The 117,580-nt window shown below is 38.5% G+C and overlaps 2 protein-coding genes across 2 annotated transcripts; one reads left to right on the top strand and one right to left on the bottom strand.

The window, feature by feature from the left end:
* Positions 1 to 4,549: 4,549 nt before the first annotated feature.
* On the bottom strand, positions 4,550 to 94,379 carry PLEKHH2 (pleckstrin homology, MyTH4 and FERM domain containing H2). The gene is made up of 29 exons (XM_068977880.1): positions 94,257 to 94,379; positions 82,035 to 82,097; positions 73,396 to 73,545; positions 72,069 to 72,152; positions 71,363 to 71,444; positions 67,641 to 67,823; positions 65,224 to 66,185; positions 61,723 to 61,798; positions 60,321 to 60,415; positions 59,568 to 59,712; positions 56,864 to 57,000; positions 56,657 to 56,767; positions 56,410 to 56,496; positions 55,013 to 55,171; positions 48,255 to 48,335; positions 44,004 to 44,183; positions 40,197 to 40,305; positions 39,147 to 39,259; positions 34,769 to 34,948; positions 32,829 to 32,926; positions 30,798 to 30,975; positions 29,749 to 29,904; positions 27,157 to 27,254; positions 18,087 to 18,228; positions 10,984 to 11,129; positions 9,835 to 9,964; positions 8,984 to 9,070; positions 6,531 to 6,668; positions 4,550 to 5,010 (listed from the first exon to the last, which is right to left on the bottom strand). The coding sequence occupies exons 1-29, from the start codon at positions 94,377 to 94,379 to the stop codon at positions 4,828 to 4,830; spliced, it is 4,476 nt and encodes a 1,491-aa protein (XP_068833981.1). The 3' UTR covers positions 4,550 to 4,827.
* Positions 83,422 to 84,871, top strand: C1GALT1C1L (C1GALT1 specific chaperone 1 like). The gene is given in 7 exon segments (XM_068986315.1): positions 83,422 to 83,426; positions 83,620 to 83,841; positions 83,843 to 83,980; positions 83,982 to 84,195; positions 84,197 to 84,339; positions 84,480 to 84,537; positions 84,539 to 84,871. Coding segments are annotated over 7 exon segments (1,113 nt in total).
* Positions 94,380 to 117,580: the final 23,201 nt, after the last annotated feature.

The raw sequence follows: 117,580 nt of genomic DNA on the forward strand, positions 1-117,580 counted from the left end.
CCCCATGAACTGCAGCACACCAGGCCTCCCTATCCATCACCAACTCCTGGAGTTCACCCAGACTCATGTCCATTTAGTCAGTGATGCCATCTAACCATCTTATCCTCTGTCGTCCCCTTCTCTTCCTGCCTTCAATCTTTCCCAACATCAGGGTCTTTTCAAATGAGTCAGCTCTCCGCATCAGGTGGCCAAAGTATTGGAGTTTCAGCTTCAACATCAGTCCCTCCAATGAACACCCAAGACTGATTTCCTTCAGAATGGACTGGTTGGATCTCCTTGCAGTCCAAGGGACTCTCAAGAGTCTTCTCCAACACCACAGTTCAAAAGCATCAATTCTTCTGTGCTCAGCTTTCTTTATAGTCCAACTCTCACATCCATACATGACTACTGAAAAAACCATACCCTGACTAAGATGGACCTTTGCGGACAAAGTAATGTCTCTACTTTTTAATATGCAGTCTAGGTTGATCATAACTTTCCTTCCAAGGAGTAAGCGTCTTTTAACTTCATGGCTGCAATCACCATCTGCAGTGATTTTGGAGTCCCCCAAAATAAAGTCAGCCATTGTTTCCCCATCTATTTGCCATGAAGTGATGGGACTGAATGCCATGATCTTAGTTTTCTGAATGTTGAGCTTTAAGCCAAATTTTTCACTCTCCTCTTTCACTTTCATCAAGAGGCTCTTTAGTTCTTCTTCACTTTCTGCCATTAGGCTTCATATTTAGACAAATAAAGTGACTTTCCATGGTAGATGAAATTGTTTGAGTATACAAAGATTAGAGCTCCTCTTCTGGATCAGCCCAAGAAGACTCACAGATTTCAGTGATGGTGATGGAGGAGGAGATAATTTTTATGCTGCTTGCTGAATGAAATGAGCAATTACATGAAAGGTAAAGGTATGGGCAGAGTATATTCAGTGACCTGTGAATAGTTTGGGGTAGAGGTGTCTGGTGGGGCTAAGGTGGGAGAGTAAGCTAGGTAGGTAGATTGGACTACCGTGAAAGGTCTTGCAATCTGGATTTTACTGTGTTGGTTATGAGAAACCAAAGATTTCAAATAGGGGTGTGCCATGATTAGACCTTTCCAGCGAGTTGGCTGTTTGTATCAGGTGGCCAAAGTAGTGGAGCTTCAGCATTACACTTTGCAATGAGTATTCAGGGTTGCTTTCTTGTAAGACCAGTTTGATTTCCTTGCTGTCCAAGGGAGTCTCAAGAGTCTTCTCCAGCACCACAGTTTGAAAGCTGAAAAGACCCTTATGCTGGGAAAGATTGAAGGCAAAAGGAGAAGAGGGCGGTAGAGGATGAGATGGTTGGAAAGCAACACCAACTCAGTGGACTTGAACTTGGGCAAACTTCAGGAGAAAGTGATAGACAAGGAGGCTGCAGTCCATGGGGTCACAAACAGCTGGATATGACTTAGCTACTGAACAATAACAACAACATGACTAGACTTTAGTTCAGTGAGATAATTTTTTGTTTCTGTTTGAAAGATGCTTCAGAGTCTGGAAGTCGTGTATGGAGGCTATTAAAAATAGCCCAGAAAGTGACAGAGTTTTAATATATTTTCCTTATTTTTTTGTAGAAAAAATAGTATACAGAAAAAAACAAAGAGGGTATAATAAGCAAATGCCAGAAGTAACAACAACATTTTGATGTTTTTCATTCCAATCTTTTTTGCTCATAGAGCTGAGGTTTTTCTGTATAATTAACATTCTGATTTCAATATCTGTTTTCCTGTATCAATTTTTCAAAAATGCATAACAAACATAGCTTTGATGGCTGCATAAGTTTCCACTATATAGAGTTTTAATAATTAAGTGCTCTCCTAATATGAGTGTTTAAAGTTAAACATGAGTTGAGCTAATCAGAATCCTTCTATGGAATTTTTCAAACAAGCATTAAGAAAATCAAGTCTTTCCTTCTCTGAGGGAAACTGGCAATATTTCCTGCTAAATGAAGTACTCTGTAGCAGTAAAATCCTTTTCTTCCTTTAGGGAAAAGAGAATAAGGGGAAATGAGAGGGGAGATGAGGTCCCTGCATGAACCAGTTAGCGGAAAAGCTGCTTCACCTTGCTGGTCCAGCTCCTCATTTTCGCTTCCTCAGTCCCCACATTCCCAAAGCCTTTGGTCCACAGGAATCAGCCCAGAGACTCAGCAATGAGAAGTCCAAATTCCATGACAGCTGGGGGTGGGAGCAGGGTGGGTGAAATGTGTTCTTCGCATCCCACAACACTTAAAGCCTTTTTCTAGAAAAATAGGATTATCCATGGTGGCTAATTCTTCAGGATTATATACTTCAGTACAATTATGGGCTACAAGTATTGTTCCAGGAGCCTGACTACCATGTATTTTTTTCTATGGAAAAAAATGTCCAAACAACCACTAACAAACACTTTTTTCAAGCCAAGACTTTGTAAGTTGTGACTAACTTTTCCTGTAAATTGACAGTTAAATTCATTTCTAAGCTATGGCAGTATTTGACTTCAAGGACACACACAGACACAAATCTAGAACATTTAAAATAAAATTTTAGACACAGTCCAATCAACTTACCTATAAGGAGCTTATTACGAAATCATGGGAGAACGTCATGATTTATACATATTGTATATATGTCAATGAGCACATATATATATGATAATTACAATTTGTCCACACAGCTTCTTTTTATATGGATAAAGGAAAGCAACACAGAAGACAAAGCACGAGTGCAGGAGAAGGAGGTAATAACTACCATTTTCACTAGTAGTACACTTCAGCTTTGACAATGAAAACATTAGGTATTTCTTGAAGATTATTCAAAAGATAATGCTTGAAATGGGTTTTGTAAATCATTTATTATGATTGAAAGGGAGGAAAATGATAGGAGACAAATATTACAATTAAACATGTAACATTATTCTCTTGTAACCAATCATAATAACATACTTTGAATTTTTAAATGGCTATATAAAAGTAATTTCCCAGAAAATAAAATTTTCACATCAGTTACAGAAAATTGATTTCTTTCCATCAAAATATTTTATCTCTGCTCTATCAAAAATAAATGCCAAGTCTAGGGTACTACCATTTAAGCTGAGCCTTCACTATTCATTTAAATTAGAAGATTTTAGGGGGGGGCTTAGCACATGGTGAACTAACTACTGCCTGAGAATAAAGTCCTCATACATATGTAACAGCTCTGCCAAGCCTCTGGCTCACCAACTAATGATTATTAAATGGTTTTCTGGGAACTCAGAAACTCTACTGTATCCCAGCCAAAAGGTGCCTGAGCGTCATCCCAAACTGGTAACCAGTTTATTCTCAAAAATTAATTTGCTTACACAGTGAGTGGCTGTGGCTCAAAAGATTAGGAGAACTAGTAAATGGCAATGTATTTCTATGGGTGGTTTCGACCTTTGTCATTATCAGTAAAGCACAATCTTACTTGATCAGTGTATTTCTTGGGTCTGATCTTTCTAAGGATGCTAACGTAGGATGGAACATTTTTAAAAGGCTTAGTGTGAGAACAGTACATTGCCACAGGGAGAAAGCAGCAAAAAAGAAAACAAGAAGGCTCGCCAACAAATTAATTCAGCAGCTAACTTTTTTCCCCCAACTGGTTAAAAAAATACCATACAGAAAGTGATAAATATACGTCCAAAATATAAATAAAAAATATTCTACACATAAATAAAATTAAGTATACTCATGATTACTATTTCAATTAAACAGTTTTACAATATAATTTTCATGTCTTATCACAGTTTCATTTTCATCATGAATAATATTAAGTACTTTATTTTGACACAAACTGGAATGTACTGACCATTTATGTAACCTAGTAAAGCAATAGGTTTCTAGACTCAACTAAAATTTATCTCCTTTGAAGAAGAGTTACTTTCTCTTTTTTTTAAAAAAAAATATTTTGGGGAATTTATTTTCAAACTATAATTTAAAAGACTATATGAAGCAAAGCTTTAAAATTTCTTTGTTTTCAAAGATACTATTATTTAACAAAGCAAGGTCAAAATGACCCAGCACCAATGGAATGAAATGTGGGCAATATTCCAGTGAACTTGGGTTATGTTGATAGCCAAGGAATGTCAGGAATCAATGTTTCATTTTAAGTTTTACACTCCAGTGATCTGAAAAGGTGACAGGGTATACTTTCTAAAACCACACTGGAGGTTCTGGTTACCTGCTGCTGCTGCTGCTAAGTCGCTTCAGTCGTGTCTAACTCTGTGCAACCCCATAGATGGCAGCCCACCAGGCTCTGCCATCCCCGGGATTCAGCGCCTGCTTTTTCACACAGTGATTCATAGAACTAAAAACTTACCCTTCAACACTACCCAGCAGCTGTTTCTTAAATTGGATACTTTACTTCTTTCTAAATACCATATCATTAATTAAAAGCACATTTAATTATAGTACATAATTTTTTGGCAGTGAGCATGTCCAAATAATCAACTGGTTTGCCAAATGAGTTTGGCAAAACTCCCTTGAAACTCCCTTTCTAAAGACTGCTAGAATATTTTATTTTAAGAGAAAAATAGCTTTGATGTGTCTGATGGCAAAGGCGATGGAAAAAAATGGCAAATTCTAACCCAGTTAAGCTAAAAGAAAATCAGCATGTGGGAAAATTTGTTTAGGTTTTATGTGTGTGTGTGTAAGTTTTATTATAAGCATTTATTTGAATATTTATGAATCAAATGGAAGAGAGCAACTCCCATTATTTTTAAAGAATGGACTACTACTGTGTGGGTGTCATGCTGCCAGGATGTAAATGAACTTATTTGGAGCTGATGCAGCCACTGCTTAGAAGACAGGGGGAGATGTTTATGAGCTTTCAGAGCAAAGTGGGGCCTTTGGTTGGTCTGCTGCTTGCCAGAAGGGGCTGGCTTCCCATCACCCTGGCTTGGAAACCCTGGGTCTGAGCTGAGAGCAGGGCTGGAGCAGAGAGGTGGTGAACTGCCTTTTGCTGGTAGAAGTTGTTTATGTAGCTGGCGATCAAAAGGGTGATTTCAAGAATCTAAAACAAGAAAAGTGGAATTGTTATCCTTTTGAGAAGTTCTCATCATTTTCCAAAGAGAGTGAAGGGTTGGCCACGAGTGGTCTCCATCTGCAAGTGCCCAGGCCACCAGAATTCCCTTTCAACCAGATCAAACAGTGGAGTACAGCTGACCCTTGAACAACACAGGGCTTAGGGGCCCTGACACTCTGAGCAGTCAGAAATCTGTGTGTAACTTTGCAGCGCCCCTCTGTAGCCGCGGTTCCTCTGAATCCGTAGTTCCACATCCATGGATTCAACTAACCATGGATCGTGTAGTAATATAGTATTTACAATTGAAAAAAAATCTATGTATAAGTGGACTTGTGCAGTTCATACCTGTATTGTTCAAGAATCAACTGTACTTACATGTTCAGCACCATCTATTTTTCCATTACTTAAACCAGCAGAAAGTAGTACTTAAAAAAAAAGTCAAATTTAGTGGCAACATTAGAAAATGTGACAAGAGTAGAATTCTGTCAGTTATCTTAAAGCCATACTTGTGAACACGTGAATAAGAAATTCAGTGTATTATATTAACTTTTTATTTAAACTGAAGTGTGCCATGATCTTCTGCACTTACTGTCTGCCTTCACTTAAGTATAGATTTAATTAAGAAACATATATGCCATTTTTTAAGGCTTCAGATTCTAAAAAAGTAGTCTCTTTTAGTTGATAATTTTAAGACAAAGTTTTAGAAAAATTAGTTTCTCATTCTTTTCCCTAAAATTGGAATCAAATGTTAGAATGCAGCCCTTTTATTTATTGCTTTTATTTAGAGATCTTAAAACTACATAGCTTGTTAAAATTGTAAAGAAACAAGTATGTCTTAATTTGAAAACCTCACTCTTCTCACTAATGAGTCCATTAAGTGAATTATTCCAAGTAAATAAGATAATGCATATAAAATACGTGACAATAACAGCTTATGCCAGGACCACTTATTTTTATCTTTCTGTACACCAGGCACTGAGCTAAACATTTTATGTTTTAAAAGTAATTAGTTCATTAAGTTTTGGCTGTGCTGGATCTTTATCGCTCTGTGGGCTTTGTCTAGTTGGGGCAAGTGAGGGCTAATCTCTGGTGGGGTTCGTGGGCTTCTCGTTGCCATGGCTTCTCTTTTTGTGGAACACGGGCTCTAGCTCAGCAGTCATGGAGCACAGGCTGAGTTGCCCCACAGCATGCGGAATCTTCCCAGACCAGAGATTGAACCCATGTCCCCTGCATTGGCAGGCAGACTCCCAAATACTAGACTACCAGGAAAGTCTGGGCTAAACACTTCATGATTCCTCACTTAATTCAGAAAAAATAAAAGGAACATTATACCATTTTTTAGATGAAGAAACCAAGGCTTAGGGAGAAGATGTAAGCCAAAATTTAGACCTATGATTGTATGATTAATAGAGTTTGTTTTCCCATCAAGAACTTAAGTCTTCACACAATAAATATTTTAGTGTGAGAAAAACTAGCATAAAAAAGTTAGCATAAAGGCTTCTACTCACCTTGGGTTTTGCCATAGCAAAAATCAATTTCTCTGTTGGTTTCTCCTTTGAATGTGCATTGTTAATGACTACCATAAAATCATCTTGATAACCTCCAAAGGTCATTAGACTCTTGTATACATAGCTGACTATTAACCTCTTCAAAGAGAAAAAAAAGTAAATATGTTATACACTATTTTCAGAGAAAGATGAGAGATGATTAATAATATATATCTCCATTAAGATGCTGATACAGATGGAAAACAACTGTAGATGGAAAATGTTTGTAATTCCATACAGTTTCAAAAAGCAAAACTTGAATTTGCTGTGTACCAGTAACTATTTACATAGCATTTACACTGTATTTGTCCTTAAAGATTTCTATCTGTCTATCTAACTGCCTATCTACCTATCTGGTTGAATCATATGAACCTGATGCTTTTTTAAGGTAAAAAAATGGTCAAATATTGGCAAATCCATATAGTTCACCCTGATAAACAGCTCTTGATATATGTAAACATAAGGAGTACCAAGTACACTACTTATTTTTTAACTTTCTGCTTCTTTTAACTTAATAGCATGTTATGAACATCTTTCCATGACACCAAACATACTTGCTATTGTATAAAATCATTTTAAATGATTTTATAGACATTTATTTAGATTTTATAGACAGACATTATTTAACTAATCTATTGAAGAATATTTAAATTTTTTTGTTACTATCTTACTTCAGTGAATATTTACTTACTCCAGTGAATATTGGGACATATTTCATAATACACATAATTATTTCTATGGTTATAAACCTCAACAGCTAAAATTGCTATCTCAAAAAAGTAAGCTTTCGAAACTCAGAAACATTATACCCATTTACATTTCCAGGGTTTTGCAGTTTTGATAACACAAGATACCATCAATTTGTTTGAAGTTCTGCCAATCTGATTGGTGACAAGTAGAATCTCACTGTATTAAACTGAATTTACTTGATGGTGAGATTAACATCTAAATATTTACTGAATATTAGTATTTCTTCTGTGAACTGCCTTGGCCCATTTGTCTATTGCTATGTTCATCATTTCTTTACTATCTGGAAAAACATCCACGTTCCTAAAGGATAACAACCCTTTGTCATACATGCAGCAAATACTTTTTCCCAATGTGTTACTAAAACAATTTTTAAAATATAATTCAAAGATGTACAGCCTAAAAGGAAAGGAATCTGTGTATTTAATGATTAGCTTGCAAGACTTGGAGCAGATCATCCCAGTACTGGACACCTCCTCCGCTGTACGTCCATCTCTCAGAATCAACAAACTGGTTTACTTGGCTAAGGTAACTCAACACTGGTGTATAATTCTTGTTGACTTTAAGTCACTGGTTTTATAATCTATCTTCAGATTATTTATTCAAGAACTAAAAGGCCTTCAAGAAACATGCCATGCCATGCTAAGTCGCTTCAGTCATGTCCAACTCTTTGTAACCCTATGGACTGTAGCCTACCAGGCTCCTCTGTCCATGGGAGCCTCCAGGCAAGAACACTGGAGTGGGTTGCCAATGCCCTCCTCTAGGGGATCTTCTCGACCCAGAGATCGAACCGATGCAGCCTGTGGTTCCTGCACTGTAGGCAAATTCTTTACCGCTGAACCATAGGGAAGCCCATTCAAGAAATATAAACGCCTTCAAAGAGTTTCCAACAGTTATAAGGAGAAACAGTAACTAAAACACTAAAGGACAGTCTCATTTCCGAGAAATTCTCAGTGATTCTGACTATAGCCACAAGTAGGAGAGCCCATTACATCTACCAGGTGAATTGAGTGATCCCTGTCCACCAGGTTAAAAAAGATTTTTTAAAAGTAATCTGATATATATATAATATGATAGAAAATAAAGTGAATTTCAGATAAATGAATAAATAGAAATCACAGTTTGACTTTATAATCATGTAAATAACTCTAAAGATACTGTATATGTACAAGTGAATGGGTAAGCAATACTATGGGAAAGTACAGAAATTGTCACAGAAGTTTTAGTGAAACCGAACTTAAAATTCTGCTAACTGAAGTTTCTACCTTAATGTTATCTTCAAGAGATATCTTAATGTTATCTTAATGTTATAACTTAATGTTATACCTTAATGTTATCTTCAAGAGATATGTTATCTTAATGTTATTTTACACAGGAAGCCACCTTCTGAACATTATAAATGAGTGGTCATTTTACAAATACAACCGTGACTGCAATTTAGTCATGGTATCTTAATATTTTTCTCATACTCAATACATAGCTTGTCTAATCTTATTTTAAAAGATGAAATTATAATCACGGTTGTATTCATAAAATGACTTCATGATATAGTATTAGGAAGGATATTTTTCTGTGTATAAGAAAAATAAGATTAAGGTATCATTACCTTCTGTTTATGGAATACTGAGCAATGGAAATAGTTGACTCAATGCAAAACTTAATCTTACCATGGAGTTGTATTCTAAGATGCTTAAACCATCCTCATGTACAGCCAGCCACATGAACGTACTTCCAAGGGACGATGGGGTTATGGGCTATGAAGAGGTAAAAATATACTCTATAATAGATGCTAAACAAAATTACAGAAATGTTTTAGTCTAAATGCAGTATGACATTTCTAAGAACAACAGCAACAATATCTTATTATTAAAAATCTCACTTGAGGAGTAGACAGTGTGGTATAATGGAAAGAACAGTGAATTAGGAGACCCAAATTTGGCTCTTGAATTTGGGTTTGAGACCCAAATCTGTTATTTATTAACACGTGTATTTGGACAGGCCACCTAATCTAACCCCCAGCAGGGTTTGTCTCTCCTTCCTCAGTGTCATGTTACTCTTAACCATCAGTGGTTTCCAGACCTATTGCAACACTGGTTGCGAGTTCCTGAAAGTGTGAGATAACTTATCTGAAACTATGGGCTTCTGTATCCCTAGAGCTCAGCTCTGTGTCTGGCAAACAAAATTCCTAATTACTAAATAATACAAATGAGTGACAGAGTAAATGAGTGGATGGATGAATGAATAAAGAGAAGAAAGCAGAGCTAAAGGGCTGTCTTCAGTCTACTGATTAAGCCTTCTGAGTGTAAGAAATGATTTTGGCAGGGTAAACTGGAGCAGAAGGGAAAAGACAGAGACGCTGATGGCTTTCCTGCTCTTTCCTCAGTGTCCTTTCATGGTTTTCTTTATATTGTTGGAAATTCCCTTATTTTCTTTTAAAAGTTGAATATACTAAACCTGGGGTTACGGTTACCACTTTATATTCTACTCAACTGGATAGCCTCCCCCTACCATTTCTTACTTTTGCAAGAAATAGCTTGGCACCAAAGAATGGCCACTTCCTGGCTACTGTCAAATAGATTCGCACACAATCAGCAGCACTGTGTCCTCGGAGGGCCATCCACCTGGTTGACAGTCGCTGGCAAAGCTGCCTAAAAAAAAAAAAAGAACAAAAACACAAACAGTGTATCATCCTCCCACGATAAAGCTCTCCTTGACCCAATGGTAGACACCACTGGGAGAGCTACCCAGGGGATGCTACCCAGGGGACGCTGTGGTTTAGTGGCACCCATCTAACCACTGTCCACCCCTTGTCCTTTGTGTAGCATTCCTTTCACCAAATTCCCCTATTTGTTAGTGCTCTCAGTATGACCTAGGTTCCCTGCTCCCCATTCCCTTAAGGTAAAAATTTAAAATCTGATAAGCTAACATCAAACCTTTGCATAATTAGCCTAGAATCTCATGGGAATTACTTTCATTTTTAAAGAAGTACAAGAATTGGAGACTGAGGAATGAATCCCCAACGCTGGAATTTAGGTGCTGTCACTCAGGCTTGGAGAGATAGATGCTGGGTACAGGGGAAACTCTTAAATCATGAAGGCAACCACTTATTCTACAGAGACAACAGACTAATCACAAATGTTTCTATTTTAAAAAACTTCATGGTGAATTTGGATTTGCCTCTATTTTTGAATCTATGCCTTTTCTTTATAAGTTTTCAAAAATCAAAACTCCAAATTAATAGAGTGGAATTAAAAATTTTTATTAAAAAACTTTGTGTAAGAAGATACTTTATTTTTATTCCGATTTGTTTTTAATGGAATACCCTAAGAGGTAAAAAATTTTTGGTAGGTAAATATTTCATAAAATTAAACCTATTAGCCAATTTTTTCCTTTTATTTATTAGCAAGGTTAATTTGGACAAGAATGAATAAGATCAAATAAAAAGAGGATCTTAAGGCACATTTTTTTCTTATTGAAAAAGTTTAAATCTAGCCACTAAGGTTTCCAAGCACATCTCAAATAAAAACAACTATAACTTCTTGGTATTCAACAGTATTTTAAAAATCTTGAGCAAATCGTTACATATAATTTTTTTCACCTTTAAAATTTGTACAGAAAAATATCCCTGAAAAACTAGTGCATATCTGCCCTTTAAATAGTTCTTTACCTTAGCTGTTCTTCAGAAGAGTCATCTCTATACCTTTTAGGATAAAATTTCTCTATGACTTGTTTTAGAGTTTGATTCGCTTTGCACTGATTAGTAACATGACCTGCTGGAGTGGAAAAAGGTCTTTCAAAATCTCCAATCTCCACCTAATTGGAAACCCAAAAAAGAGAAAATAGAGGATATTTTAAAAGAATTTTTAGAAAGAAAATTAGTTTTATTTTTTTTCTAAACACTGTAACATACAACATATAAATCTATTTGTCATGACTGTGTGACTATGGAATTTGTAATCATATAAAAATACTATTATTTAAATCTAAATTTCATTTGAAGTTTAATTATGAAACAAGTCTGTAATTCAAGCATTCCATGTGGGATTCCCTGGTGGCTCAGCTGGTAAAGAATCTGCCTGCAAAGCAGGAAACCCAGGTTTGATTCCTGGGTTGGGAAGATCCCCTGCAGAAGGAAATGGCAACTCACTCCAGTATTCTTGCCTGGGAAATCCCATGGTCAGAGGAGCCTGAAGGGCTACAGTCCACAGAGTTGCAAAGAGTTGGGCACGACTGACTAACATGATACAATATAGTTTCATTTCTACATTAATCATCCTAGGCTAAAATCTGACAGTACAGTATTTGCTCAAGGTCACTTAACTCTACTATTGCCTGTAACAAAACTAGATAATTTTTCATTTTAAAGGTACAATTTTGGTTGGTGATAATAAGGCAAAAATCAGTTAGAAATGAAAAATAGATATAAAGGTATGAAAAATCTTTTTAAAGTATTACTTGCACTTTTTAAGGGTCTCTACTGAATATAATGGGAGCAAGTACTACATTCTCATCACTTCCTAGATTTTCTCCGTAATTGTGACTGTATGCATCCCCTCAAACTATTGCTCAGTTTTTTCTGGAAACAATGCCCTTCACTACCTTTTTTCCCTGAATGAAAGAATGTTCAATCCTTATTTCTATTAACAGACTATACAGATGCCACCCCTCTACCAACCCATCAAACCATCCATCCATCTATCCTTCCCTCTCTCCATCCACTCTCCCACCCATTCATTCATCCAAACCTGTACTGAGTTCTCATTATATGTCAGGCACTGTGCTAATTTATATGAGAGAGAAAAAAGTTGAGCACAGTTCCTGTCCTCAGAGAGTTTACTGTCTGGTAGAGGAGACTGAAGAATAAATATATACTTGTGATAAACTGTGTTAAGTGCTTTCTTTGTATATGGTACCAAAGAGGGTTCAAGGAGCGAGATGGGGTGGGAGGCACATTGAACATCCACATCCTTACCTATAACACACCTCAGCAAGCAGATGGAGGATTCCATCATGACTGAGATGGTCCTACAGAAAGCACTGGTTCTCCATCTCAAAAGGGTCTCTCTGTCTCCAGGTAAGCTGTTGGCACAACATGCCTCTGAGACTTGACTCCTGTGACTTCTCTTATCTAGTTCTTACTCTGACCAGCTACTGTCTAAATTCCTCAGCTGAGCTTTGCTCTTACAGTCAATTCCTATAATTTTCTAGGTTCCCTGTTCTTGGTCTGGCTTTGCTGTTCAACTTTTTCACTCCCATCTCCTCTCTAATCAGTTGTTGTTCAGTTGCTCAGTCCGATCCAACTCTGCGACCTCATGGACTGTAGCACACCAGGTTTCCCTGTCTTTCACCATCTCGTGAGGTATTATCCTAATTTCCTTACACCAAATAAAAGCTGTCCATCTGCTCTTCAAATACACTGAAATCCTGCCCCCAGAGCAAGCTTTTCATTGTCCCCACCTATCAGTAGACAGTACTCAGCACAGCTAGCTGTGAACCCTTAAACCAGGATTTAACCTCCAAGGATATGGCAGTTGTATAAACAATAGTTACAAACATAGTAAGCTATTTAAGGCAACCCTGGCTGTTAGGAAACCCTGTAATGGAATATTCAAGTTCCAGGTCACTCTCTCTGGCCCCAGGCATACTGTTTAGCACAGAATGATCACAATAAATGTTTGGAGAATTAACTGCAAATATTTGGAGAGTCAACTTAGGTATTCCCCATATGGCGCTTCCTAGGTGGTATGAGTGGTAAGGAACTTGCCTGCCAATGCAGGAGACATAAGAGACGTGGGTTCAATCCCTGGGTCAGGAAGATTCCTTGGAGGAGGGCATGGCAACCCACCCCAGTATTCTTTCTTGCATGGAGAATTCCATGGACAGAGGAGCCTGGCAGGCTATAGTCCATGTGTGTGTATTAATTGCTCAGTCGTGTCTGACTCTGTGCAACCCCATGGACTCGTCTGTCCATGGAATTCTCCAGACAAGAATATTGGAGTGGGTTGCCATTTTCTCCTCAAAAGAAGTCCATGGGGTCGCACAAAGTGGGAAAATACTTAGCAACCGAGCATGCATGCTTTCCCCATATGCCTCACATCAACATGGCACATTACCAGACACCATATACAATTAGAACATCAGCTCCAAGAACTTCCTGATTAAGACAGAGAATATCAACAAGGACCTACTAATACTCAAATTACAACAGAAATAACTTTATCTTCTACAGAGCTCAGATTTCCTTAGTGTATTTCATTTATCTCTGCAAAAACTACTCTGAAGAAGTGATCAGAGGTATTATTTACTTTTCCTTTTGTAGCTGGAGAAATTATACTTTTTAGTTAGTAAAGCGCTCAGAATTTTCTAGATGCATTGTTTTACCTTTCTACTCCTTTCAAAAATTCATCTAAAACATCAGAAGTATGTATCTCCAAAGAATTTGATAATTTTTCCGGGAGATAATTTTTTCTTTCTCCACAAAATTAAGTGTTAAGAAAACGAACTTAAATTTTAGCAAAAATGAGAGTGATTTTAACAGAGCCTCTGTGATGTTAGAGAATCAAAGCCTAGATAAGCAGATAATCAAAGCCCAGCACATGATAAGAAATTATTCCTAATCCTATCACCAAGAAAATATGTGACTTAGTTCTTTCCTCAGCTTTTTAAAACCGCAAAAACGGAATACTAGGTGTAGTATGAATGCTTTAGAGTCTGATGACCATAAAGTTACTAGGAAAGTAAACTAAATTACCAACTATTCATGCATCCAAGAACATGGTGGAGAATGGACTATGTGTTAAGCACTGTGCTAGATACAAAGATGACTAAGGAGAGCCCTTGCTTTCAGGAAGGCCATTGGGGTCAGGACAGTAACAGACATGCAAGGCATTACCGAAACCTTAACAGGAACATTTAACCAATCCAGGAAGAATTCAAGAAAGGTTTCTGGTATGAGTGACACCTAAGATAAAAATGAAAGGATCAGCTGAAGTTAACAGGTAGAGGCATGGGAGCAGAGGTATCTAAACAGAGGAGACAAACAAGTAACGCATAAAAGGAAAGAAAAAGTGAATCATATACAACTCAGGACCATAAAGTTCAAGACAGAGAGTATTAAGATATGAGCTTTGGCAAGGCCAAGAAGAGTTTAGATCATGACAGTCCTTCCATGTAAACAAGGGAATGACGCAGTGATTCACATGTTTTTTCGGTATCTACATTCCAGTTACTGTATTATCAGTGTTGCCTGAAAAACCACCATGGCACAGTTTCTAGGCCCAACCTTAGGAAAATGGCAGCTTCCACATATTGTCTCTTCTGGGACATTGCTCTTGTCACCCTACCACCATTCTGTGAGGAAGCACAAGCAGCCACTTGAAGAGGGGACAAGCAGGTGTTCCAATTGACGTAAGTTCCAAATAACAGCCAGCATCAGCTACCAGATGTGCGAGTGAACGAACCTTTCAGCCCTAAGCTATAGAGCCACAACCAGTCTACAAGTTATGCCTAGTGATCCCATATGAAGCAGAGACAAGCTGCCGTTACATATCCCTGCCCTAACTGTCATTTTGGGCTGAGTCTTAGAGTCATTTACTATGAAGCAATAGGCAACTGGAACGATCTCTCTAGATTCTGTTTGGAGAATAAAAGTATGTGGGGGACCAGACCAGAGAAAAACACATTAGTTAGAAGCCTGATGCAGAAGAGCAGGCAGGATATGATGAACCACAGCAATGGCAGTCAGCATGGAGAGGAAGGGACAGGGTCCCGGAGACTGGGGGGAAGGGAGAGGGAGGGCAGCGGCAGGGGTGATTCCTGGATTTGAAGCTTGCTTGGCAGATTGTGGAAAATTCTTAAAGAGACGGGAATATCAGACCACCTTACCTGTCTCCTGAGAAATGTGTATGTAGGTCAAGAAGCAACAGTTAGAACAGGACATGGAACAACAGACTGGTTCCAAATCGGGAAAGGAGTGTGTCAAGGCTGTATATTGTCACCCTGCTTATTTAACATATATGCAGAGTACATCATGTGAAATGCCAGGCTGGATGAAGCACAAGCTGGAATCAAGATTGCCGGCAGAAATATCAATAACCTCAGATATGTAGATGACACCACCCTTATGGCAGAAAGCAAAGAAGAACTAAACAGCCTCTTGATGAAGGTCAAAGAGCAGAAGTGAAAAAGTTGGTTTAAAACTCAACATTCAGAAAACTAAGATCATGGCATCCCATCCCATCACTTCATGGCAAACAGATGGGGAAACAATGGAAACAGTGAGAGACTTATTTTTCTGGACTCCAAAGTCACTGCAGATGGTGATTGCAGCCATGAAATTAAAAGATGCTTGCTCTTTGGAAGAAAAGTTATGACCAACCTAGACAGCATATCAAAAAGTTGAGACATTACTTTGTGGTCTAAAGTCCATCTAGTCAAAGCTATGTTTTTTCCAGTAGTCATGTATGGATGTGAGAGTTGGACTATAAAGAAAGCTGAGCACCAAAGAATTGATGCTTTTGAACTGTGGTGTTGGAGAAGACTCTTGAGAGTCCCTTGGACTGCAGGGAGATCAAACCAGTCAATCCTAAAGGAAATCAGTCCTGAATACTCATTGCAAGGACTGATGGTGAAGCTGAAACTCCAATACTTTGGCCACCTGATGCAAAGAACTGACTCACTGGAAAAGACCCTGATGTTGGGAAAGACTGAAGGCAAGAGGAGATGGGGGTGACAGAGGATGAGATGGTTGGATGGCATCACCAACTCTATGGACATGAGTTTAAGCAAGTTCAGGGAGTTGGTGATAGACAGGGAAGCCTGGCGTGCTGCAGTACACGGGGTTGCAAAGATTTGCACATGACTGAGTGAATGAACTGAACTGAACTGGCAGATGGAACAGAGGCAATGTCACAGAGAAGATGCAAATGTGAAGAAAGAAAAAGGAAGACGACTAGCTCCTGATATGCTGAACTTAAGGAGCCCATGAAAGCAATATGAACTGAGAGATAAGCTCTGGGAATCACGGGCATAGGTGGTAGATAAAATGAAGAGAGTGACTAAGATGTCTTGAGATGGTAGGAGTGAGGAGACCAAAAACCCTGGGGAATCTAAGCCAACAACACATCATTTTCCCTTAATTAAAATATGCAGAGACCCAGGTGGGGTAGAGACTCTGCATTGCCTTTCCTGACCATTCTCTTATCTTTCTGAGTAATAAAAACTTTGAATTCTTTAACGCTCATTGCTGCCCAGCTGAGACCACATTTTCTAGTGTCTCTTGTAGGTTGGCAAGATCAGGTGACTTAAGTTTGACCAAAGAAACATAAATGGAAACGTTCTATATAACTGCTAGGAAGATTCTCAAAAGCAGGAAGGCATGCCCTTCTTCAGTTCTTCCTCCATTCTGATGCCTGGAACACTGATGTAATGGCTGGAGCTCTGGCAGATCCCCAGGACCATGAAAATGACGACAGAATGGAGGAGAGGACAAAGCACACGTCCCTCTTGACTGTAGACACACCAGAATGCCTATCTCCCGCTGGGGAGGGGAAGATTTCTCCCCACTGTCCATCTAGAGAACTTTAACTTGGTCTAATAATTAAACTGACACCAGACCGATTATCAGGAGAAATTAACCAACTGAGTGCACAGAGGTCTCAGAGATACGCTGTATGCATGCTAAGTCATTTTAGTCATGCTGACTATTTGTGACCCTATGGACAATAGCCCCTCGGCTCCTCTGTCTATGAGATTCCCCAGGCAAGAATGCTGGAGTCGGTTGCTATGTCCGCTTCTAGAGGATCTTCCCAAGCCAGGGATCGAACCCATGTCTCTTACATCTCCTGTATTGGCCGGCAGGTTCTTTACCCAAAGAGCCCCCAGGGAAGCCCACTTATAGATACAAAACCCCTGAAATGACCAAAGCGAGCTATTTATATATCATTTTTAGACAAAGAAACAATTATTTACCAAGATCTAACAAAACAAAGAGCCTTGTGTTTGGGGTAGAAGACTAGTGAAGTAGTAACAGTTTGTTTATACAGCTTTCTTAGCCTTGAATTCTTAACTGCTGACAAGGATGCTTTCTATCCTCCTCCTAGAGGGAGGACACCTTCACATGGGAGATTTATTTTCAGCTTTTAGGGCAAAAGAGGGAGGTTGGAGTGTTTTTTAAGTATATATCATTTTTTTTCCCACCAGTTGTTTCTAAAGTAACTTTAATTCAAAATAATCAACATGTCACTGAGGCATATTTGGGGGCAGACTGCCCTGGGCCCCAACACTTTCTATGTGAGGGACAAATAATACCAATATTTATTTTTTTGATTGTCACTATTAATTTGCACGTACGGTTTATAGTCATCTTAATTTAATCTTAATTGACATAACAGGTATATATCAATAGAAGAAAATGTTTTAGCTTTTTAAAAGAATGATTTTACTTGGTTACTGAACATTTTCAGCAAGGCATCCACAACCCCATAGCTCAACACTCAAAATCCTTTATTAAATGCAAAACCTAGTGGGATACTTTCAAGGCAATTAAGAAACTAGGTTATCTTTACGGTACGTTGTCTCATTCTGCATCACTGCAACTGTCAGCAATGGGAGTCAAACTGTAATCATAACGCCTGTAATTCTTAAGGTGTTAATCACAGCAAATTGAATTTAAACAATTACGAAAGGTATATTGTTTTAGTATGTTTAATTCAGTGAAGAAATTAGTATTTTATCTTTACAAAACATTGCTCTACATAGCATGGAAGTTACCTGAGCTAAAAGAGCTGCCATTTCTAATGCCAGGTCCCTGTTCAGAGGAAAAAGTCCATTTACTATTTGATCATTTGTCTGATACATTAACAGCAACTTTTCTCTATCAGTCTCTCCTCGAACTTGCATTGAGAAATATAATCTGTAAAAAAAGAGGAAATTTTTTATTAAATGATATACTTACAAAAGAAGAAGGTAAAGAGAAATCCAGAGGACTGATATGGGGTTGTTCTAACAATAGTTCTCTCAGTGATACAAACTTAGATCATTACGATCTGTTGATGACCTCTATTTCCATTCTTTATAACATTTACCAGCAAACTGAGAAAAACTGCTCTGAAGCTGAGCTTGAGGGGTGCTTCTGTGCTATTTTTATGCTCTGAAATACCTTAGCTGCTACTGAGGAAGGACCTGATACCAGTGGGCTGTATAAACCCAATTCTAAAAACACTCATGGTCTTTCCTACACACCTTGGATATAACAGGGAATAGGAAATGAACGTTTCAATTAAAAATCAGTATCAAATGGTCAAATAGGGGCAGTTTTCTCCAGGAATCTAAAAGATAGTACACTATCTAAAAGTAATTGCACATTTAAATGTTTTGACTCTTTTTTGGCCACATCCTGATAAACAGCCCTAGGATCTCAAATATAGTTTACCGGCTATCATTATTACTTGTTGAAATAAGATCTGGCTTTTGTTCGCCTAGGTCTTTCTTCATCGATTCAGTGATCCTCTGTATTTAATCACTGTACTGTTTCTTTGTTCTTTTAAATTTTATTTATTTATTTGGCCGTGTTGGATCTTAGATGCATCATGCCAAATCTTCTTTTGCACCATTCAAATCTTTCCTTGTGGCACGTGGAGTCTCTTCTAGTTGCGATGTAAGGGCCCCAGCTTAGCTGCCCTGCGGCATGTGGGACCTTAGATCCCCAACCAGGGATTGAACTCGTGTCCTCTGTATCGCAAGGAAGATTCTTAACCACTGGACCACGAGGGAAGTCCTGTGCCACTTCTTTATATGAGGTTTCTAAGGCTCTGACTCCAGGCCACAGAGCAGGCAGAGAGCCCTGTAAACACTGTAAATGCTGCGGCAGTGGGGCGGGTAAGCAGCACAGTGACGCACCTTAACACTGTCATGACAACATCGAGGCAGGAAAAGAGAGACTGAGATCCGGCATCTGTCAGGTGTGTGCTCAATTAACTATAACGGGATTTCCAGCCTTTTTTCCCCATCCACTTGAAGGAGAGGACACACTATCATCAGTTACAAAATTTCTCATGGTAATTATCTCAAATAGCAAGAATGAGAGGGCAGCAGGTCAGAATCTCAGGGGAAGCATGGGGGGGTGTACTCTGAAAAGCACCTCTTCCCCATTGCTCTGATAATTCTTTCTGTTCAGAGCAGCTTAAGAATCACTGGCCTGAGCCATCATTCAGAGTGGCTTCTTGAAAAAAATAATTATCTGTGTCTGCATGATGGCAAACTGTTAACTGGTAGAAGAACATGGTTGGGTAACAGAAATAGATTCTCAATTCAAAATGATGTCAGCAAAGGGATATAGAACAAAAAGAATAAAATTTAAGATGAAAGCCCTCCTCTTCTGGCATGTGAACATTTTTGTACTTAGCATATTTCCTTCACTTGAAGTTAAGAACTATGTCTTATTCATAACTATCATGCACTAGGGTTTATTTAGCTAAGTGTAGCCACTGGAAGCTCTATACAGTCAGCAAAAACAAAACTGGGAGCTGACTGTGGCTCATATCGTGAACTCCTTATTACCAAATTCAGACTTAAATTGAAGAAAGTAGGGAAAACCACTAGACCATTCAGGTATGACCTAAATTAAATCCCTTATGATTATACAGTGGAAGTGAGAAATAGATTTAAGAGACTAGATCTGATAGACAAGGTGCCTGATGAATTATGGATGGAGGTTCGTGACATTGTACACGAGACAGGGATCAAGACCATCCCCATGGAAAAACAATGCAAAAAAGCAAAATGGCTGCCTGGGGAGTCCTTACAAATAGCTATGAAAAGAAGAGAAGTGAAAAGCAAAGGAGAAAAGGAAAGACATAAGCATCTGAATGCAGAGTTCCAAAGAATAGCAAGGAGAGATAAGAAAGTCTTCCTCAGCGATCAATGCAAAGAAATAGAGGAAAGCAACAGAATGGGAAAGACTAGAGATCTCTTCAAGAAAATTAGATACACCAAGGGAACATTTCAAGCGAAGATGGGCTCAATGAAGGACAGAAATGGTATGGACCTAAAAGAAGCAGAGATATTAAGAAGAGGTGGCAAGAATACACAGAACTGTACAAAAAAGATCTTCACGACCCAGATAATCATGATGGCGTGATCACTCACCTAGAGCCAGACATCCTGGAATGTGAAGTCAAGTGGGCCTTAGAAAGCATCACTATGAACAAAGCCAGTGGAGGAGATGGAATTCCAGTTGAGCTATTTCAAATCCTGAAAGATGATGCTGTGAAGTGCTGCACTCAATATGCCAGCAAATTTGGAAAACTCAGCAGTGGCCACAGGACTGGAAAAGGTCAGTTTTCATTCCAATCCCAAAGAAAGGCACTGCCAAAGAATGCTCAAACTACCACACAATTGCACTCATCTGACATGCTAGTAAAGTAATGCTCAAAATTCTCCAAGCCAGGCTTCAGCAATACGTGAATCGTGAACTTCCAGATGTTCAAGCTGGATTTAGAAAAGGTAGAGGAACCAGAGATCAAATTGCCAACATCTGCTGGATCATGGAAAAAGCAAGAGAGTTCCAGAAAAACATCTATTTCTGCTTTATTGACTATGCCAAAGCCTTTGACTGTGTGGATCACAATCAACTGTGGAAAATTCTTCAAGAGATGGAAATACCAGACCACCTGACCTGCCTCTTGAGAAACCTATATGCAGGTCAGGAAGCAACAGTTAGAACTGGATATGGAACAACAGACTGGTTCCAAATAGGAAAAGGAGTACGTCAAGGCTGTATATTGTCACCCTGCTTATTTAACTTATATGCAGAGTACATCACGAGAAACGCTGGGCTGGAAGAAGCACAAGCTGGAATCAAGATTGCCGGGAGAAGTATCAATAACCTCAGATATGCAGATGACACCACCCTTGTGGCAGAAAGTGAAGAGGAACTAAAAAGCCTCTTGATGAAAATGAAAGAGGAGAGTGAAAAAGTTGGCTTAAAGCTCAACATTCAGAAAACGAAGATCGTGGCATCCGGTCCCATCACTTCATGGGAAATAGATGGGGAAATAGTGGAAACAGTGTCAGACTTTATTTTGGGGGGCTCCAAAATCACTGCAGATGGTGATTGCAGCCATGAAATTAAAAGACGCTTACTCCTTGGAAGGAAAGTTATGACCAACCTAGATAGCATGTTCAAAAGCAGAGACATTACTTTGCCGCCTAAGGTCCATCTAGTCAAGGCTATGGTTTTTTCCAGCGGTCATGTATGGATGTGAGAGTTGGACTGTGAAGAAAGCTGAGCACCAAAGAATTGATGCTTTTGAACCATGGTGTTGGAGAAGACTCTTGAGAGTCCCTTGGACTGCAAGGAGATCCAACCAGTCTATCCTAAATGAGATTAGTCCTGGGTGTTCATTGGAAGCACTGATGCTGAAGCTGAAACGCCAGTACTTTGGCCACCTGATGCGAAGAGCTGACTCATTGGAAAAGACCCTGATGCTGGGAGGGATTGGGGGCAGGAGGAGAAGGGGACGACAGAGGATGAGATGGCTGGATGGCATCACCGACTCGATGGACATGAGTCTGGGTGAACTCCGAGAGTTGGTGATGGACAGGGAGCCCTGGTGTGCTGTGATTCATGGGGTCGCAAAGAGTCGGACATGACTGAGCAAGCGAACTGAACTGAACTGAGCCATTGGAAGGTTCTTGGTTAAAGTTTGAATTGCTAATACAATAGGAGGGAAAAAAGAACCAAATGTTCAAACGGCTACAGACAAGAAGAGCTAAAGTGCATCTTCTATCATTTCTGGCATGCCAGGAAGACTGCACCTGGGAAGGGAATATGAAGCACTATAGGCACAGAAGAGAAAAACAATTCCAGACACACATACAGGGACACAACTTGTAGGAATCATAGGCTCAAGCCCCTAACGGAACAGTGTGGGCTCCAACAACTACACAGGGATTTGGAGAGAATGTGGAGAGGAACTAACGAGTCCCCAGAATGATAAACAAGTCAGAAAATCAAACCCACAGATCTTGAATAGGAAAGGCCCCAGGGAACCCGACCTGAGTCTGTCTCAATATGACTAGCTTCCGACTGCTCCCCAACCCTGAGGGGGTCTGAGGCAGAGAAGTGGGGCTTCTGTCACAGCAGGAGGGCACACATGCCCGACAGGGGCATTCCCAAATGTCCTCACTTGACATCGAGGAAACTGAATACTGTGTGATGGGAACCACATCACTGTGTGGACCAGTGTCAGCAAACACACACCACCCCAATGGCGCAGAGCTCTCCCAGTACTGCTGGGTACTCCTGTAGCCAGCCTCCAGCCAGCTCCAGTCCTCAGAGCATGTATTTCCTATTGCCTTTCTCATCACCACGTAAACCTACTGAGGAAGCAGCTTGCCTTCACGCTCCCTTCACTCGTCTGTCCACCATGGCCTGCTGATAACACTACAAAACCTGCAATTGTGACCGGCCCCGCCTTCCCTGTTCTCCGGCCTCTACGGCCACCACCTCTAGTCCTGCGCTCAGGAGTCATCATTCTGCTCCCACAACATCTTGCACACAGACATGTGATATTCACAGTGAGAGCGAATATCATTGGGGCATCTACTGTGTAAGCAGGCCCTGATCCAACTGCTTTACATCTGCTAACATTTAGTCCTTCAGGTGACCCTAAGCAGGTACTGTTTTCATCTCCATTTCACGTCAAGGGGACCTGAGGCCCAGAGACGGTGAGTGACTTGTTCATGGCCACAGAGCGAGTGGGGGAGCCAGGATGCTAATCCAGCAGTTTCTCTGCAGAGGCCATGTTCTTCACTGCTCCACTAGAGTGTGACTGCCACAGCAGTAGTCACATTACTAAGAATTCATGTCTTACATGAGCTGTAAGGGTCTAGAAGGCAGGAAACATCCACTCACCTTTGAATCTCTAGGGCTTCAATGAGACTTGGCACTGGCAGACACTGGACAGATGTTTATGGCATGAATGGATAAATGAATGGTGGTGAGAATTGAAAAATATGGAAATTATTTGCCAGAAAAACCTTGAAAAACCCTTCTGTAGCCTTGGGTAAATGGTGTAACTCTCTAAGGCTTCAGTTTCCTCATCTATAAGATGGAGAGGATGATAATACTTACTGAGAGGTGCTGTTAGGATTAAATGAGACGATGCATATAAAGAGCTCTGCACAGGGCCTGGTATATGGTTAAGTGCTCAATAAATATTGGTGGTAGTTATTATTACTACTACTATGATGATGATTCTTCTCTAGAGGTCTTTAGACTCACAAGAGTCTGTTCGTACAGGAAGCTTTTTTTTTTGGTGTGAACACAGCTGGAAGAAATGGGATAAACTAGGTGACCTGCCAAGAGGCTTCTCGGTTTAGGATTTAATATACATGCTCTCACAGTGCACTAAGGTGGCAGAGATGGGAACCTTAAACTATGCTCCAGAAAATGATAACAACACAGAATTACTGATAATAAACTTCTGTTTCAAAGAGGGGATAAAGAAGAGCTGTTCTCTGCAGGGAAAGACTCTTGCCAGCTTAGTTTTGTTAAAAACATGCCTTGATTTTGGAATTTCAAATAGACAAATAATTTAAACCAAATTAAATAAGTGTTTTATTAATAAATATGAATAGAATTTAAACATTACCAAATAGTTTTATTACCAAAGAGTTTTCCAAATGAGAACAAGTTCAAAACCTATTAATTAGATCTTTAGCCTCTAATCTAAATAATTAAAATTCTACAAATTACTAAACATAAATAAAAATTCCATGATAAAGAGAGGTGGTGCTTTAGTTTTGCTTAGCACAGTGGTGCTTGACAGATGAAAATTAAGTCTGTAGCTGTGTGGTAGGTCACAGCCAGTTCCCCTCCTAACTGTGTCACTGGGCATTAGGGCTTATTTCCTAAGCTATTTATACACATATGCAAAGCATGATCACATTTAGAAACAGTACTTACTCATAGCTGTGGCTACCCAGCCATTTCAGATTCCTGTTAAAAATTAAACCTTATAGTTGAGTTGCTTTTCTTCTGATGTCAAAGATACTGTCATGAAATTGTATTTTTTTTGCTAACAAGGCAATGTGTTATTCATGACTGCTTTTGTCCTTCCTGGTGGAGTTTGCTAGAGCTGGCACATTATTCTTATGTCTCTTTCAGACCACTTTTCTCCATCTCATCCATTTCATTTTGGTTCCAACTGTGGCCATCATAGTCAAAATCAGTATGTATTCAGCATTCATAAGACATGCATTATTAGCAACAGTCTTAGACATGGACTTAATTCCATTTAGTGCCAATAAAACCAAATGAGAATTCCTGAACCTCTTCTAAGTACATAAAAAAACCAAGCAGGTCAGGTCCAGGAGCTGGCTTCCTTCCACAAAAGATACAGGCAGCAACATGACCTCTGGATCAGTGCTTCTCCAAACTTAGCATGAGTAAGAATCACCTGAAGAATTGTTAAAACACAGACTCCAGGGCCTTTTCCCCAGAGATTCTAGTTCAATAGGTCTGAAGTGAGACCAAATAATGGGCATTTCGATGTGTTTCCATGTGATACTGAAGCTGCAGATCCGGGACCCACACTTTGAGAATCACTGCTCCCAGCGACCACAGAACTAAAACAATCATCTAAAAGGTCCATAACTTCCAGCTGTTGTTTCGTGCCAGTCACCAAAGGGCCAGAGTGGAAACTGGTTCCTCCAGGACTAGAGCCTGTTCGATTTCTACTACCTAAGTAATCCTGCATATCTCTAGGAGCACGGGATTTTAAAACCTTAGATACCAAAGCTCAACAGTCACTGTCTCATTACCCAGAACTCTTGTGAATCACTCAGCTCATGAATCCCTGAACAGAGAAGCTCTAGTGGCTCCTGTGCTAAGTCGCTTCAGTGACGCCCAGCTCTCTGCGACCCTATGGACCTTAGCCAGCCAGGCTCCTCTGTCCATGGGGTTGTCTAGGCAAGAATACTGGAGTGGGTTGCCATTCTCTTCTCCAGGGGATCTTCCTGACCCAAGGATTGAACCTGTATTTCTTAGGTCTCCTGCACCAGCAGGCGGGTTCTTTATTACTACCACCACCTGGACCTTTTATTCAGATCAAACGAGTCTGTTCAAACAGTGGTGGCCTTTTAGTGGCCGAGTGTATGAGAGGAATCCACAGTATGAATGCATAATATTTATTTAACCATTCTCCTACTAATAAACATGCGTCCCTTAACACATTTATTTTTCACTGTTATAAAAACTACTGGAATACTCTTGCCCACTTACGTGGGTATTTCTCTGGGATAAATCATCAGAAAAAGCGATCCTGAACTGGATCAAAGGCTGTTACATTCTTTCTGTTATACAGTACCTTTACTTCTTACATCCCAATATCAGAGCTAGGAACATATTCCAAAAGTAGGCCTCTAAAAATTTTAAAGGCAAGACTACAGCAATAATTCCACCAGGCTCTTACTCTGATATCTTAGATCCCTTATTTTATGAAGTGTAAGAGTCAAATAAAAGAAGCAAAATACAGTTTTTGTTTTTGTTGTTATTGTACAGTTAATATGACCTGGTCGGTGAACACTGTTTATTAAATACTACCTTCTGCTCATACATGGAAGAAAAGAAGTTAAAAAAAAAAAAAGAATAAAGAAAACCCTAGTTTCTGACCATATGCTAAAGTCTATTAAAACTGTACCTGTTATGGGATTCTCTGGTGGTCGAGTGGTTAAGAATCCGCCCACCAATGCCGGATACACAGCTGTGAACGCTGGTCTGGGAAGATCCCACGTGTCAAGAGGCAACTAAGCCCAAGCACCGCAACTACTGAGCCCATGTGCTCTAGAGCCCGTGCTCTGCAGCAGCAGAAGCCAACACAATGAGAAACCCATGTATCGTAACTAGAGAGCGGCCCCCGCTTGCTGCAGCGAGAGAAAGTCCTTGCAGAGCAACAAAGACCTGGCACAGCCAAAAATAAATAAATAAATACTAAAGTAAATTTTATTTGTTGAGGAAGTATGTGCTCCAGTCCTACCAGCTCTTTCCCAGTTCCTGAAACACTGCTCAGCCTCCCTCTACAGGCTTTGTACATCCTTTTCCACCCGTTTCAATGCTTTCACTCTCAGCCTCCTTCTGACCTTGATATAAGCATCATTTCCTCAAAGAAGCCTCCCAAAGTTTCCAGTCTAAGACAGGATTCTTGTTAAGTGCTCTCACACAGCCATGCACTTTTCTTTCAGAGAAAAATTAGCAACCATCTTCCTCACTAGCCTGCAAATTCCTGAAGATCAGGGATTGTGTGTGTGTTTATTATCATTTCATCAAAAGCATCCAGCTAAGCGCTGGGCTTATAGATGAAGCTCAATAAATACAGAGGAAGAGAGAATATGAAAGAATAAGAATGAATGAATACAAACATACCACTTCTAAAAGATTTGGGTAAACAAACGATTCTTATTACAGATCTGTAGTAGGATATTTGAATATTCAGTCTTATGGGAAAAATGTAGTATTAGTGTTAAAGGAAATTTTGAAAATGAAAAACTGTATCAACTACCCTAAGAGAGCAACTACTTTTCTCCTTATAGTTTTCTTCTAATCTTTGTCCAAATACATATTTTTATAAAATATAATTATTCATGATATTAAAAGACTATAATTAGAGACAAAATTTTAGGTGACAGTTTCTTCCTACAGAAATAGAGCTACCATTTTAGGAAAACATATAAATAAATATAACTTTTAAGGCTATTAGACAGGAAACTAAATTTTAGGTGCATGATTTGAAAATAAGTGTATACTCTTACTTTGGCACTTGGCGATGGTATTACACACCTGTTTTTATAAGTGAGACGCACAGTTCTCGTACCTTCCCATTTCCCAGGCTGCTGTTCTTTAGAAGCCTGTTCCCATTTAGAGATAATGTCACAAATCTAGAAGGGAAGTAGAAAATGGAGATTCATAATGTTTTTCACATCGGGTATTTTTTGAAGACAAGCATGTCTGTAGACTGAAAATTTTCAATTAATGCAATCAAACCAAATGGACTGAAGCTTTCTGTTTGAAGCTTCTGCAGCTCTGAGTTTAGAATTTAATTATAAATCACTCTATGGTCCTCTTATCCTTTTGGACACACATTAACTTTGGACTATGGCCATGAATTTTTTACTCAAAAAGGAAACTTAATGAAGGATTGCATGAGACTGGAAACAAGAAGATTCCAGGAATTTTTTCAAGATTCAGTCACTGAAAAGCAACTTTTTCACCTTCTGAGTTTAAAAAGATTGGAATAACTGAAGTTATACCAAAGAAATCTGAAATATAATGTTAAGGTTCTTGGGGACAGAACAAAAATTCTTCAGGTACAAGATAAATTTAAAAAATCTTGTCATTTACAGAATTATAAATAAAAGTTTTTAAAATTATGGGGTAAGCAATTATTCACCAAAGCCCCTAATATTTACTCAGCTCAAGTCAACCAAACATACTAGCTTATCTTCTTGATCGATTATTAAAAGTATTCAAGGAATGTCTGTCTCAAAAATTTACATTTAGAAATGTTGATCTGAACAGGATATACTTGAAACTACAAAGAAAAAGACATTCATTTATCTAGATGCCTCAAAATGCCTCTGAAGAAACAAGTGGGAGTGGGGTGGAAATCCTATCTTCTGACCAGCACTCCTAAGGAACTAAGTATGAGTTTTAACATATTGCATATTTAACCTATGAAGATCCACAGATCATTCTGCAAATGGAGCTGGGCTTTGGGAGTGAAATGAAAGTACTGATGTTTTATATGCTCTAAACTCATGGGTACATCCCTTGCTTTGCCCCAGATATTTCATCTCCAAATCAGAGAAGTGCCTTTATTCCATAACAAGGTACTTATTCCCAAGAGCAATAAGGACCATGTCAAGTAAGAGGATCCAGACCTGGTTCCAGCTATTTGATTTGCCATACATTATTTTTCATTCTAGGCCTCAGTTTCCTCATTTGCAAAATAAGTGGGTTATTTCTCTAAGGTTCCTTATGATTCTATATCCTGTTTTTAATCATTGCCATCGCTAGATGGAAACTTCATTAAAGCTATTTTACTATGACCTAGAAAACATTTTTAAAGAATATTCCAATTCTCTATCTTTGCTCATGATCTTCCCTATGTCTGGAATTGCTTCTTTTTTCCACAGGTGCATTTTCTTGTGTGTGTTAGTTGCTCAGTCATGTCTGACTCCTTGCAACCCCATGGACTGAAGCCCGTCAGGCTCTTCAGTCCATGGGATTCTCCAGGCAAGAATACTGGAGTGGGTTGCCATTTCCTTCTCTAGGGGATCTCCCCAACCCAGGGACCAAACCTGGGTCTCCCACATTGTGGGCAGTTTCTTTACCATCTGAGCCACCAGGGAAGCCTGGTGCATTTTCTACCAGTCAAAGTCCAGCTGAGCTCTTCCCTAATTTCCACTGAATGTAATCCTTTCCTCTGTAGAATGTTCACATTCTTAAACTATTTATCATTTTCAATTTTAAGGTTATCAGTGTATAAGGCTACTCTTCCCTAAGTGGATTAGAAGTTCACTCTGCACAGGAAATATTTCTGTTCCTTCTTTATATTCCCCAAAGGGTCTGCTCCAGCTCCTGGGACACAATGTGTGTGCGTGAGTGCGCAGTCGTGTCCAACTTTTGGCAACCCTATGGACTGTAGCCTGCCAGGCTCCTTTGTCTGTAGAATTTTCCTGGCAAGAATACTGGAGCGGGTTGTCATTTACTACTCCAGAGGATCTTCCTGACCCAGAGATCAAACCTATATCTCTTGTGTCCCCTGCATTGACAGGCAGATTCTTCTCCACTGTGCTACCCAGGAAGCCCCAGGACACAATATACAGTTAAATGGATACTGCTGAGTGAATGAATAAAATGGAAAACCATTTTATTAGAGCTTCCATACCTCCACTCTTTCTACCTTAATGTTTAGGGTATTATTACTATTATTAACCCTCTTCCTCTCTTTAACACATAGGATGTGTGTGTGTGAGGGGTTTCCCTGGTGGCTCAGTGGTAAAAAAATCTGCCTGCCAATGCAGGAGACGTGGGTTTGATCTCTGGGTCGGGAATACCCCCTGCAGTAGGAAATGGCAACCCACTCCAGTATTCTTGCCTGGAAAATTCCATGGACAGAAGAGCCTGGTGGGTTCTATGGGGTCACAGAAAGTCAGACATGACTTAGCAATTAAACAACAGTAACAATGTATGTGTGTACAGATTTTATTCAGAATTCCTTGGCTTCAACAAAGTCCAACAATATTTTTTTATTATGAAGATCAGATTGCTTATATTTTTGGAAAATTCTTGAACTAAACTTTTTGCAAATAGCAGAATAACTTCTTTGCTGTTTCCTTGGTCTGCCTCCTTAAAAGGAGTTGGTTTTACCTTGATGTTTCCTTGAAGACAATGCTCTAAATCCCGGCCGGAAGGATCATCTGTGAACAATGCAAATCCAGACTGTGCTGGCTTCCTCATCCCTGTATCTTGGTTCAAAGTATTCAAAAACTCTTCCACTGTGGTGGATGCATCAAATCCAACTACCTAAACAGAAACAACATAGTCCTTCTCTTAAAAGGTACACACATTTCAAACCTAGATTTCAGGGGGGAAACAGGGCATACCTGATGCATGATTAATGATAACATATATTTATCTAGGTGCTTTAACTTTTTTTTAAAGTTCCACTGGAGAAAATTAATGTCATTAGTCATTAGCCTGACATAAGAATTCCTGGCTTCAGCCAACAGACGTGAATTCAAAATAGAAAGATCATTTGACAGCTATAAACTTCTCACAGAGATATTATGCTGGCCCATTAAGAACCACAGAACAGTATGTAATCTTTAAACAAAGGGGAAAAAAACAAAAAAGAAATACATTTAAACATATGAACACTTTTAAGCATTTCATTTTTGTTTCTGTAATATGCAGTTAAGTATCTGAATTCCATGATAAAAGGTTTAGAGCTACACAGACTAATTGCCAGCTTTGGAATATGTTTGCTTCCGTTAATAGGCAATCACCTAGATGTGAGTTGGAAGGGCCTGGACAGTTTTCCCAGAGAATTTCTAAGATGTGGAGACTTTAAAGGGACCAAACCTGTACACACCCCATGTCAGTGATCATTTCCTCACCTAGCTGGTACACTGCTGGGGGAAGCCCTCAACTGAAGTACTTTTGCTTTTCTCCATCGGAATTATAATGGTAATGAAAATCCTCCCTTATTTCATTCAATATGGATTTTTAGTGTGCATCCTTTTTTAGCAAAACTGTTTCAAAACTCAACTTTCCTGACAGGAAATCTAATATATTTGCATGTTTATCACTGCCAGCTGCTGACAGAAGTAGGGTGACAGTCACCTCTCAACACCACAGAAGTTATACACAGGATTCTGGGCTAAGCACGTGTTCACTGGGTAGAAGGTCTGATCTACCTGATATATTCCATTCATGAAGTGCACAGGGATACTGAAGGGCAAAGAATGATGATATGGGTTTCGAAGAAGGGTGGAGAGAATCTCCATTCTTGAGGGTCTTGCTTCTCGATCTCCATTCTGTTGTGTTCTTTCTACACATCTCTGGCAGTAAATGGCATATTTTCCAAATTCTGTCCTATAATACAAAACTTAAAACCTAAGAATAAATTTAACTAAGATATATGAAACCATTAGAAACTTTCCTTGGTGTACATTATTACAACATATCATGCTAATGTTGACAGCATAATATCATATTATCATTATTGAATGATAATATTAACTGCTATATTAATATACATTAATATTCCCTGGTGGCGCAGACGGTAAAGCGTCTGTCTACAATGTGGGAGACCCAGGTTTGATCCCTGGGTTGGGAAGATCCCCTGGAGAAGGAAATGGCAATCCACTCCAGGACTATTGCCTGGAAAATCCCATGGACAGAGGAGCCTGGTAGGCTACAGTCCACGGGGTTGCAAAGAGTCGGACATGACTGAGCGACTTCACTATATTCTATATTCACTATAATATTTTATAATGTTAATTATCATAATCACAATAATATAAAATATAAAATATTATATAATATTGATATATATTAATACAATATTATCATTATTGAGTGATAATATTAACTGCTGTCACTTTTCTCAAATTCTATTGTCTTTACTTTCACTGACTAAACCAGACTTCCCACAAAGCAATCTTCATCATTATTGTATTATTATTATAATCACAAAATAAATTTAAAATTAGCAGACATTACATGGTCAACATATAGTGATTATATTAACAAATATAAAGAAAATAACTGTATAAAGACTAGACAGGATAACTTAAGAAGTGCACGATGAAGAGAGTTCTCTTTTGAAGAACACAGTGGTTAATGCCATTCCTGCTGAGCAAGATAAGAAAATATCTTCAAATAAAAATGTATTTTCCCTGGAACTTCCCTGGTGGTCCAGTGGCTAAGATCTGCGCTCCCAATGCATGGGGTCCAGGTTTGATGTGGTCAGGGGACTAGATCCTACATGCCATAGCTAAGAGCTGGCTCAGCCAAATAAATAAATAAATATTCCTTCTTTACAAAACATGTACTTCTTTAAAAATGTTAAGTCTTAAACAAATCCGCTGGGGTTTATAAATCCAGTAAAAGCTGGATAGAGATCTTATTTGTCCTTATTTGTTACATATAATTTTCATTTCACTTATAAAAGCAGATTGATAATGTACCTAAATATATATGCATTCAAGTGCCTTTTAGGTGGGCTTTAAAATCTCATCTTTGTAGGGGGCAGGTGGTTCTCAGTGACTACCATTGTAATCACATGACCTTGATGACAGAGTCTCCAAAAATATATTATGAGCTGAAAGATATTTTCCTACTGCTTCCAAGCTGTTTTTTCATTTCATTGTTTGTTTGAGTCCCAGAGTCTATTTAAACAACCTAATATGAACCTCTTGGACAAAATGATCCCAATCACCCTTGGCTGGGCACCCTAGGCCCCACTGTAAGAAAGTAATTCTAATAGTGAATTGGAAAAGTCTTTTTCAAAGGAGTAAAAATTCTGAGCTAATTCAAATACATACAATTATAAAAGGTGGGAAAACTATCAGAGAAGTCTTCTACACAAAAGAATTAAATGTGAAGAAAATAGTAACAGAAAAAATAAGGAAACAAAATAGTTGCTTTTATTGGATGAACACCCATTAATGATAAGACATTCATACTTGAAATGTACATAGACTTTTAACTTAAAATATTCTTTGTCAGCTTTTCAAGCTTTTAGTGCAACCTTCCGTAAGAGATTTAACATAACAAAGGAAATATCTTTCTAGCTCTACATAAATGATAACCAAAGGCTTCCTGTATCAACATTTGTTTCACACATTCTTCCACAAATGTACCTGGCAGGTTACTAAATACCTATGATTTATTGCAGACACAGAGGCCACATGAATGGTGCAGCTGGCTAGAACTCTGCGTACCTGGAATCTGCATTTCTCTTTAGGTGGAGCCTGAGGAGCCACAGGAAAGGATGATGGGGAAGGAAGAGCCCAACACAGAGCGCCAAGAGTTGCCAGCCCTGGACAAAGAGAAGCATCACAGGTTAGACCCCACGTGGTCATCAGAGGTCTAAGTCAGGGAGAGTGTGACCGAGAGAGGAGGTGAGAGTGAAGGGATGATCATAGTCTTTCTTGATCCCAAAATGTTTTTGCTTTTTTCCACATAGACATCATCTCCTTACAGCATTTATAATACATAAAAGCATAAAAGCTTCATACTGGGGCAGAACCATAGTCCATCTAGTTACGTATTCAGTTCTCTACAACTGGGGGATCAGAGGATATCACATAGTAATCCTTTTTGATATTCACAGAAGGTTAGGGAAACTGTTCCCTTTTGTTCATTTCTGTGTTAACTCCTTCACTGAAATATAAGTAATTGCACTAAGAAAGGGCAAACTGAAAAGTAGAAAAAAAATAATTTATACAAAAAGCAAAACCGATCTACCTATACATACACACATACATAGCTAAACAAGGGACAAGCATAAAAGTATTAACAGAGGTATCTCTAGGTAATAGAGTTATATATGACTTTTATTATTCTCTTGCTCTGGTCTGTATTCTATTTTATATCTTAATTTTTTAAATTAAGTAACTATAATTTCAATATTTTTTTTTAATGTCATACAAAAAAAGGGAAGGGGGAAAGGCCTTGCCCTTGAAGAATTACGATCTAGGAGAAGACTCTATAATACAGCATCACTAATACACTGTAATAATGTTTTTAAGTATAACCAATGGACGGAATGATTACTGATGCAGGAGTCAGGAAAGAATCTATGGGAGGGATGTTGCTTGGGCTCGACTGTGAGGTCCACAGGTAGGAAGAATGCAGAGGGATCTGGATTGCCAGGTGAAGGATGATGCAAAGGCAGGGTTGTTCGAAGAATAAGGAGAGTTTATTCATTCACTGTATCCTACAGACAGGATGTATAAAATGAAGTGGAGAGAGAGGAGGCCACTGGAGCCAGATTATGAACGGCCCCTGATAGACATGAAGCTTAAGTTTCAGAAACTTGCTCAAGCACAGGTCCCGTCCAAATCCCTGGGACAGGCCCTATGTGCTGTCACAGTCATACGACATGCTCATTTGTTCTTTTAAAATTTGTAAAAGTAATAAATTTTGTATTCTTTTTCCTAGTATTCACTGCACAAGTTTCAAGTCCCACAACCTAGATCCACTCCCGAGAGTCTAGGGTAAGAAATTTCTATTTTATCCTGTGATTGACAGGGAGTCAGTAAGCAGAGATTAAAAGAAGCATTCATTGAAGAGTAAACACAAGTGACTAAAACCCTCCTGAAAATAAATCTGACTGTAATAATTAAGGAAATGTATACAAAGTCAATAGTGAAGTACTACTTTTTACCTGGAAAGAAATTAACAGAAGAATTACACTGAATATTGCTGAAGATATGGAAAATTCTAGAAGTGGACACAATGAAATTCACTGGACTTGCATACAAAATTTAGGTTCAAAGATGTCTACTATAGTGGTATTTATTATAGGAAAAGTAATTGGAAAAACCCAAACGTATAGCAGTTGATATTAATGCAACTAGTATTAATGTTTTGAAGACTGCTAAAGGCTATCGGGGAAATGATTATGTTTTATAGTTTTTAAAAAGTATATGCACACTGTAATGTTGGTAATGTGAAAAACTGTGAGTGTATAAATATCCACATATATACATTTATACATAGACTATAGAAACTGAAAGGATATACATCAAAATTGTAATAGTTGGTTTTCCATTTCATACTTTTTGTATTTTCCAAATGTCTATATTGAATATGTATTATACTTACAATCAGGAAAACAACATCATTCAGAATTGCGTGTGTATGTATCAACACATACCTGCAGTGGTCCTGGTTGATTCTGCGGCTGTCTCCATCTTGTCTGTTTAATAAGCTGACAGCAAATTTCATTCTGTAGCTCAGGATGTGTCAGACAGATTTGCAAAGCACTTTGGGCTAGAGATATGTGGTAATCAATTGCAGGAGAGTCGACTGCCGCATTTATAAAAAGTTGGCAGGTCTGAATTAAATGAAAAAGATATACTCAGGGTGAGAAATGATAAGATTTATTCTGCATGAAATATATTGATTCTCTTACTAGCAAAAGTTTTTGTTTAAAAGGATGGAAAAGATATATTGTGATAACATTAATCAAAAGAAATCTGGAGTAGTGACATTAATATCAGACAAAGTAGATTTCTGGGCAAGGAATTATGCCAGAGACAAAGAGCGTCATTTTATAAAGAAAAATGGGTCAGCTTATCTAGAAGGGGTAACTATTCTAAATGTTTTAATAATATAGCTTCAAAATACCTGATGCAACAACTTATAGGACCGTAAGGAGAAACAGACAAAATTCACAATTAAAGTGAGAGACTGCAATACCCCTGTCAACATCTGAGAGTATAGTAGGTAGAAAAATCAATATGGATTTAGAAAACCTAAACAATACTATCAATCAACCTGAACTAATTTGTAGAATAGTCCACCTCTGAGAAGAATATGCATTCTTTTTAAGGGCATATGGAACATTAATAGCCTCTAGAGTCTACTGGAATACAAACTTCATAAAGACAAGATATTTTCTTGTTTATGTTTATACTCTCTACACAGAACAGAGTTCAACCCCTTCTCATCTTTATTCTTTTCTAGTAGTATCAATTGGCATCTTTAAGAGCTAGTTTACTGAGGAAAGTATTTTGGGAAATAGTAGCCTAAAGAACTTAAAGTTAATGTAAATATATACTATTTTTCCTCCAAAGAGATTATTTTTTAGAGTAGGTTACTAGGAAAAAGTTATAGCATAATCTTTCCTAGACATTTTCCAAAGTAAGATATTAATACTAATCATTCTTCATTTTAACAGTTCATTGTAATAAAACTGTGTAATTTCATTTTGATCTTGACTAGAGAACTCTTGCTTGAGGAAGTTTGGGATGGATTGCCTAAAGGTATCAGAAGCAGCTTCAATACTCATAAAATGTTCTATGAATTCTAAAAAATATATGCATACTAATTTAACAACCCTAAATTACTGTTATAAATGTATCAAATAACTTCAGTTATGGTGCTTTACATGTATATTTGTTTCAATGAATTAAATACATTGGGCTTATTAGTGACATTGAAATTTGAGAGTAAAATGAAGTGCTGGGAGTAAAATCTTTTGCGAGGGCTATTTAAAAATCTTAGTCTTTTTTTTCTTATAAGAAATGTCAGGAAACAAAAAAAGTACTGCTTGTGACAGGATGTAGTTGGATCTTGCTTTTTTATACACTCTGACAATCTCTATCTTGTAGTTGGAATGATTAGACCATTTAAATTGAATATTAATTATTAGTATGTTGTTGTTGTTGCTTAGTCTCTAGGTCACGTCCAACTCTTTTGCGACCCCATAGACTACAGCACACCAGGCTCCTCTCTCCATGGGATTTCTCAGGCAAGAATACTAGAGTAGGGTTGTCATTTCCTTCTTCAGGGGATCTTCCCGACCCAGGGATCGAACCCATGTCTCCTGCTTGGCAGGCGAATTCTTTACCACTGACCCACCTGGGAAGCCAATTATTAGCATGGTCAGGAATAAATCTCTCCTTGTCATGATTAGTATTCTTTTAATTTATTTTTAACTGAAGGATAATTGCTTTATAATATTGTGGTGATTTCTGCCATACATCAACATGCATCAGTGATAAGTACACATATGTCTGAGGATTAGTATTCTTTTAACATGATGTTGGAGTCTGTTGACTAATATTTGATTAGTTTTTGTGTGAAATGCTCTGTTTTCTACAATATTTTCTGGGGTTTGGTATAAAAATAATACTTACTTCACAAAGACAATCTAGTGACATGATGACTGAGAATTGCTTCAAGATAACCTAGTCTTGGGGAGCAATAGGGATGGGGAGAATAAAACGAAACTGGCCTTAGGATGACAACTGTGGAGCTGGATGGTGAGCATCTTATACTTTATAATATTCTCTCTACTCTTACATACGTTTGGTATCTATATATAAGCTTAGAGCTTTACCCAAAACAAAGTAAAAGAAAAAAATTTTGCAAAATTTCTTTCTTTTCTGTACTTTGGGACATCTTGAACAGCACTGAAATTATCTACACTTACAAAAGTTTGGTCAATTTCCCTGTTTAAATTTTTATTCACCTGTGTAATTGGTTTTGGCCATTTATATTTTGTTATATAGTTGATCCCTTCATCCAGATTTTCAAATATATTTGTGTAAAGTCTGTCTTACTTTGGGTATTTGTGTATTCTACAGGTAGATTTTTAAAAACACTCCATGAAGGTATTTTTAAAACATGAACAAAAGTAGAGAAAATAGTATAATGTACCCATTACCTAGTGTCAGCAGCTGTCAACAAGCATTTTGCCATACTTGTTTCATTCAATCCCTGTACTCACTTTTTTCTGTAGTATTTTAATGTATATCATGTTATTTTACTAATACTTCAGTAGGGCTTTCCAACTGACAAAGATTTTTCCACATAAGCATCATGTCATCATCATCCACTTCCCAAATTAACAATTCCCTAGTATTATCTAGTAAACAAATACTTTTTTGAGATGGGAGGAATATAGCCAAGAAAAAGAGAAAGGAGATAAAAACTAAAGACTCTAAGAGACTTGGAGAAGGCAATGGCACCCCACTCCAGTACTCTTGCCTGGAGAATCTCATGGACAGAGGAGCCTGGTGGGCTGCAGTCCATGGGGTCGCTAAGAGTTGGACACAACTGAGCAACTTCACTTGCACTTTTCACTTTCATGCATTGGAGAAGGAAATGGCAACCTACTCCAGTATTCTTGCCTAGAGAATCCCAGGGATGGGGGAGCCTGGTGGGCTGCCGTCTATGGGGTCGCACAGAGTCGGACACGACTGAAGCGACTTAGCAGCAGGAGCAGCAGCGGCATTACACATGCAATTAATAAAGAAGCAGGCAAGACCACAGCAGTGATCTTGGTAGGAGTTTGGCTGAAGAATGCATGGGGCCATAGATCCCAAGGAACTATAGTGCTCTTCCTTGATCTCAAAGACAATAAATTACTCAAAGAAAGGTCTTAGTGAGGATGAGAAATAGAAGAGTAAGAAAGTAAGAGAGCTCATGGGCTAAGAGATTATGGTTAAAGAAAGATATATTAGGATTTAAGATTTTAGAAGTGGTGTACTTATGAGGCATGTTGGGGTCAAGGTGTGGACATGGAGAATGGAAAGGTGAAGCAGGGCAGACAGCAAGCCTACTGACATTGGGAAGGTCAGGAATCTTAAGGCCATGGCATTGGTGAGCGAAGTGATAGCCAAGTCATGTAGTATAATGGCAAAGTTTAAGGCAGAGAGAAAGAATGTGAGTTAGGAGCCAAAATCCTTAAGGAAATTTGAGGAGTTACCAGAAGGTGACTGACGACTGAGATAATGGAAAGTGAAAGTGAAAGTGTTACGAAAGTGAAAGTTTTAGTCACTCAGTCGAGTAGGACTCTTTGCGACCCCATGGACTGTAGCCTGCCAGGCTCCACTGTCCATGGGGTTCTCCAGGCGAGAATACTGGAGTGGGTTGCCGTGCCCTTCTCCAGGGGATAGTGGGGCAGGGGTAAAGAATGATATAACTGGCAAGTTTCAAGCGATCAGGGACTTAATAGAGGTTGAGTAATAAGAATTTGAGCATATTAGCACTGGAAAAGAAGAACAGTGTTGAATCCTCTCGCAATAGTGAGGTATGGCGATGTCAGAAATCTCTTCGTCTGAGAAGCTGAAGAGAAAATGACTCTGATATTAAGTCTTTCACATGGCCCAAACCATAGTTTACCACAGAAATTTCATATCCTCACTCAGAGAGTATATTAAATTCATCTAACTTTATTCAGTATATTTTCTTTGTCATTATCATCATATTTTGAATTTTCTTATATAACCCAGATTTTTATTTTTTCCTATTAAAATGCTTAACGATATAAGTGTTACGAAAGTGAAAGTTTTAGTCACTCAGTCATGTCTGACTCTTTGCGACCCCATGGACTGTAGCCGGCCAGGCTCCTCCCTCCAGGGGATTCTCTAGGCAAGAATACTGGAGTTGGTTGCTGCGCCCTTCTCCAGGGGTTCTTCCCAACCCAGGGATCAAACCCGTGTCTCTCCCATCTCCTGCACTGGCAGGCAGCTTCTTTACCACTAGCACCATTTTTTGATATATAATGCCACATAAAATTTTACCTTAAATAATTTAATTGCTTCTGTCTGTAGAGCTTCTGAAGGTAGTGTTGTCAGAGGGGAAATGATTCCTTCTTTACTGTGACACAAAGTAGGGTGTCTCCATATCTGAGAGGCTAAGTACAAAATGAAATATAAATAAGAAACAGAAAGAATTACTTATTTGGGCCTCACATTAAATTAGCCCTTTAGAAACTAGCTCATTCAGGCCTGGCTCACAATTTAAGTCATAAAAGTCATGAAAAAACCTCTGATATTATTTTATTTCAGTTTCTAGGCCATTGGGATTCTCATATTTCTCTTTAGGATAAATTAAAGTTAGATGAGGTTGGTACAAATATTCTAGGCCAGAACAAGTCTATCAGGACATTGGTCATGTTGCTTAAATGTGCTAAAGATTGGTAACCTAGGTAGGGAGATGACTGTACATGAAAGGAAGCTGGGGGCAAGCTGCAGAGAAGAAACTAGAGCAGGAGGAGATAGACAGATAAAGAAGAACTTGAAGTCATTCCTAAAATCAACATTTATTGAATTCCTATGCCAGATCACAAATGTGATTGCTATTAAGTAGAGCAGAGTTTAGAATCCATGCTATCGATGGGGAAACTTCAGCCATTAAAAAAAAAAAAATTCAATGCAAAGCAACAAATGATATGAAAGGGTTAAATGGTAAAGTGCATTGGGACATATTTTTAACATTTCTTAGGCACCTTTTATGAGCCATTGCTGAGTTGGGATGGGCTGGATGGGGGACCTCCTGAAGTATACAGGATTTCATCAGGTTGGTGGGGAATGTGAAGGAGGGAGGGCAGTCCAGGCAGAGGGGGTAATGCGAGCAAAGGCAGAGAGGTGAGACAGGATACGGCATGTTGAAGAATGATGGTGTCCCTGTAGCTGAAGAACCACAGTGAGAATCCTAGCCCATGACAAGCAAAGCCAGTAAGAATGGAATAGGAATCCACAAAATGAAATTCACAAAAGGAAAACTCTACTAGGCAAAGGGGGTTAGGGTCCATTTCATAAACTATAAAGACTTATACATTATAAACTTACAAGGTTCCCCTTCAATATTTAGCAACTTGCAAACAAGTTGTTCAAATTCAGATCCAACATTCACATTGTTACTTCCAGCTGCAACAGTCAGGTGATAAAGCCAAGTGTCCTTAAAAATTAAAACATATTAATAGAGATGTTACCAAGATACAGTTTTTGATGACTTAAGGAAAAAAACAACTTGAATAGACAGTAGAAAACTTTGACACTAGAAAAAAAAATTCTTAATTTTTAAATAAAACTAAAAGCCACTTAGGCTCATTTGAATTGTGCTCATAGTGCCTTTTTCCCATTGTTCACATTTTTATTATTTTCTTAGAAAAGCATAAGAAAACCAAGAAAGTAATATGACATTAAGAGGCTAGAATAAATATAACTAACAGTCTTTTAAGGAATACAACAAATTCTATCAAATTTAAAATCTGATTTCTCATACATACAAATAACACATAAAAAATACTTAAGAAGTCCAGAAAATTTAAAGAAGGAAATAAAACCCAGAAGGAACATACCTCAACACAATATAGGTCATCTAAGAAAAATTAATAGCTAATATTATACTCAATGATGAAAAACTGAAAGCTTGTCCTGTAAGATCTGTAACAAGGCAAGGATGCCCACTCTTGCCACTTTTATTCACCATATCACTGGAAGCCCTAGCCGGAGTAGTAGAGCAAGAAAAAGAAATAAAAGGCATCCAAATTGGAAAGGTAGAAGTAAAATTATCTCTGTTTGCAGATTACATTATCTTACTTGTTGAAAATCCTGAAGACTCCATAAAAACACTGTTAGAACTAATAAATTCAGGAAAGTTGCAGGACACAAAATCAACATACAAAAATTAATTGTGTTCATATACACTAACAATGAATTATCTGAAAAGAAAAGAAAACCATCCCAAAACAATAGCCAAAATAAAAAAAAAAAGAATAAAATACTTAGAAATAAACTTAACCAAGAAGGCAAAAGCTTCATACAACAAAAACAATAAAATACTAATGAAAGAAACTAAAGTTGGCACAAGTAAATGGAAAGACATCCAGTCATGGGCTGGAAGAATTCCTATTAAAAATGTCCATGCTACTGAAAGCAACCAATAAAGGTTCAAAGTAATCTCTATCAAAATCCCAATTTTAAAAAACAGAAAAAGAAAAAACAATCTTAAAATTCATCTGAAACCACAACAAATCCCAAATAGCCAAATCAATTTTGAGCAAGAAGAATAAAACTAAGGAGATCATACTTCCTGATTCAAAATATATTACCAAGCTACAATAATAAAAATAGTATGGTGCTGCAATAAAAATAGACAGTAAGTTCATTAATGGGCCTAATGATTGTCCTATTAGGCTAGTGGGACAGAATAGAGTCTAGAAATAAATTCATGCATATATGGTCAACAGATTTTTGATAAGGTTGCCAGAATACAGTGGGTAAAGGATAGTCTCTTCAATTCATGGTGCTGGGAAAACTGGGTATCCATATGCAAAACAAAGAAATTGGACCCTGGTCTCACACAACACACAATATTAACTCCAAAAGGAATAAAAACTTAAATATTAGACCTGAAATCCTAAAACACCTGGAAGAAAACACTGAGAAAAAACTTCTGGACATAAGATTGGTCTCTCTTTCCTGATGCTTCTGACATCAAAAGCACAGGCAACAAAAGCAAAAATAGATATGCAGAATTATATCAAATTGGTAAACTTCTGCACAACAAAGGAAATCACCAATAAAATGAAAAATTAACTTACTGAAATGGGAGAAAATATTTGCAAATCATATTTCTTATAAGGGGTTGATATTGAAAATATACAAAAAGCTCATACAATTCAATGGCAAAAAGACAAACAATCCAATTAAAAAATGGGAAGAGGATCATTTGTCCAAAGAAGACATATGGACGGCCAACAGATACACGAAAAGGAGCTCAACATCACTAATCATCAGGGAAATGCAACTGAAAATCACAGTGAATTATCATCTTACAAAAAAAAAAAAGCCAAGAAATAACAAATGTTGGTGAGGATATAGAGAAAAGGGAGCCCTGTATACTGCTGGTGGGAATGTAAATCGGTGCAGCTACTATGGAAAAACAGTATGGAGGTTCCTCAAAATTTAAAAATAGATCTATTATATGATCCAGCAATTCTACTTCTGGGTATTTACCTGAAGGAAGCTTTGTAATATAAATTTATATAAAGCAGTAACTCAAAAAGATATACGCACCCCATGATCATCACAGCATTATTTACAATAGCTAAGACATGGAAGCAACCTAAGTGTCCATCAATGGATGAATGCGTAAAGAAAATATGGTATACACATACAATGGAATGTAATGGAGCCCTAAAAAGGAGGAAATCCTGCCATTTGTGACAACACAGAAGAATGTGGAGGACATTATGCTAAGTGAAACAAGCCAGACACAGAAAGACAATTATCATATAATACCACTGATATGATGGATCTAAAATCATCAAACTCAAAGGAGTGGAGAGTGGAATGGTGGTTGCCAGGGTTAGAGGGAAGGGGAAACAGGGTGATATTCATCAAAGGGTACAAAGTTGTAGGTATACAAAATGAGTACGTCCTAGAGATCTATTGTACAACATCATGGTTTATGGTTAATGACACTGTATTACATACTTAAAACTTGCTAAGAGGGTAGATCTTATGTTAAATAGCTGTTATCACACACAAAAATAATAATTAAAAGAGGCCAAGAGGAAAAGTGATGGTTATTAGGTTTATGGCACAGGTTATGGTGATGGTTTCATGAGCACATAATTATTTCCAAAACATCAACTTGTATACATTAATTTTATATAACTTTTTATATGCAGGAAACAAACAAAAAAAAACCTATTTTCTGCTCCCCAAATACAGTGGCTTTTATCTTTCTATTAAAATATATATGTATATTTTCACATAGTTGAGATTATACTAAGATTATATTAATATGTTCCTTATATTAGTAAAATTCAGAAATTATAATTATCTACTTTTAATATAAAAATATAAAGCTTGCAGGATATTTTATCATACACATACATTTAATTAATAAATTTTTTATTGTTGGCCATTTAGATGGTTACTAAATTCACACTAATAAAAAAATACCATAAACTCTGGGACTTTCCTGGTGGTCCAGTGGTTAGGAAGCTGCCTTCCAATGCAGGGGACTTGATATTGGATCCCTGGTTGGGGAACTAAGATCCCACATGTCGAGAGGCCACTGAGACTGCATGCTACAACTAGAGAGAAGCTGGTATGCCACAATGAAAGATCCTGCATGTGGAAACTAAGACCTAACACAGCCAAAAATAATAAATAAATATATTTTTAAAAAATACCATGAAATCTAACATCTGTTAAGTAAAAAAGGGTGTATATTTTCTGAGTTTGAAATATATCAGAATAAAATTATTTTTAAAAGAATGCTATGTCTAACAAATGTATATGTGTCTTTGATTGTACTTGCTGTGCTATGCTATGTCACTTCAGTTGTGTCCAACTCTGTGTGAACATACAGACTGCAGCCCTCCAGGCTTCCCTGTCCATGGGATTCTCCAGACAAGAATACTGGAGTGGGTTGCATGGCCTCCTCCAGGGAATCTTCCTAATCCAGAGAACAAACCTGTGTCTCTTATGTCTCACCTGTATTGGAAGGAAGGCTCTTTACCACCAGAGCCACTTGGGAAGCCCTTGACTGTACCTACTTATGCTCATTTGAAAATTATTACCAACACTTAATCATATTAGTCTAACTCATTCTAAATCAACCAGTTAATCCTTACATACCTTTTCATGCTTGGATCCAATTAGGAGGTAAGTTGGACCTTGGTCTTTGGGGTGGATCACAATAGTGTAATGTGTGGATAACAGACTTCGCCCACTGGCTTCATAATCTTCATCTGAATCACAGGATCTGTCAACCTCTTCAACTTTAGCCTCCCAGAGTTTGATCTGACCTAAAGGAAACTAAAGTAAATATTAGTAATTGTAAGGAAGGAACTTCCTGAATCTTTTCCCGCTAAAATTTTTCATAGTCCTTTTCATTCTTGGCTTTATAAACCATATCTGTTTTTAAATGAATGCCTAAAGGTAACTGGATTATTTACACTGTTACAAAAGTGGGGGAGCCACAGTTAACATGTCAATTGTGCTATAAAATAACAATCTGAATACTAGACATTTAGTTTTTGTGGAAAAAGCAAGAAGCCACTTCTGTACAGTGGTTCAAATTATTCAATTTGACCAAAACGATCCAGTACCTAGTCAAGCAATTAGGTTACTCAGTCAAAATATTCATTTGACTTTTAACCATCGAACAAAATTGATTTGATTAACCTATTGGATTAAAAGAATAAGTATAGACATAGTCCCAATACTATTGATAAAAAAGTAAAAAGTCAGAGAGCTAGTGTGAAGAAGTATGATTAACTATCACTGTAAATCCCAATAAATGAAAAGTGTTTTGAAGCTATTTTTATACAAGAGTGAAAACATGAAAGTCACTCAGTCATGTTCCACTCTTTATAACTCCATGGACATAGTCCATGGAATTCTCCAGGCAAGAATACTGGAGTGGGCAGCCATTCCCTTCTCCAGGGCATCTTCCCAACCCAGGATCGAAGCAAGGTCTCCCGCACTGTGGGCAGATTCTTTACCAGCTGAGCTACCAGAGAAGCCCCCTATATATATATGTTGTTTAGTCACTAAGTCATGTCCGATTCTTTTGTGACCCCATGGACTGTAGCCCACCTGTCCATGGGAATATTACTCTGTCCATGGGAATATCCCAGGCAAGAATACTGGAGTGGGTTGCCATTTCCTTCTCTAGGGATCATTTCCCAACCTAGGGATGAAACCTGTGTTTCCTGCCTTGGCATGTGAATTCTTTACCACTGAGCCACCAGGGATATATGTACATGTATATATAAAATAAATCACAAAAAAATGCCACAATTTCTTCCATCTTAATTTAAGGGTAAGAAAAAAATCTTAAAAATAATTTACATTAAATTTTACCTACTCTTTTACTGACAAAAACAATTATTTGCTATGTTTTAAAACTTTTGCTTTAATTAAGTACACTTATTCCAGGAACATACACAGTCTGCTTGAGATTTGTAGCTTTTAAATTATCTTACCTAGATATCTTATCTAAAATGCAATATTATCTGCCTAATACTTGATTAATAGAAAAAAATTAATTAACTTAATTACATGTGTTCTATTTTATAAGAAAAACTTCTTTCCCCATTAAATTCATAACAATTATTTTCTGAGTAGTTACTATGTGCAAAATACTATTCTGGGTGCTGAATGAAGAAAATTTCCTTCTGAAGGAAAAATGTAAACTTATCTATATTTTCATAAAAAGGTAGTAAAACAAAAATAATAGGGCAGCAAAGTCACATTAATAAACAAAAAGCAAGCTTTAAAAATCGGATAAAGAAAACTAATTCTATTATGATAATACATGACAATACTATCCTAATTGTGTCCTCTGGGCATATCTAATCATATGATAATCAAGGTTCCATCCACCGCAATATTTAAGGATGGTTATTCCTTTTGAGAGTCCCTTGGACTGCAAGGAGATCAAACCAGTCAATCCCAAAGGAAATCAACCCTAAATATTCATTGGAAAGACTGATGCTGAAACAGAAGCTCCAATCCTTTGGCCACATTATGCAAAGAGCCAACTCACTGGAAAAGATCCTGATGCTGGGAGAGATTGAAGGCTAAAGGAGAAGGGGGTGGCAGAGGATGAGATAGTTAGATGGCGTTACCATCTCAACAGACATGAATTTGATCTAATTTCAAAGGAGAAAGTGGAGGACAGAGGAGTCTGGCGTGCTGCAGTCCATGGAGTCACGAAGAGTCAGAGATGACTCAGTGAATAAACAACAACATTCCTTTCACCAAAGGATCACTGTGGCTCCATGACGTGAACAGACCTGGCATTTTTAAATATTTTGACTGAATTTTAAAAAGACACTGATCGAGATAAAGACAAATTGTTTCTGAAATATGTATAGCACAAAATGAAGTTAGCCTATACTGATTCACAAGCATTCTAATACTTTTCCACTAATTATAATGGATTTCTGCTCATCTATTTATATTCTTCTGACTTGTTCCTTCTATGATCAATGTCATCCATTTTTATTATATAGTAAAAATTACTATTAGTAGTGGTAGTAAGAGTATTTAAATTTTACTCTCGGTAAATTTAAAATTACTTTTCTATTTATAAAACACACACTTATTATAGAAACTTGGTAAAAACTGAAAGGTTCCCGAAGACGGAGGGGCTTTCCTGGTGGCTCAGATGGTAGGTCTGCTTGCAATGCAGGAGACCCGGGTTCAGTCCCTGGGTCGGGAAGATCCCCTGGAGAAGGACATGGCAACCCACTCCAGTATTCTTGTCTGGAGAATCCCATGGACAGAGGAGCCTGGCGGGCTACAGTTCATGGAATGGCAAAGAAGAGGACACAACTGACGGACTGACACTTTCACTTTTCACCCCAAAAAGGAAAAAAGAGGTCATCCATAATTCTACCACCACTCAACATTTTGGTACAGTTCTTTCCGACTTTTCTGCTATGTGTGTTTTAACACACATGTGCTAGACTGAGGATTATAAACTCAGCATCCCAACCTCCCTCTTCTAAAGTCTCCCTGTAATTGCAGAAAAGAAGCTGGGCACTATATTCGTCAGAATCCCTTTCCCTGCATAGTTCCAAATTAGAGAGAGAATTTGCATGTAATGGGGAAGGTAAGGGTGTCAGAGGAGTAAGTGTTCTGAGACAGCTGCAGTCAGGTGCCTGGGCCGCTGGGAGCGTCACAGAGGCTTCTCAGTCAACTGCTGAGGACCAGCTGCCTCTGTGCTCTGGGCTCAGACTGTTGGTCCTGCCTTCTTGGACCTTCAGTGGCAGCTTCTTCCCCAACCTCTACCACCCTGACTTTTCTAAAAGTTATGTATGTCCCCAATTCTACATTACAATTGTTAGAAATGGAATACACAGAGTGGCTGCTGTTTTCCTGATTAATAACTGAGTTAGGGTTATATTGGGATATACAATTTTGTCATGTGCTTATTCCTGTATTATTTTAATGACCATATTCCCACACTGCTTCAGAGATAACACTCTCAAAGCTTCACTGTGTTAATTTCCATCCCATGAGCAATACTGAGAATAAGGAAATGCCTTTTAAATATAGCTAGTCAGGAGACTTCCCTGGCAGTCCAGTGGTTAAGACTGTGCACTCCCAATGCAGACAGCGTGGGTTTATCCATGGTCAGGGGACTAAGATCCCACATGCTGCATGAAGTGACCAATAAATAAATAAATACAGCTAGCCAGAACCGAGAGTGCAGGCTGCAAAAATAGAACAGAGAAATACTAACTGACCTATGTGGTCAGTGGACCAAGAAGTCTGGTCTCATTAATCCAGTAATCACTCACAGGCTGCTATTCTGTGAAGCAGGCATCATTGTTTTATGCAAATACCCTTGATCCAGTGATAATTAGGCATAAATTTCACCTTTGGAAGACATCATCTTTTTCCTCTGAAATTGAAGGTAACTCAAGTTCTTTGGGGAAGAGATTAATTAAAAATGAACCAATGGGACGTAAATAGGTAGATGGATGGATAGATAAGTGGTGTCTAGGACTTCAAGGGCCTGGGACAGGACTGGATTCTTTCTTCTCTTTAGCTTCTTTCCTAGCTTGATGCTCCCATCATTCAAACTTATCTATTCTGTCAGGTCTGAAAAATATGAGAAACTGATGGCTGAGAGTGGGGTAGAGGAAGATTTTTCTAGGTCTTAGAAGAAGCATTAATTAAAAGCTGCTAAGGCTTATAATTAAGAATCAAGATCCCTGTAGGCCTATGATCACCTTAGTAATAAATTTTATGCAAAATTTCAACATCAAACATTCTAAAATTGGGGCTAGCAATAGAACAGTGAAAGGAAAAACTTGAAGCCATAATCAACAAAAAATTCCTCTAATCAGCATATTTAAAACATATACATACCTTATCTTCTTGACTACGAAAATAATATAATGTTTTTCCTATAAGTTTACACCAGACTCTCTTGGAGTAACCATGTTTTACCTGAAATCATATTTCAAAAAATTATAAATGTAGCTCAGAACTCTGACACCTTAAAGTGTGGCATATACACTCTTTGAAGCTATTTGAACAGCTATCCAGTTTGCTCGAGTTATAGGTGACATTTCAACCAGACTATCTGAATGCTATTTGCAATTTACCTGTAATACTAATAGCATGGCATGTTTGCTTTCATGCTCACCACTCAACATTTAATGACTGTTTCCTAGATGTCAAGTATTACACCTAAGACTAAGGATTAAAAAAATGCCTATTTCATAAGTATTTTTCACAGTTTCCATTTTACATAGATTTCCAATAATCCTGTGGCTCTCCAGGTTAACACATAATGTTAGAAATAAGAAGACTGAAACCTAAGAGTTCTAGTGATTTCCAAAATACAAAAGTTTCATTCATTCAAAACACTTGATTGCCTTCTCCAGAAGCATACACACAAAAGAATACAAACAACATTAAAAGCTGCTATTATATATTGAGTACTTCCTATATGTCAGGAACTATCTTTCGTGACTGGGATGGAATCTGAATCTGGTTCTTGACTCTAAATAGTCAGGGACTGGTCTGGGTACTGGGGGGACAGATATGAACAAGACAGTTTTCTTCCTTAGGGAGCTCACTGCCTCACGAGGCAGACAGACAACTAAACCAGCAGTGTGCTATGTATCTTCGTTAGGAATACAAACAAAGTTTGCACACTTAGATGTGTTTGGTGTGTGTGTAATTTACACACACATTCTATACACTTACACATAAATTTGTACTGAATATTACAGGTTTTTCACTGTTCAGTGGCTTTAGTAAGATCCTCACTATTGGGTTTCACAGGTGGTGCTATAAAGAACCTGCCTGCCAATGCAAGATCCTCACTATGAGTTCCTCCCTGCCCCAGTCCTGTCCAGGTTCAAGCACTGAAGATCTCTGTCAGGCAGTCCCAGCTATACCCTCAAGTTTAGAAAAACACCAAGAACCCCATTCCCTCCAGTGGATAAAATCTGTAATGGGTTTTGTTGTCCCAGACCTAGCATGTGGCGTGCCTGGTTGAGCTTGCCCACTACCCGGGCAGCCCCGCCAATTTTTGCCTTGAGGCTTGACCCTCTCCTTCAATAGTTAGAGTGGACTTCAACTTGGAGAGACCCACCGCTGGGAAACCAAGACACTGGCTGGTAAAACCAAAGCCCAACATTCCGTTGTCATGCTTGCCCATGGTGATAAATATGAAGAAGAAAAATAAAGCAGGAAAAGAGAAAGAAGTGCTTGGAGAAGCAGGGGATGTGTTTTACAATTTAAAATACAGTGGTCAGGAAGGCGTCACTGACACCGAAGACTCAAGCCCTAGAGGAGGGAGGCGAGCTATGCAGTCACCTAAGACAACACTCTGGGCAAGGAAACGGCAAGCACCAAGGTCCTGAGATGGTGTGTGTCCATGTGTGCAAGGCTGAGCGAGGAAGGGGAGGGGCAGCATGTGGGGTTGGAAGCACACATATTTTGTGGGGACCTTGTAATGACAACATTTAAACAGAGAAGAATGGATTTTGCATTGGGCAAGTCACAACAGCAGAAAGGGCCTGGGTTCTGAGATCAAATGGACCAAGGTTTAAATCCCAGTTCTGCCACATACTGGATAGATGATGCCCTCAGGCAACTGACTTGACCTCCCAACTTCTGTCCTTAACATGGGATGACTGTACACCTCAGCGGGCTGTTGTATGACCAAAGGAGAAAATGTAAATAAAGGATACTAGTAGTTACTCAATAAACACTTCCTTCCTTGCTATGCATAAGGAAAAGTAAACACATGTTTCGTTTAAACCCACAAATGCAGCCAGTCTTTGGGCTTTCCAAAGTATGGTTTAAGCAAACAAATAACTCCACCATCTAACAGTCTGATGGATTTAGAATGTTGCTTGAGGAGAAACAACAACAACAAAAAATGTTTCATCTGGCAAGAGATGCTTCAGTTTAATTAAATTTAGAAACATGTACTTACAGAAAAATATACTGGAAGTTTTAAATAGTTTGTGTTATACAGTTTACTTTTTTCTTCTTTTAAACAAACTCTAGAAACGAGTCTCACTAAAATTGAAGCATAATGCATCTGGCTATAAAGAGTATTACTTCGGAAATGATTTATCTTTAAATAGAGCAATGTGTGCCTTTGAGGAACTACAAATTAACGAGGACCTCTGCCAAGTCACTGTAAAAGCTGTGCTTTAAAAACACAGTCTATCTTTTTAGGTAAATCTGATTATGTTAAGATTTCTCCCAACTCTGACTTATTCTGAAAAAAAAAATCATAATAAATTACACTAGAAGAATTTGTGCAAAGATTTAAAGACAATTTCAAACTTCAAGGCTTTGGTGAACCAAAAAGCTGAAAGAATAATTTTTTTTTTTACCTTGCATCCATAACAAAGGTATTTGTATTGGTTCTCTCTGAAACTTTGATGACAAACAGTGTATTGTATCCGATTGGCCTTTGTCATCACACAGAACACAAGTTCCCATGGTCTTCTCTCCTCTTACTAAATTTTCATGCCTGTAACCTTCCCTACAAATCCTGTCATCTGTCTCACTGACTTCATCATCCACAGGAAATTCTTATGATAATAATAGCTAGTATTTTGGGTGTCTTTATGATGTGCCAGGCACTGTTCTAAAGCACTTTACACACTTAAATAATTTAATCTTCCCAGTACCCTGTGAGATTGGCACTAATATTATTCCCACTTTACAGAAAAGGACACTAAGGCACAGAGATGCTAAGTAATCTATTCAAGGTCCCACAAGCAGCAAGTTTCAGAGCGAGGATGTGCACTGGTGTGCAGTCTGGGCCTGAACTCCTGCCCGAGGCTCTTTGCTGCACTACCAATCTACAATCTTAACTCACAGTACCTTGTTTCGAAAAACCTTTGCTGTGCTGTCCCTCCATTTTTTGCTACTCATCCCCTTGGCCACACCCTGGTCCTTTTTCCTTCATTGGGAACGGTTCCTCTTCTGAAATTTATCTTCTACTTCCTGAAATCAACCTCCCGCCAGCTCCTTCTCTGCTTACTCACGCCACTCTTTTCTTTGACCTCAGTGCCTCTCCTGACACCATGCTCCCTCCCAGCTCCATTCTTTCTCACGTGCCAGGAAGCAGGGACAGTCCTCCAAACTCAGCACTGCTCTTACTCATTTCCCCATTGCCCCTGAACACACCACAGTGCACTTTCTGCATCTGGCACTGCAGATCACTCCCTCCCTGTCAAACACTCCACTCCTGGCCTCCGTGACCCACTTTGCAGGGTATCTTCATGTACCTGCTTTACGTGTTCTCAAATTTGGGAAACCTAGTGTCTTATTAACAGTCCCTTGCTCTTCTCACTCCACACATTTTCCTGGATGATTTCTTTCACTGTCATGGAGTCGACTATCACATCCACAATGACAATTCCCCAAATCCTTCTCTCCAACCGAGCCTTCTCCTCTGGAGATGGTGTTGCCACGGCCTGCAGGACTTCTTAATTTAGGCGTCTTCACAAGCTGTAAAACTGACGAGTCCCAGAAGAACCTTTTGATCATCCTAAACAGCTTCTCTTTCCTGAGGTCTCTGTCATCTGGCACCATCTTTCACCCAGCTATCCTTATCTCTCCCACTTCCTAGTTGCTGGCTTCAGTCTAACTGAAGATTTTCACCTCCTAACATTATTTAGATTCACCCTCTGGTCTCTCTCCCAATGACCAGTTCAGAGTCTCATCCTCTTCAGGAAAACCACCTCTACTTACTGTTCTTAGAAACTCCAGCTTGCTTCCCACAAATTCATCTTCCTCTCAGCAGAGCAATCTGTTAACAACTTGAACACAGCCACGCCCCTGTTACAAACCCTGAGGGGTTCCACATCACCTTAAGATGAAGATCGAGGTCCTTAACAAAACCAAGAAAGTCCTCCACGATCAGGACCTCCAACTCTTTCTTCAGAGGACTTGCTCTTTAAATAGGTGACCACGCTTCGAGACACTGTGTCTTTTGTCCATGCTATCTTCCAGCCCAGAATACCTTCCTTTGCCCATTTCCAGAATTAAATCCTACTTCTCCTTGGAGACTCAGTGCAAGCAAACCTTCTCTGAGAAGTTGTTCCTGACCCCACAGTCTAAATTATTCAGCTTTTCTGTGTACCTTATGATCCGTGTCAATAATAGCACTTTATGTATTAATACATCATTATAAATATGCTTATGTTCTTTTCTTTCCCACTAGATATGAAGCTCTCTGTGGGATAGGGCAGCAGTCTATTCATCTAAATACCTCAGCTCCTTGCTTGACATGGGGTAACTTTTCAATACATGTTTTTAAAATAAGTGAACTTCTATACAGGAAATGTTCTTCCAAAGCATTAAAAGTTGCAAGACTGACTATCCAGAATCAAATTAGTCAAGTTCTTAATATCAGCCTACATATTTCTGCACTTAATAATAACAGTGTGACAACTTGAAAATGTCTCCTCCCCTCCAAAGTATTCAAACACTACTCTGCCATATCTGGGACTGTAGCCTGAATGTGAGCTCAGAACAAGTCACTCAGAAAGAGTTTTTCTCATATAAGGCTTGCAGGTGAAAATATGGGGGTGGACAACCCTTCACAAATGGTAGGAAGGAAATCTAATAAGCATCCTGTCTATAAATCCTACTGGTGTAGTCATCTGATAATCACATCAACTTGCACTCATTTAAAATGCAATTGTAAAATGGGAAGCAGGGAACAGTAGAAATGTAACAGGAGAGAAAATTGACAAGGCATGCTGATAATTAAAAATAAGCAAAAAAACCGAAAACACTGATTGTGAAAAATTATAAACCCTTAGCCATGAGATCATATTAAAGCCTAAGGATTTGATATACACAGTCCTTGAAACAGTAGGACAACTAGTTATTATGAATTGGAATAAGAAGGTGGTTTAAAGTGGCACTAGGTTCACTGGAAAACATATATTAGCACAATACCAGGGAGTTCTCAAGCCCATGAGTAAAAGAAAAAACATTTTCATGGTGATAGAATGATCTGGAAAAACACATAGTGCATCTCTTTGTTGAATGTATTGGTGAATTTTTTCTCTTACTTTTAGAATAGTTGGTCAGTCTTTGTAAATATTACTGAAGAGCACCCACCCATATTCCCACATTAATATTAAGGATAAATTACAGGGTAGCATAGCTCACCATAGTTAAATTTCTCACCTTTTACATAAATAAAGCACATGAGTGATGCATGATGATGCAAAGATTACTTTCGTGTGCAGTATTTTATGTGCAAATATTTTATTATATTGTTAAAATTTTTAAAATAATATTTATCTTAGCATAAATCAATATTTACTCATTCTACAAGTTAGAAAATAATTCACCTATGTATGTTTGAGGTTGATAAGACTTGTAAAATCTTTTTAAAAAGAAAGCCAGACTTTATATTATAGTTAGAAAACAGAACTCAGCAAAAATAAAGTAAAAACCACACAGAGATATCCAGTATACCTTAATATATTTCCTAGTCAGACATTTTTCTACAAATGTTTACCAAAAGTGGGATAACTATGTAACACTCTACATTTATCCCCTAACAACACATCATAATCTATTTATAAAACATTAAACATTCTTTTGCACATTGAAAATGACTGCACAGTAAAACATTACCTGATTATATAAATATTTAAAACTATCCCCTACTCTATATCTAAGATGATCTCAGTTTTTCTGTATTATAAACCATGGAGTACAAGTAATATTTCTGCAGCAATGGAAACATTCTATATCTTGAAAGAGTGACAGTAAATATCTACCAAAACTGATCCAATCCTGTACTTAAAACCTGCATTTCAATGCATGTTAATTATTATCTCTCTTTTTTTAATCGGAAAGAGGATGCTGTGATGGACATTTTCATACTTAAATGTTTTGCAAATTGAGATAATTTCCTAAGCATAAATTTCTTAGACTGAAACTGCTGGATCAAAGTCTAAATATATATCTTTTTAAAACATTTAATATTTATTCATTTATTTGTTCATTCAAAAATATTTACTGAGTAAAACACGTTGGCCAAGACATTGCCAAACTGCCTTCTAAAGTAAACTCAGTAGCAAATTTCTTAATTTGTGTCAATACTATATTTCATACTTTTAAAAAAGGTCCTCCCTTGGTCAGATTTTTTAAAATATTCATTACTTCTTGCTTTTTAAGAAAATTATTAATGACAGTAGAACATTTTCTTTTATGTGTACTGATCATTTGTATTTCTATCTCTACCTCTCTCTTATTGTGTCCTTTGTTCCTTCCCCTCACTGGTATTTACCCTTTACTTACTGATTAGAAAAAGCTTGTATTTAAGTTTCAAATACATTTTCAAAGCTTCTCATTGGTCTTTTAAAAATTCTGCTTAGAAAAGTTCTGACAGTAAGAATATTTACATTTTTATGCAGAACAGTCAAATTTGTCATGTTTCATCTTTACGGTTTTTGTCTTTGATATCATACTTAAAACACTTTTTCCCACCGTATAACAATACACACACACACACACACACACACACACACACACACACATTCTGTGATGCCCACTTTTCATGATTGCAGAGCTAATTCTGTCACTGCCTGGGACACTGCTGTTGTATATAGAGTTCCCACCTTGGTGAGCAGTCCCTTCACCGTTGGTTTTCCCTCAGGTTGCAGGAAAAGGGGGTTGGCAGCTTGCACTCGAAGAACGTTTTGTAACACTTTAATCCATTCCTCCAATATATTTGGGGAATCTGCAGTCAGATAGTATGTGTGTTTTTCAGTGGTCAACTAGAATGGGATGAGAAAGAGATAGAAAGGAAACTGCAGATTTTAGAATAATTATCATTTCCTTGTCCATTCTTCAAATATCACTACCTAATATGGAAACAAATATGCTGCAACTTGAAGCCTAGGTTCCAAATAAATGATTCTATAAATCATGTAGCATATTTTAACCACTTTGTGAGAAGGACAATTAACTTTTTATGGAAATAATTTTTTCACTTCCATTTACTTTAAAACTCTTCATAGTGTTTGGGGTCATGATTTTTTAATCCTGTTTTCTCATTAGATTTTCCTTTCTCCCCTTAAATGTGCTACGGGTTCCTAGTTGTTGAAATGAGGAGCAGAATAATTGCAGAGTTTCAGAAGCCTACAAATGATTCTTTTTAAAAATAGATGTTTATTTTTTTAATTTATTTTTTAATTGGAGGAAAACTGCTTCAACGCTGTGCTGGTTTCTGCCATACAACAATGCAAATCAGCCATAAACACACTGATTCTCCTTTGTACATTTTGGGGCAGTTCTCAGGTATTAGCCACTGAAAACAATGAAAATGTACTTTTCTAATAAAATGTTGTATTTCACCCTCCAAAAGAGGAAGATAAAAAAATAACAATTATGGAAGGCATTTCCGATGTAAGTCATCTGAATTTTAAATCACCTATCCAAACTATTTCAATAGCTTGTTTTGTTTTTTAAACTCGGCAGAGGTTTCCAGCAAGACTGGCATTACGTGTGTGTGAAATGGTCAGCAGCCCCCTCTGTGGTGTGACTTTGTGGGAACTAGGACAGCCCCTCTGCTCCCTAATATCCTTCCCACTTAGGTGTTAGAGCATCTGAAGTTCACAGAACTGACATTTTCTGGTTCTGTATTAAATTGTGAACACCTCTAAATTCAACAGTACATTAAAATATGGGTATCTTATTGGGAAATCATTTATCAAATAACCCTCCCCTAAAATAGCTTGACAGCTTGAGAACTGAGAATGGCTGGGAGGGTTAGGAGTGGGGAACAAACAGTGTAAGGGATCAAGGGCAAAGAAAATACAGTGGAGACTTACTTAATGTAAACTCAGGTTATAACATAGTTTTAACTAAGAAGTCCCAGGGTTTCACACATTTTAGGGGCATCAAACTGATCACCAAATGGAATACGAAAATACTGAATACCCAGTCTTATTCTATTAGCTTACATAATTGACAACTGAGTTTTACATGATATAAAAAAGAAAAAAAAAAATACCTGAACTGTTTGCTTGTTATCGCCTCTTAAAATGCTGCAGGATGCACTAAGTTCAATATGGCCCTGTGGTTTTCTGATTACATCGCTCTGTATGAAGGGAAGAAAACCAATGCAAAGTGATTACCTGTAATAGTCATAATAAGAAATGATTTGTCTCATTAATTGCATTACATGGAAGAAAATCAGTCAGGAGTCTGATTTACAGATTGAGGAATTCAGTTCTAAATAACATGCAATTTCCACTCACCGGAGATTTGTAGTAAAGTAATTCACCACCTTTAAGAACAAACCATCTCCGCTTCCAAGTCTTGACTTTACCACTCATTTTTAATAAGTAGCCAGATTTTTCCAGTGGTTCCTAATTAAAGAGATTTAAAAAATATTTAAGTTCCCTTTGGAGACTCTAACAGATTCATTAATTTAAAAAAAACAAAAACCCTGATTCAGTGTTTACATTTTTCCCATTGTCACTGGAAGATGAGCAAGTTTTCAGGAGCTTCTGCTCTGGCTGTGAGTACTCCAAGTCTGCGGAGTAAGCATCTGGGGGAATAGCATAATCGCTTTCAGAAGCCACAGAAGAGAGAGACACACCTAGACGAAAAGAAATAAATCACGTCAATCTTTAGTAACTGGATGGTCCAAATGCTGGTTGTCAGTTTTCCTAAGAAATACATCCATATTCCAAATCATCACCCTTCCTAGACTAGATGTATTCCATGCCTTTGACCATGAAGGACCTTTAAGGCAGAAAACAGAACTAAAGGGTTAAGGACTATCATGCAAATCTCCAAGGAAGTCAAAGAAACATAAATAATATTTTGGTATGACTGTAAATACAGCTATTTTCACATACATAAAATGTACGTAATAGTCTAAGAATATGTTTTATTAAGAATTAAAAATATGTGTATTTACATATTGACATGTAGGCAAATCACTGAGTTGGGAAGATCCCCTGGAGGAGGAAATGGCAACCCACTCCAGTATTCTTGCCTGAAAAATCCCATGGACAGAGAAGCCTGGCGGGCTACAGTCCATGGGGTCACAGAGTCGGACACGACTGAAGCCCTGAGCACACAGAGCACGTGCAAATGTAGGCAAACAAATGCTGAACCTTAATTTATCAAGATCTGTATGATCATACTTTAATACACTTAATTTCTGTAATCATTTTAAAGTAACATCACATTAAAAGAACACAGGAGTCCAATACTACTAATGTATAGATTTTGAAAATCTTTCTTAAAAGAAAAGCAATAAAAAGGATACAAACAGACTATTTCATTTGCCAGCAGCTATAATGCAAAATTCAAAGGAACATTTTTCGCAATAATTCACTTGCCATTTTAGAAGACAACTTGCCAGTTGCAAGTCACACTGGAGAGTCACTACAACTGGAGATTTTGAAAATATTAAATAAAATCAAGAACTTAAGTCATTACTCATTATAGTATCTGGCAATTTTTAAAGTGTCTATTAACATTTAAGAGCCATGTTAGGATAATTTCACTATATTATTCTTCTAATTTATTTGACTAAGCCAAGTAATGGATGTGATAAAAGTAGTATCTTTATTTTTCAAAGAATAACAGAAATTTCGACCTACCAAGGACCTCAGAGATCATTCTGGTTCAGGCCCTCATTCTCTAAGGAGACTAAGGTCCACAGATTAAAGGATTTGTCCAAAGTCAAAACAGACAGGAAGAGGCAATGTTGGAGTGCAAACCTCAGGCTCTTAGCCTCAAGATGCTAGGGACAGAGCAGAGAACAAAGCAAACAAATTTCTGTCCTCGTGGAACACAGATTCTAGTTGGGGGACACAGACAAAAAACAGAGAGCAAATGCTATGGAGAAATAAACCATAGAGCCAACTAAGGGAAATAAAAAGTGCTAGAAGTTGGAGAAGAGTAAAGGACTGTATTGGAACAGTGTGGTCAGGGTAGAGCTCATTGAGAAGGCAGTGTCCGAGCCAAGCACTGAAGGAGAAAAGGAACCAGCCATAATGACATCTGGGGGAAGAATACCAGGTAGAGCAAACACTCAGTGCATAGGTCCTGTAACCAAAGCATACCTGGTATGTTCCAGGAATAGCAAAAGGGTCTGGGTGGCCAGAGCTGATAAGAGAGGAGAAAGGAGGAGATGAGGTCAAAGACATCAAAGAATCATGTAATACCTTATAGTCAGTATAAGGAGTCTTTGCAGTGTTTTGAGCAAAAGTGTGCTACCTGATTCCAGTTGTCAAGGGGGCAAGGCAGTAGCAAAGAGACCAATGGAAGCCAACACATTAAATCTATGAGAGTTGAACAGCTCCTGTTGAAGCTGAGGGGCTTGGGAGTACACAGGGGTTCCATGGAACAGTTTGAAAACCAACATGCTATGCCACATTAAAGGCTTTTGTAAAATACAGATATCATTTAATATGACTGACTCTCTCTAGAACCTGTATCTATGCTGAACATTTCTTCAAAATCCACAAAAACTGTAGGCCTGCCCAAAGTAAGTTTTCTTAATATCAGATTAACCACCACATTTTCAGGTGTATTCTCTGCCATTTAGCAGTGTAATGAATTGAGCTAAAAATAAGTCCATCCGTACTATAAATTATTCAAAATCAAAAAGTAACTATAAAAGAGAAACCTCATTTAAGCCAAGTATTTCATTTTATTCCTATAACGAAGTGATCTCTCTTTTACAGATAAGCTTTAAAAAAATAGATTATCTTGTCTGCAATCACAAAGAAAATTCAGAAGAGGATTAGGACTAAAATATGTGTCTTAGTCCTCAGTGAATTTTCTTTTCACTATGAGGCTTCCCAGTGGTGCTAGTGGAGTAAAACAAACAAACAAAAAAAACCCTACCTGCCAATTGCAAGAGATGCAAGAGATGCAGGTTCCATCCCTGGGTCAGGAAGATCCCCTGGAGGAGGGCATGGCAACCTACTCCAGTATTCTTGCCTAGAGAATCCCAGGAACAGAGGAGCCTGGCAGGCTACAGTCCATAGGGTGGTAAACGGTCGGACTTGACAAGTGACTTAGCACGTATGAGTGGAAAGCAGTATTTTGAGATTTTTTTTTTTAAGTCCTATTGTAGAGATAAAATTCCCACTAAATATCCTGAACTATTTTGAGCTGTCTTGTGTGTGTGCAACCTTCCCTTACCTCGCTTCAAGGCTCTGGGGCTGCCTGGCCCACTCCGACTGCGAGAGTCTGACTCCGAAGTCCGGGAGCTGGATCTTGAACTGTCTTCTTCTTCTGACCCAGAGGAGTCATCCAGGAACGGGCTGCTGCTTATCTGGGTCGCCTTCTAAAGAGAAACAAAATAGCCTCCCTGTGTGTCCATCTTTAAAGTTATCTATTTAGGTACAGAATTTTACCAGAAGTTATGGAATAAGATTTTTTTAAGGACTAGAAGAAAGCATTTTGCTATTATCAAAGTCACACTTGTTAAATTCCAAATTCCAATCAGCAAGGCATTTGTAAATGATAAAGATTCCTAAGACCATAAGGCTGTTCATATCTGGTGCTTTTTCTTCTGATGATACTTATTTTAATCAGGCACTTCCCGCAAGGGAGGGGAACCCTGGCAGTGATTTGAAGAGCTTTCTAAATTAGTTGTTTTCTTTACACCATTAACACTATTTCCTTTAAACAATTAACAGTTATGGATGGGGTAGAGGCTCACATACAGCATAACAAAAATGGAGCATATCAGACCTCTATTACTCTGATTAAAATAAGTATCTTCTCGAGATTTTTCCATTGCTTCTCTTTTAATAATGTGCTAGTGTGAACTTCTAAAACACCCTATAAAGGGAGTTTATGTAAAATGTCAAGAGTGGAATTTGGAGCTTGAATAAACAGTTTTTTTGATCCACGATGAAGAGACCCACATGTTTAACAATAATGAGTTACCCCCTTCAAAGTTGTATACACTGGGGTTGTCATGTTCTTGTATATCAGAGATGTATAAAGTCCTGATGTGGTATAGGAAAGCACTGCAACAGAATCTGAAACAGAAAACAAAATGATTAAAAAAAAAAAACAGATCTAATTAGCACTTAGGTCTATTTCTTATGAATGTGAATTAACAAAATTTCTATTTAAAGAGACACTGGATGAACACATGATATTCATTATACAGCCTTCTTTAAGAACGATGGCATCTACAGTTTAAATTATACACTTTCTTCCATGGTTCATTACATACCCAAGTGTGCTAGCTCCCCAACTAGCTGATAACCTCTTTGAAAGTGAGGATCTTAGCTTTTGTTTCTTTGGTATCTCCATTCAGCTCAGGCTGGGTGGAAATGAGTACAGATACCTACTGACTGATTCAGTGAGCAGTACCCCGTGAAGATACTCTTTGATTATTCGGAGCCCTATTAACCCAGTGTTAAAATATTGTCACTTTTAATCCTTTAGCAGGTGAAACTCAAATTGAAAGGTTAGAATATATTTCTTGAGTGGCAAAAACCGATAATAGCCGAAAAGGAACAGAACATTAATGGTTACCTCTAAGATACAGATTACAGATAGGAAAGGAAGGGGCCAGTAGAAGGAACTATAGAAAAATGTCTCTTTTTATTTCAGACAGTTCCTTGTGGTTTGGTTTTATGTTTCATAATGAGCATGTATTTTTTTCTATAATAAATTTTTGAAGAAAGAAAGGAGGAATGTGTTTTAAACTCTGGAAAAAGAAGACATAGAGATCAATATTTTTACAGTTTAAACAGCTGAAATTCCAGTGTCCAGGCTTTAGCTTCTTTGGGGTAAAATCATGAGATACTCGCTACATGAGAGTTGAACATCAATGTGCCCCTATACTAACATGAATTTCAATTTTAAAATATAAATCAACAACTTCAGAAAGCAGTTTCTGAAAGTTGGCAAAACTGTATTTATTCAAATGACTTTAGACATTTAGGAAATTCTTGGCTAGTGAAAAGACAATACAAAATCACTTATTCTTTAAAAAAATGTTTTTATTACAGTAAAAAACACATAAGATAATATTTACCATCTTAACCACCTTTGAGTTCAGTTAGTGTTAAGCATATTTACACTGTTGTCAATCAGATCTCCAAAACATTTGTTATCTTGAAAATCTGAAACTCTATAGCCACTAAGCAACTGCTCCCCTTCCCCAACACTTCGTAACCCCTAGGAATCACAACTCTGCTTTCTGATTCTATGAATTTGACCACTTTGGATGCCTCATATAAGTGGACTCATACAGTGTCTTTTGTGACTGCTTATTTCAATTAGCACAAAGTGCTCAAGGTTCGTTCATGATGCAGCATGCAAAAACACTTACGTTTATGAACATTCTCCATGTTGAAGGCCTCAGACATTCGAATGCCTGATTTGGCTACAGCATAAATTCTGCTTTCCTAATGTAAAAGAGAGATTTAAGCTGGATATTTGCAGCAAAGAAGCAATTACTTTCAATACATATGTTTTTCATTTGTTCTTCATTTAACAGTCACCAGAGTACAGCATTATTCTAAAACTGTCATCAGTGCCAACTAAAATATGCCACTGTGAACAGCACTGGAGAATTTTTTTCCATCCATTAGTCACTCCATTATCTTTGCTTCCAAATTTTTGCTTAGTATTTTAAATTATTTTGAAGAGACAGGAAAAAAGTAAAAGAAAGCTTGTTCACAACCACTGACTATTCATAAACACCACCATTAATATGCCATCATTTCAGAACATGGTTCAAGAAAAAGAAGAAAACCTTGAATGGCCATAACATAAAGCCAGAAATCATTTATTATCTTTCACTACACAAAAATATTATCTTTAACAATCTACCATTCTAGAATATGGTTAAAGAAAAAGAGAAAGCCAAAACTTGAAGTCAGAAAGCACATACAAAGTCGCATTAAGTTCTATCACCTTCATATTACAATGAAGTTGAAGAAACACCTGAAGTCAAATAATAAGTGAATTTGAGAACTGCAACAGAATTTATACAGTCTTGTTCCAAAAGTAGGTTGTTATTTTGTTTTCTCTTCTTCTCTGCGATTTCTCAAATGGGTACTGGAAGGCTATTAGCCCTGTCCCTATGAGAAAAGGGACTCCAGGTTGTCCCTCACGCATAGATCCCCATGTCCTGAACTTTGTAACACACCTAACCTGCACAATTGTCTGGGTCAGGACACAGTAGGCAACTCAGGCAGTCCTCTTTAGGACTATGCTAGCCAGGGGCTTTGAAGCAATGTGCATGAAATCTCTAATCATCTGAGACACTTTAGATTGAAGAGTCACTGATGGAATGAATCAGAGGCGGCTTCTCTGACAGAGTGATGGTGAGATACACACAGAGACAAATAGCAGAGCGGACAGAACAAAAAGACACATAAAAATAAGACAGTCAGTGAGGTACTTAGAAGCCATGAGAAAGGCAAGGTGACAGTCAGCAGTCGTGAGAGAAGCAGATAGTCACTGCAGATAGGAGAGGGCAAGCTGAGCCATGGGACCAGGGACAATGGGTGTCACCTGTTTCTAAGGTGCTGACCATCAGAGGTGCTGCTGGGTCATCACATGACCTGCTAGAGTGACTGCTGTATTTTTGAACGATATTCCAGTTCAATAAGGGTGGGCTATGCCTTAAAACTGCCTTAAAATAAACCCCTAAAAATCCTTAAAATAAACTTTCATAAATTGAGGTGATCAGAATATACCTCTTTAATGTGAAACTTGAAAATACCCAACAAACAGAAATAAAACCTCAAACTTGGCCAATGTGCTGGAAGGCTTTTGCAAAGCAATACTACTTTTTCAGAACTGGATAGCTTCAGAAAATAAAGTGAAGAGAGAAAGGCAAAAAAGCAGTAAAAATGGTTTGCCAAGTAAAATGAATGTGAAAGCCTAGCCTAAATCGCCAACGTAATCTCAACATAATAAAAGAAGCAAAATTTCAATTCCTAACTGCCTAAAGGGTAACATAATTGGAATTCCAGAGATTCACGTGCCAATAATGTCCATTTTTTATGTTATCCAGAATTTAGTAATGAACTGCAGGTGGTTTCAAGTGGACTTTGCAATGAAATGTTCTTTTAAAAGTAAATAAGAGAGATACATCTCAAGGTCTGAATTTATAGTAGGAAAACATAATTGCCTTATTTGCTTAAAACTGCACTGGTCACTAAATAAAAAATAATAACAGAACATGACTCTGAAAAACCTCAAAATCCTACAACTCAGATGATTCTCTTGAGGCTAAAGGTTAAACTCTGTCAGTAGGTGAAGGAAAACTTCAATCTACAAAACAGATAATTTCATTTTGTTTCAAATATAGCAAGATTTTTAAAAATTATTTTCACGAATTTATTTGGGGGGCTGTGCTGGGTCTTCATGTGGCACATGGGCTCTCTAGTTGCACCTCGTGAACTTAGTTGCCTGGAGCATGTGGGATCTCAGTTCCCCAATCAAGGACTGAACTCCCATCCCTTGCATTGGAAGGTGGACTCCTAAACACTGGATCATCAGGGAGGTCTCAGGAAGAATTTTCTTAATCTAGTGATTCCCAAGAAAGTGAAAGTGTTAGTCACTTTAGTCGTGTCTGACTCCTTGTGACCCCACGGATCGTAGCCCACCAGGCTTCTCTGTCCATGGGATTCCCCACGCAAGAATACTGGAGTGGGGTGCCATTTCCTTCTCCAGGAGATCTTCCTGACCCAGTGATCGAACCCAAGTCTCCTGTATTGCAGCATGATTCTTTACTGTCTGAGCCATCAGGAAGCCTAAGAATCACACAATTAATAGGTTAATTATTATATTAATGGTCAATGTTTCAATGGAAGAAATTTCAAACGATTCTAGATACAGGAAGATGCTTTTGGTTAAAGCAATGGACTGATAAGCTCATGACAAGTAAAATTAAATTTCTCTTAAAGTCAATCAAGTAAAGAATTAAGTTTGAAACTTGATGACCAGTAGGTATCCTGGTCCAGAATTTGCCCACCATTAGCGAGAACTGTTTTTCCTCACCCTTATATTTCCACGTGGTCTGCATGCGTGCCAGGTCGTTTCAGTCGTGCCCGACTCCCTGCAACCCTAGGGGCTGTAGCCTGCCAGGCTCTCCCATCCATGGACTTTTCCAGGAGAGAATACTGGAGTGGGTTGCCATGCTCTCCTCCAGGGGATCTTCCCGACCCAGGGATCAAGCCCGCATCTCTTACATCTTCTGCATTGGCAGGCGGGTTCTTTACCACTAAAGCCACCTGAGAAGCCCCCTTCCATGTGGAAGGCACTCTGAAAATTGAACATTCCTGATCTCTAGCCAACCATTCACTTTCTCCTCTCTAAGAAAAAGGAGTGGCTTAATGTGACTGGAATGCCCCGGAGAAACTGGACATGCAGAGACCAGCGCCTTCCCCTTTCCTTTCTCTTGAGAAGCAGCTGTTGCACAAAAACAACCATTTGTTCTTTCTCTAGACCATGAGTTTCAGAGAAGCTGGGCCTCACTGAGGGAGTCTGCGGCAGTTGGTCCAACACTACCTGCGCCTGGGTGGCAAAATCCAGCAATTTCCTAGATGCAGTATTGGCTCCTGCACCCGCTAGTTCTCTAAAATCTGTTTTATCAGTAATAAAGGCAACATCTAGATCTCCCATTTATCTTACCCTTGTGTCTTATTTCTCAACTGATTCAGAGGAAAAGAGAAGGGAAAACTGAATTCTAAAAACTGGGAATTGTCAGAACAAAGCTGGAGTGGAAAAGAAACAGGAAAAGAAGTAAAGTAAAACCTGAAAATGAGTGTTGAGAAAAAACAAACGTGTGTGCACTGCACACAGCAACATAATTTACCCAAGAGGGAAACCGGTGCAGAGGTGGAGTTGGAGGTTTGCCACAGGCTGCTTTCTTTGCCGAGTCGCAGGCTTCCTGGTCCTCTGAACATGGGGATTCCAAGCAGTCGTAGGAAAATAATCCATCATCACAATTAGTGTCCATAGTCTCTAAAATTTCTGTATTGTCGCCATCAACGAGATCAAGATCTGTTTCCTGAGGTCTCAGTGGCCGTATCATGCTTATAGCGTTTCTGTTTGTGCCAAACATCCTGTCGGAACTTAACTGTGGCTGGCTTAGGTGCCTTTTGGCTAGTGCGATGCTTAAGCTGAAAATATTAGGAATCCTTAATTTGGGGGGTGGCAGAGTGGAGGAAGGTCCTAGTTCTGTGCCTTTTCCAAGGAGTGGGTTAGGATGCTTTGGACTCAAAGCTGGGGTCAGAATAGGGCTTGGGGTGTTAGCTTCACTCGAGGAAGATGAATAATCCAACCTCTGAGACTGAAATTTTTTATTGAGTTCGTCTGAGGAACTATCACGCTCCTTTTTCCTTGATTCGGAATTTCCCTTTCCGAGAGGACAACTCTGAGCCTTCCACTGTGCCTCCTGTTGCCAAGAATACAGCTTCTTGTGTTCTGGTCTCTTTAGGCCAAAGGTCTCTTCTTCAAATATCGAGCTGCTGTCGTCAGAGGCTGTGAGATATGTCTCACTGCCCATTCTGCTACTTTGGACCCCGTCCTCTGATGTGTGGCTGGAAAGGGTAGACGTGTACCTGGACTTGGATCTTCCTTTGCTCCCATCTTCCTCATCGGAACTCCAGTCACTCCCGGGAGCCCCAGAATTCTGGGATGTGCCACCATCCATCGCAAAGCTTGTCCCTGTTTTACGATTCTGCTCTGATGTGCAAGGGCCTTGATGCAGTGTTCTCTGACCTCGGGTGTTTTCTTGAATTTGGTTATCAACAGATTTTTCTGGAATTTCCATCTCTAGAAAAGCATACAGTATATTGGCACGCTGTCTTTAATCAGATAATCTTTCTGTATATTTAGCTTTATGTATCTACACTGTACAGACTGGAATTTTCATTTGAATCAAGTTGATTTACATTACCCGTTTTTAGTTCAATGTCTTTTTTAAACCCAAGTTTGAAAACTGTAAGCTTCCTATAGACTACAATGCCCTTACACTCAACAGAATAGTATCAAAATGAAACTGCTTTTTACAAAGAAACATGGAGGAAAAAACTGACAATAGACCAAGGAGAGATAATACAAGAAGCAAAATGAAAAACAGGGCCACACTGATTATCAAAGATAGCAGCCACTAGATAAATTCTATTTTAGAAGCAAAAAAAAAATGACAACCCTCTTTCTACTAAATTTCAAAATCATAAGTAAATTTAAATGTAATAAATATAAAGCTATTGTTTAAAAAAACCTTTGTTCCCAAGCTTCAGCACATGAAATATGCAAAACCATAAAGAAAACGTACACAAAGAAGAGCTTTACTCACTCTACTTTTGGTTTAATCATAACTACAAAATGTATCTTTATAATAAAAATAACAGTCCTTAAAAATGTCTTTAGACATGGCTTATTTTTGTTTATAACATAACTAATAGAATGAACCACTGACTTCATAAGCAACGAACTTAAAATTTAGTTTGAAGAGTACAAAAGAAAAACTTTGAAAACATGAAAATACAGACAGGATCTTCTTAATTAAGGCTATAACAGGCTCCACAGATTGGTATCAGGCTGTTTGTTAAATCTGCAGATGAGCAAGAGCTACAGTCCAGGCAACCTCAGCTGAACTGAGCTGTACTGAATTGAAAGTGAGAAAGTTAGAAAGTGGGGAGAAAAATGAAAATAACTTCTCAAAAAAAAAAAATCCACGTAATGGCATTAAAGCAAGTACCAAAAGAACCTTCTGGACAGAAAAACATTATGTAGTTTTCAGAAGTTCATAACCAAGCATAGAGACAGCTCTTAGGGCTACAATTTTTCTCCTTTGGAGGAAGGAAGCAGGAGCTGAAAATAGAAAAGATGCAAGTTCAAGTCTCTCTAAAATATTTGGGAAAAGTCACACTGGTGTTGACAAAGCCAGGAGCCAAATGAAGCAAAATTTAGAAGGGCTTTAAGACTAAAAGAAGGGTACAAATCTGCACACAGGTCCAGAGTTTAAACATGTGGCAAATACTTTCTTCTTTGAGGCAATAAAGGGAAATCAAAGCAGTTAAATAAATTTTCATCTGGTGTTCTTTTTCTTTATGAGTTTGCTGCATCATATTTAACTTCATATTGAATATGAGATAATTCTTTATATTTTAAATAAATAATGAATAGGAAGGTCACACTCCTAATCTGAAACTCGCATTAATCTTAACAAATGACTTTTCCTTTTAAAAAATGTTAAAGTAAATTCCTCTAGTCCATAAATACCTTCTATGTCTTTTCCTTCCGTGAACTCAGGTTCTTTAGATGATATCTTGCTCGTTTCCTCAGATTTTACAACTTGAGGAGGACTCCTTGCTCGGGACAAAAAGCACCCAAAGGTCAGACTGCTCAGACGCTGGCCTTCTGAAAGCTTTGGTGTGGAAACAACTGACTTCTTTCCTTGAACTTCTACAAGACCATTAATCGAAATCAAGATCCGAATTTTTCATAACAGTTTGTTAAACAGAGAACCAAAGCATAAATAAAAACGTGGACAAATCACTCCTTAAACCAAAAAAAAGCCTAAAGTTCATCTTTATTTCTGTATAATAACTTGGAAGCCTCAATGTCGAGCACCACACACCAATGTTTAATATCTGCTTATATATTTTGATGGTACAAAATATTTTTTAACTGCAAAGAGAAAACTTTCTAATTCTTTTAAAAGCAGTCAGCTCTCAAGCCACAAACAAACAAAAATCCAGATATAAACAACTAGAGAGTTACAGCTTCTTGCAGTATCAAGTACTAGTTAAATACCAATCAAGTATGTACTGATAAAATTTGATTGTTGGGTAATGCTACTAATAGTGAGAAAATGGGAATGAGATCTTGGTTGTCAAGACAACCCAGGGAAATTTAGATGATCACTGGGGCAAATATCACATGATCACTGGCATAACTTTTGCTTGTCATAGCTTTCAGTGTGCTTCTAATAAGAGAGCAAATAAAGGGGCTGTCTGTGACCATGATATGGAGAACCTTAATCACTTAGAGGAAAAAAAGGGGAGGGGGAAGTTTCTAGACAGAGAATTCAGACAGCTAGGTGAGTGATTACTCAAGCACCTAGAGAAAGTGAAAGTCGCTCAGTTGTGTCCAACTCTTTGTGATCCCATGGAATTCTCCAGGCCAGAATACTGGCGTGGGTAGCCTTTCCCTTCTCCAGGGGATCTTCCCAACCCAGGGATCAAACCCAGGTCTCCTGATTTGCAGGCAGATTATTTACCAGCTGAGCCACAAGGCAAGCCCAAGAATACTGGAGTGGGTAGTCTGTCCCTTCTCCAGGGAATCTTCCTGACCCAGGAATCAAACCAGGGTCTCCATACAGGAGGATTGCAGGAGGATTCTTTACCAACTGACCTATCAGGGAAGCCTGATGGAAAGCACCTGCTGCTGCTGTTGCTAAGTCACTTCAGTCATGTCCGACTCTGTGCGACCCCACAGATGGCAGCCCTCCAGGCTCCGCCGTCCCTGGGATTCTCCAGGCAAGAACACTGGAGTGGGCTGCCATTTCCTTCTCCAACGCATGAAACTGAAAAGTGAAAGTGAAGTCGCACAGTAAGTGTCCGACTCTTTGTGATCCCATGGACTGCAGCCTACCAGGATCCTCCATCCATGGGATTTTCCAGGCAAGAGTACTGGAGTGGGGTGCCACTGCCTTCTAATCATGGGTTTAATTCATCTTCTGGGACTTGTAGCACTGCTGCTTATAACATTAAAAACATGGAGTTTTCAGTGATAGTAAGAAAGGTTTCCAAGAAGTTAATTCTCAACTCTGAAAGAGCACCAAAGGGTAAAGTTAAATAGTAACTGATAATTGAGTAGAAATACAAAAATATCTTTAAACAGTGTCTTCCTTCAGATATATCTTTTAATATTTTCATATTGACCACAGAACTAACTCACAGAACTAATTCATGATATTTTAATAATCACATATACACACAGATTTTTTTTTAAAGTACTGTATCATATCTGGGCTTCCCTGGTGGCTCAGACGATATTCTTCTCCAGTAACACCTAGGTTCCAAGGATCAATAATCCTTAGCCTCCAAAACTAAAAGGCTACCAGTGAGGACTAGAATTGCAAGCCGAAAGTATCAGGGAAATAGCATTTTGTGATTAGGCTTAGTACATATGATCTATTTCAAACAGTGCGAACAACATGAAGACCTAAAGCTTTACTTATAAATATGGAATTCCAGAGGAACACCAATTTTTTTCATTATATAGGCAGAGGAAATGTGTTACATAAGAAATATATTTTGGTCTTCATCCATGGTTCCCGGCACACAGCTCCTAAAACCCTTGGAATTTCCTAAGAGTGATAAAAATGTCTTTTGTTTTCGTAACAAGCCCTTTCAAACACTTCTGAATATATATTAATGAGGTGATTTCTGGAAAGCCCTGAGATGGCCTCAGGATGGGGTTGCCAGGGGAACCAACCAAATCATGAGAAGGTTAGACATTTCAGCCTTACCCTCCACCCACTACCTCTGACCTCAGGGGAGGAAGAAAGGGGCTGGAGGTTGAACTGATCACCAGTGGCCAATGACTTCATCAATCATGCATCCCTACATAGTGAAACCTCCATAAAATCTCAAAAGGATAGGGTTCAGGATGCTCCAAGTTGGTGAACACATGGAGGTGCTGGGAGGGTGTTTTACCTGGTGAGAGCCTGCAAGTTCTGTGCCCCTCCTCCCATATCTCGCCTATGCATCTCTTCTCTCTGGCTCTTCCTGAGTTACATCCTTTGCAATAAACCAGTAATCTAGGAAGTAAACTGAGTTCTGTGACCCTTTTTAGCAAATTATTGAACCCAAGGAAGGGATCTTGGGAACCTTGGATTTACAGTCTGTTGGACAGGAGCAAGAATATCCCTCTGTATTTGTGTGTGTGTTCACACACAGGGTGGAGGTGGGTAGTGTTGTGGGGCTGAGGGATCTGGTGCTATCCAAGTAGATAATGTCGGAAGTAAGTTAAATTTGTAGGACACCCAGTCGTTGTCTGTTGAGAACTGGATAATTGCTTAGTGTGGGAAAAACCTGCACACATCTCATATCAGAAATATTCAGAAAGAGAAACCAGGAGTCTTTTCCCTTTACAGAATGACAGCAGTAGATACTAACATGCAGTAGACAAAATGCTTTCACAAATCCTATAATCAACACCCCCCATGAAACCAGTTCAGTTCAGTTCAGTCGCTCAGTCGAGTCCAACTCTTTGCGACCCCCAGCAGTCCAGTGTTTAAGACTCTGCCTTCCAGTGCAGGGGTTGTGGGTTCAATCCCTAGACAGGGAACTAAGAGCCCACATGCCACAGGGTACAACCAAAAATCTAAAAAATAAACTTGTTTTTAAAAGAGTCACTCATTAAAAAAAGAAAGGGTTCTGCTGCTAAATAAAAAGTTTGAAAAGCACTATCCTAGGCCATCAGTCTAAGAAGCACAATCTAAATACCCTGGTGACCTACCTTCTCATCAGCTGTATGTGTGCTTGCACGGCTATCACACCAATAGCATATTAATAAGTAAATCTCTATCTTTAACTCTACCATCCATCCTTTGGCTTTGGAGTTAAAAAGAAAACAGGCCTAAGCATTGGAAAATGCAAACAGTTTATTCACATAAAACTTTGCGCAAAATATTCAGGTTGTAAGAATTTCAATCACCAATGAGCACAATGCTATAAAGTGAAAATAGAAAACAACAAGACTGATTAAGTAAACATACCCAAAATTAAATGTTCAAATTACCCTCTTTGGGTTATTCACTACTGTCTAGCTGTGCTCATATGGACATGTGGCTATTTAAATTTAAATCAATTCAAATTAAGTAAAATGTAAAGTTCAGTTCCTTAAGTTGCACAAGTCATATTTCAAGTGCTCAACAGTAAAATTCTACACAGGCAAATTAATCGAATTAGGCTACTTTAGTCAAGTGCTCATACCTTGTAGTTTTGACTGTATTGTTTTTATCTCTTCAGTTTGGTTTTGGTTGATCAAACGAAGATTCTGATTCTCCAATTCCAACTAAAAGAAAATAATCGTTTTCTTGTAAACAGGGATAAGAATTTCTAAAATATACCAGTAAATTATAACATTGAGAGCATGTTAATACCTAATTAAACATAAACAAAATACAAAAGAAATAACTAAATATCAGATGAATTTATCAGCACAGATTATTAACCTAGATAATTATGACTTTAATATTTATTCTTTCCAGAGCTAAAAGTTTTCAATGTTTTTCACCCCTATGCCTTTACCACTGTAAAATTATTTTAAACCAAATTATTTCAGCATTTAGTCTGACATATAAACTAAATAATGTGTACCACTCAGAGAATATTGAATACATTAATTTTATGAGAAATTAATATTCTCACTTATTATTCTCTAATTACTTAAAGTTAACTATTTAGAACTAAAGTCAACTAATTAGAATCAGGCTACTTAAGACTGATTATCATGATTCTATCAATTCTTCTTTAACTTTAGAATTATATAAGCCATTAAAGTGAAAGCTACCTATCTCATATTAATTAAAAGCCAGCAGCACCACCAACTGATCAAAATTTTGTTTCAGATATTCTGACGACTGATCTATTTGAAAGAAAGAAAAGGTTAAGAAAAGATAAATATGGCAATAAATACCTCATTCAACTTAACTGTTACCCATTCTTTGATCTTAGCTGCTTTCTCTTCTATTATTTTAGCTTCTTGAATCCTTATTTGTTTCTGAAATAACATTAGTAGTTTGTTTAGTTCAAACATAAGCTCACTGGCCTGGAAATATACAGTTACAGATATGAAAGGCAAGTCTACTTAAAACTTGTTTCCAAGTTAAGATGTCTACCTTTAAATTACCAAAAAGAGGATAAAATGAGAGTGGCTGTCCAGCAGACAGAATAATAAAAGCATAAATATATATTTCTAGTTTTAACATCTGCTAGTCTCTCTCTGAAAGGTCATATGCCAAAATCAATCCACTGAATTTATCAATAAAATGAACCATTTCTGGAAACACTATGATTTAGAACATGGAATAGAAGTCAACCAACTCGGTGAGAGGAGAATTAGAATCTCTTCTGGGGTAGGGCTTGCTTTCCCCTCAAATGCTATAGTTTTAAAAGGTTCAGAAAAAAATAAAGATTGAGAAACTCTAGCTCACATTTTGGAAAAGGAAATGGGAAACCTCTTCAGTATTCTTGCCTGGAAAATTCCATGGACAGAGAAGCCTAGTGGTCTACAGTCCATGGGGTTGCAAAGAGTAGGACACGACTTAGCAACTGAGCACAGCTCACATCCGCCAGCCTTTAAACCTGGCTATGGTCACAAAACTACTGAGAATGTGACGATCATATAAATACCAGTTGGTGGGGGCTGAAAACCACAGACCTAAAGCAACAGTGACATCCAGAGAAATGAATAAAAATGCTAAAAATAAATGATTAATCACTGAATAATTTTATAGTGGTTATATCTAATTGATGCTAAATGACTTTTTAGGTTAATAACCTTAATGCAATTTTTTTCTTAAAATTTTTTTTAAAAATAAATACTATAAATTTGATCTCAATAAAGTGATTTAACAACAGTGTACACATTTCTAAGCAGGAGGATTAGTGTCAAACAATGTTTAAAATTTAACCTTCCATAAACATTTCTAACACCCTAACAATCTAAAGCAAAGATTTATTGGAAACATTTTACAGGCATAAATGCCTGCTGATAACCAAGTGTTTCCAACATAAAGATTCACATCCAGAAAGTGGTAGATACTGCCTTGGAATTTTTCTGGACTTAAAAATAATGTATTTAACTTGCACTTTTCACCAGTAAATGTGATGTAATCTTAGGGGTTACCGAGTAAGATTTCTGACCAAAACTTAGAAATTTAGGCTTTCTCTTTTTAATCTTTGCAATTATGCGTAAATGAATGCACATATTTAGCACTCTTTGAGATCAGATACTTCCTAACCTGCTCTTCAAGTTGCAGTTCCAAGTTTTGAATGATGTCTTCTTTTTCCTGTATTAGAGTTTCCAGATCTTGACACTTTTTATACAACCTTGTCTCTGATTCACTGGTTTGAATATTAGCTGCTTTTAACTTCTCTTCCATAACTTGTACCTAAATTCAGAGGAGAAAATATTAAAACTATGCAAGTACTTAATTTATCATAGTATTAAATTCAGATTTTACTTTAACATTAAATAGATTCCTAAAAGATATCATCATGAAAGGAAAATGGTGAACAGTTTTAATGCATTTAACAACTATAAAGTTTAAAGACTAGACTATTTTCCCAAGTGATGTTAATTCTGAGGTGTATGAAGATACATAAAAGATTCTCAGGATGGGATGGGGAGGGAGATGGGAGGGGTGTTCAAGATGGGGAACATATGTACACTCATGGCTGATTCATGCCAATGTATGGCAAAAACCACTACAATATTGTAAAGTAATTAGCCTCCAATTAAAATAAATGAATTAATTTTTTAAAAAGATTCTCAGAATATTGCTATCATGTAAGGAAATGTACATGTTAATTAGATCTACAATAATATGCAAACTATCATATAAGCATAGAGTCAGAAAGTTTCCAGCCCTCATTTTTTCATATTTAAAAAAAGTAAGAATATCAAGTAAAAAAGCTGAATGGTGAGATAACACTCAGATTGGAGGACCTAGTATAATAACACACCCTAGGAAAAAAAAGCTGAACTTCAGGTGAAAAAGATACATATTTTCAATGGAAAACAAAAGAACCTCAAAACCCCAATGATGAAGTCATAGAAAGTAAAAAAGCAAGACAGTCAAGATAGAGGTAGGAGAGTACATTCTGTGAGGATTTACTGATTCAATACTTAACAAAATATTCAATGAACACTTGCCAAGAGCCAGGCCTAGTCCAGGTCCTAAGAAGACATCAGTTTTAATAAAGCAGACCCCACCCCCCAACCTCTACCTGCATAGAAATTACCTTCTAAGAGAGATCACAAATACAATAAAGATTAAAAATCACACAGTATGTTACAGATGGCAATAAAGCTAATGGGCAAAATAAAGCAAGACAAAAGAGACTGCTATACGACTAGGGGCTGTCGTGCTTCACTTTAGTATCTAATATACACATTGGCTCTGCTTGGATATTCTGCAAAACACATCTGGGTACCCAAAATCTTTGAAGAGGTATGTGTGACGTTAATATTAGTAAGAAAGAAAATAAAGTACTGGGCACCATACACAATATTAAGACTTTTATTCTATATACTCCCAGTAGGTAAGAATGTAATTTTAGTCATGTTTCAGATTATAGGGGACAAAAAGAAAAACATATAAGGCCATTTTAAAAATTAAAGATGATAGCTAAGATGAAAAATATTAAGCTATTAAAATATTTCTGAAAAATCACAATGGACTTACTTAAAGCTCAAAAATACTTGATTAATGAGGACTCCTAGAAGGAGGTGTTAAGGCTAGTTCAGTTTTGTGTTTTTAACCACGAGTACAAAGTTTCATTTGTGAGTTCACCGTATAAATGTAAATTCAACTCAAATGCCAAAACTGTCCTATTTAAATACCACTCACATGGCTGGAAACTATGAAAATAAAAGTAGATCCAAAAAAATAGGAGAAAAAATGTATTCTACAATCCAAATGACAATTTTAAGTAACTTTAAGATTTAGAATTTTTAACATAATATAGCAGGCTTTCTGCAGGAACTTCAGAACAAGAGGTCAAGGACAAAGGCCTATTTCAGAGATGTTGTCCTGAAAAAAGCCAGAGCCAGAGAGCTGGACAGTAAATACCAAAGGTCAGTCTTAGGATCGTATAGTCAGTTTCACACCAGGTATTCTGTAGCTGTGGTAGCAAGGAAAGAAAATCAGAGGCCAAGTGCAAAATGCTAGTTCTCCAAGGAGGAAGTAATAGATCATAATACTCCAGAAAAACAAAATTAACTAAATACGAATAAAAGTAAATATTACCAGACCTACATCTACAGTCTCCTTTTATTAAGCTGGAGCAAGTCCCCTATGGACACTGGGCTGCCACATAAAACTGTCCTACTATTACTCAGAAAAGATCTATAGTTCTGGAAAACTATGACTTGGGAGAACTCTTCTTCCCTGAAAAACACATCCAGCTTGAAAGGTGTTTTCATTTTATGAATGAATGCTACAGTCAGAGCTCCTTCCCTGCATCTTCGCCTTGTACAACTGTTTCATTAGACTATGACTTTTAGATAAACAACTTTCCTGGGCAAGAAAAATATTGAAAGAAGTAGCAAAATCTCTTTGGGAGAGAAATCACAAAGTTGTTACAGGCAACTTTCCTACCAAAGGGTCCTGTTGAAACCAAGTTCCATAAGATTCACCAGCTTTCCTTGGCAATTAATGTGAACAAGGTCTACAGAAAAGCTAAGAAGCATACAGATAAACAAAGCGGCCTTTAAAAATATCTTACTACAAGTACACAGAAAATAGGCTAGATCTTCTTCCATTCACTTAACTTGAACCATATAAAAATGATTCCCTGGTGGCTCAGTGGTAAAGAATCGCCTGCCAAGGCAGGAGACACAGGAGATGTGGTTTTATCCCTGGGTCGGGAAGATCCGCTAGAGGAGGAAATGGCATCCCACTCCAGTATTCTTGCCGGAAATCCCATGGACGGAGGAGCCTGGCAGGCTACACTGCATGGGGTTGCAAAGAGTCATACACGACCTAGCACTCAAGTACATAGAAAAATTTTAACTACTCAGAGACTGGTCAATACTAAACACTAAAGGAATTTAAATTAGTTATTCTATAAACTCTTGCAATTATCAATACATGGGATATTCTCCAGTGAGGAATGCTTTGTATTTTCAGGCTCCCTTTCTCTTTTACTTTAGGAGAGCCTCTGGTTACATCAACTCCCTCAGCACACTCCTCAGCCATTTCCCCAAAATCCTGTTGATGGTGAGCTTTTGTGCAGTCAAGGGCTAATGTAGCAGGCTTGGGGTACTCAAACCCTGTACATTCCCAAAGAAAGAACTTGCCCTTGACTGTCTTCTGGGAAAGAACCTCTGAGCCCCTGGAATATTCTTCCTGTTAAGGTTTTCTTTATGTATCTGATATACTGTGTCACACCAGTTAGTTTATGCTCAGCGTGATTTATAGCGAATGTCTTTTTTGTTTATGTGGGTCATGGGCCATGCTGTATCAGTTTGGTCTCTGGAGGGGTTGGAAGTTGAGTAGCTAAAGTGGGTATGCATTCCATGCCTATAAGACTGACCAGGGGAGGGGGTTTGTAGGCATGGAATAAAAATGATGGACACCTAGGCTTGGATGACCAGTCCTGGTTGGCAATGTGTCATATGTGTTGTCTACATCGTTGATGGAAGAATCAAGAACATTCCTGTGCAACTCCACTGTGAGAGGACTACCAGAAGCGCATACCTGGTGTCTCCTGGACTCTGCCCTATGTGCATTTTTCCTTTGCTGAAGTTAATCTGTACTTTTACTGTGATAAACTGAAACCACTAGTAGAACAGCTTCTCAGGATTCTATGGCTTTTCTGTGAATCACCAAAGCCGAGGCTGGTGGTGGGGACCCTGACACAACTCCCAATGGTATTTTCCATTTTCTTGCCTATCCTGGAGAAAGCAGAAGCTGCAAATATCGCTCCCATTGTAACTATCCATATCAATATCTCCCTTTTCCCACCTCCAACCTCATCTCTCCCTCTCCCACTACAGGTAATTGACATGTGACTATATTTCTGAGTGGGGAGTGAAAGTTTCTATTCCTATATAAATATTGCAATTATGTGACAAAGATACTTAATCATTCCAAAATACAACAAAAACATGGTTAAGGGAAGTTTGAATCCCATACTATTTTCCAGTTATACAAAATTATTGCAAATTAATCATTCTAATCCTATTTTAAACAGTTTTTTCAGCAGAGTGCTCCATAATTTATGTAGTAAGGCCAGACCCATTCTCACTGAAAGTGAAAAGAAACACCGTTAAATAGTTTTCCATATAACAAAGCCAATCATTCCACGGTCCTAAATATTAGGATGATTGAGTAGTTATTTATTAAGCACTAGAAATGACTTGGATGCTAAGAACCAACTGTAAGAAAAGTAGATTAGCCCACAGATTAGAAGGAAATTTAAATCTAACTCCTACCAAAACTGAATCAAATACAGGCAAGGGACTGGGTCCTAAAGACATAACTGAAAAGACAAAGCTTCTACAGGAGAAATTATCCACTCCTCTTTGGTTAGCATAAATCAGTGTATTAGATTGTACCAGGTGGCCCTAGTGGTAAAGAACCCACCTGCCAATGTAGGAGACAAGAGACACGGGTTGATCCCTGAGTCAAGAAGATCCCCTGGAGGAGGGCATGGCAACCCACTCCAGTATTCTTGCCTGGAGAATCCCATGGACAGCGAAGCCTGGTGGGCTACAGTCCATAGAGTCGCAAAGGGCCAGACACAACTGAAGGGACTTAGCATACATGCATACATGCATACAACTGCCTAGTCTGATAGTTGAGAAGGAATGCTGTATATCAGTATCTCCCATATGTGCTATTTGCTTCTTTTCTGCCTCACTAGATTTCTCATATACAGTACTGGGTTGATTTGCACATAACTGCTTTCAAAATTTATGAACAACAACAATAAAGATGTACTACAACATTGCCAGGATTTCTCTCGAAGAATGTGTGATTCTTTTTTCTATCAGCAATTTATTTGATGGTTATGCAGGTGAGGCCCACACATTTAATACACAAGGAAAAATATGTACAAAGTTAAAATGTAGAGTTGAGCTGGTTACAGTTGACAACTGCTTTTTGTGGGGAAACATTCTTTCTAGGTTAATATAAATACAGTTTAAGTCTTAGGATATGGCTCAATGACAAAGGATAAGCTGGATTTAAGCAACATAAACAGCAGATAGGCCATAGTCCCATGGAAACTGTTAAAGAGAGCAAAAGAGTCAGTTACTCTAAGTTAATAATATTTACTTAGTCTTAACAAAGGCAAAAAAAAAAAAAAGGTAATATAATCAGTGCCTTAGAATTAACTTGCTCTCTGTTTATATTTCCTGTTAACTTTCAGATTCATTATGAAATATTTAAGCCAAAAATTCTTCTGAAGCATAACAAAATAGCTACTCTATAAATTTAAAGTGTTATGACAAAAAGCAATATCTACTGATTATATGGAAACTCTGGGAGATGAATATTGACCTTTTTACCTGGGTGGGGGTGGGGGCAGGGGGCATTAGTAGTGTTACTTTAAGGCAGTAACTCTAAAATAAACCAATAATTTTCCCTAAAATTTTATAATTTTATAAAATTGTATAATTTTCCCCTAAAAATGTGGCACATAGAATGAAATAATTTTATACTTGATATCCTCAAAGTGAAAGTCACTAAGTCGTGTCTGATTCTTTGCAACCTTATGGACTATTCAATCCATGAAATTCTCCAGGCCAGAATACTGGAGTGGGTAGCAATTCCCTTCTCCAGGGGATCTTCCCAACCCAGGGATAGAACCCATTGCACGTGGATTCTTTACCAGCTGAGCCACCAGGGAAACCCAATATACTCAAACAACAACTTCAAATAAGAAATTCTTCTTGTTAACTTTTAAGACCAGGAGTTGGGCACTGATGGCTACAAATTGCCATGGTTTCCTTTTTTAAATTGGGAATAAGGATTCCTTCTTCCTTTCAAGATCCAGTAAACCAAACAGGGGGAAAATGAAAACCACAAATTGAAAAAAAAAAAGATATTTAATTTACTTTAATTTTCAGAACTAAACAAATTTGCTGCATATATCAATTTAGAAAGTTAACTCAGGAAAAGGCAAAACAAAACCATCTTTAATTTCTTTCTTTTTTTCCTATACAGGCAGTTAAAGGGAAAAAAGGGAACGGAAGGAAAGGGAGAGGAAGAGAAAGGGAAAGTAGCAGAAGAGACAGAGATGCATGGAGATAGCCGTGAGTGCAGCAACCAAGAGGGATGCCACCAGGAAACCAAAGTCAGAAAGGGAAAGACAGTGCAGGAGACCTGGAAGTCAAAGAGCTGACAGAATGACAGACAGGCGCTGCAAGGCTTCAGGCTGAGCTGCGACACACATAGAGGGCCCACTACAGGAAAAGCCATTTGGCACAGAGTGACAAGGGCTTCCCAGGTGGCACCAGCGGTGAAGAAGCCAATTGCCAACGCAGGAAACTAAGAGAAACGGGATCGATCCCTGGGTCGGGAAGATCCCCCTGAGGAGGGCACAGCAACCCACTCCAGTGTTCTTGCCTGGAGAACTCCATGGACAGAGGACCTTGGCAGGCTACAGTCCATAGGGTTGCAGAGACAGACACTACTGAAGAGACTTAGCACACATGCGTAGGGTGACAGAGAATGACATGAACACAATCTTTCTTTTAGAATATAACTGGCCTTTAATGGCTTTACTGTTAATTATTGGCTTTTTGTAGATATAAGTAATTACTACTTGGTCCCATCAGCTAAGGAAAATAAAATACAAAAAACCAAGCACAGCTTACATCCTTACCATTACTACTAGTACTTATATCAATATCTACATTTGGAGTTTTAAAGAATTATTGCTAACTTTTTGACGAGGTGATGGTACCTGCAGTTATGACTTTTAAGTCTTTATTTTTAGATGGGATGCTGAAACACTCTTGGGTAGAATCATATGCTATCTGGGATTTGTTTCAAAATAACCTTGTATAAGGATAGGGAGGCAAAAAGTGGGTGCAGGCAGACTAGCTGTGAGTCAACTAATTGCTGAAGTTGATAATGGGGGTTCGTTATCTATTTTCTCTACTCTTATAGTGCTTGAATTTTGCATAATAAAGTTTAAAGATTCTCTGGTGGCTCAGAGGTTAAAGTGTCTGCCTCCAATGCGGGAGACCCGGGTTCGATCCCTGGGTTCGGGAAGATCCCCTGGAGAAGGAAATGGTAACCCACTCCAGTATTCTTACCTGGAGAATCCCATGGATCTTATCTTCAAGTATAATTAATTTAAGAAAATTAAGGGGGCTTCCCTGGTGGCTCAGTGGTAAAAAATCTACCTGCCAATGCAGGAGACAAGGGTTTGATCTCTGGTTCGGGAAGATCCCACACGCCGTGGAAAAACTAAATCCATGCGTCACAACTGCTGAGCCTGTGCTCCACAGCCCGGGAGCCCCAAATCCTGAAGCCCACATGCCCCAGAGCCTGTGCTCTGCAACAAGACAAGCCGCCACAGTGAGAGACCCGGGCACCACGGCCACAGAGCAGCCGCCGCTCACCGCAGCTAGGGAAGAGCCTGTGCGGCGACAAGGACTCAGCATGGCCAAAAAAAAAAAGTCATTAACACAATTATTTTTAAAAAGAGACAACTAAGGATTAGGTTAAATTGGGTTAAGTTAGTCAGACCACTGAAACGATCTACTGTGTAAAATTAAGTCTTTCAGATGAAAATAAGATTTGGTAGTATTCAAGTTGAAGAAACAAACGTAACAGGCCTAGAGCAAGTATAAGAAACTTAATATACACTTCTGAGAAGAAACAATTTTGTATTTAAGACTTCTGAAATTCTTGACTTGACTGAATCTGACAGAGATCTTTTCATAAAATGTGAATTTACCAATGTATGCTCCTTAGGCAAATTTTAAGGCTGGTAGGCTCATCCAAACCACTCATTTTACTGTGGGCAAGGCCTAAGAAGGGCTAACTGACTTATCAAAACTTAATTTTTTCAAAGTAAAAGTAGTACCAGAACCAAAAACTAGAAAGTATGAGGATAAACAAGAAGAAACCAATCATCTATAATTCCATCTATAATTATAACTCTGGTTAAATTTCAGTGTTTCCTAACAGCTTTTTTTAAACTCAGGTTTGACTCACCCTGCCCCCACATCTGTTAACATGTTAAATACAAAAATCTGTATATATTTTTCCCGATATAACTCTAAACATCTTTCTACACTGGCTCAGTCAGTAAAGAATCTGTCTGCAATGCAGGAGACCCAGGGTTGATTCCTGGGTCACGAGGATCCCCTGGAGAAGAAAATGGCAACCCACCCCAGTATTCTTGCCTGGAAAATCCCATGGACAGAGAAGCCTGGCAGGCTACAGTCCATGGGGGTCACAAGAGTTAGACACAACTTAACGACTAAACCACCACCACCAATAGTTATTTTTAATGGTTGTTTAATATTTTATGGAATAGATACAGTTCACTAATTCATTCTCCTATAATACTGCATTCATATTATTTCCAACTCTTTATTACTATAACTAAAGCTGCCAAGAACATCTTTATACATAAAACGTCATTATGGCTAGGCATAACCATAAAATTAATATTCGAGGTTTTTTTTTTATAAGTGAAACTTCCTAATAGAAGCATTTGTGACCTTTTGAAAATTTGTTAAGGGACAAAACAAAGTTAGATTCTATATGTTCTCTATGGAGCTAGCTTATAAACAGCATAAATGACAAAATGAAGAGGACAGCTGAAAACTGTTTTCAAGATTATTTTGGGCAAAACAATGCTTAAATTGGTAGAGGCAAAAGAAAATTTTTTAACCAAAACTATACCCTACCTGTTGAAAAGCTTTTTCTGCTTGACGCTCAGCATCAATAACTTGTTTCTCAAGCTGCTGCATCTGAAATGTGAGAAAAGACATAAAAAATAGAAAAATTCATATTTCCCTTTTGGAATTCTTTAGGAACACTTAAAATACTTCAATGGATATTAATTACACAGAATTGAGCACATTAAAGTTTCTTTCAGGGCATATGTAAAAACTGATCAAACAAAATACCAAAATTTTGATACTCTTTGTAATATGTACTACATGAGTATTAATCAGTAGAATTTTCTTCATTGGACTATATGTTAGAAATTATTGGTCATCATATTTTAAGAATAGTAAATTAAATCTAAGATAATAGTAAGACCTCAAATGTCATATGCTTTGCTGATCAAAAAGTCCCAATGATGGGGGGAGGGATAAATTAGGAATTTGGGCTGGTGGTTCAGATGGTAAAAAATCTGCCTGCAATGCGAGAGACCTAGGTTCGATCCCTGGGTTGGGAAAGTCATCTGGAGAAGGAATTGGCAACCCACGCCAGTGTTTTTGCCTAGAGAATTGCATGGACAGAGGAGCCTGGCAGGCTACAGTCCATGGGGTCACAAAGAGTTGGAAATGAGTGAGCAACTAACATATATACATTACTACACATAAAACAGATAACCAACAAAGACATGCTGTATAGTACTGGGACTATACTCAATATCTTGTAATAATAACCTATATAGGAAAAGAGCCTGAGAAAGAATATACACGTATATACATATATATATAATAAGCTGATGGGATGTCCCTGGTGGTCCAGTGGCTAAAACTGCACTCCTAAATGCAAGGAGTTCAGGTTCAATCTAGAACTAGATTGGAGAACTAGATACCACATGCTGCAACTAAGACCCCAGTATAGCCAAATAAATAAATATTTTTTAAAAAGCCTCAATCACTTGGCTGTACACCTGAAACTAACAACACTATAAATCAACTATACTTCAACAAAAAATAAATTAAAAAAAATTAAAAAAAAAAAAAACATACACTGAAACAGGCTTAATATAGGGGAAAAAAGTCCCAGTGATATCAGAAAGTGGTACATTTTCATAAGCTTCACTGGTGGTATGTGTAAGTCACAACTGAGTAGTTTTAATTCTTAAAAAGATTGTGATAGAAAGAGTATGGAAGATACTCTGATAAAATATACATATGTCCACAAAAGCATACGGCACAGAGGTTGAAAAAATATTTGGGTATTTTTTGAAAGTTCTGTGGATAATAAAATGTTTGAAGATATCAGACGGTGGGAAATTAAAAAAAAAATTTGGGGATTTTAATACTAAACTGAGTAAGTAAAAAAGCAAAAGTCTTAAAAAGGATCTAATACAAATTAACATAATACACAACCATGATGTAAAACTAAATTTTGAATTATTCTTTTCTGAGTGTTGAAGTCTGGTCAACACTGGAGCCATCTGTGGCTCAACCTATGCTCACTGTCACTTTTATTGCTGGTGGACATTCTCAGATGCCCTGAACTTCCAGAGCATCTCAAACTCACAGCATCCTGGGTGTGATACAACAGCACCCATGGCTGATACAACAGATCACCCCCTTCTCAAAACCATGGAGGAGTGGCTTCCTGCAGCAGGAAGCAAGGCTGCCAGCTCTGGACCACATGGGTGACAGGAATCCCAGCTGAGGCATGTGTTATTCTCAATGCCTTAAAGGTGGTTTCTGTTATGAATACATAATTTTTTAAAGCTGTACTGGTTTGGAGCATTTGCTGCATTTTGATACCTATGTTTGGGCAAATTACCAGTCGACACAGGTAAAACTCAAGACCATGACGAGCACCATCCCTTTGCCCACCAAACTACAAAAGAGCTCTTAAACATTTCAGAAGTGCAGCACATGGAGCTTAGTAAAAGTATCTGTATTTACTGTATCATCCATGAAAACCCGATGGCATTACTGGGTACTCAAAGAATCGTATACCAAACACTGTGACAAAGCAGAGCACCACAGTACTAAAAATGAAAAATTACGGTCTAAGATAAAAAATGGCATGTGGATACAGATGAGAAAAATGGACAAATATGTCTCTGGAAAGCGCAGCAACAGCCGCAACTGGTTCTTTTTGGCACATCCTACTACACTCGCTGTCACTGAAAACTCAAGAGTATATTCAGTTTACTAAGGATGTATCTCAGCCTTTATGTCTGGGCCACACTGTAACATCTGGCAACCTTGATTTCATGACAGTAGGAGGAGGAACTGCTTTAACTATGGGAGCTATGAAAAGAATTAACAGACTTCTGAATAAGTCTCCGTGCATGCGTGCTTAGTCGCTCAGACGTGTCTGACTCTGTGACCCTGTGGACTGTAGCCCACCAGGCTCCTCTGTCCATGGGATTCTCCAGGCAAGAATACTGGAGTGAGTTGCCATCTCCTTCTCCAGGGCAGTAAGTCCGAAAAGTATGCAAATCCAAGTGTGATTTGGAACTTATCAGAAGATACGCAGCTTAGCAGTCTGCCTGAAATATGCAGGAGTTCTTGCAGAAAGTAAAGAGGATTCCCAAAGAAGAATTCTATTTAACACAAAACCAACCGCATATCTTATTCAAGAGACAATGTCTCATAACCCTGAGCAAGTAGTAGAAGGCTGCTGTTCAGATATAGCTATTACTTTTAATGGACTGACTCCCGAAAATATGATAGTAATGACATATGGCGGGTACCAGTCCAGAGCATTTGGACATTATTTTAGCAACACACTGATTTTCTTGTCTCCAGATGGTTCAGAAAATCACAGAGGACTGGGAAATGATAGAACTGTGCTGTCCAAGGGCACTTGAAATGTGGCTAGTCCAAATTGAAATGTGGTAGAACTGTAAAATACACACTTCATTCAATAACACAGTATTTGAAAACCTATTGCAAAAAGAATAAAAATCTCAGTAATTGCTCATATTGACTCACTTGAAATGATATTTTAATGTCACATTAAGTAAAATATAATATTAAAATTAATTTCATCTACTGTTTCTTTTTCATTTTATTAATGTTGCTAGAAATTATAAAATTACATGTTTCTCACTTTATATTTCTATTGGATAATAAAAGTGTAAAACACTTCATTGTCACCATATATTGTAATTTAACTGCCTGTCCACATGGCAATATTTTTTTAAGGTAGTTTATTGCAAGGATCTAGATTCTGGAAGAATTTTAAAATATTTGGATACATAAATAGGCATTCTCTGGACCTCATATCACCTTTAATTTTTGTGAAGATATTTCCTGGTGGCACTAGTGGTAAAGAATCCACCTGCCAGTACAGGAGACGCAAGAAGCACAGGTTTGATCCCTGGGTCGGGAAGATTCCCTGGAGAAGGAAATGGCAACCCACTCCAGTATTCATGCCTAGAAAATCTCATGGACAGAAAAGCCTGGTGAGCTACAGTCTATGGGGTCGCAAACAGCTGGACACAACTGAGCACATCAGTACAACACATTTCACGTTTAATAAACAAGTACTGTTGTCTAACAGCATTTTATTGATTCTGTTATAGACTATCGCATTACATAAAGAAGTTGGACAAGCAATGTATCTCCTGTCTAGGACAGTGCTTAAACAAAAAAATTAACTGACATGCAAACACCGACATCACATCCCTTCACTACTGACAATATGCTGACAAATATCATTTCTACACCATAACATCATTTCTACAATGCAACGACACTGCATTTTCAGAGGAATTTCTACACTTGTGCAGCCTTATCCTCAATTTTGAATATTTTTGAGATTCCCAGGGAAAACAGGAAAATCCACAAATGGGTTGCTGCTTTGTAGACTTTGGCTAGTGAAAATAAATGACTGACATACCTATGAGAATGGCCGAAATCCAGAACACCGGCAATACCAAATGCTAGCAAGAATGCGGAGGAACAGGAACTCTCATTCACTGCATGCTTTCTTATAAAATTAAACATACTCTTATCATCCTATCCAGCAAGTGTGCTCCTCGGTATTTACCCAAAGGAGTTGAAAACTTATGTTCACATAAAAACTTTACACAGATTATTTACAGCAGTTTTATTCATAATTGCCAAAACTTGGAAGCCATCAAGATTTCCTTCAATAGATGACTGGATAGATAAACTGTGGTAAAACCAATGAAATATTATTTACTGCTAAAAGGAAATGAGCTATCAAGCTATGAAAAGGCATGAAGGAAACTTAAAACATATTATTAAGTGAAAGAATCCAAACTGAAAAGGCCACATAAAGTATGACTCTAACTACCTAACATTCTGGAAAACTATGGAGACAATAAAAGGATCAGTGGTGCTGAGGGTGGGGCTGGGGGAGAGTATGGAGAGGGATGAATAAGCAGAGCACAGAAGCTTTTTACGACAGTGAAAGTACTCTGTTGGAGAGGGAAATGGCCACCCACCCCACTATTCTTGCCTGCAGAATTTCATGGACAGCGGCTACAGGCCACGGGGTCGCAAAAAGTCAGACATGACTGAATGACTAACCACTACACTAAATCCTCTGTATGATACCATAATGATACATACATGTCACTATACATTGTCCAAACTCATGGAATGTACAACACCAAGAGTGAAAGTAAGAACTCTGGGTGATAATAATGTGTTAATGTAGGTTGAACAGTTTGTAACATGTACCACTCTGGTGAGGGATGTTAATAATGGGGATGGCTAACTATGGAGAACAGTGTAGAGATTCCTTTAAAAACTGGAAATAGAACTGCCAAACGACCCAGCAATCCCACTGCTGGGCATACACACTGAAGAAACCAGAATTCAAAGAGATGTGTACCCCCATGTTCACTGCAGTACTGTTTACAATAGTCAGGATATGGAAGCAACCTAGATGTCCATCAGCAGAAGAATGGATAAGAAAGTTGTGGTACATACACACAATGGAATATTGCTCACTATTAAAAAGAATGCAATTCAGTCAGTTCTAATGAGGTGGATGAAACTGGAGCCTATTATACAGAGTGAAGTAAGTCAGAAAGAAAAACACCAATATAGTATATTAATGCATATATATGGAATTTAGAAAGATGGTAACGATGACCCTATATGCAAGATAGCAAAAGAGACACAGATGTAAAGAACAGACTTTTCAACTCTGTAGGAAAAGGCAAGGGTGGGATGATTTGAGAGAATAGCATTGAAACATGTATATTACCATATGTGAAATAGATGACCAGTCCAAGTTTGATGCATGAAGCAGGGCATTCAAAGCCGGTGCACTGGGACAACCCAGAGGGATGGGACAGGGAGGTTGGTAGGAGCGGGGGTTCAGGACGGGGGGGCACACATGTACACCCATTGTTGATTCACGTCAATGTATGGCAAAAACCGTCACAATATTGTAATTAGCCTCCAATTAAAATAAATAAATTTTAAAAAAGAAAAATAATGAGGATAGCTATACATGTGTGGGGACAGAGAATACATGAAAAATTTATATCTTCCACCCAATTTTTCTGTGAATCCTAAGCTGCTCTAAAAAGACAAAGTCATTTTTTTTTAAAAGACTGAATAATTTCTCAAAGGGGACCACTTTGAATGTTTGCCCCCAACTCTGGCAAATTTACATCTTGGAATCCTAATGCCTAATGTGATGGTGATTAAACCTTGAGGGTGGGCCCCTCATGAATTGCATTAGTGCTTTTATAATAGAGTTTCTACAGAGCTCCCAGCCCCTTCTGCCAGGTAACAGTACAAGAAGTCAGTGACCCAGACAAGGGCCCTAACCTGACTATGCTGGAATCCTGGTATCAGACTTCCAGCCTCCAAAACTGTGAGAAATAAGATTTCTATTGTTCATAAGCTACACAGTCTGTTGTTATTTTATTACAGCAATCCCCATAGACTAAGACATAGAACTGGTTCTGAGAGTGAGGTGCTGCTTAACAAATATCTAAAAATGTGGAAGCAATTTTGGAACTGGGTAATGATAGAGACTGGAAGAATTTTAAGGTACATGGTAGAAAAAACCTACATGACCATGAACAGACCATTAAAGCAATTCTGGTGAGAGGTCAGAAGAACAGGAAAGCTATAGAGAAAGCCTCAGTCTTCCTGGGGTGCACAGCTAAGGACTGTGACCAGGTTGTTGATAGAAATGATGGCTGGTAAAGGTTCTTCTGATGAGATGTCAGGTGGACATGAGGAACATATTACTGGAAACCAGAGGAAAAGTGAGACCACAGCCTACAATAAGCATTGGAGCATCCTGAACTTCTCCCCTAGAGCTGAATGCCCTGTACAACCCTGCAAAGACCTACAGGGGAAGTGAGTGTGGGGCTGGGAATAGTGGGTATTAATGGAAAACATGTGGCCTTAGAGCCAACTAGTTCTCTGAAACCTTCTCACTTATCCCCATGTGCCGAATGTGCAGCAGCTAACCATTTACTTCCTGTTATAAGACTGAATGTTCTTCTCCTATGAAGTTGAATAAATTACTTGGAGGGCTCTAGTCCAACAACTGTGGCATTTATGGGCTCATGGTGTAATAAGCAGTCTCAGACCCACTCATTCTAAAGCAAATATTGATAGTCAACCAGCACTGATTTTATACACAACTGTTGGTCAACTTTTCAGATATTCCATCCTTAAATATAAACAGACCACCAAAGATCATTAGACATTTGAGAAAAGCTTGCCACCTGAAAAAGAAAAATCAAACATAAAAGTGGAAAATAATCTCAGAGGAAAGAAAGATAATTCAAGGAAGAGAACTTAAAAAGAATTAACATAAGAGTTCAGGAACCAGGAATTTTCAAATACATTATTTCATAGCCATGTCATAGACAGAAATTGTTATTCCAGTTAGAAACATTAGGAAATTGGTGTTTCGAATGCCCCCAGCCAGTGACATGGATGGGATGTGAGCCTTCATGCTCAGAATCCCTAGTGCTCTTTTAGTTGAACCACAGCTGCTTAGGTATTTATAAACTCCACCCATAGTGTATAGTTATACAGAACCAAATGAAAATCAGTCCCAGATACATGAAACCACAAAATCCTTGGCTGGGAAGCATCTGTCTTTATTTTTGTCCCTTGTATTCTATTCTTTTGGCCTAAGAATCTTTTACTAGTAACTTAAAATCATTAACATACATAATAGAAACAATTTTAAGCTGTATGATCTCAAGAAACCTACTGCAGAAGGAAACACACCATTTAAAAAAACTTGTTGTCAAAAATAATATCCTCAGGATTTCCCTGGTGGTCCAGTGGCTAAGACTCTGCAACTCCCAATGCAGGGTGCCCAGGTTTGATCCCTGGTCAGGGAACTAGATCCCACATGCCACAGCTAAAGGTTCTGCATGCTGCAACTAAGACCTGGTGCAGCCAAATAAATAAATAAAAATGTAAAAATAGTAATAATAGCCTCAATCAACAGCCCCCAAATAAAGTTTTTTTAAATAACCTTAAGTCAGCCTGAAAATCTCATTATTATTATTATTATATGTACAATTTTCATTGCATGTCAGTTGCTCAGTTGTGTCCAACTCTTTGCGACCCCATGGACTGTAGCCCACCAGGCTCCTCTGTCCATGGGATTTTCCAGGCAAGAATACTGGAGGGGGTTACCATTTCCTTCTCCATGGAATCTTCCTGACCCCGGATTGAACCTGGGTCTTCCAAATTGCAGGTACTATCTGAGCCACTAGGGAATGTGCTGTGAAATATTAGGTGGGGCAAAAGAGTAACAGGACATATGTGATTTAAATAGGATAACTGTGGTGTTGACTGGACTGTTATATGAAAGCAAACACAATGCTGTCCAGGGACTCCTTATTCCTAGATGGGAATCCTAGACCACCTCAGGGAAATCACACTGACAAGAGGAAGGTCAAGTGGTAGGAACTGCCAGACAGCAATGCTGTATCAGATAAAGGCAGCATTAGGCTATGCAAGCCATGCTGATGCCTAAAGGGAAAATTCTTCATTTGTTTCACCTTTTTCTTTTCACTGAAAATCTAACTAATAGGAAATAACATTCACTTCAACTGAAAAATAAACTTTCCCTTTCCCTCCCCGACTCTGAAAATGAACTAGTAATACTGTAAAGTAGAAAACTACTTAAATCTCAGCTTCCCTGAAGCGTTTATGTTTGGCATACTAGAGATATTTCCAACACCATTCCTTAAATTCCTCCAAAGACCTCTCCCACTTACAGTGGGATTTGCCCAAGATTTCAATAAGGACTTTTCTTCACAAGCTTCAATATTCAAAGTTACTTAGAAATTGTAATGGAAAAATAAATAGGTGAAAAAAATAGTTTAAAAAGATCCCATGTATTCTCCTAATCCTAATCTCCAAAATATACAATGTATATAAAATTGAAATCCATCTTTAATTATAGGAACACTCTGAGATCCTCTCACACATTTTTCCTAAAAAAATTCAGAAAGATGTCTATCAATCTATAATTATACTACTTTAGTTTTTAAATAATAAAATAGTTATTTTTATTATTTTAAATAATAAAATATTCTAAATATTAAAAAAAATAATTATAATTTTTAGGTCCTCCTTTTATACTTAACCAGTGTGTCCAGTCAGAAAGATACAGGAAAATAATAATGTGTTACTTCTATATGCCAGGCACTCTTTTAGCTGCATCACAAAAAAGTGCGAAAGATCTAAGGTTTTATGCCAGTTCTGCTATTTGTTACCTGTGTGATACTGGGCCTCCTGCTCAAATACTCTCAGTCTTAATGTCAACATCTTTAGATTGTGGATAATAATAGTTACCTCATAGAGTTATTGTGGGGTTTAAGCTAGCTAATGGTTGTAGTCAAGGCTTAGGATCCATAGTTGGCACCTAGTGTTAGCAGTCTATAATCAGTGCCAAGAAGAGAGAACCAAGAACCAGAACTGTAGCAGAAAAGAAAAGTTGGACAGAATTCCTGGCAAAGAGCTGAGGAATCAAATTAGAATTCTCTCAAGAATCTTCAGCTTTAGGCCTGCATCCATCTGGAGGGAAGGTACAGAGAACTATTGGGAAGAATCCTTGGGGCAAACTGGTTCTAACACAAAACCAAAGATCACAGATGGGAACAGACTAGCCTCTGGAACGCGATATTTGACTCAAGTTGGGTTGGCATGCAGAAGCAATGCAACAGGGTTTGCCTTAAAAAATATGTAACGTTATGTAAACTGTTATTACTACATACGTACATACACCCTAACTTACACAGACATATGCTGCCAAGCAGAGATGGATTTATATGTTGTGTGACTGAAAAGAAAAGACAACAGATGAGTAGGTGAGAATATTAGAGAAAGCAAGGAATGTGGTAATAAAACTAGACTAGAGATGTCATACAGGGTGATGGCTAAGCATTCAGGCTCTAAAAACAAAATGCCGCACTTAGTTGCTCAGTCGTGTCCGACTGTCTGCCACCCCACTGACTGTAGCCGGCCAGGCTCCTCTGGCCATGGGGGTTCTTACACAAAAATACTAGAGGGTGTTGCCATGCCTTCCTCCAGGGGATTTTCCCAATCCAGGATTTGAATTGGGGTCTCTGGCATTGCAGGCTTTACCAGGTGAGCTACCAGGGAAGCCCCCCCAAAAAAATGCCTATTTACAAATATTGGCCAAATATTAACTTCATCATTTACATTTCTGCATGAACTCAGTCAAGGTAAATAACTTTATGTGCCTTAGTTTCCTCTTGTGTAAATATGAATAATAATATCTACCTCATAGGCTGCTATAAGGATTAAAAAAATAATAAAGTACTTAGAAGATTGCCTGGCACATGGTAAGCATCAGTTTCCTAATCTGTAAAATGGGAACAATAAAACCTATTACTTCACAGGTTGTTATTATAATAACTAAATAAATCATATCTGTACAGTGCTTAGTACATAATAAATCAATGTTTGGTATTTTTATTTTAATACCAGTATTTGATATTTTTATGGGTGGGTACCAAAAATAAATTTTAATCCAGACAAAAAAATAGCAAAAAATACAGAAAATATCATGAAAAAGTGTTATTCTTATTTTGGTGTTGAATATATTTACTGGGAAGCCATGAGTAACTTGGCATGTTTATCCTCTTTCCACTGTATAAAACACATATGAATCACTCCATCTCTGAGATCTGTCAAAGGATTTAAGACAAATAAAATTACAGAAGACACCAAAAAAAGGAAGAAGAAGAAGAAAAAGAAACCACACCTAAAACAGCAATTCTGAAATAATATTCCTCTCAATCTTTATTCACTGACAAAGAAAAAAGAAAATTTAGTAACTAAATTAATGACCAAAAACTATTTATAATCTTACTTACAAAGAAAATTACACTTTTAAAATTTACAAAATGGGCACTCACAAAGAAATTTCTTACGACAAGCCCACTGAAGAACAAAACAAATATTGGCATTAAGAATTTAGAGGTCAATTAATTGGAACCCCAACAAGCATAACTTTTTATAACCTCTTATAGAGAAAGTCCATAAAGAAACCAGGAGAGTACAACAGTCAAGGGAACCAAGAAAATTTTGAATAGGAGGCTGTGGTCAACAGCGGGCCAACTGTTGAAGGGCTGAGGTACGTGGGACACTTGGGACGTGTCCAGTGAGGTTGAGCAGCAAGGTTATAATTAGTGATATTGCTAAAATCATTACATGGGGGACAATCATAGTACAACCTGGGAAATGATTTTTACAGAGAGAGGAGCAAAAGACAAAGCATGAGTCACTAACTCTGAGTTAGGATAAGCTTTCCCAACTTGGAGATAATCAGACTGGGACTTTTTTTTCAAGTTATATTTTTTATTTTAATAGTGATAAATAAAGTAAATTGATAGTGGGGATTCATTCCACAAAACCTATGACCGGGTCATCCTCTAGCCCAAAGTGATTAGAGTAACTTTAGTCTTTGCATCTAAAAGCTATTAGTGCACAAAAATTTAAGAGGATACATTTGAAAGGTTAAAGTGAATGGTGTTTCACTGGATTTTATTGCAATTCTTCTGTGCTAAGAGATTCTTGGTTGGCAATGCAAATAAGATTTAACACGATTTTTAGAGATGTGATATGTGTACCGGTCTCCACTCTAAAAGGATTATGCAGGTTAGAGTTTAAGAAACCACCTGTAAGTTCTGGTCAGTTCTGAACGATCATTAATACCATTTATATAGCCATCCAGACAGCACTGCTAATACAAATATAATGTGAGTTACGTATATAATTTCAAAACTTCTAGTACCCATATTTACAGTTAAAAACAGGTAAATAATTTTACTATTTTCTATTTAATCTCTTGTCCAAAATATTATCATTTCAACATGTAATCAATATAAAATTATTGCACAGGTATTTCATATTCTTTTTACAAACTAAATCTTTGAAATCCAGTGTGTATTTTACATTTCCAACACATCTCAATTTGAACTAGTCTCATTTACAGTGTTCACTAATCACTTGTGGTTGTGCCGGCCACATTGGACACAGCAGGGCTAGAATCCAAGCTCCCTGGAAATAGCAACATGCATTGTCTTATTCACAGATTTGTAACTGTAGCATTAAGAACAGTGTCTGGCACGAACACATTGCAATGAATATTTGTTGAATGAATAAACAAATGAATTAATCTATTGGTTTTATACACATATATTAAAAAATTCTATGACATAAATGAAATTTTAATTACATGGTTAGAACTATTAAGAGAAGCACAGAATTATATTAATTCAGTTCTATAGTTTAGTGATACATTGTTTGTCAACACAAATTCCTAAATAGGCATATACTTCCATATATAATGTTTTACTGTATTTTACCTTACACAGGGAATGATCAATAATCACTTTAAAGATAATTTGTCTAAACATTTAGTAGATCAAAATGCTATCACACCACACTAAAATCAAATAAATTATAGCTGTTCTTTCTAGCATGAATTAATTCTACAGTCATCAAATACATACAATTATTAGATAGTTCACCAGTATTTGCAAAGAAGTGTTTTTTGTCTTAATGTCCAATCCATTCTAAAACTAGCAAAAGAATATGCCCAATAGAGTGTCAGGTCCCTGACAAAAAATTAAATGATATTCATTACTTTTTAAATGTTTACCTCCTAAAGTACTGAGATTACTTAATATAAATGAAATGGGCCCCAAAGAACTGATGTTTTACTAACAAAGGTGAGGGAGAAAAGCTTACCTTCTCTGCTAAGAGCTCTCGTATCTTGCTTGCTTGAACTCTAAATTTCATGAGCTGGGACTCCAGGGCTACACAACGTTCTTTCCAATCTACTGGCCCTTCTGTCTCAGAAAGCTCTGCCATAATTATTCTAGGAAAGAACGCATTCAAACAGCATACTATCAATTAGCATTCAGGATAATTCCTTAAATCATTCAACGCACACATTCTAGCTACCATCTAATGATATCTAAAGGCAAGTTTTGACTCCTAAGATAAATTCCAGAACCTGGTGACTACTCATGGAAAGAACTTAGGAGAGATGAGGCCAGGGAAGGAGGCCCAACTGGGTTATTTAAACTTTCTGTGTAACTTAACCTTTCCATGTCTCAGCAATCTAGAAAGAAAAAGGGGGAATTCAGCAATAACGAACCATTCTTCTCACAGATAGGTAAGGAACAAATTAAATATTGCTGTCCTTAACATCACTTTGGACACCGTAATAGTATCACACAGAGTACTGTCATTATTTTAGCTCCGCTCAACAGGTAAGATTTTTAAAAATCTGTCAGTTCATAATTTTACCACATTAAATTTACAAAATTATTAGTTTTGCTTCCATTGGTAGTATTGTATGTGCGTGTGCTAAGTCACTTCAGTCGTGTCTCTTTGCGACCCCGTGGACTACAGCCTAGCAGGCTCCTCTGTCCATGGCATTCTCCAGGCAAGAATACTGGAGTGGGTTGCCATTCCCTTCTCCAGGGAATCTTCCCGACTCAAGGAATGAACCAGCATCTCTTATGTCTCCTGCATAAAAATAACCTAAAGAAACTTCATATCAGTGTTTTAATTATGGCTTAGATTTGTATTATAATTATTACTTACCACCACCATTAAGTTGTCCAAGTTATCTTTCAAAACAAACACTTTGGCATATTTAACTGGGCAAAGTATTATGACCCTGTGCAAGTCTAGATAATTTTTATTTGGTGTAAGAAGAGAAAACATATAAATGTGAAATTTGGAACCACCTACATTAAATAAATCTGGGATCAGGGTATTCCATGATAGTAACCTTTTTTTGGAGGAGGTTAATCCCAGGGAGAATCACAGTGTAAGGGGGAAGCCAAGAAGCAGGGACACAGATTTTGCAATTCTAAAGTGCAAAAAACTATTGCTCGATTTTGGAAACACAACTATTTCTAGTTCTGGGTGTTGAAAATGTAGTTTTAAATGTTACTATTTCATCAAGTCATTTTCATAAATGGCTTTATAATGTGTTTCTGAATTGCCCTCGTTATGAACTGACAAAATGTGCATTCGGAATGGCTCTTCTGGAGACGCCAAGCCCTAGTCATGGGCTATGTGTTAAGTCGCTTCAGTCATGGACTATACATGACAGCAAAACTCAGAATCCCAGGACAGAACTGCAGTTGAAGCATATTATTCTGTTCTTTTGTTTTACAAAAACATGTCTGCTTCACAAATTAACCAAGTTGATTTTCCCAATATTTCATGCAATATAACCCCTTCTTAAACCTATAACAGTTTTTAAAACCTGCAAATGATTGTTTTCCTAGCATAAATATTGTTTTGTGCTTAGATTAGCTTTCATATTAATATTTATATTACCACTCAGTAATTTGGAAGTAAATATAAGCAAAGTTGTTCTACAAAGGCTACAACTTCATTAAGAGTCCCCTGGTCATCTCAAAGCTTTCAGATGCTACTGAATTCTAGCCATAATGTAAAGGGAATCTTCCTGTAGAGCAAGTAATCATTTTCCTCATTTTTTTTTTTTCTAAAAGCCCCATCCCATTGTTTTAGAGTTTTCCCTAAGGATATTAACCATGTTAATGACCTTTTTCATTATTTACAATAGCATTTACTGTCAACGCACACAAACTCTTTCTCAATTCTACTGCTACTTCATTTCTTTCCTCTTTAGCTTTAGACTGGACAAAGAAGAAAATACAGATGAAATCTTAAAAATAGAAAGCAGATGTAAAATGAAATGCTTAAGTCTTGAACCATTCTTATCACTGCACAGAAATATAGGGAACCGTCTATGTCTTAAGTAACAAGAAGAGTATTTCATACTGATTAATTTTTGCTCTACACTTAAAATAACCTGTTTAGTTCCACTATAAAATTTCTACATCTTTAAAAATAACAAGCATTTTTCAACAAGTGGAAGTCAGTGTAATGAACCATATGAATTGAATTAAAGACAAAAACCATATGATCATTTCAACAGACACAGAGAAAAGCACTTGACAGAATTCAACATTATTTTATGATTAAAAACATTCAACAAACTATTAATAGCAATAGAAGTTAACCTTCTCAACCTGATATAGAAGTGTCTACGAAAGCCCACAGCTAACACCACACTTAATTGTAAATGACTGATCCGCGTAAGGTCAGAAACAACATAAGGCTTTTTGCTTTCGCCACTTCTAATGTGTCACACTGGAGGGTCTGGTCAGTACAAGAAAATAAAATAGGAAACACATAGATTGCAAAGGAAAAACTAAAACTATCTCTATTTTAAGATGTCATGGTCTTATACACAGAAACTTCCAAGGAATCCATAAAAAAAAAAAAAAAGAAAAAAGCCATTAGAACTATTTGAGATGACAAAAGTTTCAGGAAACCAGATCACTATATGAAAATTAATTGTTTTCCTATACACTTGCAAGGAAAACTCCAGAAATGAAATCAAGACTATATTCTGCTTACACCAGCATCAGAAATAATTAAATATTTAGGAGTAAATGTTAACAAAAAAAGTACAAGATTTGTACTCTGAAAACTAAAAAAAAAATCGTTGAAAGAAATTAAAGAAGACCTAAAGAAATGGAAGTCTTCGTATGGATGGCAATACCTGCAAATGGATATGAACATTCAATACAATCGCTATCAAAATTTTAACTGCATATTTTGCAGAAACTGATAAGCTGATCCTGTAATGCATACAGAAATTCAGAATACTCAAAACAATCTTAAAGACTCACACAATTTCAAAAATTACTGCGAAGCTAGAGTAATTAAGACTGTGTGGTACTAGCATAAAGATAGATAGATAGATAGATGGATAGACAGATCAACAGAATAAAATTATGAGTACAGAAATAAAGAAATAAGGACAGGGGCAAGAATAGGTGAAGGGGATCAAGTGGCACAAACCTCTTATATCAGCTATATAACAAATAAGGGCTTCCCTGGTAGCTTAGCTGGTAAAGAATCCGCCTGCAATGTGGGAGGCCCTGGTTTGATTCCTGGGTCGGGAAGATCCACTGGAGAAGGGATAGGCTACCCACACCAGTGGGTGCAGATGACACCACCGTTATGGCAGAAAATGAAGAACTAAAGAGCCTCTTGATGAAAGTGAAAGAGGAGAGTGAAAAAACTGGCTTTCAGCTCAACATTCAGAAAACTAAGATCATGTCATCCGGGCCCATCGCTTCATGGCAAATAGATGGGGAAACAGTTGAAGGAGTGGCAGACTTTATTTTGGGGGGGCTCAAAAATCACTGCAGATGGTGACTGCAGCCATGAAATTAAAAGATGCTTACTCCTTGGAAGGAAAGTTATGACCAACCTGCTACTGCTGCTGCTGCTGCTAAGTGTAGACAGCATATTAAAAAGCAGAGACATTACTTTGCCAACAAAGGTCCATCTAGTCAAGGCTATGGTTCTTCCAGTAGTCATGTATGGATGTGAGAGTTGGACTATAAAGAAAGCTGAGCGCCGAAGAATTGATGCTTTTGAACTGTGGTGTTGGAGAAGACTCTTGAGAGTCCCTTGGACTGCAAGGAGATCCAACCATTCAATCCTAAAGGATATCAGTCCTGAGTGTTCATTGGAAGGACTGATGCTGAAGCTGAAACTCCAATACTTTGGCCACCTGACGCGAAGAGCTGATTCATTTGAAAAGACCCTGATACTGGGAAAGATTGAAGGCGGGAAAAGAAGGGGACGACAGAGGATGAGATGGTTGGATGGCATGACCGACTCAATGGACATGAGTTTGGGTAAACTCCGGGAATTGGTGATAGACAGGGAGGCCTGGCGTGCTGCAATCCATGGGGTCGCAAAGAGTTGGACACGACTGAGCAACTGAACTAAACTGACTGAACCCAACCCAGTATTCTTGGGCTTCCCTGGTGGCTCAGCTAGTAAAGAATATGGCAGACCTGTGTTTGATCTCTGGGTTGGGAAGATCGCCTAGAGAAGGGAACAGCTACCCACTCCAGTATTTGGGCCTGGAGAATTCCATGGACTGTATAGTTCATGGGGACACGACTGAGCAACTTTCACTTTACCAAATAAATCACAGGGATATAATATATAGCATAAGGAATATGGTCAGTGTACTAACTTTGTATGGGAATAGATGGTTGCTAGACTTACGAGGATCATTTCATAAAGTATGCAAACAAGAAATCATTATGTAGTATACCGAAATTAACATAATAGTATACATCAACTCTATTTTATTTATAAAACATATCTATAACAACCATACTTCCAAATAAGATCACATTCTGAGATACTGTGGGTTAGGACTGCAACATTTCTTTTTTGAGGGGAAGGGAGCAATTCAATCCACTTTTTAAAATACACAAATAAACAAACCCTCACATGTAGAGTGAACTGATTTTTGACAAGGTGGAATGAAAAGTTCTTTTTAAATAAATTGTACCAGACAATTGGATATCCACATGTGAAAGAATAAATTTGGTTCCCCACCTCATACCGTACACAAAAATTAACCCCAAATGGATCGAAGACCTACATGTAAGACCTTAGGCTCTAAACTTGTAGTAGAAAAAATAGTTATAAGTCATTGTGATCTTGAATAGACAACAGTTTCCTAATATAACATTTAAAGCATAAGTAATAAAAAAATAGATAAATTTAACCTAAAATTAAATATTTTTGTGTTTCAAAAAACACCATCAAGAAAGTGAGGGTTTCCCTAGTGGTCCAGTGGTTAAGAATCCACTGTGCAATGCAGGGGACATGGCTTTGATCCCTGGTGGCATTCTGGTCATGCCACAAGGCAACTAAGCTCATAAGCTGCAACTAGTGAGCTCAAGCCTGGATCCTGGGTCTGCAACAAGAAACCATGGCAATGAGAATCCCCTGCAACTAGATTGTAGCCCCCACTTGCTGCAATTAGAGAAAGACTGCATGCAGCAATGAAGACCCAGAGCAGCCAAAAATAAATAAAAACAATTTCTTATTTAAAAAAAAGAAGGTAAAAAGATAACCCACATAGTGGGAAGAAATATTTACTAATCACATTATCTATAAAGGACTTGTATCCAGAAAATAAAAAGGACTCTTACAACTTAACAATAAAAAGCACAATTAAAAAGTAGCAAAGTATCTGAAGAGATATTTTTTAAAGAAGATATTCAAATGGACAATAAGCACATAAAAAGGTATTTAACATCATAAATATTAATATAAGGGAAAATGCAAATCAAAATCACAATGACATCCCACTGTATACCAAATAGAACAGTTATAATAAAAAAGACATGTAATAACGTGTCAGTAAGGATGCAGAGAAACTGGAACTCCTATATACTGCGGTTGAGAATGTAAAAATAGTACAACCGCTTCGGAAAATAACAGTTCCTCAAAAGTTTTAACATAAAGTCACTACATGACTCAGTAACTCCAATGTTAAGTATATACCCAAGAGAACTGAACACAGAAGTCCACATCAAAACTTGTACACAAATGTTAATAGCAACATTACTCACACAGTCAGAAAGTAGAAACAAACCAAGTGTCCATCATCAGATGAATGAATAAAGAAAATGTGGTATATCCACACAATGGAATCTTGCTCTAAGTCACTTCAGTCGTGTCCGACTCTGTGCGACCCCAAGACGGCAGCCCACCAGGCTCCCCCGTCCCTGGGATTCTCCAGCCAAGAGTACTGGAGTGGGTTGCCATTTCCTTCTCCAATGCATGAAAGTGAAAAGTGAAAGTGAAGTCGCTCAGTCGTGTCTGACCCTCAGCGACCCCATGGACTGCAGCCTTCCAGGCTCCTCCGTCCAGGGGTTTTCCAGGCAAGAGTACTGGAGTGGGGTGCCATTGCCTTCTCCGAATGGAATCTTACTCAGCCAAAGAAGAAGGCATAAAGCACCAATACATGTTACAACAATGGATGAACTTTGAAAACATTACCTTAAGTGCCAAGTGAAAGAAGCCAGACACAAAAACCAACATACTGTATGCTTCTATTCGTATAATAGGCAAATCTCAAGACATAGAATATTAGCTTAGTGGTCGCCAAGGGCTATGAAAAGAGGGCAATGGTGATCAACTAGTAATGGGTTGGGAGCTTCTTTGTGGAGTGATGACAATATTCTAGAATTACACAGTGCTGTTGATTGCACGACCTTGTGAATACACCAAAAACCACTGCACTGTACACTTTAAAAAAGTAACTTTTATGGTTTCTAAATTACACCTCAATTACAAAGAGTATATATTTACAAATGAATAAATAAAAAGTAACAGTTTAAGTGGATGTATATTAATAATCTATTGTTTGTGGTTATCCCTGCCAAGAATTCCACCATTAACTCAATCTCAAATATGTTAATCTCAAATATGACAAGTAGCAGACATATATTTCACCAAGAGTACTGCACTATGAAAATGATACATTGAATAAATTCTGTTAAACACAACTATTCATTTCTTTAGTTATGTAGTTACATACTTTCACTGTGAAGTAGCAAAATGTTAGGAATATTACTGGTATTTAATATCTGCATTCCTTATTAATAGGGTCATTATTTTAAAAATTCAAAACTACAGATTGGTTGGCTAATGGCCTATGGTTGGCTAAAGGTTGGCTAATGGTCCTGAGATCTAGACACCTGATTTCCTCATTTCATCCCGTAATTTCAATTAATATAAATTAAAAGACGCTTACTCCTTGGAAGAAAAGTTATGATCAACCTAGGTAGCATATTCAAAAGCAGAGACATTACTTTGCTGACTAAGGTCCGTCTAGTCAAGCCTATGGTTTTTCCAGTAGTCATGCATGGATGTGAGAGTCGGACTGTGAAGAAGGCTGAGCGCGAAGAATTGATGCTTTTGAACTGTGGTGTTGGAGAAGACTCTTGAGAGTCCCTTGGACTGCAAGGCCATCCAACCAGTCCATTCTGAAGGAGATCGGCCCTGGGATTTCTTTGGAAGGAATGATGCTAAAGCTGAAACTCCAGTACTTTGGCCACCTCATGTGAAGAGCTGACTCACTGGAAAAGACTTTGATGCTGGGAGGGATTGGGGGCAGGAGGAGAAGGGGACGACAGAGGATGAGATGGCTGGATGGCATTACTGACTCGATGGACGTGAATCTGAGTGAACTCCAGGAGTTGGTGATAGACAGGGAGGCCTGGCGTGCTGCGATTCATGGGGTTGCAAAGAATCAGACACGACTGAGCGACTGAACTGAACTGAACTGCTGTGTTAATGCACCAGCTTTCTAAAGATTCTAATTTTGAACAATTGTCACCATCTTTTCCCATTACTACTGATTTTATATAGTCTAACAATATACATAGCTTTGAGAGCCATAGAAAGAAAGAAAGAAGAAAGTGAAGTCACTGAGTCGTGTCCAACCCCTGCGACCCCATAGACTATAGCCCACCAGGCTCCTCCATCCATGGAATTTTCTAGGCAAGAGTACTGAAGTGGGTTGTATTTCCTTCTCCAGGGGATCTTCCCAACCCAGGGATGGAACCCGGGTCTCCCCCATTGCGGCCAGACGCTTTACTGTCTGAGCCAACAGGGAATCCCCTTGAGAGCCATAACTACCTGCTAAATAAATATAATTTTTAGATTTCAAATTTAAAAGTAATCTATCCTCACAGCAGCGGACAGGAAAAAGTCTTTGTTTTCCAAATACCCCCAATGACTTTTGGAAACATTTACTGACAAAAAATGAACTGTTTACAGTTGTGGAATGAATGCTCTTTTCTCCGAATCTTTGACTTCCTGTTTCTCTTACAAATCCCTAGAGGGAAAGAAAAAGAAAAGAAAGAATTCATCTACTTAGGCTTACCCTGATGAAGCTCAGGGTACCCACTCATATCCTTTAATTCTCTCCTTTTAAGGTACAGATTAACTTGGCCAGGTAAGTGTGGGTGTCTGTGTATACTGGTAGTGGAGGGATGGGGGAAAGGGGCGGGGGGGGGGGGGGGGGTAGCCATTCCTAAAGCAGAAAAGATGTCCTTCTTGACCGCACTGAGGCTTGCCTTGTTTAAGGAACCTCCGACCACCAGCCAGCCAGCACCACTTGGGCAAAGCCGGCCCTTTGGTAGCATTGCTGAGAACCCGTGCTCGTCACTCCATAGCTTCTTGGGGATACACACAGCTGTGTGGTCTAGGCTTGCGACTGGCATTTTAACAAAGAAAGCAGTGACCTGCAGGTAGCATAGCACTAAAGCTTTTCTAGCGTAAATGTTTCAACTTTCCACGGCATTTCGCACGTCAAAATCTACGGCTCAAACGTCCCATCTTTTAAAAAGTTGGGGAAATACTTCAGAGACAGTTCAGTTTCACGGCAGGTTACCGAAGGGCTCTCTGACATTTTGGCAACTCAAGGTTTAGAAAAAGGTTCTTTAAAGTTTTGAGAAGTTTCACCCCCGAGGTTGCAGTGGGGCTCCCAAGAAGCGGAGGCCGAGTCGCAGCATCTCTAACTGCGTGGGCTACTCGGCAGCGGACGCGCCGCAGCCTCGTCCGCCCCCTGACCAACCGCGCGGCGCCACAAACCTGGGCCCCACGTTTTCAAACAAAATGTCACGGGAGACCAGGGGGCGAGGAGCCGCCGACCACCGCTCCCACACGAGAGCCGTTCTGGGGGCAGCAAGGGCAGCAACGCGGAGTGCGGGGGCTGCGGCGGGGGGCGTAGAGTTGAGTCCGGTACCAGCTCGCTCCAGTCCTTGGGTCCCGGCCCGCCGGATCCTCCCGCCGCCCCCATCCTCCGTGCGACGTGCCCACCGGGGACTGCGCGCTGTAAAGAGGGCGGGGACCCCCGGGCATCCCTGGGCACCAGAATCTCTGGGGTCGCCTTTCGGCTCCGGGCCTGTCTCATGTGCCTACCTCCGCGCGGGTCCCGGCAACACCGCCCGTAGTCCCGGCCACGTCTGGTGCGGGGTTCCTGGGGTTCTCAGCGTACACCCTCCTAATACCAAACTCGGAGCAGGCGGGAGAGAAGGGCGGGATGCCGCCTCCTCCAGGGACTGGCGGCCGTGGAAGCCAATCAGATGCCTTAGGCGGCCCTTTTGACGTCACCAGGAGGTGTGGCCAGGACTTTGACCCCTCCCGGTCCCTAATCCCAGCAGAGAGTTCTGTCCAGGAGTTTCTATCTCTGGCCTTTGCCACACTCAGAGCTCACAGTCTGTTGTAGGGCTCACCTCTTTTCCATTCGCTCTGCCCTGACTCAGCTCCTTCTTGTTTGGTCTACCTGCCTGAAGCGAGTCCTCTTACCAATCAATCCTTCACCCTCTTGTCAGGTTAACTGTCCTGTTTTGATGTACACTCTGACAAAGACCTTCCTTGGCTTCCTTTTGCTTAAGTTATCAAAAACAGATCCCTTAGTCTAGTGTTCATGACCTCCATCCTACTTTTGTCCGGTTTATTCTTCACAGCTGCCCTTCACCTGAGACTGACGCTATGCACTTCCCCATCCCAAGGAAGTCCATTTGCAACATTTACCTACTATTTCCTATGTCCACATTTAAATGGTCCATCTATCCTCTTAAGACCCAGCTCAGACAATCTGCACGCTTGTCGCCCCACCTAGCAGTAATCTCTTGTTTCTGCTCCCTGAGCGTTTAGGTTTTTACTCTTCTTGCTACTTAGCTCATTCTGCCTCGTGTACAGTTCCTTGCATGTGTGTGTACATGCTCAGTCGCGTCCGACTCTTTGCAACCCTGTGGACTGTAGTCCGACAGGCTCATTTCCATAGAATTTTCCAGGCAAGAATACTGGAGTGGTTGCCATTTCCTACTCCAGGATCTTTCTGACCCAGGGATCAAACCCACATTTCCTGCACTGGCAGGAGTATTCTTTATCACTGCACCACCTGGGAAGCCCAATCCTGATCTCTCCATTAGGCTGTGCGCTCTCTGAAACCAGGGATTTGTTTTCTTCCTTTTTGTATACTCCTTGGCACCTAGCACGGAGCCTGAGTGACTGATCATTTTTATGTAATTGGATTTTACATTCCAAGATGGGGTCTGGAAAGGCCAATCTCAGGGTTAACAACAAAAAAAAGGGAATTCTGAATATTTTGGGTAATCCTTCTTCAGGTTACAAAGCTAGGTCAGACACGTAACTCATTGGTTCACAGTTGGCCAATAGGAAGTGCAAGGAAGCTTTTTTTCCACTACAATCTTTTTTTCTTTTCCCTTCCTTCAACTTATCTCACCTTATATAGAAGAAGCACAAAACAGATAAAGATTTATAAAGCTGTATTGAGGGGAGACTATAAAGGAGTAAGACTAATAGGCCAGCAAGTGAGCATCAGGCTTCCATATTTCTTCCAGATGAGCACTAACTTTGGACTGGGTCCCAGACTACCCCCACACACTAAATTCCTTTTGCCTTCTGTGGGAGCTGATGAAGCACATCATATGAAAAAATTGTCTCCAAACAGCTTTGGCAAACAAGTAGGCTGGATTGGGCTTATTTTATAGAGCACACAGGAGTTAAATAAACAAAGTTTAAGTAACTTGCAAAATTTAACACAGCAAGTCAGTAGAGACCAAAGAGCTAAGATCAGGAGAAGAAAGAATGCCAAAATAGAATCATTTCCGCTTGTGAGTCAGAATACTAAATAGACTAAGAGAGCTGAGTGAATAAAGTCACTCATGAAAAGAAGCTTTCTAAACACGGCTGCCACCTTTGGAAGGCTCAGCCAACATTTACTTACCGTCACTTTCTTCTAGAAACATGACAAACTGAATTTGTTTGTAGAGAACACAGCATCCTGTTTCCAGTGTGCTAAGAAAAATACATGGAACAATGGAATATTATTTAGCGATAAAAAGAAAAGAAGTACCTTTAAATGCTACAATATGGATAAACCTTGAAAACATTATGCCAAGTGAAAGAAGCCAGTCACAAAAAAATACATGTTTTGTGTGATCTCATTTGCATGAAATGTGCAGAATAGGCAAATTTTTATAGAGACAGAATGTAGATTAGTGGTTATGAGGGGCTGGGAAGGATGGGAGTGAAGGCCAAGAAGAGAGGGGTTTCTTTTCGGATAATGAAAACATTCTAAAACTTGTGGTAATGATTGTGCAACTCTGTGAATATACTGGAGACCATTGATGGGTACAGTTTAAATGAGTGAACTGTATGTTATGTGAATTTTATCGCAATAGAGCTGTTCTTTAAAAAATACATGCTGAATTTTACTTTTTCATTTTAGTAGCAGCAGTTGGAGAATATCGCTGATCAGTCCTTATGAGTATTCATGGTACTACATACCTTTGTCTCATAGTATTTACCTTAGTTGTAATATTATGTTTATTTGTGATTATTTGATTTTCTGTTTTCCTCCTGCTGGACTGCATGTACTCTTGCTTGGAAAATCCCATGGACGGGAGAGCCTGGTGGGCTGCCGTTGGGGTTGCACAGAGTCGGACACGACTGAGCGACTTCACTTTCACTTTTCACTTTCATGCATTGGAGAAGGAAATGGCAACCCATTCCAGTGTTCTTGCCTGGAGACTCCCAGGAACGGTGGAGCCTGGTGGGCTGCCGTCTTGGGGTCGCACAGAGTCGGACACGACTGACGCGACTCAGCAGCAGCAGACTGCATGGAGAAGGAAATGGCAACCCACTGCAGTATTCTTGCCTAGAGAATCCCAGGGATGGAGGAGCCTGGTGGGCTGCTGTCTATGGGGTCGCACAGGGTCAGACACACTGAAGCGACTTAGCAGCAGCAGCAACAGACTGCAAGTGCCATGAGAGTAGAAACTATCTGGGTTCCCTCTTAAACATATACCCAGCATCTAGCATGTATGCACCAGGTACACAATAAATATTCATTAAATGAATGAGTAAAGATTGCAGAAATATATATTTTATTAAGTATCTGTAACGTACCAGATGACCAGGAGCAAAACAGGAATGTTTTCTATCTTCATGGAATTGTGTTCTAAGGGGAGAGACACATATTCATTAGGTATTCACACAAATAAATACATAATTACAAACTGCATTAAGGGTGTTGAAGAAATAGCACAAGGTGCTATGCAACTGAAGAACAAGAGAATCTGGAAGTCAGGAAGTCCTTCTTTGAGAAAATAAAAGTTGAGTTGAGGTCTGAAGCCAGGCAAAAACAAAGAGATCGTGAGAAGAGCACCCTAACTCGTGGGAGCTATAGGTGCCAGGCCCTGGGGTCTGAGAGGAGGAAACTGAGATACAGGAAGGACTGAATGAAGACCAGTGAGGCAGGGGGACAGTCGCACACAGGGAGCAAGGGGATGCATAGAGCAGGAGGAGGCTGCAGAAAGAAAGAGGGCTAGACTGGGCCCTGGAATAAACAGGGCTGCTCCAAATTCAATGGGGATCTTTTTAAAATCCATGTTCAGACTAGTAAGCCTGGGCTTGGGACCAAGACTGTGTATTTCTAATAAGCTCCAGGGACATGCTTTGAGTAGTAAGGCTATGACATTATTCCAAGAGCCCTGAGAATCCACTCAAGTTTTGAAAGCAAGGACGTGATAAGATCAGATGTGGCATGGTACAGAGCAGATTAGAAAAGAGCAAGAGCGAGGACTTCCCTGGCGGTCCAGTGGTTAGGACTTCGCCTGCTAATGCAGAAGGTGCAGGTTCGCTCCCTGGTGGGGGAGCTAAGATCCCACATGCCTCGGGGCCAAAAGACCAAAATATAAAACAGAAACAATACCGGAGCAAACTTAATAAAGGCTTTAAAAATGGTTCACATCAAAAAAAAGTCTAAAACAAGAAGGAAAGAGCAAGAGTGGATTCAATGTATTTCCATTATCCTGGTGAGAAGTGGTGACAGCTGGGGAGTGCTGATGTCGGATAAAAGCAGTAGGTGACCAAAGTTGTACTTTAGGAACTCTATCTAGTGTGCTAGAGAGAATAGCCAGAGGGAGAAATGATTCAGAAGCTAAGAGAATAGTTCAATGAAGATCTGAAGTAGGGTGCTCACGGTGGGAGCACGAAATGGAGGCCATGGTGGGAATTAAAAACTTTGGGGGGAATAGGGGCTTCCCTGTTAGCTCAGTGGTAAAGAATCCTCCTACAGTGCAGGAGACACGGGTTCGATTCCTGGTCAGGAAGATCCCTGGGAGGAGGGTGGAACAGATAAAAATCAGCAAACAAATCTGTGGCAAAGAGTCGGACGCGACTGAGCAACTGAACTGAACTGAACAATGCAGAGGGCGCTGTTCCAAGTGCTTTAGTGTATATAGTCTCAAGACAGTTGTGTAGTATAGGTGCAGTTGTTATTCCCGTCTGAGAGATGGGTCTGTTGAGGCACATAGTTTAGGTAACTGTCCCAAGGTTGTACAGACATTAAGTAGAGGAATTCTGGCTTCACAGTCATTTCTACTGCATCTCAATTTCTTTCAAAAAGTTGAATCTTCAAGTTCTGAAAACTGATTAGAGCTTAGGGATGGGAAGCTATGAGTAACTGGGAAATGATGGTCCAGAAGCAAGGAGAAGAAAGAATTAGTTTAGGGGAAGAAGAACGAGATCTGGCTTGGATGAGCCAAGTGCAACCTGAGCTGCCCTTGAAATAGCCAGGAGAGCCAGTAGAATATTAGGCTGAGTTGAGGACAAAGGCTTAGGTTTAGGTTTACATTTCAAGGTAATCTGCACAGAGGGGAGATTTTTGTAAATTGCAGAATGATTGCTGACCATAAAGCCGCTTGGCATAGTAGGAGTAAGAGCAGAGAGGTTGAAGGAAGCAGGGATAAGGGAACTGGGTAAATACTAGGGAAGAAGAGTCTGGCTCTTTAATCCAACTGCACATAAAATCCAAAAGATGCAAGGAGAAAGAAGATATTGATGCCACTAGAATGAGCAGATGGCTTCTGGAACAGAGATACTAGAAACTCCGTTTCAGAAAGTAGAATTCCCAGCACTTGGCTAAGCTGCTGCTAAGTTGCTTCAGTCGTGTCCGACTCTGTGTGACCCCGTAGACAGCAGCCCACCAGGCTCCCCTGGCCCTGGGATTCTCCAGGCAAGAGTACTGGAGTGGGTTGCCATTTCCTTCTCCAATGCATGAAAGTGAAAAGTGAAAGTGAAGTCGCTCAGTCGTGTCCGACTCTTCGAGACCCCATGGACTGCAGCCTACCAGGCTCCTCCGTGCATGGGATTTTCCAGGCAAGAGTACTGGAGTGGGGTGCCATTGCCTTCTCCCCCAGCACTTGGGGAAATATACAAAAGACAAGGAGAAGATTGAAGGGAAAAAAATAGGGCTTGTAAGATCAAGCTTATTGGCTGACTAGTATACATTGTTGGGTGTACCCCTTGTTGTCTACCTGCAATTCAAGAAATCAGCAAACTCTGTGCCTCAAAGTGTCCCTAGAACCAGGGAGACAAGACAAACAACCTGGCCCTCCTAAAGGGGATGAGCAGGAAGATGGCCTGCCAGCGTGTGTTTCCAGTGCCCTGGCATAATGGCCTGTTCAGTCCCCTGGATCTGAACGAAGGCGGGATCTCTTTAATCTCACTTCACCGGATGAGCGGGGCTCCCTCTATCATAGACGGATGTGAGCAGCAGCTTGTAGGTGAAGCCAGGCCAAGGCCAAGAGTGGTGGAAGTGAGAGTTTAATGGGCACTGGTAAGACCACAGAGAGGACAAGTGTGCACAGAGGAAAAAGAGAAGAGCTAAGGCAGAGCTTTGCATGTGTGCATGCTAAATCACTTCAATTGTGTCGGACTGGGGCCCTCCAGGCTACTCTGTCCATGGGATTCCCCAGGCAAGAATACTGGAGTGGGTTGCCATGCCTTCATCCAGGGGATCTTCCCAACCCAGGGATCGAACCCACATCTCTTAGGTCTCTTGCATTAGCAGGTGGGTTCTTTTGTGGGTCACTTATTTAAGGGTTTCCCTGGTAGCTCAATTGGTAAAGAATCTGCCTGCAATGCAGGAAACCCTGGTTTGATTCCTGGATCAGGAAGATTCTCTGGAGAAGGGATAGGCTACCCACCCCAGTATTCTTGGGCTTCCCTGGTGGCTCAGCTAGTAAAGAATCCACCTGCAATGGGGGAGACCTGATTTTGATCCCTGGGTTGGGAAGATCCCCTGGAGAAGGGAACGGCTACCCACTCCAGTATTCTGGCCTGGAGAATTCCATGGACTGTATAGTCACAAAGAGTTGGACATGACTGAGTGACTTTCACTCTCACTATTTAAAGGCAAGCAAAAAGAAGTGCAGACTGTGGGAACAGATTGAGGAGTAGTCAGAAATGACTTGGTCAGGACACATGAAGTTCAAAAGAAAAGACTACATGTAAAAGTCACACAGGAAAACAGTGACCCAAACCATATAAGCAAGCATTAAATGTGAACAGAGGATTTCTTGCGTTTGAAGTCAGTACCTAGCAGGCAGAGGCAGCCATTCTGGTTCAGATTCTCCCTACAGCTAATAACTAGACGTTTCCCTCTCTTATGACATTGCATAAAGGGACAGCTTAAGTCAGAAGAAAAGGAACAAAAACCACAAGGACATGGACCACAACATCCCTTGACACTGACAATTAGAGAAAAGACACATTATGAGGACATTACTATGTGCCTTGGGATAACTGTAAAATCATTTCCTTTGGAACAATGACAATTGTTTTGTTTGTTTCAGAAAACTGGCAAGATGACTGAAGAAGTATTTGAGTGCCACTGATGAGATGGTTGGATGGCATCACCGACTCAGTGGACATGAGTTTGGGTAGGCTCCAGGAGTTGGTGATGGACAGGGAGGCCTGGCGTACTGCAGTCCATGGGGTTGCAAAAAGTCGCGAAAAGTCGGACACGACTGAGCGACTGAGCTGAACTGAACTGAATAAAGTACAATCCTAAAGTTTTTGACGGGTATCAGAAGCTTGCATGAAGCATTTGTTTGAAAGGTAGCAGATACACAGCAGGAAAGTCTGAAGAGTTGAGGTGAGCAAGAATGTACAGATGGAGCAAGGGAAATGTAAAAATGAGAGCAATCTTCCCTGGGTTCGGAAGATCCTCTGAAGGAGGGCATGGCAACCCACTCCAGTATTCTTGCCTGGAGAATCCTCATGGACAGAGGAGCCTGGCGGGCTGCAGTCCATGGGGTCCCAAAGAGACAGACACAACTAAGTGACTAAGCATAGCATAGCACATATGTAGGAACAGGAGAGAGAGGCAATGTCTTGTTGAAGAGGTGGGTTGAAATAATGTGATATGACTTGGCAACAGCATTTTGAACTAATGGCTGGATGAAAATAGTTACTTGCATCCTTGTTTTCAGTAAGTCTTTTCCTTTACTTATCCAAATTCATGTGCCCCAAGATTTTGAACTTTAGTGCTTTGTTACCCTGTTACATATGCAAATCAATATACAAACTTTTTTTCATAGTTCCCCATAGTCATTTTTGTCTTATATTGCTTCCTGATTATAAAAGAAATATAAATTAATTTTCCTTGGAAAATATAAAAAGATATAACAAAGAAATCTAAAATTACCTACCATCCACCATCACTCCTTTATTCTGTAATACACTCTTTTCCCTTAATGATATTCCCTTATAAAAATTATGTTGAATTCACACTTTTTACCTATTACACTTAAGATTTTACTGGGAACATTTCTTCTTTTTTTGTACAATTAGTTTATTTCCAATTCTTGACTAGTATAGAAAGAACATAACTGCTTCAATACTTTCATGACTTCCTAATAATCTTTTGGAAAAGGTTTAAATAACAACTTTATTGAGATATAATTCACATACTGTATAATTAACCTATTAAAAGTGTACAATTCAGTACACCATCACCATAATCAATTCTATAATATTTTCATCAACCCCAAAGGAAACTCAATACCCTTTAGCCATCACCTCCCCTCCGTGCACCAGAGCTAGGCAACTACTAAGCCACTTTCTGCTCCTATAGATTTGCTTATTCTGGGCATTTCATATAAATGGAACCATAAACTATGTTATCTTTTGTGATTGGCCTTTTTCACGTAGCATAATGTTTTTAAGATTTATCTATGCTATAGAATGTATTAGCAATATATTCCTTTTACAGCTAACTCCTATTCTATTGAGTAGAATATATCACATTTTGTTCATCCATTCACCTGATGGTGGACAATTGGGTTGTTTCCGTGTTTTGGTTGTTAGAAATAGTGCTGCTGTGAATATTTGTGTACAAGTTTTAGTGTAGACTTAGGTATTCAGTTCTATTGGAAGAATTACAGCAACTCTTGGCACTGGGTCAGGAGGATCCCCTGGAGAAGGGAATGGCAACCCACTCCAGTATTCCTGCCTGGAAAATCCCATGGACAGAGGAGCCTGGCGGGCTACAGTCCATGGAGTCTCAAAGAGTCGGACATGACTGAGCAACTAACGCTTTTTCTCTCTTGGCACTGGAATTGCTCGATCATATGGTAAATTTAAGTTTAACGTTTTAAGGAACTGCCAATCTGTTTGCAAAGTGGTTGCAGGATGTTACATCCCCACCATCAGTGAAATGAGAATACCACTCTGTCTGCATTCTCATCAGCACTTATTATTATTTGACTTTTTGATTATAGCCATCCTAGTGGCTGATGTAGTATCTTATTGTCTTTCTGATTTGCATTTCTCTAATGACTAATGATGTTGAACACCTTTTCATGTGCTTTTTGGTCATTTGTATAGCTTCTTTGGAGAAATATCTGTTCAAGTCTTTTGCCTATTTTTCAATTGAGTTATTTTTCTTTTTATTATTGAATTATAAAATATATATGCTAGATACAAGTCCCTTACCAGATATAGATTTGCAAATATTTTCATAAATTCTGTGGGTTGTCTTCTCACTTTCTAGAAGAAAAAAAATTTAATTTAGACAATATCCAGTTTATCAGTTTTTTCTTTTGTTGTTTGCACTTTTGGCATATGAGTGGGGCATGGACAGTCTCTGCCTTACCACCTACATGTATGGTAGCATTGAAAATTAAAATATATATTTGCTATTCATATTCATAAATTTCATATCATGAATACCACAATGTCAGATTTTGGTAATATCATATTCATAATTTGTATCATGAAGACAGTGTCTATTTTTTCTAGTTTCCCTCCAGGTCAGCTTATCTATTAGGCAGAATAGACAAAAATTCAGTGGCCACAGTACCTTTAACAGCCCATGAAGATATTTTAATTTTAAAATCCAAAGAGAAAAAAGGAAATTTGTGGTCAAAGAAATGTTCTTACATACCAGTATTAATATACTTCTTTTCATACTAGCACAGTGGGAAAATATCATTTTTAATGTTGTTGGTTTTTTTCCATTGAAGAAAGAGCCCACAGAGGCAAAAGTGTCAGGTCGAGGAAAGTACTAATATGAAAACGAGAGGATTTTGGTTTTGTTCCTGAGAGAGAAAAGAAAAGAGAGGGGCCATGAAGGTAAATAGCAGGATGACAGAGAGCTGGTATGGTGTAGGGCAAAGGGGCAATGAGAAATACCAAGGGATGATGTGGCCAAGGACTTTTGAAGAACAGGAAGTCTACTATGTTTTAGGTTATTTGCTCTGGGATGCATGCTGTGGCTTCTCTCAGGAGCCCAATCTTCTGTAGTGTCTGCAAGGCTTATAAATGCTTAAGTAAGAAGATGGGATCAAATTTCACATCTAATACTTATGAAACAAAACAGAAAATCAGCAGCCCAGAGGCAAAGTGACCATAAGGCCATCAGCCTGCAGAGAAATCACAAAAATCTTAGGTGTGCCTTATTTTTCCTATGGAAGAATGGGTGGAACTGGGTGATACGGGAATTGGGCTGCAAGGAAAGGAGATTGGGCAGACCGATCTACATCTCAAGAGATTGAAAGGGCCTAGTTGACATCTAGTTAAATTTAACTTTTAGTATAACCTTTAGTGGGCCTCCCAGGTGGCTCAGTGGTAAAGAGTCTGCCTGACAATGCAGGAGACGTGGGTTCGATTCACATCTAGTATTTTTGCCTGGAAAATCCAATGGACAGAGGAGCTGACAGGCTACAGTCCATAGTGTCACAAAAGAGTCAGACACGACTTAGTGATTAAGCAACAACAAAACTGAAGCCCAAGCTGATTTATTATTCTCTCTGAGTTTTTACTTAAAAACATATAAGATTTGTAGGAATAAAAATAATATAGAAAAAACTCATATGGACTTAGCTATTATCACTTTATTCATATATTTGCCTTATTTGTTTTATACCCATTTACTTGTATCTCTTTTCACCCACTTACTGAGACATCATGGTTCCTCATAGTGTGTGTCTATCTTAGCTGCAATAAGTAATAAACCCAGCTCTTTTTACCTACAAGTGTGTTCCTGGTGGTCTCTGGCCAGAAGGAGGTGACAAAAGTAGATATTCCACTGAGACTCAGAGGAAGCCCTTACCACCATGCACAGGACCTCCAACCCAATAGTCCTGTGTGCACCTGAGAGCCCTGTCTCTCTACCTGCATGTACTACATTAAACTCCAGTATTTCACTGAAGCCTCTCAGTGTTGGGTTTATTTTGTTTTCGTAGGAATGAGCTCCCTTAAGATTTTTTTTTTTTTGAAACCTAACCAGTTTTGTATTGTTCTTTGGTGAAGTTATTTTCTAGCCAACGCCTGCTTCTGCTTGACAAGCATTTTGAGAGTTGTTTGTAAAAGGAAAACCCCACAGAGAGAGGATCTAAACTTTCTTCCCTCTCCTTGCAGAGAGAACAGAATTAGCTTTTTCAAAGAACAAGTTCATGTTTGTAGAGAGAGGTTCATCTTGAGCAAGTCTCAAGGAATAAGGCGTTCAAAGGTCTCCACAGACCAGCTTGAAAAGTTTGAATAAACTTTTCCATGGGTTACCTTTACAGACCTTATAAGGACCTCATCTTGTCTTTGTTTCCCTGAGAACTGCTGTGTTTAATTTCATCAGCAGCAAATCAGGAGACTCAGTTCAGCTCTGGATTAGCTACAGCTGGCCTTTGGCCAAGCTCTGGAGACACAGTTAGCCAAGCACCGTCCTTATGAGCATTCCATTCTCAGGGGGGTTTCTCAGTACAAAACTGCACCTCTTCCAGGCTGAACGCCTGCTACCTTTTTGTTTTCTTTTTACATCGCAAACTTGTGTACTTGACTTTCTAACTGGCACAGTTTCATCAGGGACATTTTAGAATGCAGTCACCAGTCAAGGGAACTTTTGACATGAACAAGGCTTTTTGTTTGAGAAGTGCCTCAGAATGAAAAAAAGAAATTTTCTTAAGGAGATTGTCTGTCTAAAAAAGAAAAAAATTTTCTCACCTAAGAAATATTCCCCCCTCCATTTTTTTTTTTTTTTGGTAATTTAGAGATTAATGATATCTAACTTCTAATTTATTCCTTGGCAAAAATTTTCAATGATTCAAGTTATGTCAAAATCAACTGCATATCACTCATTTGTGTGTATATCATCAGATGTATTTTTCTATATCTAAATTTTCTTCCTCTCCTTGCACAAGGAACATGACTTGCTTTTTTTAAAAAAAGATTTTTGTATTTATCTGATGCCAGCTCCCTCACATATTTTTCTTTTCCTCTCTTTTTCCTTCTCTTGGGAAACTTTAAAAATTAATCAATTTAAAAAACTAATCAGTTGTTATGTGCTCACTCTAGGGGGATAGTCCAGGCAAGCAGTCAAAAATATCTGAAGGAAAGAAAGAAGTTATTAAACTGTGTTTCTCTTTGTTAACACTAAAAAGTATATTTATGTATTAGCCTGCATAACAGCTACAAGACAGGAAGAAAAACATTAAACTTCAAGATGAAAGATTTTTTTGTCATGATTGAATCTTTAAAAATTAGTTTACCATATAAAAAAATAATGTCAGTTTGGTTCAAATAATACCATTTAATCACATTTCTTGTGATTCAAACATCTTAAATTTCCTACATTGGTTTTATAAGTTAAATAAATTACCACTGTTTCTATAACTTGCTTTAAGTAAAAAATTATATATGTAAAATTGTTTTCAACTAATTGAAATGATAATGAGTGTTCAAAGGGTTTAATTTTACGAAATTCTCACAATGCTGCAGATCGTAAGGATTTATTGTTGCAAATCATAGGATTTAATGTGCTAAGTAAATTATGATTTCCAGATCTTTAACTAACTTTAAAACCTTAGACAAATGACTAAGTTAATTAATAAATAATCTTTGGATGCAGAGACAGTTCCTAAAAAAAGAAACAGAAAAATTGATCACTAAACAAAATTTGTTACCTTATTACTTAAATTGACAATAGAGTAACAAAATTTGTAAGTACATTTAAATGATATTACACACACGACTTACTTATTTTTGCCTCTCAAATTTGTTAGAATTACATGAAGTAAGTACTAAAGGAGAGAAACATTTTGGTTTTCAATTTCCTAGTTTTCTTTTGTGTCTGAATAAAAGAAAATCTGGTTACTCTGGTTAAATATGGAAATTAATATGAATGTTTAACTATACTAGATACAATAATATTTTTAAAATCCAAATATATATATAATAATAATGTATATCACATTTTGGTTTTTATTAAGAAAGTTAGAGCATTTCTTGGCAGTCCGATGGTTAAGAGTCCATGCTTTCACTGCCAAAGGCATGGGTTCAGTTTTGGGCTTGGTAACTGAGATCCTACAAGCAGTGCAGCACAGCCAAAAAATATTAAAATTTTAAAAATGAAAAAAAAAGGAAAGTTTATTCAGATGGCAAATTTACTAAGCTATATACATTTTTTTATCTACCCTATATTAAGTTAATTATATTTTAAAACTATAGTTAAAGGCTTCAAATTAATATCCATTTTTATATTTGTACGTCTGTTTATGTATGTGGTATTATATATTTATATATCTGTTATATATATATACACACATATTAAGACATCCCTGGTGGCTCAGATGGTAAAGAATCTGCCTGCAGTGTGGGAGACCCGGGTTTGATCCCTAGGTCGGGAAGATCCCTGGAGAAGGAACTGGCAACCCACTCCAGTATTCTGCCTGGAGAATCCCCATGGACAGAGGAGCCTGGCGGGCTACAGTCCATGGGGTCACAAAGAGTAGGACACAACTGAGCGACTATATAATGATGATAATTAAGCCGTATCAATACATTCTTTACTGCAAATTGTTACATAAACACACACACAGGAATAAAAATAGAATTTGGATCCTTTTTCTATAAAATTAACAAGTTATTTTATGAACAGATCAGTGAAGGTAAGAAAATTATTTTGCTAACTTTTAGCACAGAGTCGGACACGGCTGAAGTGACTTAGCAGCAGCAGCAGCAGCAGCAGTGCTTCTTGACATAGTTTTAAATCAATTTTCAAGTCTTTCCTGTTGAAAAAAGTTGGATCCCTAGCAAACATTGTTGCTTATTGCTGTGTTTTTACAACTTTGCTGCAAGTTGTTTTGTCTTTAGATATTTATGAAAATATTTCCCTGGCAGTCCACTGGTTAAGAATCTGTCTGCCAATGCAGGCGACGTGGGTTTGAGCCCTGGTCCGGGAATATTTCACGAGCTGAGAAACGACTAAGCCCGCGTGCCACAACTGTTGAGCCTATGCACTAGAGCCTGGGAGCCCAACTACCGAGCCCATTGCTGTACCTAGTGAAGCCTGCGTGCCCTAGAGTCCATGCTCGGCAACAGGAGAAGACCCTGCAAGGAGACGCCCCCCCACTGAGACCACAGAGTAGCCCCTTCTCGCCACAACTATAGAGAAAGCCCACATGCAGCAACGAAGACCCAACAGAGCCAAAATAAATAAATAAATAAATAAAATTATATCAAAAAAAGGACAGTTTATCTTCTTAGGCAAATCATACTTAAGTAAACTTTCTTAAATACAAATAGGTATTATGATTGAGCAGTTTTCAAGTTTAAGAAAAAACAAAGCAACATGCTCACATATAAGAGCAAAGACAGGTAGAAAAACTGCCTATCAAAATGTGTTTCCAGGATTCTAGATTCACAATTCCTATTTTCCTTTTTGTTTATACAAAGTCTGAATAAACACTAGTGGTATTAATGCAAATATACGGTAATCTTGAGAGACCTATTGCTCATTTGAGCATTTCACTGAG

The sequence above is a fragment of the Capricornis sumatraensis genome, chromosome 1 (assembly GCF_032405125.1).
Source record: "Capricornis sumatraensis isolate serow.1 chromosome 1, serow.2, whole genome shotgun sequence".
NCBI classification, from domain to species: domain Eukaryota; kingdom Metazoa; phylum Chordata; class Mammalia; order Artiodactyla; family Bovidae; genus Capricornis; species Capricornis sumatraensis.

Coding starts and splice junctions, on each gene's coding strand:
- PLEKHH2 (XM_068977880.1), bottom strand. CDS start 94,379: ATGGCAGAGCTTTCTGAGACAGAAGGGCCAGTAGATTGGAAAGAACGT. Junction 60,416..61,722: donor CATGGAGAATGTTCATAAAC/GTAAGTGTTTTT, acceptor TTTCTGTTTCAG/ATTCTGTTGCAGTGCTTTCC. Junction 30,976..32,828: donor AAGAGAAATGCAGATTCCAG/GTACGCAGAGTT, acceptor TTTGTATTATAG/GACAGAATTTGGAAAATATG.